Source organism: Choloepus didactylus, chromosome 12 (genome assembly GCF_015220235.1).
Source record: "Choloepus didactylus isolate mChoDid1 chromosome 12, mChoDid1.pri, whole genome shotgun sequence".
NCBI classification, from domain to species: Eukaryota; Metazoa; Chordata; class Mammalia; order Pilosa; family Megalonychidae; genus Choloepus; species Choloepus didactylus.
In genome coordinates, this window is record NC_051318.1 from 12,125,844 (window position 1) to 12,244,170 (window position 118,327).

The window sequence follows — 118,327 nt, forward strand, 5'->3', positions numbered from 1 at the left end:
ATTGAAACAACCTAATCAAAGATCTCACCCACAATAGGTCTGCACCCACAAGAATGGATTAAAAGAATATGGCCTTTTCTGGGGATACATAACAGTTCCAAACCAGCACAGTGGCATTATTAATAATTGCCAAAAGATGGAAGCAACTCATATCCATCAACAGATGAATGGATAAACAAAATGTGGTATATACATATGATGGAATATTACTCAGCTATAAAAAGGAATGAAATCCTCATGCATGGAACAACATTGATGAACCTTGTGGACAATATGTTGCATGAAATTAGCCAGACACAAAAGGACAAATAGTGTATGATCTTAATATTATGAACTAATTAAAAAAAGCAAGCTCATAGAGTTAGAATCTAAAATATAGGTTACCAGGTGATAGATTGGGGTTAGATATGGGGAGTTGATGCTTAACTTGTACAGAATTTCTCTTTAGGCTGATGGTAAAGGTTTGGAAATGGATGATGGTGATGGTAGTACATTATAGTGTGTGTAATCAATAGCACTGAATTATACAGGTGAATGTGGTTAAAAGATGAAACCTTAGGATGTATATGTTATTAGAATAAGATTAAAAGATAAAACATAGAGTTGTACAGCACAGTGAACCTTATTGTAAACCATGGACTACAGGTAATAGTACAAGTAGAAGAATGTTTTTTCATGGGTTATAACAAATGCATGGCAAGGTGGTAATAATAGAATGGTAGATGAGAAAAAATACACCTAATATAAATAATAGATGATAGAACTATTTTAATAATCTTTCATCAATTGTAACAAAGGTGAGGTGGTGTATGGGAATCCTGTATTTTATCCATGATTGTTTTGTAAACTGACAACTTCTCTAATAAAAAAGATAGTATAGCCCAGGCACAAGGCTATATATAAAGTACAATGGAATAGAATTGAGAGTTCAGATATAAACCCATACATCTATGGTCAACTGATTTTCCAAAAGTGTGCCAAGAGCATTCAATGAGGAAAGACAGTCTTTTCAACAAGCGGTGCTAGGAAAATAGGATAGCTCCATCTAAAATCATGACATTGGACACCTACCCTTAACTCAAAATGGATCAAAGACTTAAATGTAAGAGCTAAATCTATGAAACTCTTAGAAGAAAATATAGTGGAAAATCTTTATGATCTTGGATTTGGCAAAAGATTCTAGCTATGACACCAAAAGCACGAGCAAGGAAAAAATGGGTAAATTGGAATTCATAAAAATTGAAAACTTTTGTGCTTCAAAAGACACCATCAAGAAATTGAAAAGATAACCTAAAAAATGAGAGAAAATCTTTGTAAATCATATATATGATAAGGATGATATATAAATGACCATTAAGTACATGAAAAGATGACTGATGTCATTAGTGACTGGGGAAATGCAAATTAAAACTATAATGAGACACAATTTTACACTCACTAGGACAGCTAGAATCAAGGTCAGATAATAGCAAATATTAGGAAGGATATAGGGAAATCAGAACTCTCATAACACTGCTGGCACAGGCACTTTGGAAAGCAGTTTGGCATACTCTAAAACAATTAAACTTAAGTTACTCAGTAATTCCATTCCTCAGTATATACCCAACAGAAGTGAAGCATATGTCCACATAAAAACTTGCATACAATTGTTTAGAGCAACTTTATTAAAAATAGTCAAAAGGTGGAAGCAACCCAAATGCCCATCAATAGATGAACAGATGAACAAAATGTGGTATATCCATACAATTGCATTGTATTTGGCCATAAAAAGGAATGAAGTATTGATAGATGCTACAACTTGGATGAACATTGAAAATATGCTAAGTGAAAGAAACCAATCACAAAAGTCAGAAACCACTCATAAAAGTCCACATAATATATGATTCCAGTCATGTGCAAGTCTGGAGTAGGGAAATCTATAGAGATAGAAGGTAGATCAGTGGCTGCTTATGGCCTCAGGAATGAGGAAATAAGGGGTTGATAGATAAAGGGTACAGGATTTCTTCCTGAAGGGATGAAATCTTTTAAAGTTGTCTGTGGTGATGATTGCACATATCTATAATATACTAAAAATCACTGAATTCTACACATTGAAAGTATGGTATGTGAATTATATCTCAATAAATCCATTAAAACATTTTTAAAAACCATGCCAAAATGTTTTCCATAGTGGATGCACCATTTTAAATTCCCACTAGTAATGTATCAGTAATCCACTTTCTCCACATCCTCACCAGTGTTTGGTGGTGTCAATATTTTAAGTTTCAGCCATTCTGATAGATGTGTAGTGATATCTCTTTATGGTTTTAATTTATATTTCCGTAATGGCTAATGATATGCAACATCTTTTCATGTGATTATTTGGCATTTGTATATCCTCCTCAGTGAAATATCTGTTCATGTCCTTTATTTTCTAATTGAATTGGTTGGGTGTATACTGCTTAGTTTTGAGAGTAATTTATACATTGTAGATTCTAGTCCTTTGTTGGATATGCAGTTTACAAATATTTCCTCCCAGTCTTCTCACCTTTTTAAAATGCTTAGTGCAAAGCAAAAGTACTTAATTTTGATGAAGTCAAAGCTATGAATTATTTTCTTTTATGGATTGAATGTCCATAAAAGTCAAGTCTGTAACACAAGGTCACTCTGTTACACAGTTCTGTGGGTTTTGAGAAATACACAATGTCCTGTATCCACTATTACAACACCATACAGAATAGTTTAACTGCCCTAAAAATACCCTGGAATCCAACTACTCATCCCTCTCCCCCTCCTTCCAGTCCCTGGCAAATACTAATCTTTTAAATGTGCCTATAATTTTGCCTTTTCCAGAATGTCATATAGTTGGAATCATACAGTATGTAGTGTTTTCAGACTAGCTTTTTAGTTCAAGCAATATACATTTAAGTTCCTTCCATGTCTTTTCATTGCTTGGTAGCTCATTTCTTTTTAGTCACTAAATAGTACTCCATTGTATGGATGTACATCAGGTTGTTAATTCATTTATTGAAGGACATCTTGGTTGCTTCTGATTTGGGGCAATTACTAATAAGGCTGCTATAAACACTCATGTGCAGGTCTTTGTGTGGACACACATTTTAAATTTTGGATAAATATATAGGAGTGCAATTGCTGGATCATACGGTAAGCCTATGTTTAGTTTCGCGGTTTTATAAGAAACCACCAGGCTGTCTTTCAAAGTGGCTATACCACTTTGCAGTCACACCAACAATGAATGAGAGTTCCTTTTGCTCCACATACTGAACCAGCATTTTGTGTCATCAGTGTTTTGGATTTTTGTTACTCTAATGGGTGTGTAGTGGTATCTCGTTGTTTTAATTTGCAACTTGCTAATGATATAAAATGTTGAGTTGATTTTCATATGCTTACTTGCCATCAGTGTACATTCTTTGGTGAGGTTTCTGTTAAAATATTTTGCCCATTTTGTAATTGGATTGTTTCCTTATTGTTGAGATTTAAGAGTTCTTATATTTTGGATACAAGCCCTTTAACAGATATGTGTTTTCCAAATATTTTCTCTCTGCCTATGGCTTGTATTTCATTGTCTTTAAAGTGTATTTCACAGAGCAAAGGTTTTAATTTTAATGAAGTCCAATTTATCAGCTTTCTTTAAAAATTTTTTGAGGTTTGTTTTATGGCCAAAGATACGGTCTATCTTGAGATATGTTCTTCGTACACTTGAAAAGAAAGAGTATTCTGCTATTGTTGGGTGAAGTGTTCTATAAACGTCACTTAGATCCTATTGGTTGATGGTATTATTGAATTCGTTTATATCGTTTCTGATTTTCTGTCTAGCTGTTCTATCAATTGTTGAGAGAAGGGGGTTGAAGTCTCGAACTATAATTGTGCGTATTATTGAATTCGTTTATATCGTTTCTGATTTTCTGTCTAGCTGTTCTATCAATTGTTGAGAGAAGGGGGTTGAAGTCTCGAACTATAATTGTGCATTAGTCTATTTCTCCTTTCAGTTCTACCAATATTTGCTTCAAATATTTTGCAGCTTTGTTTGGTGCACATACAGTTAAGATTGTTATGTCTTCTTGATGGGTCATATTTTAAAATCTTGAAAGTGCGATTTGTTTTGTATGACTGCGTGGTATGTGAATATATCTCAATAAAATGAAGATAAAAAAATCCTTTTTGCTGATCTCTTTGCTTTGATTGGTGCGCTTAGACCATTTACATTTAATGTATTTCTTAATATATTAGGGCTTAAGTCTGTGGCCAATAAATTCCTGTTATTAAGCCAACCCATCATATGGCATTTGTTTTAGCAACTGGGAAACTAAGATAGTATGCATATACCATAATTTGATAATCTATTTACTTACAAGGGTGCATTTGGCTTGCTTCTAGTTTTTGAGTATTGCAAATAGAGCTTCTAAGAACATTTGTATATAGGTCTTCTATGGACACATGATTATATTTCTTCTGAGTAAAACACCTAGGGGTGCAATGGCTGGATCATATGTTAAGTAAATGTTTAACTTTTTAGAGGGTATTGAATTTTACAGAGTGGCTGAACAATTTTATATTCTCACCATCAGGATGAGAGCTGCAGTTTTTCCACACTGTCATCAACACTTGGTATGATCAATAATTTTAATTTTGGACATTCTAACAGTTGTGTAGAGGTATCTCGTGGTTTCAATTTGAATTTTCCTAATGCCTAAAGATATTCAGCAACTTTTCACGTGCCTGGTGCTATCCACATATCTTCCTTGGTGAAATATCTGTTCAAATCTTTTGCTTATTGTTTATTGGGTTGTTTCTTTCTTAATATTGAGTTTTGGGCATATTTTAAAAATAAATTCTAGATACAATTCCTTTTTCAGGTAGGTGATTTGCAAATATTTTCTCCCATTTTCTGGCATGCTTTTTCATCCTCTTTACAGCCTTTTTCAAAGGCAGGGGTCTCTGTCTTTTACCAATTGTGAATTTGTTGTTTTTTTTTTTAAATGCTGTTTCTTCTATACATTGTATTGTTTTGGCTTAACATTTAGGTCTGTGAACCATTTTGAGTTAATGCATGCAAATACTGTGAGGCATGGGTTGAAGGGCTTGTTTTTCATTTTCCTCTCCCTCCTTCCTTCCTTTTGTCCTCCCTTCCTTTCTTTCTTGTTGCATATTGATATTGAATTTTTTCAGCACCATTTAAAAAAAAGACTGAGGAGACAGAAGAAGATGGCAACATAGAGAGGAGTGGAAGTTAGTTAGCACCCCCCACCCCCGGAGCAACTAATAAACAACCAGGAACAACTAGAAAATGATCTGCAAGCTGCAAATCCCCAACAAGCAGAAGAGGCTTTTAGTGACAACTGAACTTGAAGAGCCAGGGGACTTCTCTGTCTTGGGAGGGGGAGCCCAGAGGACCAGATGTGATCTCTGGACAATGTGTGAAACTGGGGGCTGTGGACTGACATTGAAAGGGGGCTTTCTGTCCCTTTTTCTCTCTCAATCTGAGTGGCTCAGTGGAGAAAGCCTCAGCCATTTTCAGTTTGCAGTGCTCTGCAGTGGAGAAAGATGCAGCCATTTTCAGTTTGTAGCTCTCTAACTCAGCCAAGGCTGGAGATAGCAGAGTCAGAGAGACAAAGAACCTATTTAAATGCAATGATAACTCCCTAGGGGGGTATTTTCCCTAAGAGGAAAGAGGTGGTGCCCAGCTCTACTACCCACCTTCCATTCAGAACAAGACTCCAGGGCCTGGGGGAAAACAATCAAACCAAAAACAACTTAAGCTAAGAATTAAAGTGGCCACACTTCTTCACACCAGTTTGGAGCAACAGGCTGACAGGCACCACCTGCTGGGCAGGTTAGGAAAAGCACAGCACCTAGAGGTCTCACAGAATGTGTCAAGCTCCTAAGACATACCCTCTGGGAAACCCAGTGCTGAATATTTCCTCCTTCTGGGACCTGAGCCAGTTCTGGTCTGGGAAAACCTGATTGGGGTAATCAAGGAAACCAGACGCCTAGAAAAAACTACAACCTACAGTCAAAGGAACAAACTTACACTTCAACTGAGACACAGGAATTTAAACAAGTAGCACTAAATCAATTCAAAAAGTTTAGAGAAGATATGGCAAAAGAGATGAAGCATAAGGTAGAAATCAAAAGTTTGAAAAAAGAACTGGCAGAATCTATGGAAATGAAAGGCACAACACAAGAGATGAAAGACACAACGGAAACATACAACAACAGATCTCAAGAGGCAGAAGAGAACACTCAGGAACTGGGGAACAAGACACCTGAAATCCTACATGTGGAAGAACAGATGGGGAAAAAAAAATGGAAAAATATGAGCAATGTCTCAGGGAATTGAATGACAACATGAAATGCTTGAATGTATGTGTCATGGGTGTCCCAGAGGGAAAGCAGAAGGGAAAAGATACAGAAGCAATAATAGAGGAAATTATCAATGAAAATTTCCCATCTCTTATGAAAGACGTAAAATTATGGATCCAAGAAGTGCAGCTTACCCCAAACAGAATAGATCTGAATAGGCCTACGCCAAGACAGTTAATAATCAGATTATCAAATGTCAAAGATAAATAGAGAATCCTGAAAGCAGCAAGAGAAAAGCAAACCATCACATACAAAGGAAGCTTGATAAGACTATTTGTGGATTTCTCAATAGAAACCATGGAGACAAGAAGGAAGTGGGGTGATATATTTAAGATACTGAAAGAGAAAAACTGCCAACCAAGAATCCTATATCCAGCAAAACTGTTCTTCAAATATGAGGGAGAGTTTAAAATATTCTCTGACAAATAGACAATGACAGAGTTTGTGAACAAGATACCTGCTTTACAGGAAATACTAAAGGGAACACAACAGACAGATAGGAAAAGACAGAGTGGGAGGTTTGGAGCACAATTTTGGATGATGGTAGTACAGTAATGTATGCACACTGAACAAAGATGACTGTGAGTATGGCTGAAAGAGGAAGGTTAGGAGCATGTGGGACACCCGAAGGAAAGAGGAAAGATGAAGACTGGGACTGTATAACTCAGTGAAACCTAGAATGCTCAACAATTGTGATAAAATGTACAAATATGTTTTTACATGAGGGAGAACAAATGAATGTCAACATTGCAAGGTGTTAAAAATAGAGAGGTATTGGGGGAAAAATACAATCAATGCAAACTAGAGACTATAATTAACAGAAACATTGTATTATGCTTCATTTAATGTAAGAAAGGCAATATACCAAAGTAAATGCATGTAAGAGGGGGACATAAAGGAAAGGTATGGGACTCTTGGCATTGGAAATATTGTCTGATTCTTTATTCTACTTTAGTTTAATGCTATCTTTCCTTTTGTTGCTTCCCAGCTGTCATGTTTATTTTTTTCTCTTTCTTTTTTTTTCTTTTGTCTCTCTACCTTCTTTGACCTTCCTCCTGCTTTGTGGAAAAAATGGAGATGTCCATATATAGATAGGGGTGATGGTGATATAAATATGTCACTATGCAGGGGACCATCAATTGTTTACTTAAGATGGAATGTATGGTGTGTGAACAAAACTGTATTTAAAAAAATGAGTTGATGAAGAAACCTTGAGGGCACTATATTGAGTGAAATAAGTCAGACACGTAAGGACAAATATTGCAGGGTCTCACTGATATGAACTAATTATAATATGTAAACCCATAGACATGAAATATGTTACCAGGATATAGAACGAGGCTAAAGAATGGGGAGCAGTTGCTTATTATGAGCAGAATGTTCAACTAGATTGAACGTAAATGTTTGGAAATGGGCAGAGATGATGGTAGCATGTTGTGAGAATATCTAACAGTGCTGAATGGTACATGAATGTGGTGGAAAGGGGAAGCTCAGAGTCACGTATGTCACCAGAAGGAAAGTTGGAGGATAAAAGGTGGGAATGTATAAAATAGTGAACCTCGTGGTGGGCAATGTCTGTGATTAACTGTACAAATATTAGAAATCTCTTTCATGAACCAGAACAAACGTATGACACTATAACTAGAAGTTAATAATAGAGGGGCATATAGGGAAAAAATATACCTGTTTCAAACTATATACTACAGTTAGTAGTATTTTAACATTCTTTCATCAACAGTAACAAATTCACTATACCAATACTATGAGTCAACAATGGAGGGGGGTGTTAGGGGTTTGGGAGAATTTGAGTTTCCTTTTTTTGTCTTTATTTCTTTTCTGGAGTAATGAAAATGTTCTAAAAATTGAAAAAAAAAAGTAATTGTGGTGATGGATGCACAGTTGTATGATGGTACTGGGGGAAACTGATTGTACAGTTTGGATCTTTGGATAATTGTATGGTATGTGCACAATCTCAATTAAAAAAAAGCAAAAAAAAAATCCTTTCCCCACTGAATTGCTTTTGCACATTTGTCAAAAGTTAATTGATCATATATTACGTGTGGTCTACTTCTGGACTCTGTATTCTGTTTCAGTGATCTATTTATCTATCTTGGCAAAAATATCACACTCTCCTAATTACTGTAGCCTTATAGTGAGCCTCCAAAGAAGATAGGGTACACCTTCTGTGCCAGTTTGAATGTATTATGTCCCCCAGAAAAAGCCATATTCTTTGATGCAATCTTGTGGGGCAGACATAATAGTGGGGATTAAGTTGGAACCTTTGGATTAGGTTGTTTGCATGGAGATGCGCCCCACCCAACTGTAGATGATAACTGATGGGATATTTCCATGGAGGTGTGGCCCCACCCATTCAGGGTGGGCCTTGATCAGTGGAGCCATATAAATGGGCTGACTCAAAGAGAAGAAACACTGAGTGCAGCTGCGAGTGACGTTTTGAAGAGGAGCAAGCTTGCTAGAGAGGAATGTCCTGGGAGAAAGCCATTTTGAAACCAGAACTTTGGAGCAGACGCCAGCCACGTGCCTTCCCAGCTAACAGAGGTTTTCCGAACACCATTTGCCATCCTCCAGTGAAGGTACTTGATTACTGATGTGTTACCTTGGACACTTTATGGCCTTAAGACTGTAACTGTATAGCCAAATAAACCCCCTTTTTATAAAAGCCAATCCATCTCTGGTGTTTTGTATTCCACAGCATTAGCAAACTAGAACACCTTCAAATTTTTTTTCAAAGTTGCTATGGATATTCTAGGTCCTTACATTTCTATCTGAAATTTAGAATCAGCTTGCCAAATTCTACAAAAAAAAATTCTGCTAGGTTTTTTTATTGGTATTACATTCAATTTATATATTCATGTGAAAGAATGACATCCTAAAAATACTGAATTTTCTGATTCTTGAACATGGTGTATCTCTCCATTTATTTATTTATTTATTTTCACCAATGTTTTGTAGTTTTCAGTGTACAGATCTTAAACATATTTTATCAGATTTATCCTCATGTTTTAACATTTGTTGATGCTATTGTGAATGGTATTTTTAATTTCATCTTCTGGTTGTTCATTGCTTGTATAGAGAAATTCAATTAATTTTTTTATATACATCTTGTATCCTATAATCTTGCTAAACTTGCTTATAGTTCTGGTAGCTGTATGTAGATTCTATGGGATTTTTTTCTATAGAGGAAAGCATGTCAATTGAGAACAAAGAGAGTTATCAGAATGTCATTTATTTCTTTTACTTGAGTTATTGCTCCAGCTAGACTCTCCAGGATAAAGCTGAGTAAAAGTGGTTACAGTGAACAATCTTTCCTTATTCTGGATCTCAGGGTGGGGACAGTGAAGCCATCTGGGCCTGGAATTTTTTTTTTTCTTTTTGTAGGATTATTTTGAAAGACAAATTAAAATTCTTTAATTTAGATAGGGCTATTCAGGTTATTATCTTTTGTTTAAGAGTAAACTTTAGTAGCATGTGTCTTGCACAGAAATTTCCATTTCCTCTCAGTTGTAGAATTTATTGGCATAAAATTGTTAATATCATTCTCTCATTATCTTTCATAATATGTAGAATCCATAGTGATGGCTCCTCTCTTATTCCCAATATCATAAATTTGTGTCTTCTCTTTCTTTTTCAAGCTCTATCTGACTAGAGGTTATCAACCTTACTGATCTTCTCAAAGAACGAGCTTTGTGGTCATGGATTTTCTCTATTGTTTTTCTGTTTCTATTTTGTTGATTTCTTCCTTGACCATTCTTTCTTTCTTTCTTCTGCATTTGCTCTTATTTTTCAATTTTTTTAGAATGTGGAATCCAAGATCATTGATTTGAGATATTCCTTTTTTTCCTAATATAGGTGCTTAGTACTATGAATTTCCTTTTCAATAATGCTTTAGCTGCATGCCCATTTTTTAAAATTCAATTTTATTGAGCTATATTCACATACCATACAAGCATTCACAGTGTACAATCAATTGTTCATAGTACCAGTAGAAACTAGTACATTCATCAACACAATCACTTTTTGAACATTTTCATTACCACACATGGAAAAGAATAAGAATAAAAGTTAAAGTAAAAAAGAACACCCAAAACATCCCATACTCCCCATAACTCCCTATTATTGATTTACTTTTTGTCATCATTTTTCTACTCATCTACTCATCTGTCCATACACTGGATAAAGGGAGTGGGAGCCACAAAGTTTTCATAATCACACAGTCACACAGTGTAAACTATATAGTTTGTACAATTGCCTTCAAGAATCAAGGCTATTGGGTTGCAGTTCAACAGTTTCAGGTATTTCCTTCTAGCTATTCCAATATGCTAAAAGCTAAAAAGGGATATCTATATAATGCATAAGAATAACCTCCAGAGTGACCTCTGGATGCTATTTTAAGTCTTTCAGTGACTGAAACTTTATTTTGTTTCATTTCTCTTCTCCCTTTTGGTCCCAGAAGGCTTTCTCAATCCCATGACATCAGGGCTAACTCATCCCGAGTCATGTCCTACATTGCCAGGAATATTTACACCCCTGAGAATCATGTCCCATGTAGAGGGGAGGGCAGTGAGTTTATCTGCTGAGTTGGCTTAGAGGGAGAGGCTACAACTGACCAACAAAAGAGATTCTCGGGAGGTGACTCTTATGCACAATTTTTAGTAGGCTTAGCTTCTCCTTTGCAGTAACAAACTTCAAAAGGGCAAGCCCCAAGATTGAGGGCTCTGCCTTCTGAATTGGTAGTCCTCAATACTTGTGAGAATATCATTAATTCCCCAGGTGGAGACAGTTAATATTTCCACATTTTCCCCCAGTCCCTCAAAGGAAATACATTTTTATTCTCTGCCCAAATTACTCTGGGATGTATTGGGGCTTCACATTAACCTGTAAAACCTAACCAGATTTCACTCCCTATTCAATGTTCCATGTAATTATGTTGTTTGAATAAACTGGCCATACAAGTTCCATTATATAGTGTGTTACAAAAATACACAGATTTTGCAACTAATAAACCTCCCTTCCTTTGGTCTCACACAGAAGTTGAAGTTTTAAAAACACCACCAATATCATCCTTTACCCTTTAGTCTGACTTACCTTAGACTTATCAAGCTTCACTTGTATGTGCTGGATTACTTTTCTCTTGCTGCTTTCAGAATTCTCTCTTTGTCTTTGATATTTGATAACCTGATTATTAAGTGTCTTGGCATAGATCTATTCTGTTCACAGTATGCTGCACTTCTTGGATCTGCAATTTTATGTCTTTCATAAGAGATGGGAAATCTTCAGTGATTATTTCCTCTATTATTTTTTCTGCCCCTTTTTCCTTCTCCTTCTGGGACACCCATGATATGTATATTCATGCACCTCATGTTGTCATTCAATTCCCTGAGATGCTGCTCATATTTTTCCATTATTTTCCCTATCTGTTCCTTTTTGTATGGGATTTCAGATGTCCTGTCCTCCAGTTCATGAATGCCTTTTTCTGCCTCTTCAAATCTTCTGTTGTGTGTCTCCATTGTGTTTTTCTTTCTTGTCTGTGCCTTTCATTCCCATAAGTTCTGCCAATTGTTTCTTCAAACGTTCAAGTTCTTCCTTATGTTCATCTAATATCTTCTTTATATTCCTCATCTCTTTTGCCATATTTGCCCTCAACTTGGTGATTTGATTTTTGAATTGATTTAGCATATTTGTTTGAAAATCTTTAACTAATTGTTTCAACTCCTGTATCTCATTTGAAGTGTAAGTTTATTCCTTTGACTAGGACATATCTTTGTTTTTCCTAATGTACTTGTAATTTTTTGTTGTGTAGGCATCTGGTTTCCTTGATTACCCAAATCAGATTTTCCCAGACCAGGTGGGCCCTGGTCTTAGGAGGGTGTAATCAGTATCATGTTTCCCTGAGGATGAAACCCAGAGAGTTGTCAGAATTTCCTGTGAGACCTCTAGACTCTGTGCTTTTCCTATCCTGTCCATCAGGTGGCACTTGTCAGCCTGCAGCTTTCCACTGGTGTAAAGAGGTGTGGTCCCTTTCCACAGTGAAGTTTTCCAACTCAGCCTGCCATGCTGGTGGGGGAGAAGCACGAGCTCCGCCATTTGGGGAGCTTTACTTACAGTTCTATGCTGTGATCTCAGCCATTCCATCCATTCCAGGCTGGTGTATGATGTGTGTACAGTCACGAATGTCCCCCAACAGTTGTTCCAGACCACTTACTGGTTGTTCCTGACTATTTACTAGTTGCTCTGGAGGACTAACTAATTTCCACACCTCTCTATGCCACCATCTTGCCCTGCCTCCCAGCTCCCCAATTTTTGATATATTATGTTTTAATTTTCATTTAGTTCAAAACACTTCCTGATTTTCCTTTTTGTTTGTTCTTTAACTTACCTGTTATTTTGAAATGTGTTATTTCACTTCCAAATATTTGGAGATTTTCCAGGCATTTTTCTGTTCTTGATTTCTAATTTAATTCCATTGTTGAGAGAAAACATACTTGTATGATTTGAATTCTTTTAAATTTATTGAGATTTGTTTTATGGCCTAGATTATAGTCTCTCATGGTTAATGTTTGTACTTGGAAAAAAAAAGGCATTTCCTAATGTTATTTGGTGAAGTGTTCTATAAATGTCAATTAGGTCAAGTTGTTTGTGTTGTTCAAGTCTTTTATATCATTCTTAACTTTTCTGCCCACTTGTTCTATCAATTATTGAGAGAGTGGTAAAGAAATCTCCAACTGCAATTCTGCATTCCTATTTCCCTTTACAGTTTTATTGGTTTTGCTTCATGTATTTTAAAGCTCTACTATTAGGTGCATAAAAATTTAGAACTCTTATGTCCTCTTGATAAATGAACCCTCTTCATTATTCTTTGCTCTGAAATTTTCTTTTCTGATTTTAATACAGCTAGTTATGATGATTAAGTTTATGTGGCAACTTGACTAGGATATGGTGTCCAGTTGTTTGGTCAAACAAGTCCTGGCCTGATTGTAACTGTAAGGATATTTAGTGGACTTAAACTATCAGTAAGTTGGTTGTATCTATGGCTGAATACATCTGCAATCAACTGAGGAGATTGCCTTCAACAATGAGAGAAGTCTCATGTAATCAGTTGAAGGCCTTAAAAGGAGAACTGATGATTTCAGCCACCAGAAGGAAGAATTTCCATCTCTGCTTCAGCCAGCCAGCTTCTCCTGGGGAATTCATCAAAAACCATCATTCGAGTTCCCAGCTTGTGGCCTGCCCTATGGACTTCAGACTTACCCATCCCCACAGTCATGTGAGCCAAGTCCTACAATAAATTTCATAATATTGATATTATATATATATATATATATATATATAATTTCCTGTTGGTTCTGTTTCCCTGGACCCTAACAAATACACTATCCTTCTTTTGATTTATTTTTTTCTATATATTTACTTTTAATCTGTTTGTGTTATTATATTTAAAGTGTGTTTCTTACGGGAGGCATAGAGTTGAGTCTTGCTTTTTAAAAAATTCAATCTGACAATTTTTGCTTTTTTTTACTGGGGTGTTTAGACAATTTACATTTAAATTGAGTGTTCTATGTTTACATTTAAATCTACCATCTTGCTATGTGTTTTCTATTTATCCCATCTCTTGTTCGCCTCTTTTTTTTGTATCTTCTTTTCATTTAGTTATTTTTCATTTAGTTATTTTATCTCCTTTTTTGATGTTTTTAGCTTTAACTCTTTGTTGTGTTATTTTAATGGTTGCTTTAAGGTTTACAGAATATATCTTTAATTTACCATAATCTACTTCAAGTGAAATTGTACCATTTCATGCATAGTATAATAGCATTACAAAGTATAGTTTCCATTCCTCCCCTCACAGCTTGTTATTATTAACATATATTTTACTTCTACATATGTCATAAACCCCACAATACTTTGTTGCTGACAGGGCGACGCTGAAATGAGACACAGACACAAAGTTATGATTTAAGGGAGCAGGGGACCCACTGCATCGTGTGTCAAGTGGGTGCTGATGCACCTGTGCTCCAGTTATTTATTCATTTGTTACACAAAGCTAAACTACGCTACGTGATCAAAAGCATTCAGGGTCTCTCAGATATTAATCTTTACATCCTGCTGCGGATAAGAAGGAACAATCTGGGGTCAATGGTTAACGCTGCTGTCATAGTCACAAGACACACATCTTTACAGGGTGTGCCTACAATGGCGTTCCATGTAGGCTTGTCTAAGTGACATGAAAAGCTTGGTTCCCCACAATACTTTTTACTATTTTTACTTTAATCAGTCAATGATCTTCTAAAGAGATTTAAATGATAAGAAAAAGTCTTTGTTTTTTCCCAGGTAGAAAGCATTTCTGATGCTTTTCAGTTTTTTGAGTAGATTCAGGTTTCCATCTGCTATCATTTTCCTTTGCTTGAAAGACTTTAAAAATATATTTCCTTTAGTGCAAGTCTGCTTGTAATGAATACTTTCAGTTTTTGTATGTCTGAAAGCATCTTTATTTCACCTTCATTTTTTTTTTACTTCTTCAATTTTCAGACTGAAGTTGATTCCTTTTTTGGTGTGCAGTTCTATGAGCTTTAACACATGTATAGATTTGTGTAACTACCACCACAATCAGAATCCTGAACAGTTCCATCACCTCAAAAAACTCCCTTGGCCTATCCCTTCAAGTAATACTCTCCTAACTCCTGTAAACCATTGATATGTTTTCCATGACTATAGTTTTGACTTTCAGAGAATGCCATATATATGGAATTGTACGGCATGCAACCTTTTGAGATTGGCTTCTCAAAGCCAGCGAGAACTTAGAAGAATACCTTTGAGATCTATCCAAATTTTTGTATTAATTTGTTTGTCCCTTTTTATTGCTGAATAATACTCTATCATGTGGCTGTACCTCAGTTTGTTAATCCATTTTCCTATTCATGGACTCCTGGGCTTTTTCCCAGTTTGGAGCAATTATGAATTACAAATGTTAGAAACATTCTTGTACAAGTCTTTTTGTGACCAAATGTTTTCATTTCTCTCAGGTCAATATCTAGGATCGGAATTGCTGGGTCATAAGGTAGGTGGAAGTTTAGTTTTATAAGCAACTGCCAAAGTGATTATGCCATTTTACATTCTCACCAACAACACATGGTAATTCCAGTCATCCTAAATGCTCACCAAGATTTGGAGTTGTCAATGTCTTGAATTTTAGCTGTTCTGGTGGGTGTGTACTGATAACTCATTTTGGTTTTAATTTGCAATTCCTTGATGACCAGTGAGGTTGAACTCTTTATCAAATGCTCATTGGCCGTTTGTGTAGCCACCAGAGATCCTTGCCAATGCTGTCATCCTCACTCTCAGTGCCCCCTGCCAGCCATGCCTTTCCTCACATACTGGGTCCTCAGGGGGAGGGTGCCATGACCACAGAGTCAGGGTCTCTTGCTGCAGCTGCCACCACCATCTGATCCCCGTATGAGCACGTGGAGGGAAAGAACTGAGTGGGGTGGGGATAAATCACTGCATTTGCTCTCACTGGCCCTACACACTTTTTTTTTTTTTTTAACAAAAAACACACTTCTTTTTTGCTACAAAAGTTACATGCTTTTTTATTTTTTAGGAAAATGTACAGAAAGAAAAGAAATATATAAATTACCCTCTCTCTTCTCCACCCCAGGGACAATCACTGTTATCTGATAGGTATGGTTCCAGGCAGTTGTTGATATACATACAACTACCCCAAGCCCCGACGCACATGCATATGTACACACACACACACACACACACACATACTTAAAAAAACATACACAAATGGGATCATATTTTGCTTAAAGTGCTGCAGCTTGCCTTTTCATATAATGATATATTATTTTCATAACAATGCATATATGCCAAATCTTTTATTTTAAAATAAAATAATTACTTATTTTCAAGGTGCAAGGTTGTTCAATTTTATTTTCTTACACTAACACTATACACACCATTCTGTACTTTGCTATTTTCCACTTAATGTATCTAGGATCATTTTCTTTCTTTCAATTCTTGCATAGCTGTGGTAGCTAATAGAAACTTACATAACAAATTAAAGTACAAGGGAAATTTACTGGAAGGAAACTACTGGTGAACAGCTTAATGACCAATTTTTGGGAGGGTAGGATTAAGATTTTCTGGGGTCCTAAAGGTCCATCTCTTGGACCTTACCATTCAATGATTTTAACTCCAACTGCCTTCTCTCTCTGTGGGTTTCTGTCCAGGTTTTAAGCTCCTGAGAGAATCTATTGGCCCAATCTGAGCCTCTTTTTGTCAGGTCTCTACCCTTGGATAAATTTTTTTTTGGCTTTAGGGGTGCAATTGTCTGAATGGTCCAACCTGGTTCATATGCCCACCTGGCTGGGGACAGGATCTGCTGTAGAATACAGACTAGGGTGTGGGGCTAGGCAGAGAAGGTCACTTGAGTTGAGACCCTCCCACCCCCTCTCCCCCCCAGGTTGTGTACATACACACAGAGTTCCAAAAATATCACAGTCTAACCCAATGCGACTGCTGTACATACAAACCTATTTACTTCGTCACCAATGGGAGAACCAGTGTCAATCCGAATCAGTACTTCTAGGAGTGATGTCATGGGGCCAATGTGCTCCAGGATCTCCAGCTGATTTCATTTTACTTCTAGCTCTGTCTCAGTCATAACTCACTGATGTAGACTACAGGATAAATCAAACCACAACAATACACTGTATGTACAATGGTAAGGGAAAGGAAGAAGAAAGAGAAAGAAGAATCATTTAAATTAGCCAATGTTATACTGTTTCTTTAGTCATGACACTCCAGCTGGTATCTCTGATTTCTCTCCTCCATTACCAATTCTATGATCCATTGCCTTTTGCCAGCACCTTTGCTGGTCAGGGTTTTTTTTCTTTCTTTCTTTCTGTTTTTTAATTTTTTGTCTAGTGGGGTCACCTAGACCTTCTTTCGTGAGGAGGTGCCTGAGTCCTTGGCAGGACTGCCCTGTAGGGTTGTGCAGGTTGTAACCCGCACAAGGGTTCACATCTGGGAGACGAATGGGTGCAAAGCCCACTGTGCACTCCACTTGCCAATGCATAAAGTCATACAAGTTCGGCCATCCAAAGCGAGCACTTGGCTTTCGTCCATATAAAGGTGTTGTATGGGCTGGCACTGCTCTGGTGTGTGGGAGCCATGGAATGTGAAAATCTTGGTAGTCTTCCACTAACCTTCACCCCTGAGCGTGATCACTCAAGGAGGGGTACCAGGATTCCTTTTAAGCTTCCTCCAGTTCCCAAGATGTAGTGCCAATCCTACTTTCTTTTAATATATTCAAGGTCAAATTCCCTGTTCAATAGTGTGATCCTAAGAAGAGATGGGAAATACCATGTAGTAGTCTTCACTTACAATTCAGTGGAACCACTACTGTGACCCCAATGGTTAGGTTCATGTGTCAACTTGGCTAGGTGATGGTGCTCAGTGGTCTGGTCAAGCAAGCACTGGCCTAACTGCTACTGTGAGGACAGTTCATGGACTTAAATCATCAGTGAGTTGATTGCATCTATAGCTCATTACACCTACAATCAACTAAGGGGAGTGTCTTCCATAATGAGAGACGTTTAATTCAATCTGTTGACGGCTGTAAAAGGAGAAGTGATGACTTCAGCAGTCAGAAGAGAGAATTTTCATCTCTACTTCAGCCAGCCAGCCTCTCCTGGGGAATTCATCGAAAACCTTCACAGAGTTGCCAGCTTGCAGCCTGCCCTATGGAATCAGGACTCAGGCACCCAAACAGTTGCATGAGACACTTTTACAAAATCTCATGTTCACAGATACCTCCCGTTGGTTCTGTTTCCCTAGAGAACCCTGACTAATACAGGTACTAAACAGACCTGCAGAGTGCAGAGGTTTAGGAACAGGAAGCACAGTTTTTGGAGAGTGAATCATTAATTTCAATTTTGAGATTTACCATATCCTTTGTTTCCCAGACCTGTTGTGTTCTGGTTTCACAAGAAAAGGAACCATATATTAGTTACAAATTCAGAGCTGATACTGCATCCTGCAAAAGAGCATCCCAACCTCACAAAATGTGGGCAGGGACTACAAGGGATCATAGAAAAGTGAACATAATTAACATGTGAAAAAATAAGTTTGTGATTGATTTACATTTTTACTTTGATATTATTTTTGCTCTACTTATTCCTATGGTTCTAAAGCAGAATAATTCAAAGAAGGACAAGAACAAAGAGTCAAGTGAGAAGAGAGTTTTAGCAAACATCTAGGTAAGATTATAAACTGAAAGTAAGCACAAAACTTAATTGTGAAATTCCTAGGAGCAGGATTTCCTTATTACAAAAAGAAAACATTTTAAAGATTACGGGAAATATTGAGCTATTTTACCCTCCCACTAACTTTTTTATTAGAAAAGTTGTAGGTTTACAGAAAAATCATGCAGAAAATACAGAGTTCCCATATACCCATCTCCATTACCCACACACAGTTTTCCCTATTATTAACATTTTGCATTAATGTGGTACTTTTATTATAATTTATGAAAAATATTATTATAATTATGCTATTAATATAGTCCATAGTTTACATTAGGGTTCACTGTGTTGTACAGTCCTATGATTTTTTTTTAGATTTTTTATTCTGGGAACATTAACAAACTAAAATTTCCCCGTTCATATATATAATTTAGTGGTGTTAATTACATTCACACTTTTGTGCTACCATCACCACCATCCATTATCAAAACTTTTCCATCACTAAAAACAAACTCTGTACCAATTAAGCATTAACTCCTTATTCTCTATCCCTACCTCGGCCCCTTGTAAACTGTATTCTAGTTTCTGACTCTAAAATTTGTTTAATTATTTTGTATCAGTGAGATCATATAATAGTTATCCTTTTGTGTCTGGATTATTTCACTCAACATGAAGTCTTCAAGGTTCATCCATGTTGTCATCACATGTATCAGAACTTCATTCCTTTTTTACAGCTGATATTCCATTGTATGTATACGCAACATTTTGTTTATCCACTCATCTGTTGATGGACACTTGGTTTGCTTCTGTCTTTTGGCAATTGTGAAAAATGCCACTATGAACATCAGTGTGCAAATGTCTGTTTGAGTCGTTGATTTCAATTCTTTGGAGTATATACCTAGAAGTGGGATTGCTGGGTCAAATGGTAATTCTATACTTTCACCAAACTGCTTTCCATAGTGGCTACACCATTTTACACTCTCACCAACAATGAACAAGTGTTCCTATTTCTCCACATTGTCTCTAACACTTGAAATTTTCTGTTTTTTAATAGGAGGGGTTCTAGTGGGTGTGAAATGGTATCCCACTGCAGTTTTGATTTACATTTCCTTGATGGCTAATGATGTTGAGTATATTTTCATGTGCTTTCTGGTCATTTTTATGTCTTCTTTGAAGAAATGTCTATTCAAGTCTTTTCCCCTTTTTTCTAGCTGGGTTGTCTTTTTGTTGTTAAGTTGTAGGATTTCTTTATATATTCTGGGTATTAAACCCTTACTGGATATGTGGTTTCCAATATTTTCTTGTACTCTGTAGGTTGTCTTCTTACTTTCATGATGAAGTCCTTTGATTCAGAGAAGTTTTAATTTTGATGAAGTCCATTTATCTATTTTTTCTTTTGTTGCTCATGCTTATGGCGTAAAGTGTAAGAAATCATTGCCTAATACGAGGTCCTGAAGATGCTTCCCTGTTCTATAGGTTTTTCCATCTTTTTTGAGTTAATTTTTGTTTGTGACGTGAGGTAGGGATCCACCATCATTTTTTTGCATATGGATATTTCGTTTTCCCAGTACCATGTGTTGAAGAAACTATTCTTTTCCCATTTAGTGGTCTTGGCACCCTTGTAAAAAATCATTTGGTCATAGATGTGAGAGTTTATTTCTGAACTTTTAATTTGATTCCATTGTTCAATATGTGTGTCCTGTGCCAGTACCATGCTGTTTAGATTATTGTAGCTTTGTATCAAACTTTAAAACCAGGAAATGTGAGTCCTCCAACTTTGTTCTTCTTTTCCAAGATGTTTTTGATTCATTCATTAGAGCCACTAGCTTTGTTGTGGATTTTCAGGCTTTTCTATATATAAGATCATGTCATCTGCAAATAGTTTTACTTCTTCCTTTCCAATTTGGATGCCTTTTTTTTCCTTTTCTTGCCTAACTGCTCTGGCAAGAACTTCCAGTATAATGTTGAATAACAGTGGTGACAGTGGGCACCCTTGGATTGTTTCTGACCTTAGAAGGAAAGCTTTCAGTCTTTCATCATTGAGTAGGATGTTAGATTTGGGCTTTTCATATATGCCCTTTATGATGTTGAAGAAGTTTCCTTCAATTCCTAGTTTTCCAGGTGATTTTATCTAGAAAGGGTGCTGGATTTTGTCAAATGCCTTTTTTTGTGTTGTGATTTTCTTCTTCTGTTTTATTAATGTGGTGAATTACATTAATTGATTTTCTTATGTTGAACCACTCTTGCACAAGTTTGTGGTTCCTTAAAAGGGGATGATTAGAATGAACACATTTTTATGTTCACAAGTACAGTTAAAGGAAGCTTTTTATCCTTCTCATATTTACCTTTATATGTCTTAAAAGACAAGAGGCCTAAAAATTGGATTTTCCTTTAAGAAGCAGGTTCCACTTCTACAAATTTTATTAGTCTTATTTAAAACTTTCATCAAGTGCAGTCATGGTTTCATATACATAAATGTCAAGAGCAAGTTATACATTTTATTCCCTACATATCTGGTAGATGTCAGGGGAGGAATTGGTCCTGAGATCACACACAACAACAGATACAAATTACTCAAGGCAGGCCCGATGTGGTGCTGGCATACATTAGGCTCCCTAAGTGCTTACTGAATGAGCGAGTGAGTGAATGAATAGATGAATGAACAGTTTGTTCTTTGCACAGGATATTGGATTAAAGACCAGTTTTGTCATTTTCCCTTTGAAAACTGACACTGATCTTTGAGAGACTATCCAGCAGACTGATAGATGTGTAATTTGGAGTAAATGGAGGCTTGCAATTGGGTAGTATATACTAGTTCATTTTAAGGGAACTGAGGCATTAAAGAGAAAAAAGTTTAGTAAGAATAGGGACCACCACTGAGGGCAGGCTATAGATGTATGCGGTGGAGAAATATCTCCCAAAGGTATTTAATAAGATGGGTGACATCTGGAGTTTATGTCTCAGGGAGTTTTTATAGGTTATCAAAATGAGGTGAGAATTACAGGGATATCTTGATGGCAGAAATAAGTCATCTAATCAACTATTAATGATTCTCTCAATTTATGTTTCTTGTTGGCTTTTTCTCAATAATGCTCAAGGCCTTCTACTGTGATTCATAACATGGCAGCCAACATAGAATTATTTAAAAAATTCCTCTGATTCTGCTTATGATGTTGTTTTTCCGGTTTAATGTGGATTAATTTCTTTACTTCTGTATGTATTCCTGTGCATGAGTGCATGCTTCGTGGAAGTCTTTTCCAAATTGAAAAGAAAGGTTTTCATTTGGTAAACTAGGCTTTTCATTATCCAGGTTCAGACGGGCCAGGGGCAGGGCTCCATATACGACCTGTTAGCACACCTTTCCAAGTTGGTGGAATACATTCCTAGGACCACAGAATGTTGTTCATGGAACCAAACACTTCCTGACTCTCAGACTTGGCTATTCCATTTGTTTGAAGAGACAATCTTAATATGTATACATTGTGGATGGGAAAAGGAGAGGTTTAAATATAAAGTAACCTAAAATACTGGCTTTATATGAGCGTTTAGTTTCCTCTGGATGTATCTCATTAGCTGTCACTTAACCATTTAACAGAGGTATAAGAGTTTTTCTCTTAGATTTAGATGGCTATCTAAACTGGTTCATAGGAAAACAATTCCCTAGTGTTGTTCCTTGGGCTTCTGGGAATAAATTTCAACTAATAAAATGCCTGTAGGTTCTTAAATTGAGACTCCATGGGTCCATATTTAAATATCCCAGTACTGGGTTTTGAGAGAGCTGAGTTTGGATCAAGTCTGCATAGGGTACAGAAAGAATATGGGTTTTGGAGTCAGACAGTCTGGCTCCAAATAGCATTTATGACACTTCTCAGCTCTGTGATCTTGGGCGAACTTTTAACTTATCCTCATTTTCTTTAATTGCAAAATGGGGTTAAAATACTTTCTTCATAGGGTTGTGGGATGACTAAATAGACACAGATAAAAGGCCTAACAATGTTTGGCCCATAGGTGATAGACAGTAAGGATTTTTGTCCATACAGGTTCAGGAGAGTCTATCTTCCTTGTGGTGGGAATATTTATGGCTTTCTAGCTTTAACTCTTCTTGAGAACGGAGGCTCTTACACTGGATCCCTTAACATGGAACACTCCTTAGGAAAGCGGTGCGGCTTCCCTTCTTCAGGAATTCATCTGCTGCAATGTCTATGAAACAAGCACTGATTACCTACCAGATACTCCTTATGATTCAAAGATGGTGGCATGACCTCTACGGGTGACAACATGTACATAATTAATGGTAACATAAAAACATAAGTCACATGATGACCAATGAGAGAATGAAAATATCTACCTGGTAGGATTGGGACAGAACTGCACAAAAAACAAAACAAAACAAGACTAATTCAAAACTCCATGGTCATGTTCCAGAATCAGACCCAAGGAAACATCCTTTAGTACTCAGCATACTTAAAGTTAAACTACCAACCCTGGCTCCCTCCCCCTTAACTTTTTTTTTTAATTTAATAAATTTTATTTTGAAATAAATTCAATCTTACAGGAAGAGCTGGAAAAACAGTACAAACCCCATACATAGAACTCCATCATAGCCCGACCCCCCTCCCCCGATACCCTGATCCACCACCTTTAACATCCTGTCACACCACCATTTCTTTCTTTCCCTCCCTCTCTCCCTCCTTCCCTCCCTCCCTATCTATCATCCATCATCAATTACTCTGTCCTCTGAACATATGAGAGCAAGCTTCACATATCTTTGAACAATATAATTCACATATACCTTTCCCATGGACAAGAACATTCTTTTATGCAATCTCATTGAGTGCAGCTAAGAAGTTCAAGAAACTCAACATTTGATACAAAGCTTACATTCTGTATTTCCTTTTTTTTTTGTGTGTGTGTCCCATCTGTGTCCCTTTGAGCCTCCTCTCCTCCATCCTCAGATCCCATCCAGGATCATCCTTGGCATTTAATTGTCATCTATTTAGACTGTTTTTTTTTTTTTTTTTAATTGTGGAAACATATATATAGCCTAAATCTTCCCATTCCACCCTCTCCCTAGCATTCCATTAGTGGGATTAATCACATTTAGAATGTTGCAATGCTATCACCTTCCCACCATCCATTTCTAGAAGTTTCCCTTCACCCCAAACAGAAACCCTACTCTCATAACTCCCCATTGCCCCTTCCCCCACTTCTTGGAACCCCTACTCTACTTTTCATCTCTATGGTCATATTCTCTGATACTCTGTGTTTACCGTGGGGCTTAAATTTAACATCTTAAATCTATAGCAATCTTGTTTTTCTTTGATACCAACTTAACTTCAATATGACACATAAACTACGTTCCTATACTCCATCATTCCCCCACCTTTATGTAGTTCTTGTAAAAAATTACATATTTTACATTGAGTCCAAAACCACTGATTTATCATTACAGTTTATGTATTTTAGATCCTGTAGGAAGTAAATAGTGGAGTTATAAATCAAAAACACAATAGTATTGGTATTTATATTTACCATGTGATCTTTACTGGAAATCTCTATTTCTTCATGTGGTTTCAGTCAATTGTTAAGTGTCCCTTCCTTTCAGCCTGCTCAACTCCCTTTAGCATTTCTTATAGGATGAAGTCCCTCAGCTTTTGATTACCTGGGAATGTTTTTATCTCCCCCTCATTTTTATCCTTCAGGTGTTTGTGAATTCTCCAAGTCTCTGATGGTTATTGACTTCTATTTGTATTCCACTGTGGTCAGAGAATGTGCTTTGAACAAATTCATTTTTTTTTTAATTTATTGAGGCTTGTTTTTATGTCCCAGCATACGGTCCATTCTGGAGAAAGATCCATGATCACTAGAGAAGAATGCGTGTCCCAGTGACCTGGGATGTAATATTCTATATATGTCTGTTAAAATTTTTTGATCTCTCTCTCTCTCCTTTCTGTGTTTCTCTGTTGGTAGGGCTCCGTTTAGTATCTGAAGTAGGGCAGGTCTTTTATTAGCAAAATCTCTCAGCATTTGTCTGTGAAAAACTTAAGCTCTCCCTCAAATTTGAAGGAGAGTTTTGCTTGATAAAGTATTCTTGGTTGGAAATTTTTCTCTCTCAGGATTTTAAATATGTCATGCCACTGCCTTCTCGCCTCCATGGTGGCCGCTGAGTAGTCACTACTTAGTCTTACGTTGTTTCCTTTGTATGCGGTGAACTGCTTTTCTCTTGCTGCTTTCAGAACTTGCTCCTCCTCTTCAGTATTTGACAGTCTGATCAGAAAATGTCTTGGAGTGGGTTTATTTGGATTTATTCTATTTGGAGTTTGCTGGGCATTTATGCTTTGTGTATTTATATTGTGTAAAAGGTTGGGGAAGTTTTCCCCAACAATTTCTTTGAATACTCTTTCTAGACCTTTACCTTTCTCTTCCCCTTCTGGGACACCAATGAGTCTTAAATTTGGATGTTTTATTTTATCTATCATATCCCTGAGATCCATTTTGATTTTTTCAATTTTTTTCACCATTCTTTCTTTTGTTCTTTCATTTTTCTGTTCTGTGGTCCTCAAGGAGGCTGAGTTGTTGTTCAACTTCCTCTAATCTTGTATTATGAGTATCCAGAGTCTTTTTAATTTGGCCAACAGTTTCTTTAATTTCCGTAAGATCTTCTATTTTTTTATTTATTCTTGCAATTTCTTCTTTATGCTCTTCTAGGGTCTTCTTTAGGTCTTTTATATCCTGTGCCATGCTCTTCATGTCCTTTATACTCTGTGCCATGCTCTCGTTGCCTGTCTGTAGTTCTTTGATTAATTGTGCCAAGTAGTGTGTGTCTTCTGATCTTTTGATTTGGGTGTTTGGGTTTGGGTTCTCCATGTTGTCTGGTTTTATCATATGCTTTAAGATTTTCTGTTGTTTTTGGCCTCTTGGCATTTGCTTTACTTGATCTCTACTACGTCAGCACTGCAGCTTGGTGGTGTACACTTTCTCTAACTAACCAGCAGATGGCATCCACGAGTCACCTATTCCCCTCAAGTCAGTTCTCCCCAACTTTGTCTTTGTGGTGTGTGGGGATCTGACTCTTCTGGGGTCCAATTGGTGGACTTAATTTGGGTGTGTTGTTGGTGATGTCCGCCATGAGTGAGGGGTGTGCACCGGAGCAGTTAGGGAGGAAGGGCAGCTTTAACAATCAAACCTCCCAGGTGTTCCCGGAGATCCAAAGCTGTTCTCTGCCACTGACCCACAAGTTCTTGGCATCGGCATAGGTTCCCTGGGATTTCCGAGTGGTTCCCCCTTCCCTGCTGTGCTCTTTCAGAACCTCTGCTGAGGGAAGGCTGCGCCACGTCACTAGTGCACGCCGGCCCACCAGGGAAGCCCTGGGTCACCGGGCCATGCAGGGGCGTTCCCAGCCCACTTCAAAGATGGTTGAATGGGGCATGTTAACTTCCCCCTTTCTGCACAGCACCGCCCTCCCAGCTCCGGGACAATCAGCTGTGGGTTTATTAAAGGCTGCTGTCCACGGCTGACACTGTGGCGTGTGCACGGTGCTGCGGGAAAGACTCTCTGTCACACTGGGCTTCCCAGCACAACTCTGGGCTGCGGGTCTGGCCCTAGGCAGGAGCGTCCCCCACCCGCCAGGGAGATGGCTGCAGGTCATGCGGTCCTTTCTCCCTTTGGCTCCCCTTTACTCCCCTGGGCCTGAGACAGTGAGCAGTGGGTGTGGGAAGGGGTATCCTCCACACTAGACACTGAGGCGTTAGCCCAGCCCACTCCCGCAGTGCTTCACTGTGCGACTCTCCCCATCTTATCTGCAGCTGCTCCCATTCTTTTTTTTTTTTTTTTTTTTTTTAAAGAACTAGTCCATTTCCAAACGCCAACCCACCATTTCCCCATAACGCAGCATGGCTGAGGGACTTTCAGCCGACTCACTCACTCATTTCAGAATGCAGGCTCCTGGTTTCACCAAATGCATGGTCCCTGTAGATTTAGCAGACTTTGGCTGGCTGGTGCTACTCTGGAACTGGTGTTCTGGGTCACTTTCTGGTTTTTATCTAGTATTTTTCATGGAGGTGTTTTTTTGCCCTGTCTCACCTAGCCGCCATCTTAGGTTCTACCCCCTTAACGTTTGAGCTGTTCAGAAAGACTAGCCACTGACAGGTGACCAGATATGGCAGTTTTCAGAGATCCTAAGTTTTCTAAAATGAGGTAAAGTAAAAAAATGAATTCTGTTAAGTCACTGTAGTGGTTAATTTGTGGACTGCAAAAAGATATGCTCAAACTCTGATCCCTGGTACCTATGAACGTGACCTTATTTGGAAATAAACTCTTTGCAGATGTAATCGAGTTAAGGCTCTTGAGATGAGATCATCCTCGATTAACCAGTGGGCCCTAAATCTAATGGCAAGTGTCCTTCTCAGAAGAGGAAAAAAAAGCAGACACCATCAGACACCTACACCATGTCTGACGATTGGAGGATGCAACTGCAAGCCAAGGAACACCAGGATCCACTAGACGCTGGAAGACGCAAGGATCTTCTACCCCAGGGCATTTGGAAGGAGTGTGGCTCTGTCAACACATTGATTTCAGACTTCTGTACTCCACAACTGTGAGACAATAAATTTCTGTTGTTTTAAGTCATCAAAATTGCATTTGAGTTTAAGTCTGGTTGCTTTCTAGCAGAAGCATGAAATATGGTTCCTAAAATTCAGGTACAAATATTTTATACTTCTATCCCTACTTACTCCAAACCTAGAGACTCAGTCCAACCACTTGCAGATGCAGAAAATGAAGCCCAGTAAAGTAAATCACACGAGTTCCCACAGCTAGTCAGTAGCAGAGCCAGGGCTAAGATTTAACGCCTCTAATTTCTTATCCAGAGCTTTTTGACCCATTCAGATTTCTAAGTATGGCCATACTGGGTATCAGAGAATAGCACCGAAGCAGATGAAGGCTCTTGGCAGTGCCAATATGCTACCCACAGGAGGAGACAGCTGGTGCGTGTGATCCCTTGGGACCAATTCTTCCCCTGATATCTACAGGATATATAGGGAATAAAAGTGTACAACTTGCTCTGCACTTGATCAAAGTTTTAAAGAATATTTTAATAAAATTTTAAGAAGTGCAATCTGTTTTTTAAAGGAAAAATGAATTTGTAGGTCTCTTGCACTTTAATACAACTTATAGATGAAAGGCAAAGTATGAGTAGGCTAATAAGCTTCTCCCCCCAACTGTATTTGAGTGTAAAAAAGTGCTAGTTCTAAAATAACATTCCTTTTTAAAAGAACATGAACTTATTAGTTTGTTATAAATACAGAGCACATGGACAAATAACAATTCAGCTTTATTTTAACTTCAAGACTATGCTATCTCTAATACATATTTAAATACAAAACATTTCCAACTTAGCACAAATAATATATAGGCTGATGAATAACTAGATTTTTATAAAGACACACAATTCCTTTTGTGTTTGAAAGGAGTGTGTGTTGTTGCAAATTAATAGGACTAGTCCCTAGGATCCTGGGTGGAGAAGGGGTTGGATAAAGTGAGAATGCTGTGGGTTTGTCTCTCCTGAGCTTTCAGCTGAAAGTAGACTGAGGGTGTGGAAGGTAACCTGGGGTTGGGGGAAGTGATACCTGGTCTGTTCTGGTTTCTTTCTATGCCCCAGCACTAACTTTTCCAATGTGCTCACTTCTAGCCTGCAGAAAGGGCTTTTCTTGGCTGCTGGGAAGCTGGGAGCATGGCTGTGGCAGAGTGATTATCTGCAAGCAGCCAGGCATAAGCTCAAACGCTTTGGAAAATTGGGGAGGGGACAGAGACAGATTCTTCTTCTTTTGGGGACTGGGGACGAGGGTGCTTGATGACATTCCTGAGGACGAAGGGAAGAATACAGGTCTGAAAGGTTTGGGACTGTATGTTAAAATAGACTCAAGCCAATATAGAATAACAACAAAAAAGCTTTGTAAATGCCCTTTTGCTTAAAATTAAGAATTTTGAAACAGCTATAGTGAGAGTGTTACCACAGGTCTTCAGCTGAGATAAAGCACTAAAACAATAATGCTAACCTGAACTTTTGAGGGTTCTATAAAAGTACCTCTTAAAACCTATATATTCCCCTCAAAATTAAATAAGGAAAAACTGTCACATTTCAGTAAAGAGTTTGAGAATGCATGAGGAAATGACAGAATCAATTTTTTATCTCTTGGTAATTGATGTGGAGCACTAAATTCGAAGCCATTTTGAGAATTTTCTACATTGTTCACATAAAGGAAAACAAATACAGAACTATCAAAAGGTTTCTTGGTAAATTCCCAGCCCTCAGAGGACTAAAACTTTTCATAAATATGGTTACTGACCAGGTGATTTCTAAATGTGATACCTAAGTAATAAAGTATAGGATTTACAAGCATTTTATTTTTTGAGAAATTCTAAGAAATGACAATTGCAGTATATAAAAAAAACCAACACTAGTTTCATCGATCTCTGAAAATTTTTAATTTAAATTCTAGCTTTGCTTACTTTGAAGTGAGTTTCTAAACAAGATAGAATAAAAACAATACATCTGTATTGCAGAAGGAGTTTAAACTTGCCCAGACATCTTCAGACCAGTCCCTTTGTACTAATTTCTTTGAAGAATCGCTAGGTCATTTTGCTGGTCACCAACAGCCTCTTTAAAAACAACAAAAGATCTACTGTAAAAATCATTCTTGGGCATTTTCTCTGCCAGCTAAAAACCGGTACTCAATAACCCCTCTGCTTAAAGAAAGCCACATGTCCCCCAGTCCCAAGTGTGACGGCATTTGTTGCTTGCCACAGTCGTGCTGTTTCTCCATCGTGCCTCATCGCTTGTTTGAATGCTTTTCATACTTCTCCTTGGTGTTCCGCTTCCGTGCCGGAGAATAACTGCCTCTACTTCGTGCTCGGAAGCTGGGCTTGTATGGATGGGTTCGGTGCTTCTTTGGGTTTTCTTCTTTCTGGTTCTGGTTCTTCACAGGTTCCTTATTGCTCTCTTTTTGTTCATGGTCTTGCTCTTTATGTGGGGGCAATGTGTTCTTAATTGTGTTCATTAGAAATCTTTTATTTGTACCAGCAAGAGGACACTTCATCCTGGGGTGGGGGAGGAAGAAAGGAAAACAATCAAAATAAAATAGCTAACTCCAAAGCTGAATCCACTGAACATGATTAGTGCCAAAGAATTCTGTTTTCGCAGAACCAAGCTTCTGGATTTGTTCAGCTCTCCTTGCATGCCACCTAGCGTAAACTGTGAGTACAAGAGGAAAAAGCAAGACACAGGATTTCTGAGACGAACTGACCAAACCTTATCTGAATACTTAAAGCTTTCTTTCTTATTGGGACTAACTTTTCCACTGCAGTTTAAATGTACAGGTATTAGTGACAATGCAAATTAACCCAATCATTTAAAGTTAATACTTTTTTCTTAAATAACAAATGCCTGAATTGACTTGTAATATGTGTCCCAAATTCGATTTATTATGGCTCGCTTTTTATTACAAGAGTGAATATTATTCTCTTTTTGAGGAACAAAAAGCATTATCCTGCTGTATCTTGAATATAGGAGCTAAATGATCTGTTCTAGAAATAAAAATTGTCTAAAGAACCCATAAATACATAATATTCTTCTTTCACTTTTTAAAAACTGTTATGCTCTCTGTGTAGGACTCCATCCTGTGCCCCTCAGGTGGCACTATGCACGTCCCCTCTCTGGGTGAATTTCTGGACATGTGTACTGAAGTAGCCTCATGACTCAAGTTCACCCAAGAGGAAGGCTGTAACTACTTAGACTGTTTATTTACATGCCTTGAGCAGTCTGCCACATGATGGGCTATTTTAGGAGGATGCTGACCCCCAAAATCATAATTCAGCATGTCTGGTGTTAGACAGAAATGTGTGTAGATTCCTACAATCTCCATCTTTACATCAAACTTTGATTCAGAAGAGTCCACACAATACTTCAAAATAAACCCAACAGCACCCTAGTATTGTAATTTTGTAGTCTAGTTCAGTATAAACGTATTACAGGCAGTCTCAGGATAGTGTCACTTCAGTGGAGTGCAGGCCATCTCAGGCAACCAGAATGGCACTGAATCTGTAAGTGAAAGGAGGGGAAACAAAAACAAAAACAAAAAAACAGAAAATATTTTCTGCTGCAAAGCTGCTCTTGAGCCTCCATGGACAGAGAAAACACCTGAGAAGAACTAAAGATTATACCCACTGTGCTGTGCCTGGGCAATGCTCAGGCCAGGAGAAGTGACAGGGGAATGAAAAGAACATTGGAAAAAAAGAAATGTGGAAAAAAAGAAATGTAGACAGAAAAGCGCAGCTGAGGACAGCAGAAGCAGTGGGAACATTTAGAAGCGACAATGGCGGCAATGGTGTTTATTGGCCACATGAATCAGATGAGGAACAAAGAAAAAAGGCAATAAAAGGGCAAAGGGAAAAATTAAACAGCCCTGCAAGTCCTGGGGAGTAAGGAACTCTAGCTTGCTGTAGCCCTACAGGGCTTCAGTGAGCTTCCAGAGAAAGTACCCCAGTGTTAAGCTACTTCAGTGGTCCCAGGCAAAGCCACTTTTATCTCCCATTGGTACACCGGCCTCAGGGGCCTTCTGGGCAACAAGGGAGGGCACGTCAGAAGAGGGCAACAAGTTCCTCCTTCAGTGGCCTCCGAGGGTACCACCGGGCTAGGCTCTGAACCAGGGCAGTGGCTAAATCAGCAATTATTTGAGAGAGTACTACATAATGATGTGTTCCAAAACAGCAGGCGCTGTAGCCTGCAGGCAGGAACCATCCTTCCACACTGAATGTAAAAAGCTGAGAGTGCTCCTTGCTGCCAGCTGTGGCCCAGTGCTAACGCAGAAGCAGAATCATTTTTTTGAGTAAACAGACCACATATATCTTTCGGCTATATAAGGCTACAGTTGGTGAAAAATAGCCAGCTTCATTTGAGCAGGCCATCTTAGTGGTGGTAAAACTGGTCAACTGTCTGGATTAAACAGATGAGGAAAGGTGACTATTTCCAGAAGTGACAATAATCTAGGATGTCAGAACAAAACCTTTGGTGAATTCCACTCTAGTCTGCTATCTTTAGTGTAAGGTCATTCTTGAAACCATATGCTTACCTGAGATGAGTGAAACTATTCTTCTGCTCGAGGGAGGAAGGTGCCAGAGAAGATTTTTCCCATCTTTCAATTGGCAGTGGACCCACCAAATCGACGTAATGACCAAAAGCATTATTCAGAGAACAAAATGATTTTCTAGAATAAATTTCACATGAATACTAGTATTATGCAGGGCTTTATATCTCTAAATCAATTTAGAGATATAAAGATGCAATTTTTGCCATGGGGTGTGCATGGGATTCTCTTCAAGGTGAGAAGTCAAGGATGGCTGGGAAAGGACCTGGCTTACTGGGGTCTTTGAAAGTCAGATTCTCCCAGATGTCCAGGGCATTCCCAAATGTCCATTTTAGAAATGATGATAAGTGTGCATTCATGCTCTATTAGTAAACCAGGCAGAGCAATGAGAGGGGCGAATAGTTGCAAGCAGATGTGACGGTACATATAATAAATGATTCGGACTAAAAAATTTATAAACTCTGCACTGAGTATGTCAAAATCTAAGGTGAACAGCATCAAAGCTGATGTGTGAGGAAGTCAATTGGAAGAAATCCCTCTGGCCTATAATGGAGTGATTGCTTTTGCAGAATCTCAGAGCCAATTGTTTTACTGCTAAGAAGAAATACAATGTGGTACAGTAGCCAAGCCCACATGCACTGGAATCATACCAGCTGTGAGCCTGGACCTTGGACATGCTGTATAAACTCCTTGTTATATCTTATCTGTTATATACAGATCTAGTGCCTATCTTAAAGGGTGGTAGAGTGGCTCAAATGAGTGAGAATATGCAAAATGCTTAGGACAATGCCTGATACACAAAGGCACTTAGTCAATGCTGGCTTCTAGTATCTTTATGGCTGGGGTGAATATCCCAGCTTTACATTTATTAGCTGTGTGACCATGGGCAAGTTACTTAACTTCTCTGTGCATCCGTTTTCCCATAAAGTTATTCTGAGCATTTAGTGAGATAATGCATAAAGCAAATCTTTAATAAATGTTACCTACAGGACCATAATTTCTTATCTACAATTTCAAACCTTAAAAGGCCCCGAAGACCAAGTTTCTTTTTATAATGACACCAAAACTCATTTGGCAGCAAGATGTGATCTGACCCCACATTGGGCTACTTAACATACAGTCTTGATGTCATTTTGCATGAACATTCGTATGATTTGCTGAAGAAATGATAATATGTTGAATGAGCCCTGCCAGGGGTGTTCCTAGTATACACAGTATGTGCTGTATTGCCTTTCTAAAATCAGAAAACATATAAATCTAGAAACCTATCTGGACTCAAGGGTTTTAGACAAGGGACTGTGGACCTACATAATTATTCACTCTCTCTTCATGAAAAAAGAGTACACATAATCCTCACATTAATTCATATACCAGGGGCTCTTCTAAGATGGCAATTCATGATATTATCCCCAAATCTCAAATCACCTGTTAATCAAGAACAGAGAAAAATACCTGACGTTTCTCAATGAAAATTAAAAAAAAAAAAAAAAAAAAAGTCACCACGAAAATGTTAATGAGATATTTTGCAGAAAATTTCATAAAAATGGGTAGAATTTATCTGAAAGTTTCCCCTCCCAGGACACCTCAATTCTCCACTGATACCAGGTTACTCTGTATTTATAATTTGCATTTCCAAATGTGTCCTCAGGTGTAAAGCTAAAGGTTGAAGAAGGCAGGTGGCCTCTAAGGTCCCTTCCAGTTTTAAGATTCTCTGCTCAGGCTCGGTATGCCAAGCCTTTTGAAAATCAATCTCCTCTCACTTAATACTGTTAGGAAACCACTTCTTTTCAAAGATCTGTCTTCTTATTTCTCAATTCTTTCTTCATGCCATTTTTTCCTGTACTGGAGATTACATGACAAGCTGGCATAGATACTGAACCATTGAAAAGCCCTTTTCCCACATAAGCGTTGAGATAAAAACCTGAGCCCTGTGGTGAGAACACAGGCTCTGACTGCTCTCGGCCGGCAACGCACATGTCCCTGGCGCTGCCCAGGAAGACGTGCTGGGTGGGGGCAAGCAGGGCACAGCGCCGGGCAGCAGCTCTCCTGGCTCTGGCCTGCACAATGTCTCACCCTGGCTAGTTACTTTTATTTTTGGTTTATTTTTGGTTCTAGAAAGTTGTACTAGCTCATGTAGGAGGAGCCAGATTTAAGGTGCTAACATCATAAATGGATATAAAGCCCTAAATGTTGTGAGACTAGTTAAAACTGCTGAAGCGATTCCCTTCACTTCCAAATCTTCTAGACAGCCAAGGAGCTGCCAAGGAAGGGTTCCACAAGCCTGTCAGAGGCAGATTCCTTAGAGAATCTGTCACTAGAGAAACTAGGATTGATCAGGGCTAGGACAGTAAGCTTTTCCTTCCTGCCTGCCTTCTTTCTCCCCCCTCCCTTTCTATTTTCTGAATAATTTTGCACAACTAAGGTACTTGCTCCATGCAGTTATCACACTAAATCTATGAAAACCAGTACGGGGGGTTGAATTGTGTCCTAACCCCTGGTACCTGTGAAGGGAACCCTATTTGGAAACAGGGTCCAGACGCAGATGGGGTCAAGTTAAGATAAGTCACACTGCAGTCGGGGGACCCTACTCCAGTATGACTGGCGTCTTTACAGGAAGAGCAGAGACGGAGAAACACAGCCACAGAGGAAGGCGGCCCAGAAGACGGGGCAGAGAGAGGACGCTGCTGCCGCAAGCCGGGGAAAGCCTGGCCCCCGGGAGCTGCAAGGGGCGAGGAAGGAGTCTTCCCTGAGCCCACAGGAGGCAGCACGGCCCCGCTGACACCTTGATTTCAGACTTCTGGCCTCCAGAGCTGGGAGAGAACATGTTTCTGTGTCGTAAGGCACCCAGTTTGTGGCACTTCGTTACAGCAGCCACAGGAAACCAATACAAACAGGAAACTGTAAAACAAACCTAGAGAACAGAAAGGGGAAGTTAAAGGGAATGAGATTTTTCTGATTTTGATACTTTTGTTTCTCTAACTGCTGAAGGGTAGACACAGTAGTAACCAGGATTCTTCAGATTAGGCTACTTTTATTTCTAAAGTCATTTCATGACATCTGATTATTAACCAGTAAGGTTCTATGGAAGAAGGGTAACAATGACACTGACTAACATTTATGAAGCAATGACTGGGCCATGACATTACTCATGTTATATTGTTTCATCTTTGCAACCAAGATCCATGTTATAAATGAAGAAAAGCAGAGAGGTGGAGAAATACCCAAGGTCTCCAGCCAGCAGGTTGGGGGCTGGGAATGACACCAGGGAGTCTGACCCACGGCCCACGTTCCCATCACTGTGCTGGATACAGCAGAAGGGGCAGAACAGAGAAGGACACACAGAAGTCTAACCACACGGCCAGCTGACAGCACTGAGCAGGAGAAAGCTCGCTGGCATGCTGGTACCTGAGGCTGCTTCATGTGGGACAGGATGCAGACGGTGCAGAGCTGCTAAGAACCATGGGCCACTGGGAGACGAGAGCATCACTGGCACAGACAAGGGTAGAGGTAGAGACTCTGTCAAACAACCTGACTTTGAGACTTGTGGAGTATAACAGGCATTGGAAATTACTTTTATTTTTATGGTTAGGGAAACAGAGACCTCAGGATCATGGAAGCAAGGTCTCTGCATTATTCCGTGGACTCCATTTCACTCCTTTATTCTCTGCCCACCAGAAAGCAGCACTGATCTTCCATTGTGCACACTACTTTGCGTGATCATGGATGTCGGTCTAAAATAACACCTCTAGACAAACAGAGGCAGGAGCACCTCACACTCCCAGCCCTCAATGAAACAAGGGTAGTGTCTTTTCTCTAGCGGCAATGGTTGGTTACAACTCATTATGTTGTTTAATTCCACCACAACTCCCATGACCACTTCTGGTGCTAAAGTTCATAATCTGGCGATCCGATGCCTCAGTGAGTGGCCACCTGAGAAATTCTTTGACTGTGTGATAAGCCCTAGGACTAAATCCTAACCCTTAATTACTCTGCATATGACCGTCCTGAGGCCCACCCCCGGTGAACAATGCACTCTCTCTCCAACACTATACCTAAAAGTGACAAAAGTGCTTCTATATAATATTAATTGATTTAAAAAAAATCTGAGAATCATCCAAATCCAAGTCCTTATGCAAGGTCCACTAGTGCTTACACAGATAAACCCCAGGCTACCTGTCTATGCTCTTTAGACTACTGAGGGCAGCAGAAGGTGCAGGAAGATAAAGTGCAGAAGAGGATATGCACACAGTTGTTTAATGGGATAGACTACCAGGCTATATTCCTTGGCTTCCTGCTTCCTTAGCAGTAGAAATCACTTACACAGATATGTGATTCAACAGTAACAATTCAGGGGTCTCTGGTTCAATTTCATAACTGGATGTGAAAGTAATGTGGGAAGCAGGGCAGTAAGCACTGACATTTGGCTGTATTATCGACAAAATTCACAGAAGAGAGGTGGTGGAGTACAAAGCATTAGGCTAGAGACAAGAGAGCAAAGTTCTAGTGCCGTCAGCAGGGTGCGGGTGAGGGGAGGGTTGGGGGAGCGGTAGGAAACCACTTAGGGCCCCGCACTCCTCAGCTGGATCTCTGTGGCCCTGAAACACTGCCAAGCGCCTCACCATGGAGGCTCCTGAGAGCACAGCCCTCTGCCTTTCCCCATGGCTTCTAAAGCAGGAAGCCCGCCAGGTCCATTGTGAACACCTGCTCATGTGTCTGGATCCGCCGGGCGATTAACAGCTGTGAAGGCCAGTGTACTGCTGCCCGGTGTCCCTGTGTCTGGCCTGGGCCTGGCCTCTTAACCTTACCTACTGGGGCTCTGTAAATATTTAGCTGAGTAGAAAGACACACAGAAGAAAAATGTGTGTTATGTGTCCCCTTATCACCAGGTTGACCCCAAACCAAAACAGAAAGCACCCAAAATGTTGTGGTCCTTAAAGCAACCAGGTTAAAAAAATTTTTTGAAGAATCATTTCCTCCTAAATCCAATCTTCTGGACTAAAATGTACAGATGTTTCCGATCTAAAAACAACAAAACACAAGCTCTCCAAATATAAGAAAGAGTTCCATAGCACTAGACTCAAAAATTATATTGGGCTATAGATAAGCAGAGTAAATAAAAACAGCTTTGTAGATGATGAAGCTGGGCATGTTTCTGAAATTGATACTTATACATTCCTTTATCTTGACTAAAAGAAAGTCATATGGGCCTGCATTTCAGCTTCCCTGAGGCCTCTTTAAGAACAGTCTCTAAAGAGATTCTTTTGTTGAAATACACGCAAGGAAGTATATAGCACCAAATGGTCTCTCTGTTTATTAAATAAAAAATGGCATCACACTATCATTTTCTGTAGTTTGGCAATCTCTTTCTGGCAACTGCTCAACTGCCTCACTAAGATCTTTTGAATGGAAAATCCAAAGGAAGAAACATGTCATCCTCATTCTAGTTCTATTTTAAAATTTAAAGCAAGTACAAAGGTCTTCTAGATGCTAAGAAAAAGGATCATGGACCACTGGTAAGTGACAGATTTTCTACTCCTTTAAGAGCTCTCCAGCGAGGTCAACAGACAGGAGCTCAGTCTTTGGACACCTTGGTGGGACAGCCTGGCTACCTCCATGCAGAGGAAGCTATTTGCCCCTGAGTGAGGCAGGTAGGTTCTCTGAATTCTACAGAGCAGATTTGTATCATTTTTTTTCAAAAAAAAGAAAAAGTGATTAGTGTGGTGGTTTTCAAAATTGTCTACACATTAGAAGCACCTGAGCTTCTTTTCAAAATTCCAATGACCTGGCCACACTCCAACCACTAATTTCTGATGGGGGGGACACCAGCATTGGTAGTCTTTTGAAGCACCCAGGTGATTTCAAATGTACAGGTGAGCCTGGGCACCGTCTGGACTAATGGTTAAAAGTTTTTTTTTATTCACATGTACACATTTATTTAAATAGATGGCAAACAAGGTGCTCTCCCTGGAGGAGCATGGATAGGGAAGATGCTCTTGGTGCCGGCCTTGGGGGGAGCGGACTCAAGTCCCAGAGCCCTCATCGGGTGGGGTGTGCCAGACCAAAACTGGCCAGTAAGAAGTCAGGAGCCCATGGAAGTAATGAGCACCCAGAGATTCCTGCTTCCACAACAGCACAGATAAAAAGTCAAAAGGTAAAAACCAAAAAAAAAAAAAAAAAGAGCAGATAAATTTCCTTTTCATTTTTAAACCAATAAAGTCTTCCACATGGTTGACTTGCTCAGTTGTTCAGAGCTGTGATTCCCAAACTTGTTTGATAATCAATCAAGATCTTCTGGAGCACTTAAAAAAAAATCTCTAGGACTCATCTTAGACTGCTCCATTAGAATTTCCTAGGGTGAAGTAGGAAGGAGATCTGCAATTTTAAAAACCTCAGTGGATTTTTTTCCTCATTAAAAAGTCTTTATTAACAAGTTTTAAATATAACATACACTCGTATATCACTATAAATATCCAACAACAGAGGATAACCAGTGGAAGTGTCCCTCCATTGCTTCCTCCCTCCTCTCGTGCTCTGGGAGAGGTAACTGTCAGATTTATCTTAGCTCAGACCTTTCTCTATGCATTTGTAAGGTTCCACTCCCTCCCCCAACCTGGTCAAAGGAATATTATACACATTGACCAGCAATTCATTTTTTCATATACTATAATAAACATTTCCAGGAACAATCCATAAGGCTCTATCCCATTTTTATTAGTGACTTTTAGTACCCCACAGTAGGATATACTAAAGTCTACTTAACCATTTCCCTATCAATGGACATATGGATTGTTTACAATTTACTATAAAAAATGTGCTACAGTAATTTTGTACTTAACAGCTTTGTGCAAGAGAGACCACTAGAAATGGAGATGCTGGGTGAAAGGCCACAGAGCTTAATTGTGATTACACATTTGCCAAATTGCCACACATTGAGCAACTCACCCTACCACCTGCAGGATATAAAGTGCTCCTTTCTGTAAACCTTTGCCTACACAAGATTTCAATCCTTTTAATTTTTGCCAATATGATGGGTGGAAAAATAATATCTTGCTACTTAACTAGAGAACAAATACTAAGTTCTAAGAGGGCAGGAATTTGTCATTCTGTTTACAAATGTATCTGAGTGTTAGAATAGTGCCTAGCACTTACTAAGTACTCAATAAATATGTTATTTGTATTATTATTGGCCACTAGTATTTTGGATTCGAAAATATATATCTAAGTCATGATTTTCTTTTCACAAATTGATTTTCGGGGACTTTTTAAAATATTGAGATAGTAGTCCTCTGTAGGTCATATGCGGCAAATAATTCCTCCCAGTCTGTCACCTGTCTTTTAACAAATTAACTTTATAAATAGTACCTTTCTCTGTACAGAAGTTTACTATTATTATGACACAGTCAAATCTGTCAAGTTTTTCCTTCAGAGCTTCTAGGTTTTGTGCCTGACTAAGGAAGGTTCTTGCCCTACCCTGGCAAAAATTATAAAAATATTATCCTGTATTTTCTTCTGATAAATTCCTAGTTTGTTCTGTATGTTTACCTCTTTAGTCCTCCTAGAATTAATTTTTATGTATTATAGATGGCACTCAATTGTATTATCACCATTTCTTGAATAATTCGTCCTTTCTCCACCAATATGAATGACCACGTTTATCATACATTAAATTCTTATATATTGTGGGTCTCTAATCTGGATTCTCTTTTCTCTCCCACTAATTTCTTTATTCTTGCACTAATGTGACACTAATTTAGTTACTGTATATTTACAAAATTTACTACAGATGTACAGAATGTTATTGTACCTGAGAATGCAATACTCTCAATATACTAATTTCTACCGCCCCCAGCCCCCCCCCCCCAAAATCTCTTAGCTGCATAAATGTACCATTATAATGGAGAGATCTGGTGGTCACCAACTTAACCAAGGGACAGCATCACCAACAGCAGGGCAATTTGACATTAAGTCTTCCTGACCTGATGCATTAAGATGTATACAATATTCTCTCCAAATGTTTAACCTGAACCTAGTCATGACAAATCCAGACTGTGGGACTTTTTTGACTGGATCCTGGATCTACTTCTGAAACAAACAGAAAGCAACCATCTATAAAAGACATTTTGGGCCTATTCGATGAGGATATGAAATTAATGTTCATTTTCGCAGATATAGTAATGACAAGGCAAGTATGTAGGAGAATGTCTTTGGGAATTGAAGGCTGAAGTATTTAGGTGTAAAGTATCATGATGCCTACAATTAATTTTCAAATAAATAGTTCAGCTAAAAAATTATGTTTGTGTATTATGTGTGTATGTCTACACAAACATATATATATATATTGGGGGGTTGGGAGAGAGAAGCTTATGCATGTGCATTTGTTTAGAGAAGATGGGGAAGGGAGAAAGTTTGTGCATATGTGGGGGCGTGTGTGAGAGGGGAGGGGGTTGTCTGTTTCTGAGTCCCAAATTAAATTACCATTAGTGGTTACTTATGATTCCTTCCCAAAAAAATTAATGTAACTATACAGACATAAAGTTTCTTAAAGTTCTATTTTTGATTAGCTAACATTGGAGAATGAGAAAAATGCTTAAGTTTTAGGGAAAAAAAAAAAAACCCTCAGCTGTTGTTGAGCACTTAAATATCCTAGATGAACTTAGAACTGGTCTGTCAAATTCCATTAAAAATTCTTGTCAGGAGTTTGATGAGGCTAACATTAAAAAACCTAGTCTTCCCATCCAGAGACACAGTGTATCTTTCCATTCATTTGACTCTTTTTTTATTCTTAAATTAAAATTTGTCATTTCCCTTTTATAAGCTTTTAATTTCCTAATTATTTGTAGATATTTCATGTTATGAATAGGATTCCTTTTTTCTCATTATATTTCCTAGTTGGCTATTGCCGGCAAAAATGACTAATAGATTTTGAATGTTTATCTTGTGCTGAACCACTCTGCATAGACATCCTATCATCTACAAATAACCCTTCTGTCTCTTCCTTTCCAATGTTTCTGCTTCACTATTTTTCTTGTTTTGCTGCATTGGTTGGAACCTCTCTAGAACAGTGGTTCCCAAAGTGTGGTCTGTGGTCCCGTGGAGGTCCCTGAGATCTCAGAAAGTTATTTGCATAGTCAAAACTATTTTCACAATTTTGATGTGATTTTCTTTTTTCTCTAGGGTTAACATTTGCACTGATGGGTGCAAAAGGCAATAATGAGTAAATCTGTAGTGTGAATCAGGGCAGTGGGGCACCAAACTGCACAAGTAGCTACTGCATTCTTTACTGCCATGCACTCTCAATTTAAAAAACTGGACAGTTTTACCTACAAATGTTCTTGATGAAGCAGGAGAAATGATAAATTTCATTAAATCTTGACCCTTGAGTATTGGTCTCCTTAATAATGTGTGTGACTAAGTAGGAAGTATATATAGAGAGTGCTTCTGCTGCTTACACAGTACAGTGGTTGTCTCGGCTGTTTGGGTGGTGGCAAGGTGAATGAGCTGGTTATTCAGATCTCGGTGAGCCAGTCAATTCAAGGAAAACAGCTCCCAGTATTTTCTGCCAATGATAAAACTGGAACTTGCAAGTGAGAATCAGAGTTTTGGAAAACCGTGAACTTTATGGGTTCCCAATACTTAAAAACTTTTCTGATTAGATCAGATATTTATAAAAGTAATTATTTTTATATTGTATAATGAAATGTGTCAACATTTGGAAGGTCTTCATAATTCAGTGAAGAAATATTTTCAAGATGACCAATGCACAATGTTACAATATCATGCATGGGAGAAGATCCATTCAAAGTGGATGGTAGATTGGTGGATTTTAATGTAACAGAATATGAAAAGTTTACCGATGAGAATTTTAAGAAACTATCCCTATTTGAGATTAATGGCAAAATTTTGATGTAGTATCAAAGAATATCTACAGTTTTCTGAAAAGGCAACGACCTATCTGTGAGGTCGTGTTTTCTTCATATATTTCAGCCAAAATAACATCATGAAAGATTTCATGCAGAAGCAGATGTGAGGATCCAGGTGTCTTCTGTAAGCCACATATTAGGGAGATCTGCAAGCACATTCAGAATGCCTCTCTACTCATTACATTTTTTTTTCCAAATATAGTTATTTTCAACAAAAAATGCTATTTACCTTAACATATGAGTTTAGTATTTGTGCCAGTTTGAATGTATTATGTCCCCCAAATGCCATTATCTTTGATGCAATCTTGTGGGGCAGACATTTTAGTGCTGATTAGACTGGAATTCTTTGAGTGTTTCCATGGAATGTGCCCCACCCAACTGTAGGTGATAACTCTGATTAGATATTTCCATGGAGGCATGGTCCCATCCATTCAGGGTGGGCCTTGATCAGTGGAGCTCTATCAATGAGCCGACAGGTAGAGGGAACTCAGTGCAGCTGTGAGTGACATTGTGAAGAGGAGCTTCAGCCAAGAGGGACACTTGGAAGAAAGCACAGGAGCTGCAGATGAAAGACATTTTGAAGACAGCCATTGAAAGCAGACTCTTGCTCCAGAGAAGCTAAGAGAGAAAAACGCCCCAAGAGCAACTAAGAGTGACATTTTTGAGGAACTGCAGCCTAGAGAGGAACGTCCTAGGAGAAAGCCATTTTGAAACCATAAACTTGGAGCAGACACTGGCCACGTGACTTCCCAGCTAACAGAGGTTTTCCGGATGCCATCGGTCATCCTCCAGTGAAGGTACCTGATTGTTGATGCCTTAGCTTGGATACTTTATGGCCTTAAGACTGTAACTGTGTAACCAAATAAACCCCCTTTTATAAAAGCCAATCCATCTCTGGTGTTTTGCATTCCGGCAGCATTAGCAAGCTAGAACAGTATTGTTATTTTAAAATGTACTAATAAATAGTTTAAATATTGCTCAGTTTTAATTTCTAGCACAGTAAATATCAATAGACAGAATGCACATCAACAAAAGCTCTTTGAGGTCCTCAACAATTTTTACGAGTTAAAAATTCTAAGACCAAAAGGTTTGAGAACTGCTGCTATAAGACAGCTGAAAAAAATAGTACTGCTTAGCAGGAATTCTTGTCTTGTAGATGAATTGGAATGTTTAAGTTTCATATCCTGTTCCCACAGGGGTTCTATCTCCTTACAAATCTGGAGTGTCTTACTTTGCCTGCTATCTTTTTTTTTTTTTTTTAATCATCATTTTATTGAGATATATTCACATACCACGCAGTCATACAAAACAAATTGTACTTTCGATTGTTTACAGTACCATTACATAGTTGTACATTCATCACCTAAATCAATCCCTGACACCTTCATTAGCACACACACAAAAATAACAAGAATAATAATTAGAGTGAAAAAGAGCAATTGAAGTAAAAAAGAACACTGGGTACCTCTGTCTGTTTGTTTCCTTCCCCTATTTTTCTACTCATCCATCCATAAACTAGACAAAGTGGAGTGTGGTCCTTATGGCTTTCCCAATCCCCTTGTCACCCCTCATAAGCTACATTTTTATACAACTGTCTTCGAGATTCATGGGTTCTGGGTTGTAGTTTGATAGTTTCAGGTATCCACCACCAGCTACCCCAATTCTTTAGAACCTAAAAAGGGTTGTCTTAAGTGTGCGTAAGAGTGCCCACCAGAGTGATCTCTCGGCTCGTTTTGGAATCTCTCTACCACTGAAGCTTATTTCATTTCCTTTCACATCCCCCTTTTGGTCAAGAAGATGTTCTCCGTCCCACGGTGCCAGGTCTACATTCCTCCCTGGGAGTCATATTCCACGTTGCCAGGGAGATTCACTTCCCTGGGTGTCTGATCCCACGTAGGGGGGAGGGCAGTGATTTCACCTTTCAAGTTGGCTTAGCCAGAGAGAGAGGGCCACATCTGAGCAACAAAGAGGCATTCAGGAGGAGACTCTTAGGCACAAATATAGGGAGGCCTAGCCTCTCCGTTGCAGCAACCGTCTTCCCAAGGGTAAAACTTATGGTAGAGTTGCCTGCTATCTTTTACTTCCTTTTCAACATGCTTCTCCCTCCTTTGTGTGAAGAAGCTGCTAGCTATTCCCTCAGTATCCATTCCTTTCTTCTATGGTAAAAGAACCCTAAGTATTTAGTGGGCACATGGGTGTCTGGGGAAAAAAGACTAAATTTCCATCTTTGCAGCTAGGTATAGACAAGAGACTAATTCCTAATCAAAGGGTATACATAGAAAAGGTGAATGCAATGCCTGGGAAGTGTCTTAAAGGTGTAAGGGCATGCCTTTCTTCTCTCCTTCCCTCCCGCCAACTGAAATGTGGGTTTAATGGCTGCTACTATATAGACCATGTGGAAGAGTGACACCCTCTGGCTGGGAGATTTGGAAAAGTGGATCCTTGATAACATCAAATATCCCAATTGGTTCATAAGTGTCTTTTTACAGTTAATTTTTTTTTTGAAAAACTAAACAAATTAGGTATATATTTTATTTGATGCCTCTCAAATTTATTAATTTATGGGATACTCCTTCTTTTCTCCTCGCAGTTAATTTGTTAAAGAAACTGGGTTGTTTGTCCTTGGAATTCCCTACATTCTGGATTTTTATGATTGCATCTCTATGGTGTCATTTAACATGTTCCTCTGCCCTCTGTATTCCCTGTAAACTAGTAGTTGTAACTAGAAATTTGACAGGATTCAGGTTCCATTTTTTGACAAGGATGTCTCATAGGTGTCCTTCCTATTATTTCTTTTTGCAGGGTAAAGACTGCTCAGTGAGTTCAGGTGTTGTCAGCTGATCCATCAGAAACTTCTCCATCAGCTTTTCACCTGATAAATTTAGTAGCATTGATGGTATCTACCTAGATTCAACCTATCACTAGGGATTAGAAAATGATGACATTCTCTCTTTTTTTTTAAAATCATGTCTGCTGAGGTATAATTTATATAGAACAAAATTCATCCTTTTAAGTGATGAGTTTTGGCAAATATATAGTCATGTAACCATCACCGCAATCAGGATAGAGAACATCTCCCTCATCCCCAAAAGCTCTGCAGTCAATCCATCAACCCCTTCCTTCCACTCCAGTTCCTGGCAACCACTGGTCTGGTTTCTGTCCCTACAGTTTTACCTTTTCTGGAATGCCATATAAATGCAGTTATATACTGTGTAGTTTTTTGTGTCTGGCTTCTTTGACTTAGCATGATGCTTCTGAGATTCATCCATGTAGTATTTATCAGTTCTGTTCCTTTTCATTGTTGAGTAGCACTGTGTTTATGGATATACCCACAATTTGTTTATCCAGTCACCAAAAGATGGACATTTGGATTGCTTCCAGTTTGGGTCTGTTATGAATAAAGCTGTAATGAATACTATTACTGTACAGATTTTTGCATGGACTTAAGTTTTCAATTCTCTTTGGTAAATGCTTAGATGTAGAATTTGGGGTTGTATGATGAGTGTGTGCTTATAAAAAAATGGCGAACTGTTTCCCAAAGTGGCTGTATGTTTTAAAATTCCACCAGCCATGTGTGAGAGTTCGAGTTGCTCCATATCCCCACCTTTATTTTAGCCATTCTGGTGTGTGTGGTGGTAACTTACTGTGGTTTTATTTTGCATTTTCCTGATAACTAATGGTCTTGTCATATGCTTATTGGCCAATCTTATATCTTTGGTGAAGTGTTTATTCAAATCTCATGTCCATTTTAAAAATGGATTGTTTGCCTTGTTTTTGAATTAAGAATTAAAATGATGATAACCATATCCTACATTTCTTCTACATTTATTCACAGCAGTTCTTCTATAAAGAAGCTTTCCTTTATCAATTATTTGGTAACTTGAGATATAATTTGTTCAGGAACAGGATAAATGTTTGATTTTTCCTATTTACCAGTTTTGTGAATACTGATTTGGTTCCCTAGCATCCTCTAAAAGGAGACCACTAAGTTCATTGTTTTGATTATCATTTTGACCTTATAGATTTTAATATAGTTTTTTGTGTTTCAATGTTGATAGTTATTGTTATTTTTGATGAACAAATGATCCCATCTTTGACCAGTGGAAGGCTTTTCAAGTTGGCTCCTGAGTCTTTCTGACCTGACTACAACAGTCTTTGACAGATTCTTTGCTCTTTGGTGTGACAAGATTTTCCAGCTTCTCTTACACATCTCCCGCCTCAGATCTGGAATCAGTTATTTCTCCAAGGATTGCTGTTTCCTTTTAGTGAGAAATGGTATTTACAAACCACAATCTGGGGGTAGGGGAGCTACCTGCTACTAAACAGATCATTGTTTCTAGGAATTTTCTGTGAACAGAACTAGAAAAAGTTTTTCTCTTTTTTAAGAAAACAAAAAAAATCTAACATTGTCTTCCTACTGACATTTCCAATTCAGATTTAGGGTTATAGGTTTTTTCTTCTTTGATTTTATATTTGTATCTCTTCCCTCTTACACTGAAAGCTGGGTCCCTGACAACATTAACACATTTACTTATTTGCTTTATCATACTATAACAAATTTTCAGAATAACAATACCAAAATTATTACTAACAACATGAAGACTGAAAATAATTTCCAAACTTCTTTGCATTCTTTGTCTTTAGGAAATAGAGTCAAATTGCTGTGTTTTTGGATCACTGGAAATAGTTCTTCTATGGGTGGTTAAGCCACCCACTTGACTTATTTAGGTTCATATTTAGGTTCATATTTAGGTTCATTTGTCTTATTTTGCTTGACTTTTAGGGATTGCCTTTTCCCTCTATTTTGGTTTAATTTTGTTTTATATTTTGTATTTTATGTGCATGGTTTCTAAAATTCAAATCTACAAAAAGGGATATATTCAGAAGTCTAGCTTCTACTCCTATGTCATTTTCACATTTTATTCTTTTAATAGTCCACAGTACTCCACTGCAGTATTTTAAATTGAAGATAAAAGATATATAATCAGCATAATCATTGAATGCAAATGCCATTGCTAAAGTAGTGTCTAAAAGAGTAGACTTAATTCTTAAGGTTAAATCCTTCTTCTGTTTATATTATTAAGTTTTAATACACTCGATTTTGTATAGAAACGTGCAAAGGTAAGCTTTGGTCCAATGTGGCTGAATTTTCATATATTCAAAATATTTATAGTTAGAATTAATTTTTTTAAAATAAAATATAAATTCACTTTACTTTACCAAGGACTATAATCAAAGCAGAAATTCTTCAACAATGAACACTAATACAATATTACTTTCACACAGGTGCCTTTGGGCATGGGGGTACGTACACATCTCTTGGGGATTTGTGAACCAAAGGGATGATGAAACCACGACACATGTTCTCCACCACTTCTCCCTGCTCTTAAGAGTTCCTCGGCATTGGGCCCTTCCCAGTATTCTTACTCTACCACTTGTCTCTGGGTGATTTCCTCTGCATCTATGGTTTTCCATCCCCTCTATTCACATTTAATACATATTTATATCTCCAGCCAAGAATTTTCACTTTAATATATTAAGTTTTAAGGAAGCTTACTCAAGAACTTACCACCCCATAGGTCCCATCGTTTCTGCTCTAGTTTTTCCACGTTTCGCCTCCTTAAGCAGTTCTTCTATTGCTTTCCTGGTGGGAGAAAGGAAGAAATTTGAGAGGCAGACACCCCACTAAATTCTGCAAATCAATTCATTCCATTTATATGCTCTTGGGAAAGGAACAGACATTTGAAGCATAATAGCTGGGGCAGAAATTTTTAAAAAGGATTGACAGTTTTGAACACGTAAACTTTTATAAAATCCTTTCGGTATGAAGGGGGAAAACTGAAAATGAAGCTAAAGAGAAAATGAGAAACTGGAAAATATTTTCAATATGAGACAATTAAATCATATATCCTTTTAATAATTCTGTCTCTTTCCTTATTAATTTAAAAAATAATGAAAAGACATGAACGGACAAATACATCCATATTAAAAATGTTCAAATTCACTAAGATATTCTAAGAACTATGAATTAGCCCAACAATGGTAAATCTATTCCTCCCCAGTGGTCAGTGAGGGCAGAGGAAATGGATACTTTATTCTCTACTAGGGGGAACTTTAGCCAATATAACTTTTCTGGAGGACAATTTGGCAACGTGATACAAAACCTTAAAAACAGCACAAACCTTTTATCTAAAAATTTCTATCCTAAGGAAATAATCAAATGAGTATGCAAAATTACTTACACAAAGATGCTCATTAAACTACTTGTTAACAATTAAAAAAAAAATGGAAGAGAAAACCTTAATGTTTATTAATAAAGGATTGGTTAAATAAATTGTAGCGTATCTATAGAGTGGAAGATTACAGAATCATTAAAATGAAGATGAATGAATGCCTGACACCGAAAGACTTTCATAACATATAAAGTATAAAAGGCTGTTAATAACACAATGTATAAAAGATAATTGTATCTTCAATTTATTTGTGTGTATATATTGCCTAGGAAAACATGTGGAAAAATATTATGAAAATGGTAAGCTGAGTTTTGGGGTGATTTTTTTGTGGTTGTTTCTCTGTACTTTTTTTTTTTTAAGAGTGAACATGCATTATTTGTGTAATTCTTAAGGAGAGGTAACAAAACAGAAAACTTATTTGTCAACCATATTTTGAGACTTTACTATGTACAAGATACCATGCTAGGTGCTATAGGTAGTAACAGGAAGATGATCGTCCCTGACTTCAGTACTACTTATGATATGTAAAAAATAAAGTTAAAAAACAGAAGTACACAGTTAGAAACAAATATAGGCCAAATGATAGAATGATAAATATATTGTGAAGTTTTAAAAATGGATAATTACTTAGATTCTATATTAAAACATTTATTTATACTATAATAATATACTATAGATACTGTTTACATAATCCTAAATGGTATTAACATTGTTAGCTTTTTTTAAAATTTGTAACTTTAATAAATCAAATGTTATCTTTTAAGTAAACTTTCCAAATAAAATTTTCAGTGGAAAAAAAAAAAACAGCTTTGTATTGGCACAAAGATAGACACATTGATCAATGGAATCAAATTGGGTCATAACAGTCTCCCCAAAAAATAGGGCTCGGAGAGCTGGACATCCTCTGTTAATTTTTAATGCTTTATTTTATTTTATCAAAGCATGCACACAACTTAAGAAGACAAACACTATTTAAAGACAAGAGAAAAGTCTTCTATGTCATCATTCCTTACTCACCAAAATAATACAAACCCCACACAGAGAACCCCAACATTTGCTTTATCATTTTATCTATGTATCCATCCATCAATCCATCTATCTATCCATACATCTGTCAGTCTACCTATTCATCAGTTTTCTGAACACTTGAGTGTAAGTGTATACATCATACTCCTTGAATACTTAATACTTCCATGTACATTTTCTAAGAACAAGGATACTCACTTAAGCGCAGGTATCAAGTTCAAGAAATTTAATGTTGATATAAAGCTAACAGTCTATATTCCAAATTTTTTTACATGCCCTAATAATATCCTTTTGAGCCCTTCCTCCTCCCTTATTAGATTTCGTCCAGGATCACATAATGCATTTATTTGTCATCTCTTTGCTCTTTTTTTTTAATCGTGGGAACACATATACATCAACCTTCCCACTTCAACCCCTCCCAAGCACACCATTCAGTGGGATTAATCACATTAACAGCGTTGCAGTCCCCTCACCACCTTTCATTCCTAACTTTCCGATCTCTCCAAACAGAAACCTTATACCTTTTATGCATTAGCAACCTGTCTTCCTGCCCTTGCTCCTGACAATCTATATACTACTTTCTGTCTCTACAAGCTTGCATATTCTCTGATATTTTCTTTGTAGTTACCATGGAGCTTAAACTTAAAATATTCTAAATCTATAACAACCTTGTTTGCTTTGATACCAACCTAACTTCAATAACATGCACAAGTTATGTTCCTATAGTCCTCTGTCCCCTTATCTTTATGTAGTTCTTGTAAATTGTATGTTTATACATTGAGTCCAAAACCAATGATTTGTCATTACATTTTTATGCATTTTTCTATTAGATCCTATAGGAAGTGAACAGTGGAGTTAGAAATCAAAACTACAATCGTACTGGTATGTCATTCTCCTCACTAGAGATCTTCATTTCTTCAGGAGGCTTCGATCAATTGTCTATTGTCCTTTTCTTTCTTTTTTTTTTTTCTTTTTTTTTTTTTTAATCATCATTTTATTGAGATATATTCACATACCACGCAGTCATACAAAACAAATTGTACTTTCGATTGTTTACAGTACCATTACATAGTTGTACATTCATCACCTAAATCAATCCCTGACACCTTCATTAGCACACACACAAAAATAACAAGAATAATAATTAGAGTGAAAAAGAGCAATTGAAGTAAAAAAGAACACTGGGTACCTTTGTCTGTTTGTTTCCTTCCCCTACTTTTCTACACATCCATCCATAAACTAGACAAAGTGGTGTTTGGTCCTTATGGCTTTCCCAATCCCATTGTCACCCCCTCATAAGCTACATTTTTATACAACTGTCTTCGAGATTCATGGGTTCTGGGTTGTAGTTTGATAGTTTCAGGTATCCACCACCAGCTACCCCAATTCTTTAGAACCTAAAAAGGGTTGTCTAAAGTGTGCATAAGAGTGCCCACCAGAGTGACCTCTCGGCTCCTTTTGGAATCTCTCTGCCACTGAAGCTTATTTCATTTCCTTTCACATCCCCCTTTTGGTCAAGAAGATGTTCTCCGTCCCACGGTGCCAGGTCTACATTCCTCCCTGGGAGTCATATTCCACGTTGCCAGGGAGATTCACTTCCCTGGGTGTCTGATCCCACGTAGGGGGGAGGGCAGTGATTTCACCTTTCAAGTTGGCTTAGCCAGAGAGAGAGGGCCACATCTGAGCAACACAGAGGCATTCAGGAGGAGACTCTTAGGCACAAATACAGGGAGGCCTAGCCTCTCCTTTGCAGCAACCGTCTTCCCAAGGGTAAAACTTATGGTAGAGGGCTCAACCCATCAAACCACCAGTCCCCTATGTCTGTGGTCATGTTAGCAACCATGGAGGTGGGGTAGGCGAATACCCCTGCATTCTCCACAGGCTCCTCAAGGGGGCACTACATATTTTTTTTTTTTTTTTTTTTTCCCCTTGTTTGTCTTTTTTCTTTTTCTTTTTTTTTTTTTTTTAACTTTCCCTTCTTTTTTCAAATCACCTGTATGAAAAAAAAGTTAAAAAGAAAACAAACATGCAATAAAAGAGCATTTCAAAGAGACCATAGCAAGGGAGTAAGAAAAAGACAACTAACCTAAGATAACTGCTTAACTTCCAACATGTTCCTACTTTACCCCAAGAAAGTTACATAATATAGCAACATTTCGGTGAACTTGTTCCTACTACAACCATCAGAAATTAACAGACCATAGTCATTTCTGGGCATCCCCAGAACATTAAATAGCTTATCTGTTCTTCCTGGATTATTGTTCCCCCTTCCTTAATTGCTCTCTACTGCTAGTTCCCCTACATTCTACATTATAAACCATTTGTTTTACATTTTTCAAAGTTCACATTAGTGGTAGCATATAATATTTCTCTTTTTGTGCCTGGCTTATTTCGCTCAGCATTATGTCTTCAAGGTTCATCCATGTTGTCATATGTTTCACCAGATCGTTCCTTCTTACTGCCGCGTAGTATTCCATCGTGTGTATATACCACATTTTATTTATCCACTCATCTGTTGAAGGACATTTGGGTTGTTTCCATCTCTTGGCAATTGTGAATAATGCTGCTATGAACATTGGCGTGCAGATATCTGTTCGTGTCACTGCTTTCCGATCTTCCGGGTATATACCGAGGAGTGCAATCGCTGGATCGAATGGTAGCTCTATATCTAGTTTTCTAATGAACTGCCAGACTGACTTCCAGAGTGGCTGAACCATTATACAGTCCCACCAACAATGAATAAGAGTTCCAATTTCTCCACATCCCCTCCAGCATTTGTAGTTTCCTGTTTCTTTAATGGCAGCCATTCTAACCGGTGTTAGATGGTATCTCATTGTGGTCTTAATTTGCATCTCTCTAATAGCTAGTGAAGCTGAACATTTTTTCATGTGTTTCTTGGTCATTTGTATTTCCTCTTCAGAGAACTGTCTTTTCATATCTTTTGCCCATTTTATAATTGGGCTGTCTGTACTACTGTCATTGAGTTGTAGGATTTCTTTGTATATGCAAGATATCAGTCTTTTGTCAGATACATGGTTTCCAAAAATTTTTTCCCATTGAGTTGGCTGCCTCTTTACCTTTTTGAGAAATTCCTTTGAGGTGCAGAAACTTCTAAGCTTGAGGAGTTCCCATTTATCTATTTTCTCTTTTGTTGCTTGTGCTTTGGGTGTAAAGTCTAGGAAGTGGCCTCCTAATACAAGGTCTTGAAGATGTTTTCCTACATTATCTTCTAGGAGTTTTATGGTACTTTCTTTTATATTGAGATCTTTGGTCCATTTTGAGTTAATTTTTGTGTAGGGGGTGAGGTAGGGGTCCTCTTTCATTCTTTTGGATATGGATATCCAACTCTCCCAGCCCCATTTGTTGAAAAGACCATTATGGCTCAGTTCGGTGACTTTGGGGGCCTTATCAAAGATCAGTCGGCCATAGATCTGAGGGTCTATCTCTGAATTCTCAATTCGATTCCATTGATCTATATGTCTATCTTTGTGCCAGTACCATGCTGTCTTGGCAACTGTGGCTTTATAATAAGCTTCAAAGTCAGGGAGTGTAAGTCATCCCACTTCGTTTTTCTTTTTTAGAGTGTCTTTAGCAATTCGAGGCATCTTCCCTTTCCAAATAAATTTGATAACTAGCTTTTCCAAGTCTGCAAAGTAGGTTGTTGGAATTTTGATTGGGATTGCATTGAATCTGTAGATGAGTTTGGGTAGAATTGACATCTTAATGACATTTAGCCTTCCTATCCATGAACATGGAATATTTTTCCATCTTTTAAGGTCCCCTTCTATTTCTTTTAGTAGAGTTATGTAGTTTTCTTTGTATAGGTCTTTTACATCTTTGGTTAAGTTGATTCCTAGGTACTTGATTTTTTTAGTTGCTATTGAAAATGGTATCTTTTTCTTGAGTGTCTCTTCAGTTTGTTCATTTCTAGCATATAGAAACATTACTGACTTATGTGCATTAATCTTGTATCCCGCTACTTTGCTAAATTTGTTTATTAGCTCTAGTAGGTGTATCGTTGATTTCTCAGGGTTTTCTAGATATAAGATCATATCATCTGCAAACAATGACAGTTTTACTTCTTCTTTTCCAATTTGGATGCCTTTTATTTCTTTGTCTTGCCGGATTGCCCTGGCTAGCACTTCCAGCACAATGTTGAATAACAGTGGTGACAGCGGGCATCCTTGTCTTGTTCCTGATCTTAGAGGGAAGGCTTTCAGTCTCTCACCATTGAGTACTATGCTGGCTGTGGGTTTTTCATATATGCTCTTTATCATGTTGAGGAAGTTTCCTTCAATTCCTACCTTTTGAAGTGTTTTTATCAAAAAGGGATGTTGGATTTTGTCAAATGCTTTTTCAGCATCTATTGAGATGATCAATTGATTTTTCCCTTTCGCGTTTTTAATGTGTTGTAATACCTTGATTGTTTTTCTGATGTTGAACCATCCTTGCATGCCTGGAATGAACCCCACTTGGTCATGGTGTATGATTTTTTTAATGTGTCTTTGGATTCGATTTGCAAGTATTTTGTTGAGGATTTTTGCATCTATATTCATTAGGGAGATTGGCCGGTAGTTTTCCTTTTTTGTAGCATCTTTGCCTGGTTTTGGTATTAGATTGATGTTAGCTTCATAAAATGAGTTAGGTAGTGTTCCATTTTTTTCAATGTTTTGAAAGAGTTTGAGTAAGATTGGTGTCAGTTCTTTCTGGAAAGTTTGGTAGAATTCCCCTGTGAAGCCATCTGGCCCTGGGCATTTATTTGTGGGAAGATTTTTGATGACTGATTGGATCTCTTTGCTTGTGATGGGTTGGTTGAGGTCTTCTATTTCTTCTCTGGTCAGTCTAGGTTGTTCATATGTTTCCAGGAAATTGTCCATTTCTTCTACATTATCCAGTTTGTTGCCATACAGTTGTTCATAATATCCTCTTATAATTTTTTTAATTTCTTCAGGATCTGCAATTATGTCACCTTTTTCATTCATTATTTTGTTTATATGGGTCTTCTCTCTTTTTGATTTTGTCAGTCTAGCTAGGGGCTTGTCAATCTTGTTGATCTTCTCAAAGAACCAACTTTTGGTGATATTTATCCTCTCTATTGTTTTTTTGTTCTCTATGTCATTTATTTCTGCTTTAATCCTTGTTATTTCTTTTCTTCTACTTGGTTTAGGATTGGTTTGCTGTTCATTTTCTAGCTTCTTCAGTTGATCCATTAGTTCTTTGATTTTGGCTCTTTCTTCCTTTTTAATATATGCGTTTAGTGCTATAAATTTCCCCCTTAGCACTGCTTTTGCTGCATCCCATAGGTTTTGGTATGTTGTGTTCTCATTTTCATTCGTCTCTATATATTTAGCAATTTCTCTTGCTATTTCTTCTTTAACCCACTGATTGTTTAGGAGTGTGTTGTTTAACCTCCAGGTATTTGTGAATTTTCTAAGTCTCTGATGGTTATTGACTTCTAATTGTATTCCATTGTGGTCAGAGAATGTGCTTTGAATAATTTCAATCTTTTTAAATTTATTGAGGCTTGTTTTATGTCCCAGCATATGATCTATTCTGGAGAAAGTTCCGTGAGCACTAGAAAAGTATGTGTATCCTGGTGATTTGGGATGTAATGTCCTGTAGATGTCTGTTAAATCTAATTCATTTATCAGATTGTTTAGGTTTTCAATTTCCTTATTGGTCTTCTGTCTGGTTGATCTATCTATAGGAGAGAGTGATGTGTTGAAGTCTCCCACAATTATTGTGGAAACATCAATTGCTTCCTTTAGTTTTGCCAATGTTTCTCTCATGTATTTTGTGGCACCTTGATTGGGTGCATAGACATTTACGATTGTTATTTCTTCTTGCTGAATTGCCCCTTGTATTAGTATGTAGTGGCCTTCTTTGTCTCTCAAAACATCCCTGCATTTGAAGTCTATTTTATCTGAGATTAATATTGCTACACCTGCTTTCTTTTGGCTGTAGCTTGCATGAAATATTTTTTTCCATCCTTTCACTTTCAATTTCTTTGTGTCCCTGTGTCTAAGATGAGTCTCTTGTATGCAACATATTGATGGTTCATTTTTTTTGATCCATTCTGCGAATCTATATCTTTTAATTGGGGAGTTTAATCCATTTACATTCAACGTTAAAACCGTGAAGGCATTTCTTGAATCGGCCATCTTATCCTTTGGATTATGTTTGCCATATTTTTCCCTCTCTCTATTAATATCCTTTATTGTACCCATACCGAATCTCTTTAGTACTGAACCTTTCTCCAAGTCTCTCTGTCCTGTCTTTGTTTCTCTGTCTGTAGGGCTCCCTTTAGTATCTCCAGTAGGGCAGGTCTCTTGTTAGCAAATTCTCTCAGCATTTCTTTGTCTGTGAAAAATTTAAGCTCTCCCTCAAATTTGAAGGAGAGCTTTGCTGGATAAAGTATTCTTGGCTGGAAATTCCTCTCTCTCAGAATTTTAAATATATCGTGCCATTGCCTTCTCGCCTCCATGGTGGCTGCTGAGTAGTCACTACTTAGTCTTATGCTGTTTCCTTTGTATGTGGTGAATTGCTTTTCTCTTGCTGCTTTCAGAACTTGCTCCTTCTCTTCTATGTTTGACAGTGTGATCAGTATATGTCTCGGAGTGGGTTTTTTTGGATTTATTCTATTTGGAGTTCGCTGAGCATTTATGATTTGTGTATTTATGTTGTTTAGAAGATTTGGGAAGTTTTCCCCAACAATTTCTTTGAATACTCTTCCTAGACCTTTACCCTTTTCTTCCCCTTCTGGGACACCAATGAGTCTTATATTCGGACGTTTCATATTATCTATCATATCCCTGAGGTCCATTTCGAGTTTTTCAATTTTTTTCCCCATTCTTTCTTTTATGCTTTCATTTTCCATTCTGTCATCTTCCAGGTCACTGATTCGTTGTTCAACTTCCTCTAGTCTTGTACTATGAGTGTCCAGAATCTTTTTAATTTGGTCAACAGTTTCTTTAATTTCCATAAGATCATCCATTTTTTTATTTAGTCTTGCAATGTCTTCTTTATGCTCTTCTAGGGTCTTCTTGATTTCCTTCATATCCCGTACTAGGGTCTCATTGTTCATCTTTAGTTCTTTGAGTAGCTGCTCTAGGTGTGTCTCTTCTGGTCTTTTGATTTGGGTGCTTGGGCTTGGGTTATCCATATCGTCTGGTTTTTTCATATGCTTTATAATTTTCTGTTGTTTTTGGCCTCGTGGCATTTGCTGTCCTTGATAGGGTTCTTTTAGGGTTTGTAGACCAGTTGAAGTCCTTATCTCTAATTTATCAGATCTACAGCTTCGTGGAGTACACTTTCTCTAACTAACCAGCAGGTGGCGTCCACGAGCCACCTGTTCTCCACAAGCCAGATCTCCCCTGCTTAGCCTTTTTGGTGAGTGGGGGAGTGAGTCTTGTGGGGCCCAATTGGTGTCCCAAGCTTGCGTGTGTAGTTGGTGTTGCCTGCCCTGTATGTGGGGCGTGTTTCTGGGCAGTTGGGGAGGGGGGGTGGCCCTAACAATCAAATCTCCCTGATGATCCTAGAGTTTTAAAGCTACTGCAATAGTCTAATCCTTCAGTTCAGTCCTGCCACAGTTTGTCTCTGCCACTGACCCACAAGTCTTTGGTATTGGCGTATGGCTGCTGAGACTTGCAAGTGGGCCCCTCTTCCAGGCTGTGCACCCCGGGTCCTCTGTTGAGGAATGACTGTGCTATGTCACAGGTGAGTGCCGTCCCCCCAGGGCAGTTCTGGGCTGCTGGGCTGTGTTGGGAGGCTCCCAGTCTGCTCAAATGATGGCTGAATGGGGCTCTGTTAATTCACACTGCTCCCCCTTCCCAGCTCTGGGACATTCAGCTGAGGTTGCAGGGAAGGCTAATGTCCACGCCCAGTTTTGTGGTGTGTGCCTGTTATTTGAAGCACTTCCGTCACACTGGGTTGTCTGGGGCAGCTCTGGGCTATGGGGCTGGCGATGGGCAGGAGTGTTTCCTGTCCACCAGGATGGTGGCTGTGAGCGGACACCCCCCTTTTCTTGGGAAGTTGTGTTGTTTAGTGAATTTTCTCAGCCACTGGATTATTGCCTTTTGTCTCAGAGCTCTCTTAGTTCTGCTCTTGACTTGACGTGCCCAAATTTCAATTCTTTGAAGCTTTCTGTATTGAGCTTCTTAGAGTAATTGTTTTAGAAAAAGCAAAAAGGATTTAAAAAAAAAAAACGGCCCTCCTCAGAGATCTAATGGGTTATTGAAATGCTAATAGACAAAGCAACCAGGGCCATTAAGGAAAGGTGCCCTGGGCAGAGAGATCAGCCTTGCTTCGGGATTTGCATATGCGCCTCAAGGCCTGATCTCCGCCCTTCCCCTTTCTGTGTTCACCAGAACTCCAAAAATCCTCTGCTTTTACTTTGGAGCTTCTCGTGTTGTTTTCCTTCTATGCCCGTCTCCTCTCTGCTGGGCTGGCTGCTCTCAGAGTCTCTGGTGTCTGGCCTCAGTCTATCTATGGTTGGAGTTTGAATCAGTAGAATGAGTTTCCGATGAGAGCAGCCACTGCAATTCTCCCTTCTCCTTCCTGGAGCTGACAGCCCCTCCTCCCCCGGGACTGAGCCTGGCAGGGAGGGGCGCGGGTCCCCTGGCCGCAAAAACTTACAGATTTCGCTGATCTCAGCAGTTCCACGTTTTCATGAGTGTTGTATGAAGTATGCCCAAAGACAGATTGCTCTGTGGTGTCCAGTCCACGCAGTTCCTGGCTTTTTACCTACTTTCCTGGAGGAGTAACTAAAACATACAGCTCACCAGTCTGCCATCTTGCCCTGCCTCCGCTCGTCTCTATTGTCCTTTTCTTTCAACCTTTCAACCTGCAGAATTCTCTTTAGCATCTCTTTTAGGGTCAGTGTAGAGGTGATGAACTCTCTCAGCCTTGTTTATCTGGGAATGTCTTACTCTTTCCCTCATTTTTGAAAGACAGTTTTGCCAGATATAGAATTCTTGGTCGGTAGTCTTTTGCTTTCAGCACTTTAAATGTCATCCCACTGCATTCTTGCCTCCATGGTTTCTGGTGAGAAATTGGAATTTCATCTTATTGAGGCTCCTTGTACATGACACATTGCTTCTCTATCTTTGGCATTTGACAGTTTGATCACAATACGTCACAAGGTGGGTCTATCCTGTTTGGAGTTCAGTGAGCGCTCTGGATGTGTTTATTCATGTTTTTCATTAAATGCGGAAAAATTTCAGCCATTATTTCTTTGAATATTCTCTGCCTCTTTTTTTTCTCTTTCTGGGACTCCATATATTGACACACTTGACAGTGTCCCATACGTTCCTCAGCTCTGTTCACTTTTCTTCATTCTTTCTTCTTCTTCTCCTCAGACTGGTTGATTTCAATTATCTTACCTTTAAGTTCACTGATTCTTTCTTCTGCCAGTTCCAATTTGCTGTTGAACTCCCTAAAGGAATTTTTAAATTTCTGTTACTGTGTTCTCCAGCTGTTTGGTTCCTTTTCATACTTTCTGTCCTATTGATATTATCTGTTGTTCATTTACCGTTTTCCTGATTTCCTTCAGTTCTTTGCCCATGTTTTTCTTTAGCTCTTTGAGAACATTTATTACTTTTAAAAAAATCCCAGTTCCAGTCCTCCTCACTGATGTTTTTTAACACTTTAATCTTCTCCTTTGCCTGGGCCATTGCTTTCTGATTCTTTGAATGTTTTGTAACTTTTTGTTGAAACCTGAATGTTTTGATATTGTAATGTGTTATCATTGGAATTAAGACTCTGAGGTATGTGTTCCTTAAACTTTATATCCAGCTAGTGTTATGATAGAGCTTTCCCTGAATGTCAGGAGCTAACCAAAAAAAAAAGAGGGGGAAAAAGAAAATTCCTTTCCCAGTCTTTGAGTGCTCCCTTTGGAGTTTATCCATACAATGAGTTTAGAGAATAGCTCCAGGCCAAAGTGTTGGGGGTTTCCCTGATCCCTTCTGCTTTCTGCATGTGTCTCGTGTTGGGCATGCACTTGTGGCCCTAGGAATTACCCTGTCTACACAGATATTAATGTCCTCTCTTCCTCAGAAAATAGTTTCCTCATGGTCCCAGGCACTGCACTGGATGCCCTACTGCCAGAAATCCCTTAACCCAAGCAGCCATGACTTGACTACTCTCTCATAGCACTCTGTAGGAGAGCCCTGGAGGCTGCTTTCTACAACAAGTTCTGAGATGACAAGCCTGTGAGGAGTGTCCTGTTCAGTTTCTCAGGCTGCTACCAGAAAGACTGTGCCAGATATACATGTCCCCAGTATGGGCACAGGGGTCATTCTGATACCTTTGGAACTGGGACCAGAGACCCATTCTGGGAGCACAGGCTAGCTCTGCCCCAACCCAGTGAGGGGACAGGAAACAGGCCAGCCAGGGCACTACAACATCCTACCACTTTTAAGATGCCTTTTTTTTTTTTTATTTGGCACTTGCCTGATACAGTTTTCTGGAGCTTTGAGAAAGATATTTCTGCCAGTCATTCAAAGCTTCTATGGGGAGACGGAGCCTTGAAGCTTCTCACTCCGCCATCTTGATCAGGATGGGGCCAATTTCAACTTTGTAAAATCCTTTCTCCTGGCATTTACCTCTATATTTATACATAATAGTCTTTCAAAGTATTTCACCACCCTGTTAATTTCAACAAATGCATCTGAGAATTTCTGCATAATTTATGCATTTTTAATCAACTCCTATTATTAGCAGGACTTTTGAGAAAATGTCTTTTCCATTAACTCAGCAGCCTGACACTTTCTGACCAGTCCTGGGGAGTGCCCATTGACTGGGTCAGTGAAGAACTGAAGCCCATACCTGCCCACCAACACGTGCATCTGCTTAGACACCAGTGCGTGTTCAATCAAATAATGTTTCACAGTCCAGCTGTGTGGTATCAAGCATATATTAAGTGCATCTGATTACTACATATCCTTCTTCTACCTTCTAAATTAATAACATGTTCTACTGAGGCAGTCGGGGGACTTTGTCTCATATGGTATTCATGAAAATGTCTGTTATCTAGCTCTGAAACAGAGATCCACTACACCTTTATAGGTATCAGTAAAAAATTAAACGGTGAAAATATTCCAAATACATTTCCCCATTCCAATAAACCAGTGTTGTAGTTCTAAATAAAAACAGTAGTCAATCACACTTAGATCTACCCATGTACTTGTTCTCCTCCTGACAACCAAAAGGGTTAAAAACCATCAGGGATACGACTCCCAGGGGTGTAAATCTCCCTGGCAATGCAGGATATGACTCCCAGGGATGAATGTGGACCCGGCATCGTGGGATTGAGAATATCTTCTTGACCAAAAGGGGGATGCAAAATGAGACGAAATACTTTCAGTGGCTGACAGATTTCAAGTGGAGTCGAGAGGTCACTCTGGTGGACATTCTTATGCACTATACAGATAACACCTCTTAGGTTTTAATATATTGGAATAGCTAGAAGTAAATACCTGAAACTACGAAACTCCAACCCAGTAGTCTGGACTCCTGAAGACGATTGTACAATAATGTAGATTACAAGGGGTGACAGTGTGATTGTGAAGGCCTTGTGGATCACACTCCCTTTGTCTAGTGTGTGGATGGATGGGTAGAAAAGTGGGGACAAAAACTAAATGACAAATAGGGAGGGATGGGGGGGATGGTTTGGGTGTTCTTTTTTTATTTTTATTTTTCATTCTTATTCTGATTCTTTCTGATGTAAGAAAATATTCAGAAATAGATTGTGGTGATGAATGCAAAACTATATGATCATACTGTGAACAGCTGATTGTATACCATGGACGACTGCAAGGTATGTGAATATATTTCAATAAAACTGAATCTAAAAAAAAAATCATCAGGGATAAAATCTGATTGGGCAGGTCCCAAATTACGAAGAAACTGCATTTTCCTATTAAAAAAAACAAAACAAAACAAAACAAAAAAACAAAAGAAAAAACTGTGTTAAAATGTTTGCCTTGCTTTCTGGGCCAGCCTACAAAAGCCTATTTGTGTCAAAATACAGTTGAAATGCTGTACATCTGCAGAAAACAATACTCAGTAAAGAATCTTCCTGAAGGCATATTCTAGGCATTCTCAAGAGCTATGAAGTTTGACAAGAATTCTTTATCAATTGTGATTTCACTTAAAAACTATCTCCAGCAGTTACTAACTTCATCTGCCACAATTAAGGATGCCTTCTGATTTACAGAGAAAAGAATGCATACGATGAGAAAGACTGCCTGGGGTGAAACTAGCTCACAGTGATGAAAGATCATGCAAGAAGGAGCAGTCTGGGTGGGGCCAGGGCATTCCAGCAGACAGGCTTCCCGCAAGCAAGTCCACAGCGACATGGCAGGCAGTGTCTCATTCCATGGCTGGGATATTCCCAAGTTAGGTACCTGTAATTGGCTTAACAACCAATGTTGGTATGGAGGTTGACAGCTTACAAAGTACTGTCCTATCTGAACATGATAACACAGTTATCACCACCACTGTACAGATGAGGAAAGCCATACTCAGAGATGCTGACTAACTGACCCAAGGTAACAGTGAAGAGGAAGATTAGTGAGGAGGAGGAAGAGGAAGAGAACAAAAACAAAACTTGGCCCATGTTTTTAAGGCTCAGATCCTCTGATCTTTCTATTACGCTATCTCTTCTATAAACATTCCTAGAACAAATGCTGCAGGAGTTTTCATTAAAAGGCACAAAATAAGATTAATGGGGAAAAAAGGCTTAGCAGAGTGGTCACTACTTCTGCATTCATCCAAAGAGAAGAACTAGGGGACAGGCTAGTACTGGGAACGGAAAAATGAAGGTGGACTGAAATTCTTGCTAATGAATTCTTGTGTAAGGGAATAGCAAATATAGTTTCGATTTCACATTATCACAGAGTCTAAAACTTAAATTATCAAACATGAACCATCAACATACAAAATGGTTTTAATGAGATGATGATACAGAAGTGTAAACTGCAATTAAAATACAGGAAAAGCAGAGAGTAGGGGAATATATAAGAACTTGGGACATAGAGAACTTGAACAATTAAAAAATACTCAAACATAAATTTAGTTCTAGGTACACAGCAATTTTTATACTCAGTTCCTCTTAATATCCTAAAGATTTCTTCGTAAAACATATCCATTAGAGAGAATATAAAGTACAATGGAAAGAAGGAGTCCAAGAGAGTTGGGTCATTAAGCAGCCAGTTTTTGGGCACAGAACAAACTACAGACAATTTTCAATAATCCATGAGTGTATCATCTGCAGCCAACTTCCCATACTAGCTCAGCTTTCTCAGGCCTGCTTATTCATTCCATTAGCCAGCTGGCACATGCTTAAGGAATGTAAGCCGATCTTAACAGCAGTTTAAATAAAAACCAAGTGGGAATGCAAATCTGGTACAAAATCATCTTAAAATCCAAAGACAAACAAATTAGTTTTGAGTTATCTGGGCCTGTGTTTCTTTTTATTTGTGTAAATCAACTGAGAGTTAACTGTACCAGCATATGAGAAGGGGAGCAAGAAATTTAAGGCAACCAAAATGAAACACCAGAAATAGGAAAACAAATTAAGTAAGGAGGAACATAGGAAAAAGTAAATTTTCAAGGAATAAAAACAGAAGGTAAACCTCAAGTAACTTGAAAAAGACAGAAGCGATAGATACACAGAGACAGAGTCACATGGATCTACATACATCTTCTTGAGAAATGGAGAAGGGATGCTAGGAATATAAGGCTGAATGTGTAGGACCGCCTTCCTCAGTCTTTAAAAAGTCACCTTTGATCAACTAACCGTAGAGGACAGTTTCTGTCACATGATGGATGGAAAAACAGGTTTAATAAGGCAATAAAGTGCTTCAGACTACTCTGAAGGTCTTGATGTGTTCAAACAGGCAAGACTTGGTGACAAGAACAGACTCCTTGGAAAATTGGCAGGACTCCGTGCAGCACCACTGGCTGCTGGTGGCTGGGAGATCCTCTGACACGTCCAGTGTGTCATCAGCGCTGAAGGCAGCAGTTTATAACAGAGTTCTAACTGTACCAGGAGAGATGATGGGCAAGATGGAAGCAGAGTCAAGGCAAGGAAAGTGAAGGCTGACAAAAGAGAAAAAGTAAAACAACCTGTCACTAGGTGAGGGAATGTGAGCAGAGGAACCAATAGCTGTAGGCTCTCAACTTAGCTGTACCGGACAGTGGCCAAATCTGAACAGGAGCACAACAGCACCACATACCCTCAAGATTAGGTCATTTTGGGAAACCGCAAACACTGCCTAAAGACACTGAATCAGCTGTTAGAACAAGGCAGTGCTGCCAGAATTGCGGCCTTTCGCAGCCTTTCATCTTCGATGGATGCTTGAAAGTCTCAGACGTCTTCATATCTAGATACTACTTTTCTTTAGTGTGCCACCAATTCAAGATAAACGGCCTTTTGTTTAGCTTCCAATATTACTCTCTTGCTTCTTTATACAAGTGGGTTAAAACCTACTTCATCCATACAAGTTTCCATCCTCTACACTCCTTGTAGTGAACACACTAACTGTGCTTTGGAATGGAAGTGCTAGAGTGAGGGTTTGAGGGCACTAATACAGACACAGCGAGCTGTACGAGTGGGGCCAGTCGCCTGTCTCTGCAAGGCCTGGCCAGGGGAATGTTGGGGAATCAGCACATTTCCAGGGCCAGTCCAGACCCCTCACTTGGCTGGAACACCCAGACCGACTGCAGCATGCCTCATGCCTGTGGGGACTTGGCCTGGCTGTGTCCTTTGTCCATTGCTTTCCTCATCACTGGAAACTCCTCCCCCAGGTCACCTCGCTACCAAGCCTTTTCCTGCTCCCTCTTTGCTCCCTTCAATAGATACAGTCACAGCTTTCTTTAAGGCCCAACTAGGTGCAACTGAAGTCCACATACTGTATTTCTATATACTTAAAAGTTATAAGCTAAAAATATGAAATAAACTATATTCCTTCCTTCTATCTTGACAACTAATTACACCTTCATAACAACAAAAATAAAAAAAGAGGAAAGTTTTTTTTTTTATGACTGGAAGCATAATATCAAAGACAATAGAATTAACTTAATGTACATGTTGGTTATTCTGTTGAGTCAGAAATATTTGGAAGAATAAAAATAAAGGCATATATATTCATAAATTATATATTTATTCAATAAAATTTAATTTCTTGCCTTGATTTCAGCAACATCACAATTATGTTGCTATAATCTGGATTTTTACATAAATTATCTTAGATGGACAATAATAATCCAAAGTATTGAAAACAAAATGTAACTGTGCTGGTTTGAATGTATTATGTCCCCCAGAAAAAGCCATGTTCTTTGATGCGGTCTTGTGGGGCAGACATAGTAGTGGGGATTGGGTTGGAACGTTTGGATTGGGTTGTTTGCATGGAGATGCGCCCCACCCAACTGTGGATGATAACTGATGGGATATTTCCATGGAGGCGTGGCCCCACCCATTTAGGGTGGGCCTTGAGCAGTGGAGCCATATAAACGTGCTGACTCAAAGAGACTGAACTGAGTGCAGCTGTGAGTGACATTCTGAAGAGGAGCAAGCTTGCTAGAGAAGAATGTCCTGGGAGAAAGCCATTTTGAAACCAGAACTTTGGAACAGACGCCAGCCACATGCCTTCCCAGCTAACAGAGGTTTTCCGGATGCCATTTGCCATCCTCCAGTGAAGGTACCCGATTACTGATGTGTTACCTTGGACACTTTATGGCCTTAAGACTGTAACTGTGTAGCTAAATAAACCCCCTTTTTATAAAAGCCAATCCATCTCTGGTGTTTTGCATTCTGCAGCATTAGCAAACTAAAACAGTAACTATATTCAATATGCACAAAATTTCAATATATTTGTCTAAATGTAAATTACCTTAAATGTAAAAATTTAAAACATAAATTTTGAGTGTGTTTTAAAAATTTTATTATAAAATAATAAAAATGATCTATGAATCAGTGTCAAACTTTGGCACGTTACAGACGGACCTATACACATACAAATTTAAGAGTAATCTGAATTTTTCAAGATTGCAAAATGTTACTCAGCCTCCATTTGTGACTATTACCAATACTGTGCTAAGTCATGAGCACCTCCAGAACCAGGAGCTGAAATGTGAAGAGAAACTGGAAATGGGGAGTTTAGCATGATTGAGAAACAATGCTTTCTCACAGCAGAATCCATTGCATTCATGCCAAGAAGAAGGGTTTGACCCCTAACTGTTGTCCCTTCTCATGTAAGCACACGTGGGGCTCAAATCTTTCCTGTACTCTAAAGCAGTGCCCAGGCCAAGGCGACAGTGGTCAACCCACCAGTGTTCACGTGTCACGGTTTCCATTCATTCAAGGATGTAAGTCAAAGCACCAGGAGGGTGTTTCCTGGGTTATGAGCCACTGAACACCAGATCCCTAGAGCCAGAGGGATCCATGGGGCTCTCTCAGGCACGGAGTCTAGGGCTGCCCTTCAGCCCAGGTTAAAGGCAAGTCTAATAGGCAGCACTGGGGACGCGATGAAAAATAGATTTTAAAGTCTAGAAAGACAGGTGTGGAAGAGGGACAGTATCAGAGGAAAAGCATATTAATATGGCAGCTGTTTGAATTTAGTAAAGGATACGAAAATAGAAAGTTAAAAAGCAGAAATTCAAAATAAAATTCAAACTCTCACAAATAGCTTTTCAAAGCACAAGAAACAAAATCACATAAATTGTGCAAAAGAAAATATTACAAAGTAGAGCGTCTAAAGTTTGCCTCTACAAGTTTCAGTTTTGAGGGTAGAAGTTTGGCACACTCTCCTTTGATAAACACACCACATACCAGAAAAACCACCTCACCCAAAGCTTGGTCTGCACACCACACTCTTAATCCTAAAAGAGCTTTATTTCTCACAAATGATCTATAGATCTCCGCAGACTGTCTTTACAGTGCTTCAGCATTCTTAGATCTTGGCCCCGAGGATAGCCTATTCAGCAGAAAGTCTGGAAAGTCTACTAAAGCTATTTCCTTCAGTTGTGTCAAGGCTGCAGTTATCTGCTGGAAGATAAGCTGTCCACCCTTTGTGGATCTCAGTGTCTGATTCATCAAATGGTTCTAAATTTTACTCAAAGCCAAGAACCAAGGAATGGAAAAAAATGAAGAGAAATGAAAGTTCGAGAATGGGCAGGATTTCCTGCTTTTTAAAAAGTGTTTTTGTTTTGAAACACAGAAACTAGTCTTGTGAAGGTGCTATTTCAAATAAGAATTTACCTGTCATCAGACAAATTAAGCACCTTTTTAAAAATATACTTTATCAAAAAATTTAAAAAAAATTCAAAACACAAAGGAATAAGAAAAACAAATAACGTAAAATAACCACATTGCTTCCAACATGTTCCTACCATACCTCAAGAAAATTAACAAACCACAGTCATTCCTGAGCATTCCCACTTCATTAAATTACTCTCCATATCTTATCTGTTCTTATTAGATTATCATTCCTCCTTCACTAGTTGCTGTCTATCTCTAGGTCCCCTACATTCTACAAAATTATACACTTATTTTACATTTTTCACAGAGTTCACATTAGCGGTAACGTACAAAATCTTTTTTTGTGTCCTGTTTATTTCATTCAGCATTGTCTTTAAGGTTCATCCATGTTGTCATATGTTTCATGACCTTGTTCCTTCTTACTGCTGCATAGTATTTCCATCGTGTGTATATACCACATTTTGTTTATCCACTCATCTGTTGAAGGACATTTGGGTTGCTTCCATCTCTTGGCAATTGTGAATAATGCTGCTATGAACATCGGTGTGCAAATATCTGTTTGTGTAACTGCTTTCAGATCTTCTGAGTATGTACCGAGAAGTGAAAAAAGCACCTTTTTTTCAACCTAGGAGGAAAACACAGTCATACTTCTAATCCTAGGAACTCCAGCAGTAAACAATGGAAAGAAGGAAGAGAAAGATTGCTTTCCACAGACACAGCATGGCTCAGTGACGGCCCCAGCCTCTGAAGTCCAGCACAGTCCAGCCTTAAGAGGCCAGAGGTGATGAAGAGACAGAGAAACAAGGGGTACAAGCCCACCCCAGAGTCACTCCCTCTTGCTGCGGGGACTGCCTGGCCCTGGGCCTTGTCTTGACAGCCAGGGGTCTTCTGTCTTTCACAAATCTTGTTGTCAAAGACTACTTTGAGGGATATGGTGGTTTTCTCTAAAAAACTGGCCAAAAGAGATCCTGAAAAAATAATACACATATACACAGACAGTATTTCCTACATCACTAAGTACAAAAATATACCATAAAAATAATTTATTAAACTTTTGGTTTTTAAATGCAATGCTTCGGTATCAAGTTTCTAGTTGTTTTTCAGGTGCTAATTTATATAACAATGAACTTAAGTAGGACAAGGCAATTTTCCAATTAAAAAATAATCTCAGTTAATATATATAAATTCTTTGGGAACAAAACTCTATCTTTCTACAATGTAGAAATTAATGGAATTAAGCACTCACACACCCACAAATCTAACTTTGGGAGCGGTGTCCTTTGAGGAAAAAGTTTACAGACGTACAAAGTACTAAGCTGAACTTAAGAGGCTCACTGAACAGGTCAGCCTAAACTTCACACCTGTGCAACTAAGGGCTTACATTTACTTTTAAGAACTCCAGAGATGCCTCCCTCCTAGCTGCCTGGGTGCAAAGCACACACTTATTATTACAGATGCTGACTTCAGTGGACAGCAGGAGGCACTAGGCCAGCTGCAGATTCCTGAAGGGAAGTAGCCAGCACATGGGGACTAATCTCTGTGGGAGAAAAGCCCAAGGCTAGGAAAGTTCCATCAATAAATGATGTATTCTTTACATTTTTATCACCCCAACAAAGGCTGCCAAAGAAAGAAACCATAGAGAATAACACAATCGATGATTCTGGTGTAGGAACTAGCTACAAGACAACCAAGAACCAGCAAACTCTAAAGCAGCACTTTATTATCCAGAAACTTGGAAGTTGTTTACATGTGATGATACAGCCAACAAGGGACACAGAAAAGCAGAGTGAATGTTTCATTCTCCTTTGTTTTAAAAAATATCAAAAAACCTAAAAGCCATCTTCCCATGTCCCTTTATTAATGCTATACTTTAAGTAACAGTACACAATAGAATCCATATAAATACAAACCATCTTTAGGGACGGAACACCGGCTACAGTTTAACTGGATGGAGAAGCTAATGAAGAGTTGATAAGTGAGTATCCAAGTGAGAGTGCAGGGGAAAATTCTGAGAGAGAAACATCATGCTGATTATCCAAACAGCATAATTTGTCTTGCTCCTAAGATCTACTACAGTCTTATACTTACAAAAAAAGACACTATATAAATGTTCAGGACCATTCTTTCCCATCTTATTTGAATTACTGAACCCCTAAATCCACAATTCTCCCTTAGTAGTTGTTGCTTGATAGAATTGGGCTATATATTAAACTTCTATATTAATTCCTACATTATCAGTTTTCCCATAGAGGTACCAAACTCAAGTATTTACTTTAGGCTATTATTAGTAAGGCTATTTTTACTATAATTTGCAAGGAAATAAACCAAAATGAATTAAAATGCTCAGGTAAAGATCCATTAAATATAATAGTATATTAAGAAAAATGTAAGGTAAAAGTTTCTCAAATGTTAGAGTTAGAGGTCATCCAGTTTAATGTCACATAAAGCCAAGGAAATTATGGTTTAGAGAGGTTAACAACTTGTCTAAGACTATATTGTAATCTGACTTTTAAAAACAATTTAACTGAAAATTATCAATATTCCTTTCTTTCTCAGTACCCAGGATGGCATGTTTTATTCATACTGAGGAGAAATTATGTGGGGATAGACTACAATTGTAATATTTTAGACTGGGTCATTATCTCTAGAAGACAACACTACAAGTACCAACACTAACACTATCCCAATGCCACCATGCCTCTATGATGCTGAGGTCTGAAATTATACAGAAGAGACGTGAACTCCACCAAGCAATGGTTTACAGGAGAGTTGGCCCTGGTTGAATGCAAGAGTAGTGCAACTGGAACACATTCAGCCTTGACAGTGTTTTTGAAGTAGTTTGCTGTAACTGCTTACTCATATAAAAATGAACACCTATAGAAAGACTATCTAAATGATTAACCTTAAAGCACAATTGACCAAACACTTTTAAGTCTGGGAACCAGGTTTCATACTGGAAATCACTGTGGCACAGGGAGTCAGCTCTGCTCAACAGCTGTGAGCTGTTGGGCCAGTTATGTTTGTTCCCTCTCTGAGTCTGTTAACCCTTCTGCAAATGCAGAGATTAACCCCTCCTCACAGACGCACTATGAAGATTAAATAGGGCAAGAGATGTGAGGGGCCAAGTTCAAAGTAGGTGTCCATTAAAGGTTAGTTCTTGTTCCCTTATATGGGCATTTCTTGGGACAATGTGGTTCACCTAGGTATTTGAATTTGGAATAACAAACTTTTTTTTCATACCAAGATCCACTTCTTTCATTCATATTCTGTAAAGAAAGGCTCCCAGGACGGTAGTTTTTATCCTTTGCATTTTTCTGTTTTAATGAAAAGTTGGGGCATTATTTTTTTGGTCCAAATAACATAAAGGAAACACTATCTTGCGATAATAAGTCAGAGATTTCCTATGTACAATATACTTGATATAAAAATAATTAGCTTGCTTGACAGAAGTAACTAAATTGAAAGGTCTAACAGAAAGATGGGCAGAAACCTAATTAGAACAGAATTAACTCAAACTTCTGTGACCTATGAAATACATGATCTGAAATGAGACAAATTATATGAAGGCCCTCTATCTTATATATACAAAAAAGAAGATGGTTCTTTTAACTTTTTTAACAGTTCTTTGCTTTCATTCTTGGACTAGGTCTTCTTGCAAAACGGGCAGCTGGGTAATTTCCCAGGGAATGTGAGCAGTACAGGGACATATTCTGGTTGGTTCAAACTTCAGAGTAAATTTCATACCTGAAAAATTCCAACAGTGTATCACTATCCAGTATTTGCTCTATCTTTATATAGTTCCTAACACATCAAAAAAGGATTATGCAGTTCTCATGTTATAGTTTTGAATTCAGGACATGTTCGAGTGACCTTAAGAAAATGAGAAAGCAAGAACGGTACAGTGGAGAGAGGATGAGCCCCAGTTCTGCCACTTACTAGATCTGTGATCCTGGGCAATCTCCCTAAGTCTTAGGTACTGCATCTCTAAAATAAAGATATTTCTACCACCATCTCAGAGTTCTAATGGGGATTAAATACCATTATACATGAGAGAATATTTTGTAACTATAAATCACTGTACACAAGTAAGGTACTATTTTAAGAATCTTTAAAAAATGATTATGTAGTGCCTATAGTTGTATATCTATGTAAACTAAAACACAAATATTATACACTAATATCACACACAGTGATCTACAGCATAACAGAGAATTTCAATCTGAACCTCAGAAGAAACCTTTAAGTTACTGTTCCCCTTTTATTGGTTAGGTGACTGAAGTTGAAGGATGATGATCTGTCCAAGGCGTGCAGTTTGGATGTATTATGTCCCCCAAAATGCCATGTTCTTGGATGTAATCTTGTGGGGGCAAGTGTATTAGCGCTGATTAGATGGGAGTCATTTGATTGTTCCCATGGAGACATGACTCAATCAACGGTGAGTGAAACGTTTCATTGGATAATTTCTCCACCCATTCAGGGTGGATTTTAATTGGATCACTGGAGTCGTATAAAGGAATTCACAGACAGAAGGACCTCAGAGCAAGGGACAGTGACAGTTTGGAGAGCAGCTGCAGCTAAGAGAGGGCAAAATGCCCCAAGAGCAACATTTTGGAGAACGCCATTTTGAAATGCAACCTGGGAGCAAGTGGATGCCAGCCACGTGCCTTCTGAGCTAACAGAGGTTTTTCAGACGCCATCAGTCATCCTTCAGCAAAGGTACCCTGTTGATGCCTTACCTTGGACACTTTATAGCCTTAAGACTGTAATGTAATGAAATAAACCCCCTTTACAAAATCCAATCCATTTCTGGTATTTTGCATAATGGCAGCATTAGCAAACCAGAACACAAGGTCATCCAGTACAGGGCACGGCTGATTCTAACCTAGAACTTTTGACCTCATATCCAGAGTCTTTCAACAAATGCCCTTATTTATTCTATCTGTGAAGATACTTTCTACATTTTGAGGATGATCAAGTGCTGCTTTGTACAACATAGTTTAAAAAAAAAGTTAAAATGAACCTATTTAAAGATAATGCCAATGAAGTTTAGCCATATGGAAAATGGTATTTTTATGAATCAAGTATTAGTAAACCCATATCTGGGTTCTTAACCAGATACTCCCTAACTCATCAACTCTTTTATGGTTAGGATTTACAAAAAGTACCCACATTTCAGCCTGAACTTAGAAATAAACAAGAATTACAGGTCAACAGTTTTGTCTCTCTTGAACTCTTTGGAGCATGTGCTCTGGCAAAGCTCCATTACTTTCAGAATGTGCCAGAGAGAGGCAGCATGGGCAACATCAGGGAGTTTAGAGGCCAAGCCTACAGAGTTAGGCAGTCCTGGGTTCAAATCCACTCACTAGCCATACATCTTCTTAGCCTAATTACTTAACTGCTCCAGGCCTCAGTTTCCCTTTCTATAAATGGGAAAAACACCATCTACCTTGAAGGAAGATTAAACCAGTTTTCCTACTTGCTTGGTATATCAGTCTCATTACTTGATAGTCACAGTTACGTGTCTGTTGGGCTGTCTGGTTTTGGCTAGAAATAAGCCTAGTTGGCTTCCTCATGTCCTGACTTGTTCTGAAGCTCATGGCTCTGATGGGGACCAACTTATTTAGAACTAGCAAACAGAAAGACAAACTGGTGCTTGCTACAAGTCTGGACAGAAGACAGTGACACGCCTATAGCTGACACCTCTAAAGACAGAAAACAATTTCTAATGATACATCCCTAGAATCCCTGATTTTTTTTTCCATCCATTTAAGGACAAAGGGCAATCTTTACCATGGAGACAAGTAAACAAACAAACCAAACCAGGAATAAAATTGTAGAACTGAGTCTGGAAGGTTTAGGTTACAAGGTCTGAAGCAGAATATAAATCCAACTCATTTACTCTGACAAAGAACATGATGACTGTACTGTTCACTTCTCATCTTCAAGGAGGCAGAAACTGAAGCATATGTCCCCAATTTCATATTAACCACTTTTGAGAAAAAGCCTGTTAATATTCTCAGCACCAGGATTTATGCTTGAAGTCTGCAGACCAGAGTAAGCAAGCAAACCAAGGTCTGAAATAATTTGAGATGAGAATCTCAATGATGAGTGATTAACTTAAAATGTTTCAATTAAAATTTACCCTGAGATCCCATAAACTTACCAGGTATGGTGGTGAAAAATTAAAGAGTTGTGGGCCAAATGCTCATGAAGATCCAAGGAAAAACTGGAAAGTTTCTTCATCTTACGGTGGAGCTAATGTGATAATGATGACATAGCAGAAGTCAAATTATGGAATGTTCCCTTTAATTTTTTTGTTCTGCCCTTCATGTGCTATCAAGCCATAAAAGGACTGGCATTTCTGATTATTTTCCACCAAGGCAAGGGCAAGTCCCTTTTCAATGGCAAAATAAAACTGAACAACTCTACATTAGTTTTATTTTTTGAAATTATCATTGGTCTGTGAACTCCCCAAATTGAAAAGCAAGCAGTAGGTATATAAAGGACGGGTGCTTGTCACACCAACAGTGCCCGGCTCGGGGTCAGGCCTCACTGGTGTGAACGCATTCACCTGCCGACCTAGAAAGAACCTGCGTTCTCAGATGTGTAGAAACTCCAAGCCTGACCCTCCTTAGCTCAGGTGACTTGTGTGGGCCCTGAGAGCTAACTGGTCTCACCGAGCAGGCTCTTCCTCTGGCATTCTTGCTTTGCCGCGTCTGCTCGTGACCGCCTGTTGCCTAAGGGAGCTTCTACGGTTGGTTCCTCGTAGACAGTCCAAATGTGCTCTCATCTACATGACAGGCTCTGGCGTTAAAGACAATGCAACCACAAATTGGTGACTTTTTAACTCCAAAGCTTATTTAATAGTTAACTTTAGCCTTTCAAATTCAGGTTCAGTTCTTAGGATAGTCAATGAAAAAAAAATACAGAGTCCATCTTCTATTTATTCATTAAATATTTTTTGAGCACCTTCTATGGGCCGGGCACTGTTCTAAGAGCTGTGTGTATCTCCTCCCCCATGGAGCTTATGTTATGGTATGAGTGAATATGGTGGGAGGAGCAGACAATATATAATAAGTACAATAAATAAGTAAATTATATAGTGTGCTAGAAGAAAATAAATGCTACAGAAAAAAATCCTGCAGGGAAGGGGAGGGTGCAGGTCAAGAATGCTGGGGGAGGGGTGCAGTTTTAATTAGGTAGAAGAGTTGGAAGAAATGATGGCTTTCTTTCAGTTCAACAATTGTACATGGCTCTTTGCTTCAATTAGATTTTAAGTGCTGTGAAAGCAGGAACCAAATTATATTTATGTTTGCATGCCTAGTGTCCAGAACATAGCAGGGTCTTAAATAGCTCCTACATGTAATACATGGCATAAACTGATGAGACAGCTGGTCAGGGTTATGGATGTAGTACTTGGCACTGAGAAAATAGCATTCCTTAGAATCAAATCCTTTGTGTTCTGTCTCATAGTACCAAAAAACAATTTTCCACAACTTTGCCTGACTAGAGTTCTTTGAGGACAAGATACCAAGGATAATCTGTATCATCCTCCCATATTGCCACTGCACAAAAAGGAAAGAAAAGTCCTTTGATCAACTCCAACTGGGGGACACCCTACCTTTTAATTTAGACCCAATATGAGAAAAGATGATAGAGACAGCATGAGATAAAGGTGGTGAGGGATGGTGATGTCAAAGGCTCTTGGGGATGGAGAGAAGACATGTATGAAATAGAAGCAAAGGCATAAAGGTATAACCACCTTCACTGAGGCTCTCTGGGATGCTGACCCCTCTCCTCTCTTCCTCCCACTGAATCCACGTTTCCTTGCCTCACCAAGAATTTTGTTTTTAATTCTTGAAGTTTATTCCTGTAGTGGAAGCTCAAGTGTCAGCTGATGAGTGTGCAAAATAATGTCATCACAAATCATAAATCCTTTCTCTGCAGTTTTTCTCCCTGCTATAGCAGTCATACCCAGACACTGATATTCCATCATGCATATATTCATTCATTTCCTGAATAAATACTAATGAAAGCTTACTGTGTGCCTGGCACTGTTTTAAGTGCTGGGGATACAGAGGCAGACAAGAAGGACAAAGCCTTTGACTTCAGGGAGCTTATATTAAAATGGAATTAAACAACAAATAGATAAATATATAACCCGGATCGCTTGCTCTGGGGACAACCAGTGGGCATGTGGTGATCCTATGGAGAAGCCCATGAGAGTAAGCTTGAAAGAGAACTCTCCCCTATTCCAGCCTTTAAACAACTGACCTGGATTACACCTGGATTGTAGACTGGTGGAGACCCTGAGCCAGAATCACCAGATAAGCTGCACCTGGATTCCTCATCCACAGTAACTATAAGCTAAGAAATGTTTGTTGTTTTCACTTGCCAAGTTTTGGGGTAATCTGTTATGCAGCAATGGACAACTAGGACAGTGGTCGAGGATGGTCTTGCTGAGTAAATGACTTTGGAAAGAGACAGGCCATGTAAGGATTTAGGGGAAGAGAGTGTCAGGCAAGTAAAGGGCAAGTGCCAAGGTCCTGAACTGGGAACAAACGAGGCATATATGAGAAAAGCAAGAAGGCCAGTGTGGCAGACAGATACAGGTGATGGTGTGGAAGGACTGATAGGGGTCAGCTCAGGCAAGCCAGCCGTGAGGACTCTCACTGACTAATGAGACACACCCAATCTATGAAGATCACCATTCTAACCACCACTAAGTGGCTTACACAAAAACTAATATAACTATAACAGTAATAGCTAATATTTGAGTATTTAAGTGTACTAGGAATTGTGCTAAGTGCCTATCTCTCTTATTCTTCACAGTAACTCCATGAGGTAGCCCAATTTTATAGACAAGAAAACTAAGACTCAGAAAGGTTAAGTCACTTTCCCACACTCACAAGCAGGAAGTGGTAGGACTTGAACCAGGCCCTTTGACTTCAGAGCACCCCCCTTAACATTTACATAATACTGCCCTAAAAGAGGGGCCCTAGGAAGAAAGCCTCTCCTACCCCATACCCCTGAAAAAGGAAACAAAAAAAAAACAAATAAAACACCTGCCCCAAACTGGTACAGTCTCTGCCTGATTAGATGCTTCAGGGGTTTGCTTTTCTCTTGGAGATCTTTTAATAGAATTGGTTGAGGCATTTATCTATTTTTTTTTTTTCCAGGTTTGACCCAAGTCAGCAAGGTAAACCTTAGGTAGTTTTTCTTTTTTGATATATGTCAAGGGCCTCACATAAGAAGTTTCTAATTTACTAAGGAATATTATCATATAAAACGTCAGTATATTCTATTTTATGCAACTTAATCCTTAGGTGACCCCTAGAGTGAGCCCTGGCATCCTAATATTCCTGACACCTGGCAGTGAACCAGGTGCCATCCCTAAAGGATGTCTTTCTGTCTACCCTTTATCTTAAGCTTGAGGAGGATTATCAACATCTAAATTTCATAGTGAAAAGAGCAGAAACACATCCACCTATCTTTGATTTCTGTCTCTAGTCTACTACCAGGAATGCTATTTTCTTAAAAGCAATGGCTTTAGCACACAGATAACCTTTCATGCAGGGGCCCTCAGATTCATATTATAGTGTCCCCTTGGGAGAAATGAAACAAAACTGACAGAGGCCACTAAGGTGTTTTGTTTTAAAGTTGTCACCTGTAAGAAAGACGAACCAAACCAGCTTGTTCTACACAATTAATGGTAGTGTTATAATAATGTTATAATACTGTTATTGTAATAACATTAATAGCTAACTGATTGAGAACAGTTCTAAGCACTGAATACATTATCTAAATTTATAGCTATAACATCCCTATATGGTGTTATGGCTGTGCTAATTTATAGATGAGGAAACTCAGGACCAAGAGGTCAAACCACTAAAAAGCGCTGAGCCAGGACCCAAGACCCAGGTGTGTGAGTCCAATGACAACCTCAACTTCCAGTTACACTGTCTCACATTTACCCCAAAAAGATACTCAGGGTCCCAAACACTTCAGTCTTTGCTCCTAAGAAAAGTATACTTCATTCTTAAAAATACAAAAAAAAAAAAAACAAAACGAAAAAAACAAAAAACTCCCCGATACACATATATATACCAACCAATCAAAAACACCCATAATACCATCCATTATGACTCAATATACTTTATTAAAATTAAGTAAATACATACACAGATTAAAGGGCTTAAAGATAGATGATATAGATTTAGGCAGTAATAAAAACCACACAAACATGACACAAAGCTGAAATACAAAGTCTATTCCTCTAAAAAGGGTAATCAGTTTGTTTCCCTATTGCTGAATAATTGAAATTTATCCTTTAAAAAAAATTCTGGGTTTATTCTCATCTACTCTTGGTATCTCCCTCCTTTCATTTCTCCGCTCCAAAGTCACCCTGTCAGAAAGGACTTCCCTAGCCGCCCCATCTCCCAGTGTCTTCTCTCCCACCTCCACAGTTTTTTTACTTCCCACTTATATCACTACCTGAAAGTGCATCATTTATTTATGCATTTGTTTATTTTATCTCTGCCACTGGAAAATAAACTGCATGTGGGCAGCCTTGTGTCCTGATGTCACCAGCACCTACAACTGTACCATTAGTAAAAGCCAAGTAATACATCCTGGATGAATGAATGAAACACTCCCTTGGAGGACAAGCAGCAACATTTGCGAGCAGAAGGCAGCAAGAGCGAGTCTGCCCGCTGCCCCCGTCTTTCCCACTTTGCTCCCAGTTTCATACCTGCAGCCCTGGATCACATTCTTGTAAAAGGTGCCAGTTCTTCTGACAGGGGTGGGGGGACAGAGGGAAGAGTGGCTGCACCCACTGAACCTATGAGTGAAGGCAGGCTGGGGAGGAGAGGAGATGGTAAATCCTGCCATACTGGTTTTTGGTTGTGAGGGAGTGGCAGGAAAACAAAAGGGTAAAAGAACACGGAGATGGGCCCAGGAAGCACTGTGGAGACACTTCAACCCTTCTCTAACCTGTGTCCCTAGAAAGAATCTGTCTGCAAGTTATTTTCACTCTTTTTCTAGCAATCTTTGTATCCATCCTTTTATCCTCCAGTCCTCTGCCTATGACCATCCTTAAATAAATCACACCTGGACAAATGCCACCTAATGCACTGCTGTCTTCCCATGTTTCCTTCCACTCATCCGTTTTGCACACAGGCATGGGACCAAAAAACTAAAACTTGATGGCATTCCCCAGCCCAAGAATCTTTAATGGTTCCTTCACACTGGGAATGGAGAAACCATTTATCTCAGAATGCTGGGATTTGACAAGTCTGCCCACTTCCACTAGATGAGTTGTTTGCTATTTTCAGAACCCAGAACAGTGACTGCTCATTAAACAGCCATCACTCAAGAGTCTCCCACCCACTCAACTCTGTGCTTGACGGTGCAATGTACAATAGGGCACTTGGTTGTAAATTCAATTTGTTTTCTTTTTCATGGTACAACCCTTGTCTGCCCTCTCCACAACCACGTAAGGCTTTTGTAGCACAGACCTATATTATATTTCTCTTATATCCACCATTTTTCAACACAGTGCCACTCAGAGTCATATTTATAAAAGAGTTAAAACAGAGATTCAATAATCTAGGTTTGGGAGGAATCCCATTATGGAAAAAATCACAGCCCCACACAAGGACTGTACCTGGAGTTTATAAAGTTTAAAGAAGTAAAAGAAAAGATTATGAACACAAAGGGGCTGGAATGGGGTTTTCAGTAGTACCTGAAAACAGACTGGTGGATTTGAGTAAATTTCCTAGGAGCCCAGTTTGAGGGATGCTACAGAGATCACTTTTGACTCTAAATTATGCTAAACAAAAAGATGACTTATGTCTGGTAATCTGAGGACTATCTACAACCTTAATATATTTCCAAGGGAAACAAAAAGAAAGGTGGGGAATGGTCAGCTAGAGGACTTAATATGCTTTCATATTTCTTGAAATGAAATGCACTCTTTGAGTCAGGACGGTACTGAATGGACCACTTTCTATATACAGACTTTCAATCTCTTCAAAGATTTTGTTTGAACCTGTGAGTTATACCAACTAATTAGAACACTTAGATGTTACAGCTATATGCAATTTATAAATAATTAGTTTGTAAAGTGCTTTGAAAATTGAAAGTGCTAGGAAGTACCAAGTTATTATATATTAAAAGCCTTGGTATATAATAATATTATTTAATAATTGGCTCTTTGATAGGCATAGTGCTTTACAGCCAAAAGGAATTTCTGAACTTAATCATTAATAGTTCATTTAGAGTGAAATGCCATTAGGAGACAAATCAAAGACACTCATCAAGTTACATCTCCCCCCTCTCCCCCATATGTATGGTTCCTATCCATCACCCTTACCATTTTCCCTCAGGTCCTTACAGACTTTATACTTTTTCGTTAACATTTATGGCTCGTGGTTATCCCGCCTGCCCTCAGTTCTCCCCCTTTACCCTTCAGAAGGTGTTTATTTTCCTCCAAGGCCACCCTAAACAGATTCAGGACAACACACTACATGATTATGACAATACATCCTTTTAAGAGCAAATGATGAGTAGTCACCCATGGATGCATTTCCCACACCTACTGCTACTAATTGCTTCAGCCCACTCTCACCATTCTACACCTCCACCTCCACTAGTTGAACCTGACTTTCATCTCCTGACAGGCATGGGTTCAGAGATATAAAACTCCGTGCGAATAATCCTCTTTACTTTCCCCACAGAACTACCCATAGGCAAAATTTTGGAAGAGGCTGAAGTTTTTGATCCTCTTTCACTTACCCCTTTAGGGCTTCTTTACATTTTTAAGTGCTATGTCCTTTAAATTGACTGTTGGTTTTCAGAATCTGAAACTGCCCCCTCTCCTCCCAGAAGAATATTCCCCACTCTTGCCATGACTTTGATCTTTCCTCATTCCTCTTAGCTCTCCAATGTCCTTCAAGTATTTTCTTCACTGGGAAACCCAAACTAAGCCCTTCTTTTGTACAATGGATGTTAATTGGCTCACCGTTCTTAGGTGCTAAACTAATGCTGTCCATGCCCAACAACCTCCATGTTAATTCCTATTGATGTTTTTCTGTCCTCACTGGACTCATTCAACATCACTTCCCCTTCTTTGAAAATCTTAGCTTCCACAACTCTACTTCCTACAGACATTCCTACTTTCCTACCACCTCACTGGTTGCTCCTTTTTTATCCAACTTTAAAAACTGAGGGCTTGGTCATGGGCCCACTTCTTTTTCACTCTCCAATTTTCATGGATTTAAGTCATCTTTATGGTGAGGAGTCACAAAGTTATCTCTAGCCTAGATTTCTTTCATATGCTCCAATGCACATATCCAACTACCTACCTGACACCTTCCATTTGGGTATCTCTCAGGCATTTCATTTTCAAAATGGAACTTTTGATTCCTGTCACCTTCTCCCTCTCCCAACCTGTTTTCCCCTTTAAGCTTCCCTGTTTCAGTTATTGGGCTCCAAATCTAGGTAGGAGTCACCTGTTTCCTTATCTTCCACAACCAGTTCCTGAAATCTACCAATCCTGTACCAATTCAGTTCTAATGTATCTCAAATCCACCTTCTCTCCATCACTAGCCTACCATCTCCCCAAACCACCTCAATCATTACTTCTAGTTTGTCTCTTCTATTCTGTTCTCGCACAATTCATTATCCCACACTGTAATCAAAGTAATCAGATGTCTCTCCCATTGTACTTAAAATCAAAACTCCTTACCATCCCAGCTCTTTCTCTCATCAAATTCATAGGATAGTCCCTTCTCCTCCTTGTTTACTAGGCTACAGACATCCTAATCTCCTTTCAGTACCTTCAATTTCTTAAACCATCAGTTTTCTGCTTTAGGACCTTTGCATATCCTCTTCCCTCAGGATGATCCTTCTTTTCCTACAGTTTTAGTCACCTCCTCAGAGACTTTCCCCGGCTTCCATACTTAAAGTAGATTTCCCTGCTGCGTTTTTAATTTTGACCCTACATTTGTTTCTTTCACAAAATGACTTTTTAAAAAAATATCATTCCTATTATAACGTATGCTCCATAAGAACAGAGCCTACGCCTGTCTCATCCACTATCATTTACCCCAAGGCTTGGTACATACCTGGTGCTCAATAAATACTGAAATATTAAAGAACTTGACTTGAGTGTGGGAAATATAGGCTCTATCACAGGCAAGTAGGGGAGGTTCCATTTGAGTGACTGAAAAGCTACGTTGTAACTACCTTCAAGAGTTCATCCAGTTATTTACTAGACAAAGGGTCTACTACCTGTCAGGCATTGTACTAGCACTGGGATCAGGTCTATGAGCACATTAGTACAGTGGTAAGATAGATAATATATATACTAACAATGGCATAGTAAATGCTAGTATGATGATGCATAGGGTGTAATGAAACCACAGATACAGCTGGGAAGTCTGACACGTCAGTCTTGATCTGGAACATGGAGGGAATAAGTGTTTTATGAAGAGGGAACAGCATAAAGACCCTGAAGCCCAAGAGCACTGGGGGTTGGTGGGAATGGAGTGCTTGGGTCCAAGGACTGATATACATTTAAGGTGAAGAACAAAACGTTCTAAAATTAAATTGTGGTGATAGTTGTACAACCCTGTGAATATACTAAAGAATGCTGAATTGTACCCTTTAAATGGGTGAATTGCATGGTATGTGAATTATATCTCAATAAAACCATTAAAAAAAAATAGCAGCAGCAGCAACAAAAAGGAATCAAAATTGAGGTGGAATAGGGTAGGTACGAAAAATTAGGTGGAAGAGGTATAGGTAAGATACTCCTTAGATGTGATTAATATATTAGGGTTTTTGAAAAAGGTGTTTTCCCCACACGGAATATTCCTCCTCCCTGTCCTTACTTTCTCTTATACAATTTTTCTATGTACCCTGAGCTATCTTTAGAGATCCATCTAAGGACTGAAAAGATTATATAGCCACCCCAGTTTCATCCTATAATGTTATCAAAACCTCCCCACCTACTTAGGTCATTTCTGACTAAATATATAAGTATCCAAAAATTCAATCAGTAAACTTTTATCTATCATATAAATGGCACCACAAAGATGAGGCTCTGTACACCTAAAACTCCCATACAAAACCAGAATTCTCACAATTCTTTCAAATTATTCCCCACCCTTGTCCAATCAGCAATCATAGCAAAGGATGCAATTCTCTCATTAATTATTACAAAAACAAAACAAAACAAAACAACCAAAAACTAGCAAGTAAGAAGTCAAGTTTCCCTCTCGTTCCCTTTCTTTAACTAACTAGTGTGTGTTGGATCATGCGCTAGTGCATCCTTCCCCAAGTCACAGCCATGAATGTATATTCCTTTTAACTCCCATAGTGGAAGTCCTTGTGTAGGCCCAATTTTCTCATACTTTCCTCACTTTCGACACTGGCTAAATCAAAAGAAGAAAAAAGCCAAAACATTTATCTGTTATCTGGTAGCAATGAAGAGAACCCACTCAAACTAGTTTAAATAAAAGAGGGAATTTATTAGAAGAATACAGAGTTTCTGTCAGGGAATCCAACAGTTGCAATGGGTCAAATGCTAGAAGCATGGCTTTCTAAAGGGCAGAACATGCTGCTATGACAAAATTCTACTCCTGGGCTCTGCATGATCATGAAGAGAATATCCCAGAGGATAGCCCCCCCACGTATATTGCACAAGGGACTAGAATGTGGATTCATTTCTGCTTGCTTTTTGATCCTTATAGTCCTTTATGCTCGCCTCAAACTTGTCAAGCACATGCTGGCAAACATTCATGAGCTCATTCAGGCCTCTCTGAAATGGCTCAACAGCTGGCAGAGCACCTCGGGTCTGAATGCGCAAATTAATTTTGCTCTCTGAAGGATGGGTCGTAGTGTAACCACAAAATTCCACTTCCGGGTTCTTCATGATCATATAACGAAGAGAATTTCCTAGGGTGTGGTCTTCCTCGTGCAATACAAATGTCACACAGTTTCTATCTGTTCCAGCTGCCTGGACCATTTCCAGGGCAGTCTTCTCTCCGCCTTCAGCCATTGAGGTCTTCAATCCAGTTATTTTTCTACACACACATTTTTATATAAAAATGAGATCATACTTGAATATTGTTTCATAACTAACCGTTTTTCTCATTTACTATAACCACAATGCAGCACACTATTACCCTAAACCACCTCAATTAATAGAACACATTAGTCCTCTTTTACCTTCCGTACCTCCACATTCGTTTCAATATTTAATGTACTGTCTCTCATTTCTTCTCCCTACTTCCATTTGACCTCCACACAGCCACGAGGGCAGTCTTTTTTAAAAACACAAACGTTAATGTTTTGCTAAAATATTGTTTTGGTGGAGTCACAAGGGGATAGGATTAGAATAGGGTGGGCCCTGCCGAGGATGAAAGAGGGAGTTTGAAAAGGGGGATGGGAAAAACACACTTTGCTTTGGTGTAAATGTCAGACTACAAACTACAGATTATCAACGTGCAGGCCCAGCTCCGGCTTCCACTTGCCGAGAGGTAAGGAAGTTGGCAGGAGGAAAGGTCTGAGAACTCGAGTAGAGGCAGCGGCCTTACTAACGATCTGCACAGAGAAGGCGCGTGACCGTTAGGTACAGGGCCTTAGGCTCTCTGAGGACACCGACACCATCCACTCAGCGAACGGTGGCCTGGTGCCTGCTCTCCCATTTGCTCCTGCTGATCTAAGGGGGTGAGCAGCGCGGGCCTTTCCTCTGCTCTCACAATTTGTCTCTCCTCCCTGACTGCTAGTCTACTGGGAGTCTCTATCCAGACATATTCCCAGAGCGAGGGCCCCCTCTCCCGGCCCAGGCATCCGCTCCAACCTCTCCTTCCCGGCTTCTCGGCCCCGTCTCAGGCCCGCCGCGGGCCCCGGCCCCCCGCCTCCGTCCTCCGAAGCCCCCCGCCCCGGCGCCGGGCGCGGCCCTTTCCCACCCGCCTCCGCGGCCGGTACCTCTCCAGCTCCTGGTCCTCTTCCATCGCGGGGGGCTGCTTCCCGGCTCCTCAAGTGCTGCTGGCGGACAGGAGACTCTGTTCCATAGCGCGAAACGTGCGGGGAAGCAGGAAGGACCGACCGACGGAATGAGCCGAGGACGGAAGGAGAGATGCGGGGGGCCGCGGCGGGCGCGGCAGGGCCAGGCCGAGGGGGGCGGGGCTCAGAGGCTCCGCCCCCGGCGCGGCGAGGGCGCTGGCACCCGCGGTCCCGCTCACCTGGCGCTGCCCGGGCGGGCCATCTGCCAAGGGTGTGGTGGTGGGGGAGCAGTGGGTAGGGTGGGGAAGTGGTAGGGGGGCGTCGGCCCCAGCCTGCGCCGCGAGGCAGTCTGCTTGGTCCCGACCTCGGCCTTTGGCACCTTCCCCAGGTGATGGCGGAGGGGGCGGGGGCTTTACCTACCTTCGGGCCCCCAAGTCCCCCTCCTCCCTCAGGGCGGGAGTCGGGCCTCCTCAGGGCTTGCTGCTAGGCCGTGGTTGGACTGTGTTGCTCCCGGGCTGGGACCCCCGACCTCGGGGGGCTTTCCAGGGAATGCTGAGACAAGCACTCAGGGAGACCGAGGTGTCTATAGATCACGCCAAGCTAATCGATTGATCCACCCTAACAAAAGGAGGGTAATGTGTGAAGAAGTGAATTTCACCACAGAACTCGAGGGTTTAAGACAGTATTTGTCTCATCGGGGATCTTGCAGCTGCACATCTCTACTGGGCTAAAGGACAAGTGTCGGTCCTTATCTTTGAGGGGAGGAGTCCCCTCCATTCTTTCTCTCCTAGGATCCTTTCTACCCCCTGGAATGCGTCTTAACCCGCTTTGGACTTCTTTTTCCTTTACCCTGTGGGCTTCTTCAACCTTCTCACCTGCGGAAACTCCCTCTCACCTTTGTTTCCAGGTGCCCCAGCCCCGCCTCGGCGGCCTTTCGCCGCTGGAATCGCTCTGGCCCTCCCTCATTCTCGTACCTGTCCTCTCCCCGTCCCCTCAGGAGCTCTTCTTCACCACAAGCCTACTCTCCCTCCGACCCCAGCTGACCCTCTCCCAATACACCTACATTTCCTCTTCCTGCGCCGCCCGTTCTCCCTACCCTCCCTTGCCCCCCTGCATTGCCCCCTTTCCCGGGGCAGTCATCCCGGGCGCGCAGACCTTTCCCGGCGCGTCCGGCAGGGACCCCCCCGGCGGGTGGGGGAGGGAAGGAGGCGAGCGGCTCACTCTAACCCGGAGGGGCGGTGCGGCCCGGCCTGCCCCGAGGGCTCCCGGATAGGCGGAGCCGTCGCCTGGCCCGCCCCTCCCCGCCGGCGCCGCCGCCGATTGGCCCAGGTGCGTGTCGGGTTGGGCGACTCACCCGCCGCTCGCCCCCGGGGAAGCAGCAGGGGCGGTTGAGAAGTGAAGTCTTGGCCGGAGTTTTGGTTCTCGCCAGGAAATCGGCGGCCGGCGGCGACTGCCGCGGAGCGGAGCCGGGATACCCCCCTGCTCCCTCGGCGGCCGTGGCGGGCGGGCTGAGGCGCCCGCGAGTCCTGCGCGGCGGGCAGGCGGCGTTCCCCGGTGAGTAACTTTGCTGACGCCGCCCGCGGGGTCTGGGCCGCCTCAGGTGTGGGGGGCCGGGGCGGGGGGGCGCCGTGTCCCCGAGCGCCCCCGCAGTCTCCCCGGCGGCGGCTCCCAGCCGGCCTCCCTCCGACCCGGGTGCACGGTTGTCCGGACTCGCCGCTAAGGGGGAGATGGGCTTTGCTGCGCGGGGTGCCGCCCGCCGCCGGGCAGGCGCACCGGGGCTTCGGCCACCGTGTTGCTGATCTTTGGCGTCTGTGGCTTTTTTTTGGTGAGGGGAGAGGGGGGCCTGAGTTTTTTTTACTTCGTATGTGGTGTGTTTGTCGGAAAAATGTGTGTCACCAGGTGCCCCAGAGCCCATCGCGTGTCCTGGGCAGGGATGGGGGCAGCATACCCTCCGCCCAGCCTGTTGCCCTGTCCCCCCTCCTTGCCCTTCAGGCTGTAGAGGGTGGGAGAGAGGTTTCTCATCTTCGAGGTGGTGATTTGAAAAGACGGATCTTGATTTGGAAGCAGTTGCACACAAAGCACGAGTCAGGAAATACATTACTCGTTTTTTTCAAAGCTTTGTGCCACTTTTCAACCAAGGGACATTTGACTTCCATGAGTATTTCTGCTGATATTTTAGTTGATATTTAAGGTTATGAGCCCAGATATTCTCACCTGCCAGGAGCTAAAGAAAACGCACGCATGCATGGAGCCTAACTGTATAGATTTTTTCTTTTTAAATCACAGAAATCAGAAAGGAAGTTGAGTCAAAGGCAGAGACAGTGCAGGAGGAGGAAACAGTTGTTAGCTCCGGTTTATTGGAACTGCTTCACTCTATGAATTTCACATTCTTGCCGCAGAAGTACTTACATGTAAATTGGCCCTCCTCCCAGGACAGATTTTGATTTTTCTTTTGGATGCGCTCTTAACGAGCACCAGTGAAACCGGATCTCAGTAGATCGATTCTATTTATTTTGGTAGATTTGATTCCCATTCCCAACCCCTTTTGGAAAATGTACTTTGGCAGGTAAAGAAGGAAGAGGGGAATGTGGTATCTCTTTTGGCCTGTCAAAGCTTTGTTGAACCATAAATAACCAAGTTTACTTCTTGGCGTGCACCCAAGCCACACATGTGAGTTTTCCCATAGGGGTAAAATGTAGGCCAAATCTAGCCAAAGTAGAATCACACTACTTTTAATTCATTCCACTTGGGTGCTATCATTCCTAATTCTGTATCTTGTTCCTCTCCCTTTCTCAAGTTTGAAATGTTTTTCATTGTTGATTGATTTGTCAAAGAAGATAGCAAGACTCAGCCCTTGCCCTGAAGTTGCTTCTAGTCCCCTTTGGAAACTGATAGAAACTACGATTCCACTAGGTCCTGAAAATAATTTAAGTGCTCTGGGAACTTAAAAGAGGGAGGAAATTCCACCTGAAGTTTGTCAAGGAAGGCCTCACCTAGGCCCTTACCCCTTCAGTCGGGAGTGGGATTTTGCTAGGTACATTCCAGGCCGAGGAACTAACAACCTATAGGGCACTTGCAAGTCAGGGCATTGTGTTCTGAGACCTGCATATCCTTCATCTGGCTGAAAGACAGCACGTCTGGGTTAGAGTTGAAGTCAAGGGCAAGGGGTATCATTCATTTAGGAGACATGGCACTTTGCCTTGTTCACAGGGTCCACTCAAATATTTAGTGAACTGATTTGAACAGAAACATGAAGAGTTTTGTCAACCATGTTAAGAAATTTGGACTTTATTCAGTCAGTGATATGGAGTGCTAATTTTAAGTCAGTGATATGGAGACTGTCATGATAACATTTGCATTCCAGAAAGACATCTCTGCAGCAGTCTGGAGGATGATGAGAGTCCAAATGGGAAGTAGGGAGACAGAGTGGGACTCTGCCATAACATAGGGGTTAAGTGCGCAAAAGTTCTAGACTCACATTGCTTCAGTTTGAATCCTGAGTCTATCACTATGTAACTTCTTTGTTCCTGAGTTTGGGGAATAAAACTTGATAGGACTTGTGCATTGTTTAGGTGCTTGGTACCTAGCAGGCACTTAGTAAACGCTCGTCGTTATTCCTGATGAAGGCAGTGGCAGTGGGGATGATGTAGCATTTGGGGTTGTAAGTGGCTGGACTTGGTAAGTAACTAGATACGATTAATGAGAGAAGGAGGATCCCAGCCATTTTGACTTGAGGCATCGGAGTATACTGGTTAAGCTGGCTGTGGAGTCAGAACAGGGTTCAGATTCCAATTCTACCAGTTACCATCATGATTTAGCTTTGGTTTCCTGATATTTAGGAAGCGATCATAGCACCCGACTAGTAGGGTTTGAGGATCAAATGAAATTACACATGTAATGCCCTTGGCAGAGGGCCTAGCACATTCTAAGTGCTCAATAAATATTAGTTGTTCCTTTAGTGATGATGACATTAACGAGCTAGTGGAATGTTGGAGGATATAAGAAGGAACAGTTAAAACAGTTGATGGTAAGGGTAGGGAAGGGGCAGGTATGGTAAGCTTTATTGAAGATTTGGGGGAAGGGGAGGCTGCGTGTTGACAGAGTGTTAGGCATCTCTTTCCTTAAAACACATTTTGGTCATCCATCACAGCAGCTCCAGGCTTGTGTACGCTGGTTGCCTCTCCCTGGATCTCCTTTCTCTTTCTTTTCTTCTCCGCTTCTTTCTGATTGCCCTTTTTTATTTCACTATACTTTTTATTTTATTATGTAGAGCCATTTAACTTTTCTCCACTTAAGTGGCCATACTTAACTTCAGGACCACCTTTCTATATTCAAATCCAACAAAGTTTCTAGAAGAATAAAAACACTCATTTTACAGGTTTCTCTATGCTTAGGAAGCAGTGTTTGTTTTAAAAAGAAAATAAAACTATCTTTCATGTAGAATTATAGTTGTAGAAGATTTGGCCATGCCTAAATTGACCCTATTACAAGGCCTGGAAGTTTAAAAAAACAAATCCTCTTCAGCCTTTCTGTCAGAAAGTAGAAAACAGCAGAAAGATCTATGGTCATGTAAGGTTTTGGTTAGTTGGATACAGAAGAAATAGATGTTTTGTACATTAGCCTAATGAGAAATTCTTAAACGGAATTTTTTAAAAAGGAAATGCTGTGATGTATGTTATGATAATAAAGTCATCTAGTTAGTGTGCTTTTAAAGAAGTATGTATCGAAGGTTCTGTTCTTAGAATGTATGCTGCACAGGGCAGGGATCTTACCTGTTCTTACCTGATCTTACCTGATTCACTGCTTACCTGATTCACTGATTGCTGAATCTCCAAGCACCTGGAATAGTAAATCCTAATGTATGCATGAATGAATGAATTGAACCCATTACCTCAGACCTGTCTTGGCCCACAGACTTCTCCAATTGTTTGGGACAGTCATTGGTCAGAGGGAAAACAAAAAAGAATTGATCCGGCAAGGAAGCTTAAAGTGCTTTATGTACTCATAGGGATATACAGGAGCTGTAATAGAATGAATGCCTTCTTATGATTCAACTATTTTAGTGCCAATTGCAGTGATAATTTGTAGAATTCCCTTCTTTTTCACATTTTACTGCTATAGTTGTGGGATATGGTAGGAAGGAACAGATTTATTTAGGGTTATTGCTTTGTTCTGAGGTAAACTGGCAACAGTTGTGTCATAAATTTGTCCTCTTGGTGATGAGTAGAACTCTGGAGTCTCGGAAGTCTTGATGAGAATACTGGAAGAGTGAGGAACCAGTATGGTAGACAGATAGGGTGTAAGCATAGTTCATACTTTGACTCTTTTCAATCTTGAGATTTAGGACTATTCTGCCAGTAAGATCCCTCACTAGAGAAATTATTTTTTTCTCAAAAATGGTCTGGGTAGGAGAAATGAGAAACAAAAACAAATGTAGAAAGTAGGCAACAGGCAAGTAACATACTATAAGCTGTTGTCATGTGTCCACTTAAAAGATGTACAACCTTCAAAGGTAAACCATACGAAGCTTTAATTTTTTTTCTTTCTTTATTGAAGGAGTAATCTTAGAGTTCTTTTAAATAGCAAATTGCCCAAAAGTTTATAATCGAGGCCGTTACAAGAAATGTTTATAAATGAGTTTTGAGGATTTACGTATTACATAAAATAAGGTATACTCTGTAATGAAGCTTCCAAAGGCTCTGTCTTACAGATGAAAGCAAAGTAAGTCCAGGAAATATTTATCCTCTCCCTCCCTCCCTCATTGGGATTTTGCGAATTCTAAGTTAAGCTTAAAAATTAACCCTTTATCAAACACTTAATACCATTCAGTTAAACCACATAAATAATTATTAAACATATTGGAGCCCTTTAATTATATCTTATTTCATTATTTTATCATGACTATTGCCACTATTTTTCTTTTCTACATGATTTTAATGTTTGAACTTGGACTTTATTTTCATTCAACAAGTACTGAAGCATACATGATATGAGCAACACTGGGCTGTGTGGAAGACAAAAAATTGTCTCTGCCCTTTTTGAACTTAAAATCTTAAAAGAGATTCAGTCGAGGCATTAATCATTTTAGCTCTAAGGTGACCAGTACTCTAGCGACCCTCACTTCCACTCTGTTTTAACATCCTTCTGGCACCTTGTCATTTCCACAGTTGTCCACATTAGAAATCTTAAATGTGTACCCCCCCACCCCCACCCCATTCTCCGATCACACTGTCTGGACCTTTCGTTCCAGCTCTCTCCTGCCCACCCTTTGCATCGTAGCACCTTCCTCCCCTCTGAGTCAGCCTTCCAGTGCCTGCGGCCCACCCCGCCTCCCTGCCCCTGCTTTAGCCATTGGCCTTGCAGTCTTCTTGTCTGGTTTGAAACCCAGCCCCTTTGGGTCTCTTGAACTTGTTTTTGTGCTGTACCTGCCAGCCAGGCCCCTGTTCAGATTAACCCTTCTTCCTTCCTTCCTGCGCTGCTTTGGTAATGCCGTTAAATGGCTGAGCTTTCAATGCAGGTAAGTGTCTCTGAAGCTACCCCCTCCCTTTGTTCCCCTCAGCCCATTCATAAATGTCTATTTGGCACTTACTGAGTGCCCTGTCCCTGAGCTGAGAATACTGGGGTATCCTCCTGGAGCTTACCACCTAGAGGAGATAGACATCAGCATAGCACATGCCACAACGAGCCACACGTGTGGCTTTGGAGCTCTTGAAACATGTCTAGTGCGAATTGAGAAGTACAGTAAGTGTACAGTATGCACCAGATTTTGGAGACTTAGTACAAAAATGTAAAATATCTCATTAACAATGTTTATATTGACTACATGTTGAAATGTATTTTGGATACATGGGTTAAATAAAATAGTAATAATAATTCACTGTTTCCTTTTTTATTTTTTAAATCTGGCTTCTAGAACATGTGAAATTATACATGTGGCTTACATTATAATTCCATTTGGCAGTGGTGGGCATGTCACAAGGGGGACTTACACAGTCTTTGGGAAGCGGGGTGGTGTCAGTAGACTTCCCTGGGGAAGGGGTACTTGGACACGTATCTGGGTAAGTAGCTGTCACACTGGTAAAGCAGAGGTAGCGCATCCTAGTTAGAGGAAGCTGTCCGAGCTGGATGGCACTTCGAGGGAGGGGAGGAGGTGGGTGTGGAGAGGGTGGCCCGGTCTGAGGCCAGAGAGAAGGCAGGGCCCAGATCACGTAGGGCTTTGTTGGCTAAAGAGTGGTCTGTTCTTCATCCCTCGGGGACTGTCCCAGACCTTCATCGTTTACAAACCGTTTATCCAACTCCCACCTCTCCTACATCCAAAAACAATCTGATCACTTTGTGGAGAAAATTGAAGTAATCTGCCATCATTTCTCTCAAATTTCTGTCCCTCCCCCTCCCAACTTACCTACATAAGTCTCAGACCTGTTGAAGGCTATATTTGTTCTTGATTCCATCTGAAATCCCTTTCAGGATGTGGCTTTGTCAGTTAACTCCCCTCTTTTCCATATTTAATCTCTTTCCTCTGCTGGTGGTTTCACATCAGCCTATAAATATGCTCCAGTCTTTAACTGTATAAAATAAACAAAGCTCCACCAACCCCACATTCCTCTCTAGTTGCTTTGTTTTTTTTTCCTTCTGTTTTTAAGTAAGCTTCTGAAAAAGTAGGACAAGCCTGTGGTTTCCAAAGTGGCTCAGCATCAGAATTACCTGGACAACTGCTAAAAATACAGATTCCTAAACTCCATCCCAAACCTGCTGATTCCAGTGGTCAGGAGTCTGAAGCTTGGCTCCATCACAGGTCCTGGGCAGCCCGCTGCTTGGTTTAGGGCCAAGATTGTTGCCGGCCATGCAGCTTCCAATGTGGGCGGCCTCCCTTCCCGCAGCCGGCCACCACCCAGGACTGCTTTTTACAGTCCCTACTGGGAGGAGCTGCTCAAAAGACTTGATGAACCCTGCTCTCAGTTGGCCTAGAATATTCCAAATTGAGTGAATAGCATGGCATTTGTTTCCAACTTTACAATGAATCCACAGTTCAGGATACATTCTATATTCTGGCCCCATTCCTCATTGTACTGGCAAATAAAGATTCCTGTATTGTGTTCTTAATATGTTAATAAATGATATATACCGTCAAATAGTCAAATAAAATTTTATTTTGTAATTTTCCTTCAATGACATCTGGCAAAACCATATTCTTTTTCATTGCCAATAATCTTTCTTGAAAAATAGTGTCCTTTTTTCCGAGTCTAGGTGACCTTTCTCCATGGAGTGATATTGAAGAGAGATGGTAGTTTTCCCTTTGGTTTTTAGTTATTTGCTTTGCTTTGTTTTGTTTTTAGTTGTAGCAAAATTAAAAGTTGAAAGCCTTGTGTTCACAAATGTATTTTGGATTTAATGAACCAACAATATTTCAAAAGCCTAGGGACCATTGGGTTAAATTTTGCTGTTTCTAGTTCTTCACTTCTTATTTATTTCTTAATCCCTGCAATCTAGCTTTCTCTCCCTCTCTGCCAAGTGATCTCCTAATTGCCATATACAACATGACTTTTCTGTCATTGTTACTGGATCTCTTCATTGAACTTGACCCTGTTGACTTCCTTTATAAAATTTTGTTCTCCCCTTTTTTCCGTGTCACACTTCTCTTGGTTTTCCTTTGTCCACTCCATTCTTGATTCCATCCTTCTTCTCTGTCACTAATACTGCCTTATTTTAGGGCCTTTCTTATTGGCAGACTACAAATTTGCAATAGCCCCAGCATTAGCAGTGATTAAAGAGACACCTCGGTTGCCATCTCCTCCACAAAGTCCCTGATTTCCTCCATTCCTGTACCCTTATGCCAGGTTAAGCACCAATGCTGAGTTTTTTGAGCTAACATAATGGGAATGGTATCCAGGAAAAATTGGAAGTTTGAGGTGAATGTTGTAATGGATACTGTAATGAATTATTGGTTCTATACATTTTCAGTAGATTCTCTTTAGTTTTTTAGGACAACAATCATAACCTATAAATAATTTTCTCCCCACCTTTTTATTGGTTTACCTCTTAGGCCTTCCTTTTGCGTGGGCTGTTAAGTGATAATGGTAATATGGGGCAGCTTTGTTTTTATTCCTGATTTCCTGAAAATACTATGGGTTTGAGATTATAAGAAATCCTATTAGGAGAGTAATAGATGGATACTTTCTCAATGTGATAAAGAATAGCTAAGGATTTTTTATCATTTGTGGAAATTTATCATAAAGATATTTCTCCTTTTAGGTGTTAGTGTGATATGGGTTATAGTAATTGATTTCCTAATATTGAATTAATGTTGAATTTCCTTTGAATTCCTGAAATAAATTCTGCTCTTTCTCTATTTTTTTTAAGGTACAGCTGGATTTTACTTGCTAGTGTGTATTTATAAATTTTGTATGCATTTTCTCAAGTAAGAGTAAACTATAATTTGTCAGGCTTTCTTTATAAACTGACTTGGGAGATTTCCGTTTGTTCACCCCATGCACTGGAATTATCAGTTCCCTTGAAGGTATGGAAGAATTTACTTGCCAAACATTTTAGGCCCAGTGCCTTTCTATGAGGACAATTTTTCAGTTTCTTTCATGGTTGGTAGTTATTAAGGTTTTCTATATCTCAGGTCAGTTTTCATAAGAAATGAATTTCGTTGCAGTTCCTCTCTTTGGGGCTGCAAACAGATCTCTTATCTCTGTGTGCCAAACTTTACTCTTTTCAGACCAGCTTTCTATTTCTTGAGCTCAGGAGTCAAACATGGCTAGGTAAGCTTTATGTAACTTTCCAGTTGAGCTCCTCAGAAATGAACTGGAAACTGAGCACCAAATCCAAATTCTCAGTAGAGTCATCTTGACTCACCTTAATGAGAGGTCTACCCTTGATTCAAGTAATTTTGTCAGGAGGTAAGGGTGGGCCCACAGTTCCCACTGTGACTTAGTTAGAATCGTGGGAGCAAACGGTTTGAAAAGGGCCTTGAAAGTTTCTATAAGTAGGGACTGTGGAGAGAAAATGAGAGCAGTCTTTGATTATGAAAACAAAGTTCCTTAGAAACTTCCAGAAATAGGAGAATACTTGTGTATACAGACTTGATTGTAGTGGATAGAGTACAGTGAAAATGTTGCTAAAAGCTTAATAATTTCTTGCTAATTTTAGCCAGAAATCAAGGTTTAATAGTGGAATGCTTAGCATTTGTAGAATATGTTTTTTCCTAGCAATATAGTAAATACAGGTGTGGTATTATTGATATAAAATGGATGATTAAATTTAATATGGGTGCTATATTTACTTCATTTTCTATATCTGAAAAAGTGTTATAGTAAATACAGGTGTGGTATTATTGATATAAAATGGATGATTAAATTTAATATGGGTGCTATATTTACTTCATTTTCTATATCTGAAAAAGTGTTTTGATTCTGTCTGACGTCTTGTATTGATTTCATACCTGTTGACTAGTAAAGATTTTGAACTCCTTTTTGAACTTTGCTTGTTCCCGCTGCTGTTGTTTTCTGATATAGGTTAAAAGTGAAAGTCTCATTTGTGGCTCTTTGCCATTACCCCTCTTTATGCTTTCTAGGGGTTCCATTGCTTTATTCTCTCTCCTGTCCTCAGCATGCAAGCTCTTACTTGACTTTGTTTTTATATTTTAGATTTAGAAAGATTTTAATCAAAATAAGTTGTAGCAGAAATAACTTACACCTTTCTCTAAATAGGAAAGTCATACAAGTATAGGGTGGTTTTTTTTTTCATTATTGTGGTAAACTGTGGATCCATTTCAAATAGATCTGCTCTTAATTTTAAAATTGAAATATGCATAATGCTGATGATTTTCCATAGTTTAGATTTTCATAAACATCACATAAGTGCTACTTGGAGTTAAAGCACATTCTTACTTTGCTTGCTGCTATTTTTTAAATCCCAGGTATAAGGTTAAATATTTGATTTTGTCTTAAAAACTTATACATAACAAAATATTTTGAACATAGTTGTTAGGTCTTGTTTGTTGAAATACAAGGGGAAAGTTCTGAAATATAGAGAATATTTCTTGATCTAATACAGAATTTTTTATTTGTCAATGATTGGGTTAGGACACACAGTTCTCAAATGGTGCTTAATAGTTTTAAATTTTCTCTCCTTTCTGTTTCTATTTTGAGACACTAATATGGAAACAGTCAACAGTCTTTGTTTATTTGAAGCTAAATTATAAAATGCCTGGGAAGAAGCCAGGTATCAGAGTGTATGCAGTTATGTCCTGGGTTTCTCCTACTAAATAATGTAATGCATGTGGTCAGTAGCTGCTGTGCAGCACTTTTTAGATCATTTGGTCAGGACTCTTTAATAGGTTTCAAAAGTATCTACAGTAATTAGTTCCCATGTGAAATATTTATTAACCTCATTAATTTCTCTAATTTTAGGCTTTGTGCTTTCATTATAGATGAGATATATTAATTGATACCTCAATAGACTAATTTCAGATTCTGTTACAAATAGAAATAATTTATCTGGATCTCTGACCTATTCTTTTCCCAGGTATTTGGAGTACATTTGTCAGCACATTTGAATGACTTTTCTACTTTTGAAGGAATATAACTTCGAGAAACCTTTCAGGATTTATTTTGTGATTCTAGTATATTATGTCATTTTTTTAAAAAATGGGATATTTAATTACAGAAAGAATATTACCACTTTTAATGAATTCATTTTGCAGAATACAGAAGGATGGTAAAATCTGAGTACCCAGACATCAAAGTAAACTTTCATATAATGTATACAGTATTAACTTTTTTCCTTATAGAATGTTTACTTGGTATCACATTGTTGGGTATTGATTTTAGTCTTTCTAAATGTGACTAAATTTTATTCTATCAGAATTGGTGCTGGGAAAAAGCAAAATAGACCAATAATAATTCTTAAATTATTTATTCCTAATATAGAAGTCTTTATGTCTCCATAAGGAATTTTTCTCTGGGTTATTTAAACCTTTCAAAAAGAAAATTATCTGTAAATAAAAAGCAAAGAAATTGCTCTCTAAGTATGTACATCTGTTGTATTTGCCTTTGGCATACCCTATCAAGTACATGAGGGCATAACGGTACTTATGTGTGTGTTTTTTAAATAATGCTATATTTTTTTAATCTATGGCACTATTAATGCTTAATATAGAAAACTTAGGGAATCCTAAAATATACAAAGAAAACAAGAATTACTACAAACCAGTTAGAATTCTTTTAAAATGATTCATTTGTTCAGAAATATTTGAGTATTTACTCTACTGCGTACTATGTTTGGGCTAGGAAAATGAATTATAGAAGTTCTCTGAGATTGAGTCTAGTCAGGTTACAATTTCATTACAATTACTGTGTTTTGATACAACTGTATTTAGATAAGACTTGAGCATAGTAAGTCTTATGGCAAGGCAAGATAAAAGTTAATAATTATTATAAATTATAGGTGAAGAATAGTCTCAAGTGAAAACAAATCTGAGCATTTTTATGATTGTGCAGGTCTGAAGACAGCTAAGTATGTGATTATATCTCTCTTTTTCTCCCCTAATAGATATTTCTTGACTGCTTATTATGTACTCTGCACTGTTCTAAATATTGAAAATATAGCAATAAGACAATAGAGTCCCTGTTGTTAGGAGTTTACATGTTGAGGGGCAGGAGGAGAGAGAATCGGTGATAGACTGTAAGCAGATTAATGAGAAAGGTCATTTCAGATACTGACAAATAAGACAGCATGATGTGGTCGGATCTCAATGGTCTGTTATACTGGTATCTAAAATCTGTAGTTGGTTCCTATATTTCCTTTCATCTATTAGTTTGTCTTTCTGAAAGGGAAAACTTAACTAGTACTGCCAAAAAGAAACTGTCATCTTTGCCTCCTGTTCTTTCCTACCCTCTCCTAGAGTTGCTCCCACTCAGTGAGATAGCTAAATAGGGAAAGTAGGAAGGAATTAAGAGAAGAAGCAAGGCATCTAGGAAATAATTTCCAAGATAATTTTGGCTTTTATAAAATTTGCTGAAGTTTGTTACATACTTGAATTTATACCTATCAGTGTCTCACCCTGGCAGTGTCTCAGTGGTACTTAATATTTGTATGGTCTGACTCAAGAAAAACAAAATCCTACCAGCTATTGAGGGGACGGGGGATGATTTTTTCATTGTTTGTGGAATTTTTGGTTTTATTTTGAGGTTTCTCATACCTCCTCAAAAGGCGATCATCTGTGCCACCTTCTAAAGAAGCCTTGATTTGTAGCTTAGCCTATTTGACGGTCTTTACAATGGATGTGTAAGACTTCTGTGCCCTCCTTTCTTTGCTACAGAAGAATTTGGATTGTGACCCATGACTCATCAGTTGACAGTGTGGTGCATTTTTAGAAACAAAGACTGTGATAGCAGATTTCCCTGAAGAGTGGTGGAAGTAAATACAAGAAAACACAAATTTGTCTATGCTGATGTGGTTACAACTGTATGTTAAATTGATTCTCAGAAATGTGTTACCGCACTGGCCATTTCAATGAGTTTGTTTGACTAGAGTTGGTTTAAGTTATATATATATGCCTGGCAAAAAGTTTCTTATGTGCAGTAATAGCATTTCCATATTTTTATAGTATAAAATAACTTTACAGACAAAATATGATACTTAATATTTACATATTCGGTTTTGAAACCCAGAGATGCAGCAATGAAGGAGCAGCATTGAATGGGCATACTACTTCATTGTTAGTGGTCCATAAACTTGTTATTTTTGATGTGGACATCTTGATTTGTTAGATCATTCATACATTTTAACATTTAAAAGACCTTTAAAGGAAAACAACGAGTAGAATAGCCTTGATTATATTATCTTCTGTTTAGAATAATCTTTAAAACTGCCATTTTAATAGCACCACCATTGATGATCATAATATAAATATCAGATGTGACTTAAGATATTGATTCCTTACTGTCACGTGGAATCTCTAGGATTTTTTTGTTTGCTTTGATTTTTATTTTTAGTGTAAGAACCAAGCTTGGCTGCTCTCTACTTCCTTTTTTTTTTTAATTTCCATTTTTTTTTTGTATATCCTCCTGGGCATATATTTTGCATATAAACTCAATGTATATCTCTGTTTTTAAAATATATTTTTAAAAACATACTGCTTTATGCCTGGATTTAAATTAGCTAAAAATTCATTTTAATTTGCTAGTCTTTTTGAAATTTAACTTTGTTACCTTTTAATTTGTTTGCTAATATTACCTGAATACTATTACCTTTAAAAAAAGTGTTTTTCTTGCAGAGGAAATGTTAGTATTACCAAGCAGAAGTTGTATCTGTTAGATGCAATTGTTTATGGACTAAATGATTATTCAAACATAGTTTAAAAAAAAAAAAAAAACCTATAAATCATGACCCTGTTACTTATACTTTTTTTTAAATTCAATTTTAGTGAGATATATTCACAAACCATACAATCATCAACAGTGTACAATCAGTTGTTCACAGTACCACTATGTAGTTGTTCATTCATTACCACAATCAATTTTTTAACATTTTCATTACCATAAAAAAAGAATAAGAATAAAAATTAAAGTAAAAAAAGAACACCCAAAACATCCCATACTCCCCATCCCTCTGTATTATTCATTTACTTTTTGTCCTCATTTTTCTACTCATCTGTCCATACACTGGATAAAGGGAGTGGGAGCCACAAGGTTTTCACAATCACATGGTCACACAGTGTAAGCTATATAGTTATACAATCGTCTTCAAGCATCAAGGCCACTGGATTGCAGTTCAACAGTTTCAGGTATTTCCTTCTAGCTATTCCAATACACTAAAAAGGGATATCTATATAATGCATAAGAATAATAACCTCCAGAATGACCTCTCGACTCTATTTGAGATCTTCCAGCCCCTGAAACTATATTTTGTTTCATTTCTCTTCCCCCTTTTGGTCCAAGGAGGCTTTCTCAATCCCACGATGTCAGGGCCAGGCTCATCCTGGCAAATCATGTCCCACGTTACCAGGGAGATTTACACCCCTGGGAGTCATGTCCCACATAGCGGGAAGGGCAGTGAGTTTACCTGTGGAGTTGGCTTAGAGAGAGAGTCCACATGTGAGCAACAAAAGAGATTCTCTGGGGGTGACTCTTAGGCAAAATGTTAAGTAGGCTTAGCCTCTCCTTTGCAGCAACAAACTTCGTAAGGGCAAGCCCCAAGATCGAAGGCTTGGCCTTCTAAATTGGCAGTCCCCAATGCTTATAAGAATATCAGTAAATCCCCAGGTGGGGAAGTTTAGTGTTTCCACATTTTCCCCAAGTCCCTTAAGGGAGCTTTGCAAATACATTTTTATTCTCTGCCCAAATTACTCTGGGATGTATCAGGGCTTCAACTAACCAAACCAACAAGATTTCACTCCCTATTCAATGTTCCGTGTAATTATGGTGTTTGAACAAACTGACGATACAAGTTATATTGTATAGTGTGTTACAAAAAATATAGATTTTGCACCTATTAAAACATCTCTTCCTTTGGTCTCACACAGAAGTTGAAGTTTCAAAACACTGTCAATATCGTCCTTTACCCTTTAGTCTGATTTACCTTAGTCCTAACCAAGTACATATTGTTCATATCTCTAATTGAAATCTGATCTCTTTTTCAGACTCTTTAACATTTGCTGTATGGGGTAATGCTGACATTTATAGCTGCGAAACTCTGGCTGTGAGTCTCATGTGTCACACAGATTCCCCAAAGTTACAGGGACTGACCAGGTTCTACACAAGGAGTGCAGCATCTCAGAATTTAAAATAGCCATTACAACTCAGGAATAGATGTAACTGTTTTAAGAGCTTACAATCTAAGAACCTTTACAGTAAGCCTTGCTCGATAACCTATGCTCTCAGATTCAGTTCTCAGAGTTTGCACATTATAGTTAGGCTATATTAGTGAGGCATTATAATGTTTGTCTTTTCATTTCTGGTTTATTTCACTCGACATACTATCCTCAAGGTCCATTCACCTAGTTGCATACCTCACAACTTCATTTCTTCTTGCTGCCACGCAATATTCCATTGTATGTATATACCACAGTTTGCCATTCCATTCATCAGTCACTGTACCCTTAGGCCACCTCCATCCACTGCAAATAGTGAATACTGCCACCATAAACTCCACTGTGCAAATGTCCACTCGTGTCCCACTTTTCAGTTCTTCCAAGTATATACCCAGTAACAGGGTTGCAGGACCACGTGGCAACCCCATGCTTAGCTTCCTGTGGAACCATCACACTGCTCTCTAGATGGGCTGCCCCATTCTACTTCCCCACCAATGGTGATTAGGTAACATCCCTTTCTCCACATTTTCTCCAGCACTTGTATCCCTCTGTTTATTTTTTAGACAGTTTTATTCACACACCATACACTCCCTCCTAAGTAAGCAATCAATAGTTCCCTGTATAATCACATAGTTATGCATTCGCCACTACTATCTATATAAGGACATTTCCATTTCTTCCACAGAGAAAGAGGAAGAGGTTAAAAAAAGAATGAAAAAATGACAACTGATATTTCTCCTTTTTTTTCCATTTGTCACCTCAGGGTCCTTTTCCAGCCTATATCTTCCTCCAGTGTTTCAGACAATTCAGAATTGTCCTTTTTTTTGTTGAATTTCTGGAGAGGAGTTTTCAGTGGCTGTTTATGTCCCCGTGTTGATGATGTCACTCCTTGTTAATACTTTTGATTAGGGTGTGACCTCTTGATTGAATGTTCCCATGGAGATTTGACCCCGCCCATTCTGTGTAGGTCTTGGGTAGTTCACCCGACTACTTAAGAGAGCTCCGGGCCCAGACGTTTGCTAACGTTTGGAGATGGAGACAGAAGGATGTTTGGAGATGCTAAGCTAAGAGATGAAGCCCAGAGTTTGTCCTGGAGAATCTCAGAGACCCAGAGACATTTTGGAGAATACCATTTTGAAATGCTACCTGGGGACAAAGCGCTTACTCTGTTTTGAAGGAAATAAAAATATTTTTAGTTATCTTCACGATAACTTACAAGAAAATGAGTCATTTACTAGGTTCTTTTGATCTAGCAAATCTAGTACAACCATGAAAGAATATCTATTTGTTACACTTTGCTTCTGCTAAAAAGCCTGGTTATTAGAAAATATTGTAGTACAAATTTTGCTGAATTAAAAATTACTTGCTTAACAAGTCTGCTTGCTAATAGTTAATGACTTGATACATTTTACAATGTTCATCAGTTCTGCAGATTACACCTTTACAATATTAATATTTGTAGTAGGTACTCTTAGAATATCTTTGTTTTGAGAAATATTGATTACATCCATCTTTTTCTTCTTAAAATGGGAGGATGGTCTTTTCCCTGAATTTAGTCAGAATATGATGTTAGACCTGTTTGCTTTAAAAGCCATCTTACTATTTGCTATGCTATTCTGTTTCTATGAAAAGAAGCAAGTTTTGATACAATCATAATCATTTTCTTCCTTGCTGAAAAAGACTTTAAAGATCATTCTGGGTTAAACTACATAGTTAACTGATGAAGAGGTAGGTTCCAAGTGTGAAAGACCACAGTCATGTTCTGGGACTCACACTGAGGTGATTAAAAAAAATATATATATCCGTAGGACATTCTGATTGTTTTCATTATAATGTAGTTGAATGATTTTATAGAAACCATGGTCTCAGTCTGTAAGGCCTGAGAGTGAAAGCTAGTTGCGTGTCGTGATCTTTCTCCTTTTCTCTATCATCTTTCTGTCTGTCTTTTAAATCTATAAAAAGGAGCATTGTATTTTTTATATACTGGTTCATTAGCTGAACAGCGTTTGCACTACATCGCCGCTAAACTCATCGGCTAGTGGACAGCTCTGTCTGAGAGCATACCCCAGCACAGTGTGGGCAAAACAGGTTTTATCTGCACCCCATGGTTTATTTACATAATCACACGTTTTTAGTAAGGAAAACATTTCAGAAAACAAAAACAAATTGGGGCTCTAGGGAGTGATACTAATAGAATATGTGTGTGTTAAAATTGCAGTTGGACATCTACTTTTGGGTGGGTAGATTCATTAGTTGTCATTTTTTCACTGTTAAAGTTTATCATTGTAAGGTGTAATGAATTGGGCTAATCAGGAAGCTTTTCTTAAAACTGTGTGCCCCATTTCTGGCATTTGAGGAGAAGGAAAATAAAAAGTAGCTATGTAGGGACTATCTGCCTCTTGGTTTATTATGGACAGGTAGGAGAAGACAGCACGTAGAAAGAGGAATTTGGCCATTTGTGAAACACTTTACCTATTCAAGCACTGCTAGTGGGTTTCTTAAGCTACTGTTGTTAGTATGTCTTTGTCATCAGCAGATGGCAGTTTAATAATTGGGATACCCGCCTGCTGAGTTTGTAGTGCCATAGATTGCATAAGCATATGTATTGAAAATGGGCATAATAATGTCCAAGCAGTGATTTGTTCTTGTCTCTAGGACAGTTGTGCTGCTTTTACAAGCTAATCCAGAATATGCAATTACACCATGATGCATTTGTGTATTTATTGTAAGGGGTGTCATCTGGTGCTATTCCTGTCCCCCTACAACTTAATTGAAAAACGTTACCTGCAGTTCCCAAACAGAAATTACGTTGGGAAAGGTGAAGAAATTCTTTTAGCGTAGAAAACAGGAACTGAATTTAAAACTGAGACTTTGACAGTATTGTTTAACAATTGTTTTTCAGCTCATGTTGTTAATCTAAATTACTGATTAAGTGAGCCATAATTGTTGGTGCTGTCAGATAGAGAGATAAGCAGAAAAGTAGTATTATGACATTGGTTTCCTAAGTAACAGTGCTAATATGTGCCAGTGTAATTGAGTGTTTCATAAGACACTAAATGAGAGTATAGTTTCAAACTAGAAGTGGAAAACAGTTTATATAAAAGTTATATAAACTTGCACATTTTTTGTATTTAAATTTTACCTCAAAAGAAAAAGCAAACAAATACTGAACTTCAGTTAATTATATACATGTGTAATATTTAGAGAAAAGTATCCTGACCTTTACTGTTTACTTCAAAGTGCATAAAAAGGTAAAAGGAATGGAAGAATGGGTAGATACATCATAAACAAGTATAGTAAAATGTTCATTGTAGACTCTAGGTAGTAAGTATATAGGTGTTCACTGCAAAAAAATTTAAATTTTGCTGAATGTTTGAAATTTTTTATAAAAAGTTGTTGGAAATATTAGTTGATGATAGACTTTTTTATGGTCTATTTATTCATGCATAATGTATTGTTTTATAAACTATTTCATTTCTCTTTGGTTCAGTGATCTTTATCCTGACTTCATATATGTATTTGTGACTATCTGAGAATTATACTAAATTATTCTAAATCTTAGCTTATTTGAGGAGTCATAGTACAGAGAAGTATCATTCTAGCTCATTAGTACAATTATCTTTCTTTGGGGCTCTCAACACAGTTTTTCTTTTTTTTACAGGGAGTAGAGCCAAATGACAATGTCTTCAGGTAGACTGTTATAAATTGGATGACTTCTCTGGGATTGTATTCGCATTTTGCTCATATAATGTCTGTTTTTTCTTTAATGATGGGGAAGAGGGAGGGAATAGTAAACATTTCCAAGTTTCAGGTGCCACTGAACATGGACTTTGGAATGGAATGGACAAGAGTTGGAATCCCATCTCGGACATTTACAAACTAGTTGATTAACTTGCTAGTTATAAATGTTTTCCTTGTGTATAAAATGGTGATGGCAACTGCTTCTACAGTTTTATTGGAAAGATTAAATAAAATAATACTTCTAAGGCAACTAGTATAGTGTCTGGGATGCAGTAATAGTGTGTAGTGAGAGTGACGAAGGAATGGTTAAATCAGTGGAAATGAACTCTTTTAAGTTGTTTGAGTAGAGAAGTTGATGGACAGCTCAAAAATTGAGATGGTAGTCAGTTTTATGTTCATACAAATTGATTTTAATATCTGAACATAGAAGCACAAAGTTATACAAATGTGGATATTAAAAGGGATGCCAATTTTGAAGTCTCCATTTTATCGTAGTAAAGATCAAAAACTGAAAATACAAAATTGTGGAAAATTCTGGGGAGATTAAGAAATGAGGTCCCTCTAGTATTTTGGCCTTTTTATGCATAAACAGCAATATTTGTTTCCTTTTGGAAATTGGTATCTGGTTCTGACAACAGAAGATAAACAACTTCCCTGTGGATCTGTCATCCATTTAATTATGTAAGCATATATATGCATATATATATATACCTATATGTGTGTATATATACCTGTGTTATGTGTATATATGCACATGGGTATATGTATACTCTGGCTTGTGCAACTCCTAGATATTTATTATTCTGTGTCATATGTACTTAAGTACTATATGTACTTTAAGAACTATAGCTCTGGAATCTGACTGCCTGGTGTGAATCCTGGTTCCATCGGTTACTAGCTTTGGGATCTTTGGCAAATTTCTTGACGTTTCTTACTCTCAGTTTCCTCATTTGAAAACATGGGGATGATAATAAGATCCAATTTAGGATTATTGCGAGGAATGAATCTGTGAATTCTTCATCTCAATTATGTCCTATATGCAAATGGTTAGCACTCAAGAAATGGTAGCTGTTACAATTATCTCTCCAAATGCATTCCTTTGCCGTGTCAAAATTGCCCTCTTGTGGGTTAATCCCTGTTTAATTTAGACAGTTAATGACTTTATGACATTGGTCCTGTCCCCTGTTGTCTAACAACAAAAGTCTGTCTTCATCCTGTGTTCTTGTTCTTGTCACTTTCAGATTAGTTGCCTATCTTTCAATCTTCTTCAGCCTCTACTGTGTTTTTCTTTAGGTAATCAGGCATTGCTATTTCAGGCAGATGTGGGCCATAATTGTTGACCATGGTTGTTGTGTCTTTTTTTTCTTTTCTTTTTTTTTTAAACAGTGATGAGAATCCCCCACCTCAGTAATGTGCTAAAATGTTTGAGCTAGAAGCTTTACAGATTGTCTAACCCAGTGCATTAGATTTTCAGAGCGGAAGATTAGGGTTTGGGGCTATAATTTCTCCTTATTGATGGACATTTGTTTTGAATCTTGAAAGACATTTTATTTCTCAACAGATTACAGTTCACAGATTAAAATATTAAAAATGAGTTATTACATTTTGGGTTTTTTTGGTGATATCAGGAAATTCTTATATTTTTGACTAAGGAACTAGTCTTGAATTATAGAGAATAAGATGTATTTTGATGGGAAATATGAGGAAAGGTTATTTATATTTTCTCTTTGTTATGTCTTTGATGAGACTAAATTTTTCTTTTAATATTTCCAGTTTTGATCAAATCTGTTACATCTCTTGAAATCCGTTATGAAACACAAATATAGATTGCAAATGGAGACTGAAATCTGTTCAATTAATAGAATTCTGAATAGGTACTCAATGTTTTTTGCTTGTACAGGGTCTAACACACAGTGGTCAATCAGTAAATATTTGTTGAATGCAATTTAATTGACTACCTTACAGTGTAATATCTCTGTCAATGAGATGCTAGAACTATTCAGAAGCAATATCAAGAGATAATATGTTAAGAGACTAAAAATTCTTCATAAGCCAGAGATTTCCTTCTGGTTTCTGTAAATGGTGGAATTAAATATTTAACTTGGAACAAAGTGGCCAGGCACTTTTTTAATACCTTTACAAATCTGACAAATTGATTTTCTTATGCTAGCTTTCTCGTGCTTAACAGACACTCTGATTGGTAGACACAGACACAGACATATATTACTAAGAGTAGTTAGGCAGACAATTATTTGAAATGTGGGAGTTGTGGTAAGGGAGCAGTGCAACGTAATTATGGGTGATTGGCCCTTTTAGAACAGATCGGGAAGAGTACTAGGCGGTCTAGAATGGTTCAAGAATATTAACAGCAGCTGGTTGCAGTTATGTCTGAGATGTAAATAGTTGGAGTATAAGATCACAGGGGTATGAGATCACTGAGCTTACCATTTTGAATTGATCATATTAAGTTCATTTGACTGCTCTGTTGGGATGCCAAGGTCAAAATAGGGCCCTTCTTTATAGGTAGAGTTCCACAGGCTTGAGTCAAGAGAGGATACCACTAAATGAACTCTTTTAGGACTAATCTTAGATGTTTGCCCTGATTATGGGCCTCCATAGTCATTCATTCTGGGGGGTCATTGAAGGCCAGGCCCTGGTCAGATTCACATGGCCTTGTTATACAGGGGCATTGTGCTCTTGAGTGTGTGGCTTCTGGACATTTGAGAATGTGGTTACTCAGTTCCTCAAGCAAACCCTTTTTAGATATGGGGAGCTTCCGACAGTTACTAACTTCCTATTTTCTTTGTTTTGTGACTTCTGGAATCTTCTTCTTAGTCTAAACACCCCTCCATTCCCCTTAACACCTCATGGGTTATGTTAGTCAAACATAACCACCTTTGAGAAAGTTTAGTGTAGATCTTCCCTATTTGGTATATGAAGAAAATAATCATGGTAAAGATGCCACGGAGATCTTTGTACTCCACTCCTGTGGTGCTCCCACTGCTGAATTGCAGGAGAGCTGCGAACCAGCGGAGAAGCTAGGGAACCCGTTTACATGTGCTCCGTCCCCATGTAGTTGCTGTTTTATACATTTTCTTTCTCTTTCATTTCTTCATTTATCAAATTGTGACACACTATGTATTTTTTTTTATTTGAAGAATAGGACATTTGCTTCTTAAAAAAAAAACAATGAACTTTCTTTTTATTGTACAAGTTTTACATGGTCATTTTATAAAACTTAGCAAATAGAAGTCAACCAAAAGAAGGAAGTATAAGTCACCTGTTATCCCCCACCTATTAGCACTGCTTTTACTGTTCTACTTTACATTACAGATATCTTAAGGTCTAAAGTAGGTAATTTTTATTTATTTGAACAGGTGGCCAGTGATTTTTAATTAACTGATATAGATGAGCATAATTTTTGGCTTCGAAAACTGAAAGTAAATATTTTTAAATGGTGGCCCTATTCAATTTTTTTTTAAAAAGGCAATTACCTAGGCAGATGATAGTTAGAAGATGATAGTGTTTGGAGGAGAATGTTTTAAAAATCAATAATTCACATATATCAACTCCTTTTCTATCACAAATTTATATATTCAGTAATATTTTTATACCTTTTTCATTTCTCCTTTAACTTTGAAATTTAATGTTCATAGTCTGAAACATTTGTGAATTATATGGTTTAAAGACTGAGTCATCTACTACCCTTCATGAGTATAAAGCGTACATTATGGCTAATATTTTCTGTTTACATTTGAGTAGTTAATAGCATTTCATCTACTTTAAAAATAGTACATAATTGCACTAAATCTAACCATGAGTTATTATATAATTAAATAATTTATATATTGTACACTTCACTCCCCCACATGCATACATCTATAACCCAATACTTTTTGTGTGCATTTCTGTACTTCTCCAACTGCTGCAAAATATGTGGCTAGGAGGGCACAGTCAGCATCCAGAAAAGTAATAAACATATGGTATTGAGCTGTTTATACCATATGTCAGCATGCGCTGAATAACAAGAAATGCTATAAAATATGTATAAGGTAGTTGGTAATATAAATTACATGAATCCATTGTTTGCCTTTTAAAAGGGAAATAAAAAATTTTTAAATTTCTATATTTCCTAAATAAAGACCTAGGAAATACATCTTTCCTGTTTCCTGAACTAGGTTTGCTATTGGCAGAAAGACTAGGTGTTCTTAGAGTGGAGAAGCATTCCTGAACCGTTATGATGAACTCTGAATATACTTAGTAAATCAAGAGAAATGATATCAGTCTCCAGTAGTTGTACAAAAATGTTCTATTTATTCTGTACCATAAATAGTTTATGTTGAACATTTATGCTAATTTATAGATTTTTTTTTAAAGTGTGTTTAAATTTTTTTTATGTCTTTGTAATAGTTTATAGTTTAATCCAAATTAAATCAGAATTCAATTTCTAAAAACAACGCCTTTCCCCCATTGGACAGTTTCTCATATTGTGCTATTAAGGGTATTTTAAAGTAAAAAGTCCTAACACAGCTCTGAATACATGGAGAAAATTTGAAGGAAGAAACAGCAATGTAAAAATGTTGAAGGAGTAGAAAATGACTGTCAAATAGTAGCTTTTTATTTTTTTAATGACTTAATTCTAAATTCTAAGAAGTGTTCTTTCAACAAGACTGTTAGATTTTTGTGAAGATTTTATATAGGATTAGGATATAGGAACAGCCGAGACTTGTGAAATCTTTTATTTCTTAGGTTGTCCCTGTATAAATATATTAGGAATAAAACTATGAAACCTCTTATAGTAATTATTACCACTTTTAAAACTCATGAAAATCTATCAGGAGAGATCCCTAACAATACAACAAAGCTCAGTATTTCAAGACAAGTTCAAGACCTGTCAGTCTTTGAGAAACCTGACAAGAATTTACATTCCATATTTAAGATTAGATCTCCACAGGAAAAATTTTCCAGAAGTAGCCCTATTCTATATTATGATTTTACAGATTCTTTTTATCTCCCCAGTAATTTTTCTACAAATAGTGTATCTGAAAATTGGTAACCTAAGTCTCATAATCTTAATCTCTACAAACTTATAAAATATGAAATATTATAAAAGTAAGTTGAGATGAATGGTGATGATATAATTGCAAACACTATCAAAAGGATATATATGATCTGGAGTAAAGCATTCGCCAAACAAGTGAAAATCTCATCCCTTCCATCTGATCTATTTGGCACTTACATATCTTATGATAAATTAAAAACTTGACATTTTGGTTTATGAATGACTCGATATAAGTTTGAATAGAGTGATTTCTTTCACTGGAACCTACCATTCTTGAGTAAACAATTGAGTTTTTCAATTGTAGTATTTCATCTTATGCCTTACTACCATAATAAAAATACAGAGGTGTTTATCTAGCACCGCCCTCTCTTGTACGTACACACTTGCCTCAGAAAATAGAAAGTTTCAGGCCAAGGTATCTAGAGTGTCTAGTACTATGAAGACTAAAAAGCAAAAAATCTTCCTGGCAAGCTCTGTATTTAGATCATTTTGTATAGTAAACACATTACTGGATTCCCTTAAAGAAAAATGTAAATGTTTATTCTGTTTTAGGCCAAAATCAAAAGAAGGTATGATGAAAGCACACTTTTAGAATCGTGGAATTTTGGATCTATAAAGTATAGAGTTTATCTGGCATGGCCCACTTGTTTTACAGGTAAAGAAAGGTATTGAGAGGTGAAGTGATTAGCTGTGTGGATTAGGTTTTAAGTAGCAGAGCTAAGAATAGAATCCAAGCCTCCTGATTGCCAGCCTAGTAGAAAGAAAATGGGCTGCTCAGCAATCTTTTCATCTGTTCTATCTCCATCCTTTACAATCATTCATTTAGTAATCAATTAGTGTGATAATGCTTTGTGGTTTATAAAACCTTTTTCTAGAAATCTGACATTTTTAACTTCACAATAATACTGTGTCATAAGCAACATGCCATTGTTATTTTATACATGTGGGAATTTAGATTTACAGACATTTAAGTGGTATTCCACACTATGTTACATTGCTAGTGAGTGAGTGGCAGAGCCAGAGTTTGATTTACTAAGTATATTCAGTTTGATGATTCCATACTCTTTTGGATAATTCAGAGTTGATAGGGGAGCTGTAATCCAAAATTACAGAAGTTAAAGATTGAAAACCTTGAAAATCAGACTTTATCAATCACTTGGAAATAAATGTTTTCTAGAATTTACTGTGCAGGAAGCAAACATTTGAAAGGTTTCATTTTCAAACGTTTGAAAGGTTTGGGAAAAAAATAGAACATTTAATTTATTAAAATCAGAACTCTTCCTTGCCTTTGAATTTAATGTAAAGAAGCATTTAACTTTATTAAGCAGATAAACTTATCATATGCAATAAAACCAAACCAATTAAAACTGTAGTTCTCAGCAGACCACTGCACCTGTCTTTTGTGTAATTGTGGACAAGGTGAATTTGTGACGTTCTCTGACATTAGAAATTGCCCCCACTCAGTTGGCGAGGAGTGCTTTTGGGAAGAGGCCATGCTGCAGGAGTCTGTCTTTCAGGCCTTTTCTTACTGTCAGATCTTTGCAGATATAACTGGATAGGAGTATTTTGCAATACCATATGGCATATTTCTTTTTCAAAATAGTTTTATATAAATTCTATTTTTAAGGTACTCAAAGGTATCATAATTTAGTGTAACATTTAAAAGTATAACTTTAGTATAACTGAGTCTGCAGGAATTAGTCAAATAACCCAGTTTGGTTTTTGCCTTTATCCTTTTATGTTTAGAAAACAAAAACAAAAACAATCTTTTCACCATAGCTTAGTGGTTCAAAATTAGAACTAAAGGTAGAAGAACATTTGAAAACAGGAAATTCTCTGGTAGCTACAATTTAATCTCCGTTTTTATAGAATATTTAAGAGGTTATTAAAATTATTAAAAATAAAAACTAACAGATATTGGGACTAAAAAGTTAATATGACATATCACCATTTTATTGTCATGTGAAAGGATATAGAATCCTAAGAGTTTTAGAGCTAGATACGAACTCCCACTACGTGTGTGTGTGTAATCAATTGCTATTTCAAAGCTGATAGTTTGTAGATAGAAAATCAAGGCACCAGAATATGTACTATATGTAGTACAGAGTAGGCATTGAGTAAAGCTGGTGAATGAAAAATGAATTGTGTAGTGACCTAGCTATCCAACTGGCAGAGCTCAGAGCCTAACTTGCATAGCTTCTAGCATTTCTTGCTTAGCTAGCTAGTTCTCTAGATTATTAAATGGTAATACCTCCAACTACAAGTAGTGCCTTAAGAATGTGTAAATCTAAAATATTTTTGCAAATATTCCTACTTGTTTAAAACGAATAGGAGACAAATAACTAAGTGTGCTAGATTACAGTTTTGTGTAGAAAAAATGAGAAAATCATGAAGTGGAATGTTGAAAACTGATATTTGTAATTTTCCCAATGATGTGAAGTCGGAAATAAGTTTTGATTAATTTAAGAATAAAATTCTTATAAAACTCCTATAGGGAGGCGGGGCAAGATGGCAGACTGGTGAGCTGTATGTTTTAGTTACTCCTCCAGGAAAGTAGGTAGAAAGCCAGGAACTGCGTGGACTGGACACCACAGAGCAATCTGACTTTGGGCATACTTCATACAACACTCATGAAAACGTGGAACTGCTGAGATCAGCGAAATCTGTAAGTTTTTGTGGCCAGGGGACCCGCGCCCCTCCCTGCCAGGCTCAGTCCCTTGGGAGGAGGGGCTGTCAGCTCTGGGAAGGAGAAGGGAGAACTGCAGTGGCAGCCCTTATCAGAAACTCATCCTACTGATCCAAACTCCAACCATAGATAGACTGAGACCAGACACCAGAGAATCTGAGAGCAGCCAGCCCAGCAGAGAGGAGACAGGCATAGAGAAAAAAAAACAACACGAAAAACTCCAAAATAAAAGCGGAGGATTTTTGGAGTTCTGGTGAACATAGAAAGGGGAAGGGCAGAGCTCAGGCCTGAGCTCAGGCCCTGAGGCGCATATGCAAATCCCGAAGAAAAGCTGATCTCTCTGCCCTGTGGACCTTTCCTTAATGGCCCTGGTTGCTTTGTCTCTTAGCATTTCAGTAACCCATTAGATCTGTGAGGAGGGCCCCCTTTTTTTTTTTTTTAATCCTTTTTTCTTTTTCTAAAACAATTACTCTAAGAAGCCCAATACAGAAAGCTTCAAAGACTTGCAATTTGGGCAGGTCAAGTCAAGAGCAGAACTAAGAGAGCTCTGAGACAAAACGCAATAATCCAGTGGCTGAGAAAATTCACTAAACACCACAACTTCCCAAGAAAAGGGGGGTGTCCGCTCACAGCCATCATCCTGGTGGACAGGAAACACTCCTACCCATCGCCAGCCCCATAACCCAGAGCTGCCCCAGACAACCCAGTGTGACGGAAGTGCTTCAAATAACAGGCACACACCACAAAACTGGGCGTGGATATTAGCCTTCCTTGCAACCTCAGCTGATTGTCCCAGAGTTGGGAAGGTAGAGCAGTGTGAATTAACAAAGCCCCATTCAGCCATCATTTCAGCAGACTGGGAGCCTCCCTACACAGCCCAGCAGCCCAGAACTGCCCTGGGGGGACGGCACTCACCTGTGACGTAGCACAGTCATCCCAGGGTGCACAGCCTGAAAGAGGGGCCCACTTGCAAGTCTCAGGAGCCATACGCCAATAACAAGGACTTGTGGGTCAGTGGCAGAGACAAACTGTGGCAGGACTGAACTGAAGGATTAGACTATTGCAGCAGCTTTAGAACTCTAGGATCACCAGGGAGATTTGATTGTTAGAGCTACCCCCCATCCCTGACTGCCCAGAAACACGCCCCATATACAGGGCAGGCAACACCAACTACACACGCAAGCTTGGTACACCAATTGGACCCCACAAGACTCACTCCCCCACTCACCAAAAAGGCTAAACAGGGGAGAACTGGCTTGTGGAGAACAGGTGGCTCGTGGACACCACCTGCGGGTTAGTTAGAGAAAGTGTACTCCACGAAGCTGTAGATCTGATAAATCAGAGATAAGGACTTCAATTGGTCTACACATCCTAAAAGAACTCTATCAAGTTCAGCAAATGCCATGAGGCCAAAAACAACAGAAAATTATAAAGCATATGAAAAAAACAGACGATATGGATAACCCAAGCCCCAGCACCCAAATCAAAAGACCAGAAGAGACACAGCACCTAGAGCAGCTACTCAAAGAACTAAAGACGAACAATGAGACCCTAGTACGGGATACAAAGGAAATCAAGAAGACCCTAGAAGAGCATAAAGAAGACATTGCAAGACTAAATAAAAAAATGGATGATCTTATGGAAATTAAAGAAACTGTTGACCAAATTAAAAAGATTCTGGACACTCATAGTACAAGACTAGAGGAAGTTGAACAACGAATCAGTGACCTGGAAGATGACAGAATGGAAAATGAAAGCATAAAAGAAAGAATGGGGAAAAAAATTGAAAAAATTGAAATGGACCTCAGGGATATGATAGATAATATGAAACGTCCGAATATAAGACTCATTGGTGTCCCAGAAGGGGAAGAAAAGGGTAAAGGTCTAGGAAGAGTATTCAAAGAAATTGTTGGGGAAAACTTCCCAAATCTTCTAAACAACATAAATACACAAATCATAAATGCTCAGCAAACTCCAAATAGAATAAATCCAAATAAACCCACTCCGAGACATATACTGATCACACTGTCAAACACAGAAGAGAAGGAGCAAGTTCTAAAAGCAGCAAGAGAAAAGCAATTCACCACATACAAAGGAAACAGCATAAGACTAAGTAGTGACTACTCAGCAGCCACCATGGAGGCGAGAAGGCAGTGGCACGATATATTTAAAATTCTGAGTAAGAAAAATTTCCAGCCAAGAATACTTTATCCAGCAAAGCTCTCCTTCAAATTTGAGGGAGAGCTTAAATTTTTCACAGACAAACAAATGCTGAGAGGATTTGCTAACAAGAGACCTGCCCTACTGGAGATACTAAAGGGAGCCCTACAGACAGAGAAACAAAGAAAGGACAGAGAGACTTGGAGAAAGGTTCAGTACTAAAGAGATTCGGTATGGGTACAATAAAGGATATTAATAGACAGAGGGGAAAAATATGACAAACATAAACCAAAGGATAAGATGGCAGATTCAAGAAATGCCTTCACGGTTATAACGTTGAATGTAAATGGATTAAACTCCCCAATTAAAAGATATAGATTCGCAGAATGGATCAAAAAAAGTGAACCATCAATATGTTGCATACAAGAGACTCATCTTAGACACAGGGACACAAAGAAACTCAAAGTGAAAGGATGGAAAAAAATATTTCATGCAAGCTATAGCCAAAAGAAAGCAGGTGTAGCAATATTAATCTCAGATGAAATAGACTTTAAATGCAGGGATGTTTTGAGAGACAAAGAAGGCCACTACATACTAATGAAAGGGGCAATTCAGCAAGAAGAAATAACAATCGTAAATGTCTATGCACCCAATCAAGGTGCCACAAAATACATGAGAGAAACACTGGCAAAACTAAAGGAAGCAATTGATGTTTCCACAATAATTGTGGGAGACTTCAACACATCACTCTCTCCTATAGATAGATCAACCAGACAGAAGACCAATAAGGAAATTGAAAACCTAAACAATCTGATAAATGAATTAGATTTAACAGACATATACAGGACATTACATCCCAAATCACCAGGATACACATACTTTTCTAGTGCCCACGGAACTTTCTCCAGAATAGATCATATGCTGGGACATAAAACAAGCCTCAATAAATTTAAAAAGATTGAAATTATTCAAAGCACATTCTCTGACCACAATGGAATACAATTAGAACTCAATAACCATCAGAGACTTAGAAAATTCACAAATACCTGGAGGTTAAACAACACACTCCTAAACAATCAGTGGGTTAAAGAAGAAATAGCAAGAGAAATTGCTAAATATATAGAGACGAATGAAAATGAGAACACAACATACCAAAACCTATGGGATGCAGCAAAAGCAGTGCTAAGGGGGAAATTTATAGCACTAAACGCATATATGAAAAAGGAAGAAAGAGCCAAAATCAAAGAACTAATGGATCAACTGAAGAAGCTAGAAAATGAACAGCAAACCAATCCTAAACCAAGTAGAAGAAAAGAAATAACAAGGATTAAAGCAGAAATAAATGACATAGAGAACAAAAAAACAACAGAGAGGATAAATATCACCAAAAGTTGGTTCTTTGAGAAGATCAACAAGATTGACAAGCCCCTAGCTAGACTGACAAAATCAAAAAGAGAGAAGACCCATATAAACAAAATAATGAATGAAAAAGGTGACATAACTGCAGATCCTGAAGAAATTAAAAAAATTATAAGAGGATATTATGAACAACTGTATGGCAACAAACTGGACAATGTAGAAGAAATGGACAATTTCCTGGAAACATATGAACAACCTAGACTGACCAGAGAAGAAATAGAAGACCTCAACCAACCCATCACAAGCAAAGAGATCCAATCAGTCATCAAAAATCTTCCCACAAATAAATGCCCAGGGCCAGATGGCTTCACAGGGGAATTCTACCAAACTTTCCAGAAAGAACTGACACCAATCTTACTCAAACTCTTTCAAAACATTGAAGAAAATGGAACACTACCTAACTCATTTTATGAAGCTAACATCAATCTAATACCAAAACCAGGCAAAGATGCTACAAAAAAGGAAATCTACCGGCCAATCTCCCTAATGAATATAGATGCAAAAATCCTCAACAAAATACTTGCAAATCGATTCCAAAGACACATTAAAAAAATCATACACCATGACCAAGTGGGGTTCATTCCAGGCATGCAAGGATGGTTCAACATAAGAAAAACAATCAATGTATTACAACACATTAAAAACTCGAAGGGAAAAATCAATTGATCATCTCAATAGATGCTGAAAAAGCATTTGACAAAATCCAACATCCCTTTTTGATAAAAACACTTCAAAAGGTAGGAATTGAAGGAAACTTCCTCAACATGATAAAGAGCATATATGAAAAACCCACAGCCAGCATAGTACTCAATGGTGAGAGACTGAAAGCCTTCCCTCTAAGATCAGGAACAAGACAAGGATGCCCGCTGTCACCACTGTTATTCAACATTGTGCTGGAAGTGCTAGCCAGGGCAATCCGGCAAGACAAAGAAATAAAAGGCATCCAAATTGGAAAAGAAGAAGTAAAACTGTCATTGTTTGCAGATGATATGATCTTACATCTAGAAAACCCTGAGAAATCGACGATACAGCTACTAGAACTAATAAACAAATTTAGCAAAGTAGCGGGATACAAGATTAATGCACATAAGTCAGTAATGTTTCTATATGCTAGAAATGAACAAACTGAAGAGACACTCAAGAAAAAGATACCATTTTCAGTAGCAACTAAAAAAATCAAGTACCTAGGAATCAACTTAACCAAAGATGTAAAAGACCTATACAAAGAAAACTACATAACTCTACTAAAAGAAATAGAAGGGGACCTTAAAAGATGGAAAAATATTCCATGTTCATGGATAAGAAGGCTAAATGTCATTAAGATGTCAATTCTACCCAAACTCATCTACAGATTCAGTGCAATCCCAATCAAAATTCCAACAACCTACTTTGCAGACTTGGAAAAGCTAGTTATCAAATTTATTTGGAAAGGGAAGATGCCTCGAATTGCTAAAGACACTCTAAAAAAGAAAAACGAAGTGGGAGGACTTACACTCCCTGACTTTGAAGCTTATTATAAAGCCACAGTTGCCAAAACAGCATGGTACTGGCACAAAGATAGACATATAGATCAATGGAATCGAATTGAGAATTCGGAGATAGACCCTCAGATCTATGGCCGACTGATCTTTGATAAGGCCCCCAAAGTCACTGAACTGAGTCATAATGGTCTTTTCAACAAATGGGGCTGGGAGAGTTGGATATCCATATCCAAAAGAATGAAAGAGGACCCCTACCTCACCCCCTACACAAAAATTAACTCAAAATGGACCAAAGATCTCAATATAAAAGAAAGTACCATAAAACTCCTAGAATATAATGTAGGAAAACATCTTCAAGACCTTGTATTAGGCGGCCACTTCCTAGACTTTACACCCAAAGCACAAGCAACAAAAGAGAAAATAGATAAATGGGAACTCCTCAAGCTTAGAAGTTTCTGCACCTCAAAGGAATTTCTCAAAAAGGTAAAGAGGCAGCCAACTCAATGGGAAAAAATTTTTGGAAACCATGTATCTGACAAAAGACTGATATCTTGCATATATAAAGAAATCCTACAACTCAATGACAATAGTACAGTCGGCCCAATTATAAAATGGGCAAAAGATATGAAAAGACAGTTCTCTGAAGAGGAAATACAAATGGCCAAGAAACACATGAAAAAATGTTCAGCTTCACTAGCTATTAGAGAGATGCAAATTAAGACCACAATGAGATACCATCTAACACCGGTTAGAATGGCTGCCATTAAACAAACAGGAAACTACAAATGCTGGAGGGGATGTGGAGAAATTGGAACTCTTATTCATTGTTGGTGGGACTGTATAATGGTTCAGCCACTCTGGAAGTCAGTCTGGCAGTTCCTTAGAAAACTAGATATAGAGTTACCATTCGATCCAGCAATTGCACTTCTCGGTATATACCCGGAAGATCGGAAAGCAGTGACACGAACAGATATCTGCATGCCAATGTTCATAGCAGCATTATTCACAATTGCCAAGAGATGGAAACAACCCAAATGTCCTTCAACAGATGAGTGGATAAATAAAATGTGGTATATACACACTATGGAATACTACGCGGCAGTAAGAAGGAACGATCTGGTGAAACATATGACAACATGGATGAACCTTGAAGACATAATGCTGAGCGAAATAAGCCAGGCACAAAAAGAGAAATATTATATGCTACCACTAATGTGAACTTTGAAAAATGTAAAACAAATGGTTTATAATGTAGAATGTAGGGGAACTAGCAATAGAGAGCAATTAAGGAAGGGGGAACAATAATCCAAGAAGAACAGATAAGCTATTTAACGTTCTGGGGATGCCCAGGAATGACTATAGTCTGTTAATTTCTGATGGATATAGTAGGAGCAAGTTCACAGAAATGTTGCTATATTAGGTAACTTTCTTGGGGTAAAGTAGGAACATGTTGGAAGTTAAGCAGTTATCTTAGGTTAGTTGTCTTTTTCTTACTCCCTTGTTATGGTCTCTTTGAAATGTTCTTTTATTGTATGTTCATTTTCTTTTTAACTTTTTTTTCATACAGTTGATTTAAAAAAGAAGGGAAAGTTAAAAAAAAAAAAAAGAAAAGAAAAACAAGGAAAAAAAAAAAGATGTAGTGCCCCCTTGAGGAGCCTGTGGAGAATGCAGGGGTATTCGCCTACCCCACCTCCATGGTTGCTAACATGACCACAGACATAGGGGATTGGTGGTTTGATGGGTTGAGCCCTCTACCACAGGTTTTACCCTTGGGAAGATGGTTGCTGCAAAGGAGAGGCTAGGCCTCCCTATGGTTGTGCCTAAGAGCCTCCTCCCGAATGCCTCTTTGTTGCTCAGATGTGGCTCTCTCTCTCTGGCTAAGCCAGCTTGAAAGGTGAAATCACTGCCCTCCCCCCTACGTGGGATCAGACACCCAGGGGAGTGAATCTCCCTGGCAACATGGAATATGACTCCCGGGGAGGAATGTAGACCCGGCATCGTGGGACGGAGAACATCTTTTTGACCAAAAGGGGGATGTGAAAGGAAATGAAATAAGCTTCAGTGGCAGAGAGATTCCAAAAGGAGCCGAGAGGTCACTCTGGTGGGCACTCTTATGCACACTTTAGACAACCCTTTTTAGGTTCTAAAGAATTGGGGTAGCTGGTGGTGGATACCTGAAACTATCAAACTACAACCCAGAACCCATGAATCTTGAAGACAGTTGTATAAAAATGTAGCTTATGAGGAGTGACAATGGGATTGGGAAAGCCATAAGGACCACACTCCACTTTGTCTAGTTTATGGATGGATGACTAGAAAAACAGGGGAAGGAAACAAACAGACAGAGGTACCCAGTGTTCTTTTTTACTTCAATTGCTCTTTTTCACTCTAATTATTATTCTTGTTATTTTTGTGTGTGTGCTAATGAAGGTGTCAGGGATTGATTTGGGTGATGAATGTACCACTATGTAATGGTACTGTAAACAATCGAAAGTACGATTTGTTTTGTATGACTGCGTGGTATGTGAATATATCTCAATAAAATGAAGAGTAAAAAAAAAAAAAAAACTCCTATAGGTTGTGCTAAATATTTCTATGCAGCTAAATATCCAGACATACTTCTTCCAAAAGGAAAAATCCTTTGGAGAAAGAAATTTATTCGAGAAAAGACAAGTCTCCAAAGCATGGGCTTATCCCAACATTTTGCCTTTTTAAGTATTGTTGGTTATTGACTGGTATTT

The 118,327-nt window shown here is 38.7% G+C and overlaps 2 protein-coding genes across 2 annotated transcripts; both read right to left on the minus strand.

Annotated features, from left to right (window-relative positions):
* Positions 1 to 29,087: 29,087 nt before the first annotated feature.
* On the minus strand, positions 29,088 to 83,336 carry LOC119507183 (protein POLR1D-like). Its single transcript, XM_037800289.1, has 3 exons — positions 83,203 to 83,336; positions 47,258 to 47,332; positions 29,088 to 29,723 (listed from the first exon to the last, which is right to left on the minus strand). Exons 1-3 carry the CDS (start codon positions 83,226 to 83,228, stop codon positions 29,456 to 29,458), a joined length of 369 nt encoding a protein of 122 aa, XP_037656217.1. The 5' UTR covers positions 83,229 to 83,336; the 3' UTR covers positions 29,088 to 29,455.
* POLR1D (RNA polymerase I and III subunit D) lies at positions 81,717 to 83,341 on the minus strand. Its single transcript, XM_037800288.1, has 2 exons — positions 83,203 to 83,341; positions 81,717 to 82,295 (listed from the first exon to the last, which is right to left on the minus strand). The coding sequence occupies exons 1-2, from the start codon at positions 83,226 to 83,228 to the stop codon at positions 81,920 to 81,922; spliced, it is 402 nt and encodes a 133-aa protein (XP_037656216.1). The 5' UTR covers positions 83,229 to 83,341; the 3' UTR covers positions 81,717 to 81,919.
* Positions 83,342 to 118,327: the final 34,986 nt, after the last annotated feature.

What these genes read in the sequence shown, in the direction of transcription:
- LOC119507183 (XM_037800289.1), bottom strand. Translation starts at nt 83,228, where the DNA reads ATGGAAGAGGACCAGGAGCTGGAGAG. An exon ending in GAGGACCAGGAGCTGGAGAG is followed by an intron (nt 47,333 to 83,202) that starts GTACCGGCCGCG and finishes TTCTCCCACCAG; the next exon opens with GAAAGCAATAGAAGAACTGC. An exon ending in ACGATGGGACCTATGGGGTG is followed by an intron (nt 29,724 to 47,257) that starts GTAAGTTCTTGA and finishes CCCCCACCCCAG; the next exon opens with GATGAAGTGTCCTCTTGCTG.
- POLR1D (XM_037800288.1), bottom strand. Translation starts at nt 83,228, where the DNA reads ATGGAAGAGGACCAGGAGCTGGAGAG. An exon ending in GAGGACCAGGAGCTGGAGAG is followed by an intron (nt 82,296 to 83,202) that starts GTACCGGCCGCG and finishes ATGTGTGTGTAG; the next exon opens with AAAAATAACTGGATTGAAGA.